The sequence below is a fragment of the Mugil cephalus genome, chromosome 11, assembly GCF_022458985.1.
Source record: "Mugil cephalus isolate CIBA_MC_2020 chromosome 11, CIBA_Mcephalus_1.1, whole genome shotgun sequence".
In the NCBI taxonomy this organism is placed as follows: Eukaryota; Metazoa; Chordata; class Actinopteri; order Mugiliformes; family Mugilidae; genus Mugil; species Mugil cephalus.
Genome location: NC_061780.1, coordinates 24,554,690 through 24,698,868, shown reverse-complemented (window position 1 = coordinate 24,698,868; position 144,179 = coordinate 24,554,690). Strand labels below are relative to the sequence as shown.

The 144,179-nt window shown below is 39.6% G+C and overlaps 4 protein-coding genes across 8 annotated transcripts; 2 read left to right on the top strand and 2 right to left on the bottom strand.

The window, feature by feature from the left end:
- Positions 1-47,605: 47,605 nt before the first annotated feature.
- Positions 47,606-63,428, top strand: LOC125016868 (retinoic acid receptor beta-like). Its single transcript, XM_047599619.1, has 8 exons — positions 47,606-48,155; positions 52,550-52,704; positions 54,411-54,552; positions 58,716-58,882; positions 60,201-60,377; positions 60,530-60,734; positions 60,821-60,979; positions 61,786-63,428. Exons 1-8 carry the CDS (start codon positions 47,990-47,992, stop codon positions 61,932-61,934), a joined length of 1,320 nt encoding a protein of 439 aa, XP_047455575.1. The 5' UTR covers positions 47,606-47,989; the 3' UTR covers positions 61,935-63,428.
- Positions 63,429-63,534: 106 nt separating this feature from the next.
- nek10 (NIMA-related kinase 10) lies at positions 63,535-75,555 on the bottom strand. 4 transcript variants are annotated; one of them, XM_047599617.1, is made up of 36 exons: positions 75,457-75,555; positions 75,122-75,224; positions 74,954-75,014; positions 74,726-74,871; positions 73,747-73,842; positions 73,491-73,575; positions 73,376-73,417; positions 73,219-73,297; positions 73,059-73,126; positions 72,387-72,466; positions 72,232-72,318; positions 71,923-72,147; positions 71,509-71,648; positions 71,294-71,355; positions 71,156-71,227; positions 71,016-71,080; positions 70,792-70,894; positions 70,186-70,314; positions 69,960-70,097; positions 69,824-69,869; positions 69,631-69,752; positions 69,368-69,470; positions 69,215-69,290; positions 68,412-68,541; positions 68,237-68,307; positions 67,963-68,146; positions 67,801-67,876; positions 67,656-67,730; positions 67,497-67,560; positions 67,307-67,344; positions 67,117-67,217; positions 66,920-67,030; positions 65,741-65,846; positions 65,552-65,595; positions 64,835-64,881; positions 63,535-64,763 (listed from the first exon to the last, which is right to left on the bottom strand). In XM_047599617.1, exons 2-36 carry the CDS (start codon positions 75,190-75,192, stop codon positions 64,727-64,729), a joined length of 3,180 nt encoding a protein of 1,059 aa, XP_047455573.1. In that variant the 5' UTR covers positions 75,193-75,224; positions 75,457-75,555; the 3' UTR covers positions 63,535-64,726. The 4 variants fall into 4 exon arrangements, with proteins under 4 accessions (XP_047455573.1, XP_047455574.1, XP_047455570.1 ...); XM_047599618.1 differs by having other exon boundaries at positions 74,726-74,856; XM_047599614.1 differs by having other exon boundaries at positions 71,156-71,355.
- A 6,849-nt stretch (positions 75,556-82,404) lies between these two features.
- Positions 82,405-97,472, top strand: nod1 (nucleotide-binding oligomerization domain containing 1). Of its 2 annotated transcripts, XM_047599047.1 has the most exons (12): positions 82,405-82,594; positions 83,049-83,247; positions 84,498-84,672; positions 86,218-88,030; positions 88,131-88,214; positions 89,381-89,464; positions 89,574-89,657; positions 89,974-90,057; positions 90,146-90,229; positions 91,379-91,462; positions 91,571-91,654; positions 92,960-97,472. In XM_047599047.1, exons 2-12 carry the CDS (start codon positions 83,071-83,073, stop codon positions 93,030-93,032), a joined length of 2,826 nt encoding a protein of 941 aa, XP_047455003.1. In that variant the 5' UTR covers positions 82,405-82,594; positions 83,049-83,070; the 3' UTR covers positions 93,033-97,472. The 2 variants fall into 2 exon arrangements, with proteins under 2 accessions (XP_047455003.1, XP_047455005.1); XM_047599049.1 differs by lacking the exons at positions 82,405-82,594; positions 83,049-83,247 and having other exon boundaries at positions 84,543-84,672; positions 86,222-88,030.
- Positions 96,871-124,270, bottom strand: znrf2b (zinc and ring finger 2b). The gene is made up of 5 exons (XM_047599050.1): positions 123,306-124,270; positions 109,076-109,171; positions 100,436-100,541; positions 99,191-99,297; positions 96,871-99,099 (listed from the first exon to the last, which is right to left on the bottom strand). Exons 1-4 carry the CDS (start codon positions 123,730-123,732, stop codon positions 99,240-99,242), a joined length of 687 nt encoding a protein of 228 aa, XP_047455006.1. The 5' UTR covers positions 123,733-124,270; the 3' UTR covers positions 96,871-99,099; positions 99,191-99,239.
- Positions 124,271-144,179: the final 19,909 nt, after the last annotated feature.

The window sequence follows — 144,179 nt, the reverse complement described above, 5'->3', positions numbered from 1 at the left end:
TAGTCCGATTAAGACAATAAGTCGTTTTTTTCACGTGCATGTAAACGCACTGTGTGAAATGCACTTGTCCAGTTAGGAAGCAACGCTGACTGAATAAATTTCGCGTGCTGTTGTGCAAATGGAACAGACAGTGGAAATGAGAGGCAATTAGCAAGATAACTCCGATAAAGGAGTGGTTCTGCAGATGGTGACTACAGACCATTCTCTGTTCTCATCCTTTCTGGCTGATGTTTTAACCCCTATTTTGTTTTGTCAGTGATCTCACCCCTAGAGGTAGCATGAGGCGGGCCCTACCTACAACCCACAGAAGTTGCTCAGGTAGTGTAGCTCATCCAGGATGGCACATCAATGCAAGCTGTGGCAAGAAGTTTTGCTGTGTCTGTCAGCACAGTGTCCAGAGCATGTAGGGGATACCAGGAAACAGGCCAGTACACCAGGAGACATGGAGGGGACCGTAGGAGGGGTACCTCCTCCTTTGTGCAAGGAGGAACAGGAGGAGCACTGCTAGAGCCCTGCAAAATGACCTCCAGCAGACCACTAGCGAGCATGTTTCTGGTCAAACTGTCAGAAACAGACTCCATGAGGATGATATGAGGGCCCAACATCGACAAGTGGGACTTGTGCTTACAGCCCAACACCGTGCAGGGCGACTGGACGTGACAGAGTCTGGAGACGGCGTGGAGACCGTTCCGTTGCTGCCTGCAACATCCTCCAGCATGACCGGTTTGGCAGTGGGCCAGTAATGGTGTGGGGAGACATTTCTTTCGGAGGGATGTAAAGCCCTCCATGTGCTAGCCAGAGGTACCCTGACTGCCATTAGCTACCAGGATGAGACCCTCAGACCCATTGTGACACCATATGCTGGTGCAATGGGCCTTGGGTTCCTTCTGATGCATCAAAATGCTAGGCCTCACGTGGCTGGAATGTGCCAGCAGTTCTCGCATGATGAAGGTATTGATGCTATGGACTGGCCTGCCCATTGCCCAGACCTGGATCCAATTGAGCACATCCATCCGTTCCATCCACCAATGCCACGTTGCATCACAGACTGCCCGGGAGTTGACTGATGCTTTCATCTAGGTCTGGGAGTGAGGTCCCTCAGGAGAACATCCACCACCTTATCTGGAGCACGCCCAGGTGCTGCAGGGAGGTCATACTGGCACATGGGAGCCACACACACTACTGAGCCTCATGTGGGATAATAATGTAATGCAGTTAATATTATTGTTATTATCGCTCTGTTGTTTTACAGTAGGCCGCCAATTATATATTTACTCACTGTTTTAAATAATTGTTCATAGCAGCAGAAGCTAAGTAATGGTATGTGTACTTATTTTGTTTTGGTAGTAGATCCAGGTTGTACAGTTTTGTGTTGTGATACCTGCTGCGGTGTGGATATAAGTCTGTCGGCACCGGAGCTAGAGCGTTTGGCTGCGTCTGTACTCACCTGTACTTGATGCAACCCACCAGTAAAGTGAGTTAAAGTGAGATATTCCTCTCAAGAGTGGTCTTTTCTTCTGCATATAGACACTTGAGTCCCCCTGTTAGCCGAAGGTAACGATAATTTTGATTTACATTGACAATTGGTTCTCAATGCCTTCCACTATGTAATGAATAAACTTCAACTGGAATATTTAATTCATTGATGTGTTATTTTAGTGTTTCTTTTATTTTTCCGAGCAGTGTAGCAATAAGTTGAGGTTCAGCCTTCTCACACCGACTGGTCCATGTACGGGTACTGGTTTGAATAAGAATGTAGGAATTTTACGTTCTGAGAAAAAGACTAATTTAAGAAAAAATAAATAAATTGACTTATTTTTCTAAACAGTAGGCTTTTGTGGTGAGATGAAAACAAAACCAAAAGAATGACTTCCAGTGTCCTGCTTTGCATATGAAAATATTAGCTATAACACGTTTTACATATGAAAATTTTATAGGTGCCAATATGGGATCATTTGGAAGAGTTCTCAACCTGAAAACAACAAACAACAAGGAGCTGCTTTATCAGTTTTGTCAGTTTAACTTGTGAATAAATTAGAATAAGAATAAAATAAAATAAAATTAGATGTGAATAAATGATAAAAGTGGTGGAAAAAACTTAAATATCTTGCTAATGATTTATTATTATTTTATTTGCTCTAATACCTAATATATAAAGGACAGAAGGTAACTGTGCTTGCTGTGTTTCCTCCCTTTTTGCATTTGTATAACTGATTTACATGTTGAGTCTGGTCATCTTTCTGGCTGTCAGTTCTGGCTCAGATTCTTTAGGTGTTGTGAGCACATCCATAGCCATCAGCATGTAATTGTTATTTATATTTTCTCTTTGAGTTTGCAGTAAAATTAGAAATGGATTGCTACAAGACTCTGACTCTCCTCGTTCTAGGTAAGGCCCAAACTGTTTACAGTTTACATACTTTTACAGATTAATTGTGCAGTTTAGTATTCAGTTCATGTGCAGATGGCAATTGTAAGGTAAACAAAAAGAAAAACTAAAAATATATGCTGCTAAACAGGCTTTCGGTGATCGTTTTAAGATAAAGGATAATTCTGAATTTAAAAGCCACCAAGCCTACATGATAAGCATGTATATATAGTAAAAACATCACTGAAAAGAAAAGCCACTGTGTAACCAAATATTTTTGTATTGAGCAGGTTAGGCAAACAATAATTGTTATGTGTTCCTTGGATTTTAATTTTGAGATCCGTAATCAATAGGAAACCTCTTTACCAGAGTTAATTTATTTAAATGATTCCCACAAACATTAAATACACCCTCTCTCATCTGTCTTAAGGTTTTAGCCTTGGCTCTTGCTCTCAGGTCCCCCTGTATCAGTACCACTACGTTGACTTAGAAATGACCTGGGCCGATGCTCAACAGTACTGCAGAGAGAAATACACTGACCTGGCCACCTTTGAAAGCATGGACGATATAAGCAGGCTACAACCTAATTTCAACTACACGTTGGCATGGATTGGGCTGAGGGACAACCCAAAGTCCTGGAAGACTATGGGCAATGACACCAACTCCTGGAGATGGTCATCAACTGGGGAAACGAGCAAAACTAATTACACCAAGTGGGGACCGACCGAACCAAACAACAAATACGGAAGGCAAAACTGTGTGTTGGCGAGCAATAACGGATGGATTGACTGGTACTGCGAGAATCTTGAAAATTTTATTTGTTATACTGGTAAGTCAATCAAAAGATTTACCATGTGCAGTAAGAACCACATTATTTTCCTAGGCTGTTGGTGAGCGTCTGTGTCGCAATTTTTTTGAGATTGTTCCAATACGCAAATACCGTATATCACCATATGGGAATGACAAAACTGTAGCCCATCTGATCAGCATGATTCGGGAGGACCCAGCTCAGCATGACACTTTGTTTATTTTCCTAGCTTCCCAATAAGTTCAAGTTTTTCTGTTTTCTCCTTTTAAACGACAAATGCAGACTAGTTTGTAGAATGGCTAACTGAGAACTCCTAGTTGAAATGTCTAACTTTACATCAGAAACCCTAGATGGGAGACCACAAAAGGATTGTCACTACAGCTGATAATTACAATATCACTACACAATTGCCAGCAAACCGGAGTTTGCCTGGTCAGGTATTGGTCCTTGAACCAGTGATATTGTCTGATCAGCTGATTACAGTGGATGACCCACAAAAAAAAATACGCACCCTTAAATCTGTCACTATTATCACAACATTATTACGGCGTAAATAATAATGGCAAAATCCAGGAAATGCATGTCAATTTGTGAATTACACTCAAAATAACAGCAGAACACAAGAGAACAGGGACACATATAAAATGCACAGTGTGTTCAAATGGGTATATGCAGCATGTGTGTGAAAAATAAACGGCATCACAAATTAATTTTGAAAAAAGAATGAGACCAGTTATTGTGCTTCACATTTATGTTCAAAAAAATTACTAAACACCTAGCTGGCTTCTTTAAATAATAAAACTGCCACACATTCAACCTTTTCTGCCGATAGTACTTTGATGTTGGTTTGGTGCGTTTAGGTCCTACAGTACAGGCAGAATGCAAAGTTCAGTGAGGAAATTTGTGTTTTCTCTCTAAAAACATTGAAATATACTCAAGGTTTTCAGTGCAGCATTTAATTGATAATCATATTTCAATGCTGGCCATTTCTCTTCCACCCTTGAATCCTGCTGCTCATATTTTCATACAACTAATGTAGTCAGCTACTTTCTACATTACTTTTAAGCCAAAAGTCGATTCTGTAGAATTTTTCTCGATGTTTTCATAACAACATAAACTAAGACAAATGTATATCAGTACCTTTACTGTCAAACTGTCCTAATTTCTTTGCAGTTACAGAGCAAAATGAGAAACAGTATGTGTTCATCTCAGATAGAAGAACATGGAGTTCTGCTCAAGAATACTGCAGGACACACTACACAGATTTGGCGATGATTGAGAGCAGTGAAGAAGACTCCAAGTTCACTTCCGTACAATCAAATATAAGCACTTGGATTGGTCTGTACCGGGTTCCATGGACATGGTCTGACAACAGCCAAAGCTCCTTCAGAAACTGGAAACTTTCCAAGCCAGACAACTATAACTATGAGCAGTTCTGTACTGCTGAGAATCCTCTACATGAGTGGGATGACTACAATTGTGACATTAAGAACGTTTTCATCTGCCATCAAGGTGATTATTCACCAACAAAAAATAGTTAATCAGTCAAACATTTTTTTCCTGATGGTTTGTTTAATGTTCAGTTTCCAAGTGGCAGACCACGATGAGGATAACGGCTGTGACTGACACTGACATGACTGATCCAGCTACTAAAAACCAGATCCTCGAGCAGGTAAAATAAGCTGTTCCTCTTTTTTATTCTTTTCGATATATTAAATGATATGACAACATTTTTTATTCCTTCTCAGCTTCGTGTCAAGCTAACAAGTCAGGGATGGACTAACTTCCGTCTGCACTGGAAGATTCATCCCAGAAAACAAGAGAAAGAGGAAAGCACTGAACCAATGTGTACTTTACACGTCTAATGATTTAATTACTTTTGTAAAATGCAAAGCCAATCTCCATGTTTCCGTGGTAGTAAATGAATGGATCTTAAGTATAATACTGTAGGTTAATGATTAATGATTTTGCTGTGATGCCAAGTGCATAGTTTAACCACATTAGAGATATGAGGGAGACTTTTTGTTGTGTGCTGCTGTATGATGGTGATTAATATGATGCCCAAAAGGTAGGACAGACACATCAGTAGGTGGAGCTGAAACAATAAGGATGTTACTAACTCACAACTATATTGACAGTGGAGTTAGTATTCAGAAGGTGTCAGAGTTTAGGTTTTTAGGGAATTACTGAAAATTTAACATGGAAATCACAATAAATAAATAAAAAGCTGTCAAAGAATATTTTTATTCTGAACAGAGTCAAGTGTGTTTGCTGTACTGTTCACTTATACTGCCTTACTTGTGTTATTGTGCACAATAAGCTCCCCCCACCCACACAAAATATGATGGTTATAAATAACTGTAAATTTGATCAAGTGAAATAAGTATTTGATCATCAAGCAAAACATGACTTCATATTGCTCAATACTTGGTGGAGAAACATTTGTTTTAGTTGGTCACAAGGTTCTCAGGAGGGATGTTGGTCCACTCATCGTTACAGATCGTCTCCAAATTGTGAAGGCCTCAAGGCTGTCACTTCGGAAATCTAAATTTCAGCTCCCTTCACAGATTTTCTATGGGATTAAGATCTGTAGACTGGCTAGGCCACTCATTATCTTAATAGCAGCTTGTGTGCTGACGAGGACTAGAGAGGTTCTTTTAGTAGTTTTTAGATGTTTAATCAGGCTTTTACATGATTTTATTTATATGATTTTATTGCTTCTTAATTCTTTTTTATCGCATTTGATGATTTTAATTCGTCCTGATTGTGTTTATTTATTTATTTTCACAGTTGATTTATATTTATGTTGTTTTACATGGTTAATTTTAACTTGGTTCACTTATTTACTTTTATAACCTATTCTTACTGGACAAAGGGTCTTTTCATTTATTTCTTTATTTTATCAACTTATTTTAATATCTCACCATATCTTACTGTTTTAGTTTTTTAGCCCCCCTCCTCCTGGGGGCTTGCCACGCTTGGGTGCTTGGGTGATCTTTGTTGCGGCATCCCTATGGTTAAGGGGCTTTTGTTTCTTGCTGTAATGTTTTATGTTTTTATTGGTGTGAAGCACTTTGTGTTGCATTTTTGTAGGAAAAGTGCTATATAAATAAAGTTTGATTGATTGATTGATTGGTTGGTTTATTGATTGATATTTCTGCCTAAGCCATTCCTTTGTTAAACTGGCTGTATGTTTTAGAAGACCCATCCAAGACCCATATTCAGTGCACTCGCTTCTCCAAGATCCTAGAATACATCGCCCCATTCATCAGCCCCTCAATGTGGTGAAGTCTTCCTGTTCCCTTAGCGCACCATTAAAATAAACTTCCATAACGACATAATGAACCCATTATACATTTGCCCACTACTTTTGTACATTTGTTAATAAATAATCATTTATTCTGTACAGTCTTTGCTTACACTATTTTATATTTTACTAGATAAGACTTTTATTTTTACTTTTTAAGAGTGTGTCTTTATGTGTAACTAAGCTACTGTGACCAAGTAATTTCTCTTGCAAATCGAAGTCCATCCAGTCTATTATTTTTTTTTTTTATCTTCGACACCTCACTTAACCCATAGATGAAGGCAGACTAATCATCTGCAGTAAATAAATGATAACTTTCTAACCTATTAAGTGAAATTAGAAAATTTCACACCGATGATCTTGGGAATCACTGCAATAGATGATCGGTAGACGACCATGTCTTACTCTTGGCATGCTTGCTACTGTCCTTAGGAAAAAGTGTAAAATACAAATATTCTTTAGTATTATTTCCAAATTTAAAATGGGACTAGTAAGACTTCAAGCTGTGATCCCATTTTGTTCTCACCACCAAGCTACAGTCATTCTGAAGGAATTTGCGTTCGGAACTGCTTCAATTCTTCGTGGCACACTTTCAACAAGGTGTGGGAAACATTCCTCAGAGATTTTGGTCCATATTGACATGATAGCATCACAAAGTTGCTGCAGATTTGTTGGCTGCACATCTATGGTGGGAATCTTCTGTCCCACCATATCCCAAAGATCCGGTGAGAGTGGAGGCCATTGGAGTGCAATGAACTCAATCACTATGAGATGATATGCGCTTTGTGACATGGCGCATTATCCTGCTGGAAGTTGCCGTCAGAAGATGGGTACACTATGGTCATAAAGGGATGGACATGATCAGCAACAATACTCAGAATTTCTACTCCACCAGAACTAATGCTATCACTTGGCGCCACTGAAGACTCTCAGAGTGAGTGGTGCAACCCCATTGTTCTGGTCCCAAAGAAGGATGGCACCATCAGGTTTTGTAGAGACTTTGTTATCTGAATGCCATCTCACAGCTTGATTCATGCCCCACACCACGCATTGATGAGCTGATTGATCGCCTAGGCAAGGCGAAATACCTCAACACAATTGACCACAATTCACAAACCTGAATTCTGTTCATTCATGGTTTTGAATTACACGAATACTTACCTTTTTCTTTGTATGAACTCTACTGGCAAAAGGCCTGAAACCTGACAGAGAGGGCCTGTTGAGGAAGGTCTTGGGGAAGTGGAGGAGGTCATTCATGGAATTGTTTGTCTTTTTGTTCATTAGTTTGTTTAATTTAGGTATGTTAGCGGTATTGTTAATTGTTAGCTGTTAGTCAAGTTTCCCTCCTGTGTACAATTATCTTTTGGACAAGTCCTAAGTGTATAACCCTTGTGACAATTCTCATTTGTCAAGTTAAGGTTAGTTTCTTTATTGCTTAGTTGACCTAATTTTGAGTTTGGGGCTCTATTTTGTGTTGCATTTGTTAGGTCTTTATGTTATACCTAATTATTTTTATAATTTTCTTATATTTTTGAAACTTTTTTTTTCTTTTTTTGCAATTTTTCACCTTTGTCCTCTGTTTCTCTTTTCAGTCCCTAACACCCGATATCAAGTGCCGCTGATGATTGTATCACTCCAATCCTTTCTTTTAATCAAACAAAGTCGTCTGACTGGCAGTGGCTGGTATGTGATAAAACTTAACGTTAGTGTTTTTTTGGTTTTGCCCCCCATCAAAACATCAAGACAACATTTTCCTGGTTGACAGTAGCAGCTTCCCTCAGCTTTGTCTCCAGTGCTGTGATGTCACAGTAACATAGGCCATGAAGGTTTGGCCTTCTCACACAGACTGGTCCATGTACAGGGGGGTTTAACATAAAGACAAATACCACAGCAGACGCAATACACATTAATTTACACTGAATTCTACTGGTTTGAATAAGAATTTAGGAATTTTATGCTTTGACAAAAAGACTAATGATAAATAAATTGACTTACTTCTGTTACCAGGAGACTTTTATGGTCAAAATGAGATGTAAACAAATCCTGGTTTGCATATGAAAATAAGAATATGAAAATATAGATGCCAGGGGATCAGGGAAACTGGGTTTACATTTGGAAGAGTTCTCAACCCGAAAACAACACACACACAACAAGACAGCTGTTTTCAAGTTTGTGAGTATATTTTTATATATGTGTTGCTGGCAGGCATAGAACAGCTGCACTTTTACAAGTCGACCAAATTTATAAAGGACAGAATGTAACTTTGATTTCTTTCTTTACACCTGTTAAAAGGATTTGTTTTCATATAATTTGATATATATGCTGAATGAATCTGGTCACCTTTCTGGCTCAGATTCTTCAGGTACTGCAAATAAATGCACAGTTTTAGCTTTAAACTCTGCACAAATAATGTTTAACTTTCCTCTTTGTGTTTGCAGTAAAATTAGAAATGGATTGCTACAAGATTCTGACTCTCCTCGTTCTAGGTACGGGCAAAAATGTTTACTATTTACATACTTTAACAGTTTAATAGTGTAGTTTAGTACCAGTTCATGTGAAGCTGGCAATTGTAAGGTAAACAAAAAGAAAAACTAAAAATACATGCTGCTAAATAGGCTTTCATTGATCAAATGATCAATGCTTATTTTAACTAGAAAACAGATTTGCTTTGAAATTTCTAACGTGCTTTTATAAATATAACACCACCCATTTTAAGATAAAGGATAATTCTGAAATTAAAAGCCACCAGGCCTACATGATAAGGATGAACATAAGTAAAAACATCACTGAAATGAAATGGATCCTCCACTGCTCCCACAAGCCTGCAGCTGTTTTTCAAGTAGTCATTAAACCGCTGTGTAACCAAATATGAATGTATTGAACAGGTTAGGCAAATAATAGTCTTTATGTGTTCTTTAGATTTAAGGCTGCTCTATTTTGAATTTTGAGATCCGTAATCAATAGGAAACCTCTTTACCAGAGTTAATTTATTTAAATGATTCCCACAAACATTAAATACACCCTCTCTCATCTGTCTTAAGGTTTTAGCCTTGGCTCTTGCTCTCAGGTCCCCCTGTATCAGTACCACTACGTTGACTTAGAAAGGACCTGGGCCGATGCTCAACAGTACTGCAGAGAGAAATACACTGACCTGGCCACCTTTGAAAGCATGGACGATGTAAGCAGGCTACAACCTAATTTCACCTACACGTGGGCATGGATTGCGCTGAGGGACGACCCAAAGTCCTGGAAGACTATGGGCAATGACACCAACTCCTGGAGATGGTCATCAACTGGGGAAACAAGCAAAACTAATTACACCAAGTGGGGACCGACCGAACCAAACAACAAATACGGAAGGCAAAACTGTGTGTTGGCGAGCAATAACGGATGGATTGACTGGTACTGCGAGAATCTTGAAAATTTTATTTGTTATACTGGTAAGTCAATCAAAAGATTTACCATGTGCAGTAAGAACCACATTATTTTCCTAGGCTGTTGGTGAGCGTCTAAGTCGCAATCTTTTTGAGATTGTTCCAATATGCAAATACCGTATATCACCATATGGGAATGACAAAACTGTAGCCCATCTGATCAGCATGATTCGGGAGGACCCAGCTCAGCATGACACTTTGTTTATTTTCCTAGCTTCCCAATAAGTTCAAGTTTTTCTGTTTTCTCCTTTTAAATGACAAATGCAGACTAGTTTGTAGAATGGCTAACTGAGAACTCCTAGTTGAAATGTCTAACCTTACATCAGAAACCCTAGGTGGGAGACCACAAAAAAATTGTCACTACAGCATCAACATCACTACACAATAGCCAGCAAACCGGAGTTTGCCTGGTCAGGTATTGGTCCTTGAACCAGTGATATTGTCTGATCAGCTGATTGCAGTGGATGACCCACAAAAAAAATACGCACCCTTAAATCTGTCACTATTATCACAACACTATTACGGCGTAAATAATAACGGCAAAATCCAGGAAATGCATGTCAATTTGTGAATTACACTCAAAATAACAGCAGAACACAAGAGAACAGGGACACATAAAATGCACGGTGTGTTCAAATGGGTATATGCAGCATGTGTGTGAAAAATAAATTAAAAATTAATTTTGAAAAATTAATGACACCAGTTATTGCGCTTTACATTTATGTTAAAAAAATTACTATACACCTAGCTGGCTTCTTTAAATAATAAAACTGCCACACATTCAACCTTTTCTGCCGATAGTACTTTGATGTTGGTTTGGTGCGTTTAGGTCCTACAGTACAGGCAGAATGCAAAGTTCAGTGAGGAAATTCATGTTTTCTCTCTAAAAACATTGAAATATACTCAAGGTTTTCAGTGCAGCATTTAATTGATAATCATATTTCAATGCTGGCCATTTCTCTTCCACCCTTGAATCCTGCTGCTCATATTTTCACACAACTAATGTAGTCAGCTACTTTCTACATTACTTTTAAGCCAAAAGACGATTCTGTAGAATTTTCTCGATGTTTTCACAACAACATAAACTAAGACAAATGAATAGCAGTACCTTTACTGTCAAACTGTCCTAATTTCTTTGCAGTTACAGAGCAAAATGAGAAACAGTATGTGTTCATCTCAAATAGAAGAACATGGAGTTCTGCTCAAGAATACTGCAGGACACACTACACAGATTTGGCGATGATTGAGAGCAGTGAAGAAGACTCCAAGTTCACTTCCGTAAAACCATCAAATATTGGCACTTGGATTGGTCTGTACCGGGTTCCATGGACATGGTCTGACAACAGCCAAAGCTCCTTCAGAAACTGGAAACTTTCCAAGCCAGACAACTATAACTATGAGCAATTCTGTGCTGCTGAGAATCCTCTACATGAGTGGGATGACGACAATTGTGACATTAAGAACGTTTTCATCTGCCATCAAGGTGATTATTCACCAACAAAAAATAGTTAAAAGGGGTTTGATCAGTCAAACATTTTTTTCCTGATGGTTTGTTTAATGTTCAGTTTCCAAGTGGCAGACCACGATGAGGATAACGGCTGTGACTGACACTGACATGACTGATCCAGCTACTAAAAACCAGATCCTCCAGCAGGTAAAATAAGCTGTTCCTTTTTTTTTATTCTTTTCGATATGTTAAATGATATGACAACATTTTTTATTCCTTCTCAGCTTTGTGTCAAGCTAACAAGTCAGGGATGGACCAACTTCCGTCTGCACTGGAAGATTCATCCCAGAAAACAAGAGAAAGAGGAAAGCACTGAACCAATGTGTACTTTACACGTCTAATGATTTAATTACTTTTGTAAAATGCAAAGCCAATCTCCATGTTTCCGTGGTAGTAAATGAATGGATCTTATGTTTAATACTGTAGGTTAATGATTAATGATTTTTCTGTGATGCCAAGTGCATAGTTTAACCACATTAGAGACATGAGAGACACTTTTTGTTGTGTGCTGCTGTATGATGATGATTAATATGATGCCAAAAAGGTAGGACAGACACATCAGTAGGTGGAGCTGAAACAATAAGGATGTTACTACTATCATTTTTTTTGGTTGTTTTGTTGTGGTCATAATCAAAGTGTTGTTAGTGTAGGCTATTAAAAATTGTATCCAAATTTCAAAAAAAAAAAAAAAAAAAAAAAAAAAAAAAAACTAAAAAAAATTGTATGTGATGTCAAACCATCTTTTCTTTTCAAGTAGGGGCAGAAAAATTATATAAGAAACATTTTGTTCTTGCTGCTTGATTAGAAAAGGTAGTGTGCAATTTGTGTACAAATTCAGTTGTCCACTTTAATGTAAGGAACAAATAAATACATACATTTTCAACAAAGGTAGATATTTGACTTATTTATAGTAGTTATTACAGGACTGATGCTTGATGTGTAGCAGATATGTGATCCATGTCTAAACTGTATATATTTTTAGATCCATGGTCACCATGGTAGCAGCAAATTTCATCAAGCCAACAAGGTGGAGTATTTAGTTAATCTCTGGATTGACTGAAACACGATCCATAATGAAAATGGCATGTTACCAGATCCATATTTTCATAAGAATGCATCAGGCCACACCAGTCTGACAAGCTTAGCTTTGTCTGCTGTGATCAGTTCATGTCAGAGACGTTCAGCACATCTTACTTATTCCTTTTATTCTATTCTGTTGTATTTTTTATTGTACTGAACTATTGTATTCAACTAGCATCTAGCATCACTGAACTCTTTATTCAACTTTTTATTGACACTTCACTTAAGCCAATGGACGAGTGTAGACGACCACTTCTTTGGTGCACTCTTGGTATTCTTGGTGCTATCCGAGTGTAAAAAAAAGTGTAAGTTTTTAAATGGGACTAGTAAAACTTCAAGAACAATGAAGGACAATACTCTTGAAAATTACAGGAACTTTGAGGGGTTTAAACTGTATTTGCTAATGGTACACCGGACATGTGGGCATAAATATTTGTTTGGTGGTGCTACAGAAGATGGCTTGGGCAATTCTAGCCTGTGTGTGTGTTATGGTCTTCAAATTACATGACCTATCAAATCATGACTGAATCACACTTTGCATAGGAAAATTATGTAAAGCATTATGTATTTATCAACAGATGACATCTAACTTCTCATATATATATAAGAGTTCAGATCTCAGCCTCTCAACGGATTCAACTTCTCGGTGCTCAGATGATGACATCCAACTGCTGTTTTCAAACCTGTGAGTGTGCCTTTACATTTCTAATTTATATTTCAAACACACCGCCATCTTTACAATGAAGCAGCAGAAGAATATAAATCAAGGAAGGATATGTTGTCAAGGGAGTTTTAAATATGTCGTCTTGTATTACATCAAACTGCTTTGAGTTTTAAAATCAGTGTTTTCACGGTTTAAGATGTCAGCAAAATTGGGATTGCTTTTAAGTTTATTTCATTTTTATAGCACCTTCAAAGCAAAGAGCATTTGCACCAAAGTGCTTCACATTCAACATGTCATGTAGAACATGTAAAATACAGAACAATATCAATGTATCAACAAATGAAAAGCTATTAACACCCAGATGAAAAAACAAAAATGGATGAAATGCTATTGAAAGCCAAAGAATAATGATGGGGGTTAAGGTGCTTGTTAAAAGCCTCATCAGAGTCAGAGCTCCTAATAGCTTCTGGCAGGCTGTTCCAGAGTCAAGGGGCTGCAACAGAAAAGGCCTGGTCGCCTTTTTTCCCCCCTGAATGTGGCGTAGTTAACATACCATGGTCTGAGGATCTAAGGGTTCTGGTGGTGGTTTAAGGGATAAGAAGCTAAGAGATATATGAAGGGGCGACACCATGGAGGGATTTACAAAAAATCTTAAGAATTTTGAAGTGTATCCTGAAACAGACAGGGAGCCAGTGTAATGATGCAAGAATGGTAGTGATGTAGTCTCGCTTCTCTGACCTTGACAGTAACTGGACGGCACTGTTTTGGAGTAGTTGGACATGAGAGATGGTGGTCTGGGTAATACCTGAGTAGAGGGAGTTGCAGTAGTCCAGCCTGGATGATATGTATGCGTGAATAACTGTTTCTCGGTTGGAGGGTGATAGAAAGTGCCTGATTTTTGAGATGGTTCTGAGCTGAAGGAAACTGGACATGACGACAGAATTTAGATCTCTGTTGAAACTTAAATTACTGTCGAATAAGGTTCTTCGCATAAGGTGTGATAAAGGAGGAGAGGTGGTCGAGATTGTGGGTGGTAGCAGTAGTATAATGTATAGGGTCCTCATTTAGCTGAAGGAAGTTATGAGCCAACCATTTTTTATGATTCAAAGTTCAAAAGTAATTTTTTTAGCAGCTGCATGGAGGAAGAAAGTGAACCTCGATGTGTTGCCGATGGCGACGCTTCAGAAGATTTGACAAGCAAGGCCTTCCCCATCCATGGTCTTATTTAAGAGAACTGTTCAATGTTGGTGGCTCCAAGAATGATTCATGGCAAATGTGTCTTAACCTAAAATCCATGAGATTCAGGCTTCAACAAAAGAGTTAAAACCAAATCTGTGAAAAATGATCCAGAAGACCTCTGGTGATTAGATTAGATTATTCTGTCATATTTTTTTTCATTATGTAAATTAATAAACAGATGTGTTGTTTCGTTAATGGCAAAAAACACATTTTTTATGTAAGTACATGTCAGAGCCTGTACTAACCTTTACTTGAGTAAAGGAGTTGGATCAGTTTACTTAAGTACAGAATGTGAATACTTTTGGCGTCTTTGCAGATATGATTTACCAGCTTTTCTTTGTTTGCAGTAAAATCAGGAATGGGTTGTGGCATGACACTCCTCGTCTTAGGTAAGGGCAAGACTAATTTGCATTTGCATCATTTTCATCAAGCATTTGCAAAATGTCACAGATGAAAAAGTGGTTTGTTTTTTCATAAAGGCGGTTTTAGAATATTGCATGACCTAGACGTAATCCATGCAGGTAGCCAACGCCAGTGTGAGTCATTTAAAATAATACATTTTATTTATAATGCACTTTTCATCCTTTCATCATCTCAGAGTGTTAAAGGCAACAAGTTAGAATATAAAAAGCATAGTATAAAAATAATTTAAAAAAAAAAAAAATATATATATATATATATATGGTCTTGACTGTAACCTTATAAAACAAGGTCTTCGCACACACAATTGCACACTTAATAAATCTGTCCATAAGTCAGGGTAGAGTTCCATCAACCTGGAAGACTGCTAAGGTTAATTCTAAAGACTGGTGACAAAACTCAATTAGAGAATTATAGGCCGATAAGTATTTTGCCAGTCATTTCAAAAATGGCAGAGAAATGGATTACGCTGCAGTTAACAGATCATCTCAATAATGGGCATAACCCACTCCATCCAAACTGGTGTACCCCAAGGTTCCATTCTCAGACCCATTCTATTCAGTCTCTATGTAAATGAACTGCCTAAAGTTTGCCCAAATGTTAATCTTTAACTTCATGCTGATGATACAGGACTGTGCGTCCATGCAAAAACAAAACAAGTTGGTGAAAAATTATCAGCTGCACTGACACCTATACATCATTGACTTCAATCTTGTTTGCACCTCAATACTAAAAAGACTGTTTGCATGTTCTTCTCTTGTCAGTCAGCAGAGGCTGATCAACCATCTGTAATGGTCAATGTAACCTATCATTTAAAGCACATGTTAAAAAAAAATCACGACCACCATTAAATTCAATCTATCAAACTTCTATCACATACGACCTTTTCTCACATCCAAAACAGCTAAAATCTAAACATATGCCAAGATAATTTCGCACATAAATTACTGTTTTACAACCTGGACACACGCAAATTAAAGTACAGTAAACCCTATCAAGTCTCTTTTCAAAAAGGCAGCTAAAATCTTAGACAGGAAACCTCTTCACTTTCATTACTGTAATATCCTTAAATGGTATAAAATTCTTGATCTAGATTAACTGCCTTGGGACTACGGCAGAAAATTAGCATCTGTGCTAAGACCGGCGCATTTACACTAATGACTAACACATCAATGTTGATTAATGTGCATTGTCCATATTCAATAAACTAATAATAAAAAAAAATATATATATATATATATTTCAGATTCCTTGATCTAAACCCAATAAAGTTATGGTTAAGAAGCCCACTGCAGTCACTGAACTGTGGAAGACACTGGAAGAAGAGTGGACGACTATCACATATGAGCAGTGTGAGAGATTAGTGACGTGTTGAGTGCCTGGGTTATTTTGTAGAACATTCAGTGCGTTTACATGCACGTGAAAAAAAAACGAATTATTGCCTTAATCGGACTATAACAGGAGAACTTAAGTGCATGTATACACATTACTCCGATTAAAATTGGAGTTCTCATTATCCGATTGAGACACCCATATAATGCGATTGGAATCGGAGTTTTCATTGGATAATGCGTGTGCACATGCTCCACCACCGCTGCACTGGCGTGTGACCCCGGAACAAACATGTCCAAGAAAGCCGGGTGTAGAAGAAGAAGAGGGATAGGGCAGATCTTACCTGCATAAGTAGCGTATAAGATAAGATTAAAAAACGTACTATTATCTGTCTGGTTGTTGTTTGAAATGCCGGTCTGCCGCATGAACGACTCTCGTTTGTTATATCACGTAATAGGTCAACCCGGAAATCGGGCCATATTAATGTGGTATTATCCCGCTGAAAAGACACGTATCGCCACCTAGCGTGGAAGAGGAGAACAGTTATTCGATTTTCTTGCGATGCATGTAAACTGGGACAAGGACTGTGTGAGAAAGTCGAATTTTGAGCATAGCTCGATTAAGCTCTGCATGTAAACGCACTGACTGTTCTAGTAGCATGGTATAGCCACAACAAACATTCCTTCAACTTTTGAACAATTAATATTACATTAGTTCTGAGCAAATCAAGTGTTCAAAAATTGTTCTCTTATTTTGATCACCAGTGTATAATACACAGATCAGCAACATGCCAGCAGTCAGGAGTCAAAGTCCTTTTTGAATAAAAAGGTTTTCAGGCCAGATTTAAAAGAGTCCAGGTGCTTTGATTATTTCTGATAAGGCGCTATATAAAACCAGTTGTTGTATTGTATTGTACGCTTTCCAGTCTGTCGTGATCTGTTAAAACGCCACTCAAACACTAGTCGGTGCACTGTCTTTTATGACACTGGTTAATTTTTGTTTCTTCTTCCTGCTTCACTTTCAACAATGGCGACTGAAATTATCGCTAAAATTTCGCTGCAGACGAGTTGTACAAATCTTTCCATCTCCGAACCTCTTCAGTTAAACCTTTCCTGAATGTGTTCCATTTTTCTGTTTCATATTTTTTTTTTTATCAATGTGTATACAAGAACAAACACAAAATAAATCATATAAAAAATAATATAAAAATAAAGGAGGACTTATTACCACCACTGATCATTATCTAATGCTCAAGGCAAAAATGTGTTGCAGCATTTAATGAACACCATTAGCAGCTTTCAACAAGTTAAAAAAATATATATATAAAACTTCAGTGCTGCTCTGTTCAGTTTTTTTGTTAGCATTTTTTCCCTAAACATGAAATACACCCTCTGTCATCTATGTTCAGGCCTCAGTTCCTGCTCTGAGTTCCCCCTGCATCAGTACCACTATATTAACTTAATGACTTAGTCCGATAGTCAATAGTATAGGCCTACTCGATAAGGGGGAAGATAAGTAAAAACACAATTGAAATGAAATGTACCTCTACTGCTCTCACGAGCCTGCAGCTGTTTTTAGGCAAATAATGATCTTTACATGTTCCTTGGATTTAAGGCCGCTCCATTTTGAATTTTGAGATCCGTAATCAGTTGAAAACCTCTTACCAGAGTTAATTTATTTAAATGATTACCACAAACATTAAAAAAATACCCTCTCTCATCTGTCTTAAGGTTTTAGCCTCGGCTCTTGCTCTCAGTTCCCCCTGTATCAGTACCACTATGTTAACTTACTTATGAACTGGACTGAGGCTCAGCAGTACTGCAGAGAGAAATACACTGACATGGCCACCTTTGAAAGCATGGATGATATAAGCAGGCTCAAAACTGATTTGACCTACACATGGGCATGGATTGGGCTGAGGGATGACCCAACATCCTGGAAGACTATGGGCAATGACACCAACTCCTGGAGATGGTCATCAACTGGGGAAACGAGCAAAACTGGTTTCAGCAACTGGACCCCGATCGAGCCAAACAACAGAAACGCAAATCAGCACTGTGTGATGATGAACCTTGACAAATGGATTGATTGGTCCTGCGAGGAGCTCTTAAGTTTTATTTGTTATACTGGTAAGAAATTCAAAAGGTAAAGTTTTCACCATCTGCCTTAAGAGCCCAAGTAACTTTCTAGGTTGTTGATGAGCGTCAGTGTCCCACACTTTTCAGATTTAGTTCCAATATGCAAATATCATATATCACCATATGGAATGACAAAACCATAGTCCATCTGATCAGCATGATTCAAGAGGCGCTGGCATAGCATGAGAGTTCTTCTGGTTTCCACTTTTAAATGACAAATACAGACTAGTTCCTAGAATGGCTAATTGACACCTTCCAATTAAAATGTTCAACTTTACACCATAGGCCACATAAATATGGATGGCGAAACAACTAGTCACGGAGCCAAAGAAAGTAGCGGTCATTAGCTCCACCAAGCTTTTTTCAAGAATGGTTTCTGTCACTTATGTAAGTTATATGCACTATAGAAACAGGATGTGACATAATGGTGACCACCAGTTGCCATGGCAACCGTTCCATAATCTGGACGTGAAATGGAAACTTGCAGCAATAGAGAATCATTGTACCACTAGCAAGTTATCCAAAACTAGCTATCATCTAGATTACTTTTAGACTAAAAGACACTTCTTTGCATGTTTTAGGAACTTAAATAAACCGTCACACTGGCTTTATTTTTCTGCAGTTACAGAGCAAAATGAAAAACGGTATGTGTACATCTCATCTATGACTACATGGAGTTCTGCGCAACAGTACTGCAGGAGACGCTACAAGGACTTGGCAATGATTGAGAACAGCGAAGAAAACACCAACGCCTCTTCTGTAAAACCACCACTGGAAAACGTTTGGATTGGTCTTTACCGTGTGCCATGGATTTGGTCTGACAACAGCCAAAGCTCCTTCAGAAACTGGGCAGGTTTGAGCCCAAGTAACTCTGGTGATAACCAGTTCTGTGTGTCAGAGAATACGCTACATGGTTGGAATGATCTCGACTGTGAGTCTAAATTCATTTTCATCTGCCAGCAAGGTGAGTGTTCCACAACACAAAGAGCTTTATTGATTTTTTTTTTTTTAACCATAGTTTTCTGTCACATTGATTTCTGACTGTAAGTTTAATGTTCAGTTTTAAAGTTCAAGACCACAGTGAGGATGACGATTAAGAGTGGCGCCGACATGACCGATCCAGCTATTAACACCCAGATTCTCCAGCAGGTAAAATAGTCGAGTCCTATTTTCTTTCTTATTTACTTTTTTGAAGATGTTAAATGTCAGAAGATGAAATGAGGTCCCGTTTGTGCTTTATTTCTCTTCAGTTTGGTGCCAGACTGACACATCAGGGATGGACCAACTTCAGTGTGCAATGGAAGATTCATCCCAGAAAACAAGAGAAAGAGGACCGTAATGAAGCTCAGCGTACTTTACATGTTTAATGCTCTTTTCCCGCAAGATGCAATGCCAACATGCATATTGCCGCAATTATGAATTAGTGGAACTAATTTATACTACTGCACTTAAATTATTATCAATTTACTTTTGTTGGTAAGCAAGTAATTTGTCCACATTAGCGATATTACACTTCTTGTTTTGAGTGGAAAGTTTGGATACACCTTTACATTCAATAGTTTGTTACTTTCTATATTGTAGATAAATAATGAATACATAAAAACTATGAAGAAACGTATATGAATAACATAGCTGTGTGTCTTTATTGGATAGAACTGAACTGTTGCTTCGTTGGCTATTTTATTTATGTCTTGCAGTTTGATGTGATGGGTATGTCATCCTAATAGTAATAACAATAATAATATATACAGACACACACATATACATTTTTATCTAACTAACAGGTTAAATGATAAGCTTTTAGTTATAGAAAACATAAAACCTATGGTTGCTGTGGTACATCAGCAAATTTCATCATGTACATTTCATCTGTCCAGGTATTGACATAAAGCTACTTTGTTATTTTATAGTTCTCTAAATTCAGTGATATGAGCATGTCACTCTAGGCTGCCTGTATAGCCTCGGTTCCACCCCTTTCTTAATCTACCTGTTGTAGTGGCTGTACCTTTAAATGTAAATGAGCTGCGCCCCATTCTGAAGGAGAGTTGCGCCAATCTATGCGCAACACACAGGATCATGCACTCAAACTCCACTTCTTAGCCCATTTTGTGAATAAGCCAGAAGTTAGTATGGTTGCTGTGACAATCTTGGGAATGCATGACTTCACCCAAGTTCTAGATCCACCCCCTCCAACCCTTCAGGACACCTATGAGTGACGTCATTTTATACACAGCCCACGCTCGTAGCAGAGATATTTTAGAGATATGCAAGTTCTAAAGTCAGATATGCAACTTCATATTTTCACAATTTTTTCCCCCCACATATCTGAGTTTTAACCTCAAAATTCAACCAAGATGCATTTTCACAATATGTGTTCAACTTTTGGCACATCCAACATCTGCTTGGTGCACTACCACTTAAATCTAACTGGGTAGTTGCATCATACACATACATGAAAAAGGTTTTAAGAAGTATCTGATAATAAGTTACTTATTTACTTTAATTAATTCTGGTCAAACGTTTAGCTGCCAATATTGTTTTGCTATGACATGAATTATAAATAAAGTTCCTTTCTGACAGACGTTCTCCCCCTCTACTTCTTAAAAACACTACAGGAGATGTTTCAAGGTCTTTAAAAAATGCGTCAGCACCACAAAACAACCTGTCGTGAGGTCAAGGTTTGCATATGGCTTTAGTTCATTAAGTACGAAAGCTGGTAGTCAAAACATGACATTTAAATAGAAATTGGAATATGTAATGATAAAATACATTGAAAAGAAAAACTCAGCTAACATGACATAAGCTAGAAAATGAATGCCGGTCACTTTTGACCCATGTTGTGCATTAGAAGAGGTGTGCAAATGTTGTGCATTAAAGGGTTAACAGTACACTGACACAGAACTTTTGCTGTTAAAAAAAAAAAATTACAATGGCGAATAATAGAGATTCAGTGGAAAGTTACCACAGTGTCCTCTGAAGCTCCAATGATTAGTGGATTCAAGGAAAATGAATTACCAACAACTGTATTTTGACTATGAAATTATTATTTCTTCAACAACAAGGAGCTGATGCTTGTCTTTGTCTTAAATAATGATGACACACTGTTGTACAAACTAAATCATGATTATGAACACATGACTTAAAAAATACAATTTCCACATATTACATGTGGAAACTTTGACAGGGATTGTACAATGTGGCGCAAATAATAACGATGACTATGGCCACCTGTCAGTCAAGGTAAATCCATTATTTGTATACGATTTGCATTTTATTTGCAATTTCTGTATATTGCATAAATACTGAACATGAAAATAAAGCAGCAACCTGATGCTTCTCAGAGACATACCTTCAACAGTGGCTGACATGAGGGATTTTGACACTGAAGAGTTGATGTAGACCTGTGAGTATGCCTTCTATTAACATTTCTATTGCAGTTACATTAAAGAAAATAATTGAAGAAATAATGCAGCGATTTTAAGTTACGCATCAGTTTAAAAATTTGCAAGAAAAGAAATGCCTAATGAAATAAAATAAAATAAAAATGTTGATACCAGAGATTAAAATGCATGTTTATTTTTTTAAACCGAATATGTTCTGATTGATTATTATTATTATTATTATCGTTATTATTGGTTCTTCCAACACCTTAATCAGCTTCAGTATTGAATATTCTGCAGATTATAAGATGGCTGACACTGTTTTAAAGTTGTGTAATGTAGTGTATTAGTCTTGCTGTACCGTGTGAAATGACGAGAAGAATTAAAATGAGGGGGGACGTTTGCTCTAACTCTGTTTTTTGGGGTGGGGGGTGGTCATTTGCAGCAGAATCAGAAATGGATACGGTGAATTTGATTTTATTCATCTTTGGTAAGAGTCATGACTGACTTTTTTTGTGATTTTAGCATTATATACACTTTATATATTATGGATCTCACAACCGTTTATGAACTTACTTGTTGTAATTGTTTAACTGTAACTTCTTTTTTTTTTTTAATTACCAAGGTGATCCATTTGGTGGCTTACGATAGTTTACGATTCACTTCATACTCTATCTTGACAATAACCTGGAAACACATATGGCCAACACTTACTTATAATTTTGTAACATGGAAAATGTCTTTAATATTAATTCTACTGTTGCTGCAAGACATTCATCACCTCTAAACCACATCTCATTTGCAATTCCTCATTAAAAGGTTATCCTTATAAGATTTGAATTTGAAATGACAATTCCAAATATGATTAATGCAGCTAAATATGCGCTCTACCTTCAAACCCCAGGATTTGGCCTAACTTCCCACTCTCAAGCCATCCTCCGTGAGTACCACTATGTCGGCTTGAAAATGACCTGGAACAATGCACAGCAATACTGCAGAGTAAGACACACCGATCTGGCAAAGATTGAAAGCTTGGATGACACAAAAAGGTTAATCAGACCTGCTTCTGACAACACACTGTTATGGATCGGACTGCATGATGACCCAAAATCCTGGAAGGATAAACTGGGAACTGATGCAAACTCCTGGAAGTGGTCAGCGACCGGTGAACCGAGCGTAACTGGTTATAAAAAGTGGGGAAAATTGCCAGATTACTATTCAGGACGTGAGACCTGTGTGACTGTTCAGCCTTTTGGAATTAATGGAGCTTGGAATGATGTTCCCTGTTACATCAAGTCCTACTTTCTTTGTTACTACTGTAAGTAAAACATTGTGTAGTGCTCCAAACAATAATTCTTTCTGAGGATGTCTTGATAATTTAATTTATTTTTATTTATTTGACAGTTGATAATTCAATATTGAGTATCAGACGATACAAGTCTGATCTTAAAATTTCCTCCACTGGAGATCGTTCTCCATTTGTATAATGTAGCCATTAATTTTCCAGAGTAAAGTAACACATTTTTCTTCTTCTTCAATTGTTGGCAGCTTTGACACTGGCCAAGCACAATTAAAACATTAGAACTTTTGACTCTACATCGGCGTGGTTTTGGTGTATGGCAGAACTAAACTAAAAAACTACAATGTAGGGCTGGCCAGTATGACCAAAAATGTATAACACAATATTTTTCAAAATTCAGATATTTTTTATTTATTTTTTCCTTCATTCATAATCAGGTGTTCGGAACGTTGGTAGAGAGATGTATTAATGCAACAGATTGACTAAGGATGGACTATCTTACTGTGATGATGAGTAAATATCGTAGAATAATCCCACTCTAGTAGTAAAACAGGTTTATATGGACCTGTGTTAGCGCTGCCTGCTGATGATCCAGGGATATTTACAGCTCAGAGAAAATAAATAACTAAATAAAATTAAATGTTTTGAATATGAAATGAAGAAATGGGGACAATTTCGATTTCATTTATTTTGACATATTCATACTTAAATTGGCATGTATGTAATGTGTATTGTATTTCACCAAAACATTAAATTGAATATTAGAATTAGAAATCACAATCTATTTTTTGGTTGGTGTTGAAAAACGAATGAAATAAACAGTTTCCATTTTTATTGAAATTCAAATGAACGAATGGTACATGGACCAGAGTAAAAATTAGTTTTTCTTCTGTTATTGTCTTTCACTGGTTTATTCCAATCAGTGTTGTGATGCTTCTCTCACTTGCTTAACTTTCAAACTACAGCCTCACCTTCTTCAAGCCAGAGGACCTATACTAAAATTGACAAACAAGCAACATGGGACGAAGCCCAGGCTCACTGCAGAGAAAACTACACAGACCTGGCTACAATTGAGAGTGAGGAGGAAATGGCAGAGGTAAATGCAATATTCTCACAAAACTTTGTGTGGATCGGCTTGTATCGAGAACCGTGGGTGTGGTCCGACCAAACCAGCCCCACCTTCAAAAACTGGGCCTGGAGAGAACCTGACAACAATAATGGTTATGAGCACTGCGCTTCTGAAAATTCTAACCATTTTTGGCATGACGTGAATTGTGAATGGGAGTTGTCCTTCTGGTGTGAAGGAGGTAAAAAAAAAAAACTAAACTAAAACTAAAATCTTTGAAATACTTTTGTTTTTCTTACAATACATTAATAGCTCTGTCTTCTGTTTATGGTGGCGTATCCGTTGGTTTGTCCAGACCTTAAAGTGAAGAAGACCTTGATGAGGATGAGGATTCAAACTGATGCAGACCTTTCAGATCCAGCTATCCAAAGCCAGATCTTACAGCAGGTAAAACTCACATCTATATTCCTGTTAAATGTTATTGCTCATGCTAACCGCTAGCTAGCCCATCGTGTTTCAGGGGTGTCCAAACTGAAGTTGCTTTGCTACATTACCCTACAAATTGGACCCACTTTGTTCTTGAATATCTTTGTAGGAGAGACTTCAGTTGATAAAGGCTTCTCCGTGTTCATATGCGCAAAAAGTCGTTCAAATTCTTCTTTTGTTTTCCTTGTCCATTCTTGCCAAACAATCCATTGAAATATGCTATACCAGGCTTTACAGGATATAGTGTTTGAAATGTTTAGCCTCAAACTAAGCCTCGCCCTTCAAAAAATGTCACACTGTTTACGAAACCGTGAAGGGGTCTATAGGCTGGGCCTATTTATTGGATTTAAAATAAAAGATGACTTGAAACAAATATTCTTATTGAACTGTGGAACATTTCTGAACATAAGTAACCGTGCTGAGAAGTAACCTTATCTTTTGCAATGAACTCTGTTCATGTCTGATTTCCAAGTATGGTAACACTTTGTATGAAGGTTGTATTTATAATGCCCTATGAATGCACTCATGATATTTTATAAGGTGTCTATAAAGCATTATAATGGTCATTATTACCATCTATACATATTCACAAGTGGTCATAACCAACTTCATGATGCATTATGAATGATTATAATTTTAATCTGAATAGTGCATTATAAATATGTCAATATCTGCCTAGTCACTTGTTAATTTTATGATGAATCATAACTTCTTTGCTTTGCTAAATATGTATGGTGATGCATAATGAGTTTTCTTCTACTATAGTGCTTTATATCTGTAGCTATAAGTATATGTAATAAAGATATAATAATAATGTATACATCTCCCTAAAGCACACAGTTATAAACAGCTATGCAATATCATAAGTGCCATTTGTCAGCTCTAAGTAAAGTGACAAGAATATGACACTATTATAATTAACAGATATAAGTTACTATGAGTAATTAAAAGGTACAATGAAGTAAGTATTATAAACAAATATGAGGCAAAATGAAATGAGACCCTGGACAGTAAAGACAAAATGAATTCATTTACTTCCTTTATTTTCATGTAAACCAACAGAAATACTCAGAATGATTATCAATGCTCTGAGTACGTTACACAAACACATGAAACACGTGAAACAGGCCACAAAAGTGGCACGGCGTGGTCCTAGACATGTGGCTCTTAAAAGTGCCTTTAGGTTGGTGAGGTGATTCAGGGTCAAAAGGTCAGGGGATGGTTTGACAGCAACTACAATAAGAACAGAGGCAAATCTTTACTGCTCTAGCTGGGTTTGTTTTTATGCAGAAAGGTTTGATTGAAAACAGAAAAACAAATAAACCGATCACCTTTTTTTTGTTTAAAGCAGCCTAATGAGACATTGTGTTACCGCGTATCATGCAGGACCAGGACCACGCCGTGCCACGTTTGTGGCCTGTTTCACGTGTTTCATGTGTTTGTGTAACGTGCTCAGAGCATTGATAATCATCCTGATTATGTGTGTTGGTTTAAATGAAAATAAAGTGAACTAAATGCATTCCTTTTGTCTTTACTGTCCAGGCTCTCATTTCATTGTGCCTCATATTTGTTTATAATAGTCTTATACCTATTTATAACAACACCTCATTTGCACTACTTTACCTAAAGCTGACAGATAACACCTATGATATTAACATAGTCATTTATAATATTGTGCATATGGGGTAAAGATGCCAGACTCAGGACTTAGTTCATTGCACCTTTTAATTACTCATAGTAACTTATATCTGTTAAAATAGTGTCATATTCTTGTAACTTTACTTAGCGCTGACAAATAGCACTTATGATATTGCATAGCTGTTTATAACTGTGTGCTGTAGGGAGATGTATAGAATTATTATAACTTTATTACATATAGTTATAGCTACAGATATAAAGCACTATAGGCGAAGTCAAAACTCATACGCAGCATACGCAATTCCCAATTGAGTGACTCCAAATCAACTTTCGCGCAAAAAATATTTGAGTGTGCATTAGGTCATCTGCAATCCTGGAGACTAATGAATGTTTATGATGGTAGATACCAAAAATACTTGCCATTTCACACAATGTATTTCTAATATCACTTCTATTTCTCTCTCAGCTTGGTGCCGTTCTAAAAAACAAGGCTTCACTAACAGATTTTAAACTGGACTGGAAGATTCAACTGAAAAAGGAGGAATCTACAGGAAGCAAATGGATCTACAACTAAAATTTAGAAGCTCAAATATTCCATCAAAAGACAAAAGTCATCTGAAAACACATAGATCTTGACCTGCTTCAGAAAACTGTAGTGGACCAGATGCCATGGCAAATTTATTAACATTTGTGTTGACGTTGTACTCTGATCTTGTACTGCATTCTCATACAGTCACAATGAAGGCTTTCTCATATTATCTTGCAAATAGCATCGTGCATATCTTAGCTGAACAGCAAGCTTAGAAGTAGTATATTTTGTCAGCAGCGTATTTAAAAAAAAAAAATCATATGCATGTAATTTCACAGAAAAAGTGAGTGAACAGATACATTGTTGTCCATCAGTGTCGTTAGTATTGCATGGATTTGTTTTGGACATTACATTTATTATAATGACTATTTACAGCAGATGGGTTACATATAACACTTAACATGCATCATTATAGCGACTACAATTACTTGCCATTGTTTTCTGGGGTGATATCATCTGTCAGATGTAAACTTTAGAGGGAGGGGGACTGTTCCTGTAACATAAGCAGCTATATTATTTATTTATTATTCATTCATTCATTTCTTATGATATAATATGCATTGTGGACCATTGTTTTTGGGGACTGATGGAGTGGAGAGGCACCATTAATGGATTTGTCTCATTAAGAAGGGGGGAAGCTCCAGTAACATAAAATACATTTATATCAGGTATGCATTTATGTATGTATATATATATACACATATATATATATTCAATGTGTGACTACTCAGCTAAAGCTACATATTTTTAGTCTTTTCGAAACTACTTTTCCTGTTTTGCAGTAAAGCCATGTGTCATATCTTTATCGTTATTCATCACCAAATACCCCAATATAAAATGAGGGGAAAACATCTTGGCAAATATAAATATTAACAGTACATGAACACAGAATTTTTGCTGCAAAAAAAGGAAAATGAAAGCAGATACTGTATTTTGACTGAAATTATTATTTATTCCATCAACAAGGAATTGATGCTTGTCTTTGTCTTAAACAATGATACACTATTTTACAAACTAACTAACACATTATATGTACTTAATATTTAAAAGTAATGTCACATGGATTGACTATGTGTTAACAACATTTCCACATATTATCACAGGTGGATTTTACAAGGATTGTAAAATGTGGTGCAAATTATAACACTGAATGTGGTCACCTGTCAGGCAAGGTGATCGTTCCTAAATAGCCATGGCCATTACTTTGTCTATTGGATTGTATGTTTTCTTTTACAGGCATTTAGCTTGGCTGATTTCACTGCTGCTTTGCAAGGCCCTTTGGCCATGTCCATGTCCTGCTCTTCCTGGTTGCAGTGAAGCTCTGCCTCTGCTGTTGGGAGGCTCTCCTCCACCTGTGATTGCTGACAATCTACAACTGTGGAAGAGTCTTTAAAAGCCAGACTTCCTCAGTTTATTTGCTCTCTCCCACCTGGAAGGCCAAGATCCCATCCGTTTCTGTTTGTTTTGTTTTTGTTTTGTACCACACACACCTACACACATGGCTTTCACTATGTCCAACATGTTCATCTCACACTGATCAGTGACTTCACACCTCATACATTTTTATTGGCTTTGAAACCATTTGTTTTCAAGTAAAATTATCGTTTAAAATTGATCTTTCTGTGTGGCCCTCGCGTCTTTGTTATGACCTAAACAAGCAGGTCACTTTCTTTACATAATATTTGCATATTATTTCCATTTTGTGGACATTGCATACCTACTGAAAGTAAAAAATGCACCACCAACGTGATGCTTCTCAGAAACACCCCTTCAACACTGGCTGACATGAGTGATTCTGACAGTGGGCAATTTGCTGTTAAGACTAGTAGATCTGTAAGTACACCTTTTATTAATATTTCTATTGCTGTTATATCACAGCAGGATAAAATAATGCAATGCAATCATTGAAAACATTAGAACTTAGGCTACATTGAAGATTTGAAGATTGTGGCACTTTTAAGAAAATTCAAACGAGAGATTAAAATGTCAGTTTTCTTTTAACCTGAATATGTTTTGCTTAATTATTACTACGTTTGGTTCTTACAAAACTTTAATTATCTTAATATTCAATACTAATATTATTAGATGACTGACGCCGTTTTAAACTTGTGTAATGTAGTGTATTAGTCTTGCTGTAGTGTATGTGCAGTATGAAATGAAGAGAAGAATTAATATCAGGGTGGACGTTTGCATTAATTGTTATTTTTTTGTGCAGCGGAATCAGGAATGGATACGGTGAATTTAATTTTATTCATCTTTGGTAAGAGTCAAGACTGACTTTTTTTCTGTAATTTTAGCATTTATGGATCTCATAACTGTTTCTTTAGAATTATTTGTTAAAATCGTTGAACTGTAACATTTTTTTAAAAAAATCACTGATATGATCCACTTGATGGCTTATGATAGTTAACTACTAAATCGGCCTTCACTCTTCTACCCTGAGGATTTAGCTTCACTTCCTAGTCTCAAGTTATTAGTGACTACAACTATGTCAAGTTGACAATGACCTGGAAACATATATAGCCAACACTTACCTATAATTTTGTAACATGGAAAATGTCTTTTGTTTTTTTTTTTTACTTAATTTTAAAAAAAAATTAACTTAACTTCTTATTAAAAGATTATCCATATGAGATTTAAAATTGAATGATGACAATTCCAAATATGCGCTCTACCTTCAAACCCCAGGATTTGGCCTCACTTCCTACACTCAAACCGTCCTCCGTGAGTACCACTATGTCGGCTTGAAAATGAACTGGACCAATGCACAGCAATACTGCATAGAAAAACACACCGATCTTGCAACTATTAAAAGCTTGGATGACGCAAAAAGGTTAATCAGACCTGCTTCTGACAACACACTGTTATTGATTGGACTGCATGATGACCCAAAATCCTGGCGGGATAAAATGGGAACTGATCCAAACTCCTGGAAGTGGTCAGCGACCGGTGAACCGAGCGTAACTGGTTATGAAAACTGGTTGTCAGGTGAACCAAATTACGGTGGAGCAATTGAGACCTGTGTGTACGCTATGCCCAATGGACCTGGTGGAAGTTGGAATGATGCTCCCTGTTACAACAAGTACTACTTTCTTTGTTACCAGTGTAAGTGCTCCAAACAACTCTTTTTGATTTGTTTTGATCATGTTCTTTCTTTTTTTGCCTGCTGATAATTCAAAATCAGTCAATACAAGTCCCAATCTGATCTTAAAATTCCCTCCACTAGTTATCGTTCTACATTGCACAATTTATATAATGTAGCCGGACGGATTTAATTTTCTAGAGTAAAGCAATTCCAAAATTTTTTTTGAAGTTTTGGCAGCTTTGACAGTAGCCAAGCACAATTAAAATAGTTTTTAGTTTTAGGTTTTAGTGTAAGGCAGAACTTAAATAATGGATTGGGCTTGGCATTAACCTGAAAAGTGTGTGTGAATCGGATCACAGCTGTCCTGTTATTTTGAGGTTGAAAAGCAGGCAGTCTGTTCAGGAATCCATGACATTTGGTTTCTATATAAAGACCTTTGACACTGACTGAATGGATTAGGATTTTTCATATAAAGTCTCATGTCCAGCAGTAGAAGTCACCATAATAGGGGACCAGTGTCACAATTACCTTGAAAAAGTAATCCAACTAGAGATTACTGTTTACACCTTCAAAAAGTTGGTTACTTGGTTACTTCACTGATTACTTGATTTTAAAAATAACTAAGTTAGATTACAAGTTACTTTAGTTACATTCAGCAGCTGTGACCTCAACATAACAATGACAACCTGTTTTTTGACAGATTAACTTTATCAGAAGTGCGTTTAACTTAAAATACATTTTAAGTATTAGGTGCAGTTCTTTCTTTAAATTTGTGGTCGCGTTTCTGAAGTTAGATAGGACTGTGTCGCCAGTGTACAGCCAACCTTAAAACTGTTGACACGCACTCAAAATAGTGCCGGTATTTCCAGCTAGCCTGATTACTGGTTTGGAAATATTAATGCGTTAGATTATTCGTTACTGAAATAAGTGGTTAGACTAGAGTAATGCATTACTAAATAACGCAACACCGTCATCACTGGTCGGAACGCACGAACGCAAACATTGTACCATATGGATGTATTCCATACAAAGTGGCATATTGATTATAATCAATTTTTTATTTTTTTTGAAAAACGGCTGGATGTCGCTAGAAGCTCCCTGATGTAAACCTATTTAGGTTAATCTTAGTGTGTTAATTGTTTTTTTTTTGTCTGACTTGGTTGTGTTTTTCTGTGCCTTGAACCAGTCAAAATGTTTTTGGTCGTTTTTGTGCTATTTTTATTTTTTTCTGGATTTTTTGTTTTTGGCTGTGTCGTTGGTTGTAGAGTTCGGTGGAGCGGCCATTGTGCACGTTGGTGTATTCCAGAGATCAGCTGCTAGTGCTGTCGGTGTCCCTTGAGCTGCCCGGAGTGAGGCCTGAGACTCCCGCTATACTTCAGAAGAAGTGCTGGAGAACGTGAGGTCATAGGGAATGTGAGGTCTTTGGCAGCAGAAAGGATAGATTGTGTGCGCTTGATGGGACCTGGAGGGATTGTGTCAAGAGAAGTGCTTTGGAGACCTGGTTCATAGGACCACAGTACGTCTGTGCCCGGCTTCAGACTCTATGTGTTGACACACTCCGATGTCATTTACATCTCTCCCTCAGTGTCAAGGAAACACCATGCAACACGATCCATGTCGCTGTTGCTAGGGAACTGGCCAAACACCTTCGATACTGTTTTGCCAACTACTTTTGTATATTTGTTCATAATGCTAATTCTGTACATTTTTTGATTACACTGTTTATTTTATTTTTGCTGGATAACACAACAGTATTTACTTTTATGTGCAGTAATTTCCCTCATGGATCATTAAAGTCTGTCTAAGTCTAATTTATACATTTTGTTTACGTTAGATTATTGGTTACTGTTAGTCTGACTAGAGTAATGCGTTGAATAACAACACCATCATCACTGGTCGGGAACGAACGCACACATTGTAATATATAGAAGTATTCCATACAAAGTGGCATAATGATTGTAATCGATGACGTGGCAGTCCTAATTTATACATTTTGTTTGTGTATTACTGGAATTTGTGATTTTAGAAAGTATTTGGGTCCCTATAGTCCAATTCTGCATATAAGCAGCAAGGTGGGAAGTTAAACCACTGGAGAGGAGTAAAAATTACTTTTTCTTCTGCTGTTGGTCTTTCACTGGTTTCTTCTATCTGTGAACCAATGCTGTGATGCTTCTCTCACTAGCTTCATTTTTCTATTGCAGCCTCACCTTCTTCCTATATTGTAATTAAGGAAGCAGTGACATGGGACGAAGCCCAGGCTCGCTGCAGAGAAAACTACACAGACCTGGCTACAATTGAGAGTGAGCAGGAAATGGCACTGGTGATGGGAATAATTACACAAAAAGTGTGGATTGGCTTGTATCGAGAACCATGGGTGTGGTCTGACCAAAGCAGCACCACCTTCAAAAACTGGCGCAGTACAGAACCCACCAATTATCTTGGTCACGAGCAATGCGCTACTGAAGATTCAGAGCATTTGTGGCATGACGTGAATTGTGAAACAGAGTTCTCCTTCTGGTGTGAAGAAGGTACAAAAAGAAACTAAAATCTTGGAAATACTATTTTTTCTCTTAGAATGCATTAATATGTCTGTCATGTGTTTATGGTGGCGTATCCGTTGGACTGGCCAGTCGCAAAAGTGAAGACTTTGGTGAGGATGAAGATTCAAACTGATGCAGACCTTTCAGATCCAGCTATCCACAGTCAGATCTTACAGCAGGTGAAACTCACATCTATCTAATATATATATATATTCCAAGTACAGGTATGTGTACTACTCCAATTGTACTCCATTCACAAATCTGACACTTTAAGGAGCACCGGTAAATTTCACGGAGAAGCAGTGAACTGCTCAGGTAATGGCACAATGTCTTGGTATGTTCTGTTATGCCGACACCAACAACAGCCTAATACCCGTCTCCTGGAGTCACCGCCCATGGAGAAGAGCGTTATTAAATATCACGCAATGCAGCTGTTTCTTGTTTAAGCCAAAGAGAAGAGCGGCTCCTTCAGACTCATTGCACCATTTTACATTGCTAACATTAATGTTAACAGGCTAAAAGGATAACATCAAAACACAAGTGCAGCGTTGCCCAGTGCAAATTGCTCTGCCCTGATGCCAATTGTTCAACCTTAATTTAAAGCTAGCTCAAGCAATTTGCCCTGCCCGGCCCATCTTTGCGAGCACATACTCAATTTCCAATAAAGTGACTCCAAACCAACTTTCTCACACAAAATGTTTGAGTATGCATTAGGTCATCTGCAATCCTGGAGACTAATGACTGTTTATGATGGTAGATACCAATAATACTTGCCATTTCAGACAATGGATTTCTAATATTAGGCTGCTTCTATTCCTCTCTCAGCTGGCTGCCGTTCTGAAGAGCAACCCTTCACTTGCTTCAACAGATTTTAAACTGGATTGGAAGATTCAACCGAAAAAGGAGGAACCTATGGAAGCAAATGAAGCAGAATGTATCTATAGCTAAAATTTACAAACTCAAATATTCCATCAACAGACACTGAATCTTATCTGAATACACATACATGTTTGATAAATTTAGCATTTATTATGATTTAATCTGCATTGTGGACCATTGATTTTTGGGGACTGACGGAGAGGCACCATTACTTAATTTGTCTCATTAAGAAGAGGGAAGCTCCAGCAACATAATATACATTAAAATGACATTTTCTGTGTAAACATAATCATGACATGGACTACCCATGAATATCAAGTCTTTAACGAAACACATTCAACCAAATTTGCCACATTTAGTGTGCGGTATAACAACAAATCAAGCAAACATCAAATCCAATACATGCATTTAAACATTGTGGGCCAATGAACGTCAGTAAAATTAATCTGAGAAAAATTAAGACAACCTGGTTTTAATGGCCAGACAGGTTACGCCAATGCTTACTAAATGCAACCAGAATCTAACTACGTATATTTTGCAATAAACATTTATTTAAGCTGCTACATTAGTACCACTGTTGAGCACAATCATAAAATGTCAGTTAATGTCAAAAAATACCAGATAATATAGTAGTTTCATCAGCTTTCTGGTGTGGGTACTTGGGAAACAGTGAAGGAATGTGAATAAGCACTGGAACAGTGGAATAATTTAGCATGGCAAAATGCATTTGTATGACAGATTAAATGAGATCTGGATTTCACGTATTCTGCATGAAAACACCAACTGAGTCTGTTAAAAATGACTGTACTGAAATGTTCTGGTCATCTTCATGATTAATGCTTGAATAAGTCACCGAATAATTTCAACACGACATTGGTATATATTCAGTGAGTGGGTACTCAGCTAAAGCTACGTGTATTTAGCCTTTTTCAAACTACTTCTCATTGTTTGTGCATAAAAAGCTCTGTTGAATCTGATAAACAATGCTGAAGTTACTGAAATGAGGAGTTTTGGTTTGAATTAAAATGCAGCTAATTGAGCTTAAAAGGGAATAGTTCCCTCTCTAGCATCGCCACGTGCTCATTGTTTTGGTTTATCATTACATTTGTTTTTGTGTGTGTTTTCATACTGTGATATTATATTATCTATCTCAGGTTCAAACTGCAAAACCTTTTCATTCAATAAATTTGAGAAGTTCAAAACTTTCTTTGATTTGAGTCACAGCTTATCATTAAGGGGTAATTATTGGGTCTTAAACCCAGACCAGTTGAGAACCGCTGGTCTAGGGAATTTCACTGGTCTGAATAACACTTGTGTCTTGTTGTATGAAGTTTTTTTTTATTTGTGGCTTATGACGTTAACCATGCAGCAAACCATGTTTATTTCCGGTGTCTACGATATTCTCTCTATAGTATCACAAAATTTCACTATTTAGCTGCAATTCATTGACGTATAAAAGAATTAAATTGTGAAAATCCTTGTGTGTTACACGAACACGTATGTCACCTGTTAAACCACTGAGAAGCTACAAAACATGTAGAAACAATCCAAAACATAGACACGTTTTACATTTCTATTTTAATGTGTGGATATTATAGTAAATTGCTGGGTGGAAATAGAACAAGAACTACGTCTTTTGTTAATAAATCATACTAACTTGTAATAAAAAATAAAAAAATAAAAAATAGTTTGTTAAAATGAACTGCTAATGGTCTTTTACTGTTGACCTCAACAACAAACTTCAATTCATGCAAAAGTTAAGAGAGAAGACATTCTCAAAGCCACACAGATATACGGCTGATCAAAGTATTTCATAAATTTAGATTATTGCAGTTTCATTATGTTTCCAAAAAGATCACTTTACAATTTTCAGTGTTCATTTCTCTGGTATTTTTCTCATAATCGATTTACAAAAATGAACACACTGAATACGACTTCAGTTACACCAGTCAGTCAAGGTGATCTTTGTCAGATTCTGGTTTAGCATCTTTAAATGTACATATGTTGCATAATGCACACTTGATGAAACATCTAGAATTGCCGATATGTCTGATTGTGAGTGGCGGTAAAAGATAGGCAGGTGGTCACAATGTGATAGCCGACTGGTGTGTAATTAAGTTTTGTTATTGCAGAATAAAAGGGAAAGTAATTCTACTAATTCCTCAGTAAAGATGTAAGACATTTTACCTTACAGTAATTAATATATGGTACATTCTATTTCTGTTATTCTATTCTAAATGAGTCTTTTTAGTAATAGTGTGTCTTTATCAGGATTAGATCTCACTTACTGCTCTCATCTCACCATGCTTACACCTATGTGTGGTGTCACTTTATACACAGCCCGTGTTCGTAGCAGAGATATTTTAGAATTTTAAAGTCAAATATGCGACATCACACTTTTTTTCTACAACTCTGACTTGTAAAAACCTCAAAATTCAACCAAGATGCACTTTCACAATATGTCAACCTTTACTTTTGGCACTCCCAACATCTGCTTGGTACACTACTACTTAAATGTTGTTGTTTTGTTGCATCGCACACATACAGAGAAATGGTTTTAAGAAGTATCTGATAACACGTGTAATTTATTCTGGTCAAAATTTTAGCAGCTAATACTCTATTGATTTGCCATGACAAGAATTATAAATAAAGTCCCTTACTGACGGACTAAAAACGCTATAGTAGATGTTTCAAGGTCTTTAAATGATGCGTCAGCACCACAAAACGTAACCAGTAGTGAGGTCAAGGTTTGCATATGGAAATAGAGTCAAAATCACTGTGCACTGACATCCGAAGGAATTAAGGGGAAGGGGAGGCGTTCCGGGGAAGTCCCACAAGGTAGGAGGCCTCAGGGTCGCCCCAGGACACTATGGTGGCCTGGGAGCACCTGGGGACTCCTCCAGAGGACCTGGTGGAAGTGGCCGGGGAGAGGGTCTTCTGGACCACCCTCCTGAAGACCACCCCCAAGAAACCTGGACCCAGATAAGCAGATGAAGACGAGACACCGTTGTTAGCTTTGGAACACTATGTTCCATTGACACAAGTTGATGGCTGATGCAAAGTTTAAATTACACATGCAAATACAAATTGCAATTCAACAAATGTGTGTTAAAGGGGTTAAAAATGCGTAATGTATTTTCTACTATTTTGCAATAAAGCCATATGTCATATCTTTATCATTATTCATCACCAAATAAATACACCAGTATAAAATTAAATTTTAAATATGGATTGACTATGTTTTAACATTTACACATTTTATTATGGGTGGATTTGTCCTAAACTTCTACAGGGATTGTAAAATGTGGTGCACATTGTACTGAACGTGTTCACCGCTCAGGCAAGGTGACCATTCCTGATCCTTTATTGGCATATTATTTGCATTTTATTTGCAATTTTTTTTTTGTGGATAAATACTGAACGTACAAAATGCGCCACCAACCTGATGCTTCTCAGAAACATCCCTTCAACACTGGCTGACATGAGTGATTCCGACAGTGGACAATTTGCTGTTAAGACTTGAAGTAGATCTGTAAGTACGCCTTTTAATACTTCTATTGCTGTTATATCAAAGTGGGATAAAATAATGCAAAAGAGATAAGTTAAGTTACATGACAGTTTAAAGATTGTGGCATTTCTAAGAAAATTCAAACTGCTGACACAAGAGATTAAAATGGCAGTTTTGTTTGACCCTGAATATGTTTTGCTTAATTATTATTACTTCTGGTTCTTCCAAAACTTTAATCATCTCAATATTGAATATTTTGCAGATTATCACTGATGCTGATTCAATCTTGTGTAATGTAGTGTATTAGTCTTGCTGTAGCGTATGTGCAGTATGAAATGAAGAGAAGAATTAATATCAGGGTGGACGTTTGCATTAATTGTTATTTTTTTGTGCAGCGGAATCAGAAATGGATACGGCGAACTTGATTTTATTCATCTTTGGTAAGAGTCATGACTGACTTTTTTGTAATTTTGTGGATCGCACGACTGTTTTCTTTGAATTACTTGTTTAAATTGTTGAACAGTTACATTAAAAAAAAAAAAAAAAAAAAAATCACTGAGGTGATCCATTTTATGGCTTATGGTAGTTAACAACTCAATCGGCCTTCACTCTTCTACCCCTAGGATTTAGCTTCACTTCCTAGTCTCAAGTTGTTATTAGTGACTACAACTATGTCAAGTTGACAATGACCTGGAAACACATATGGCCAACACTTACCTATAATTTTGTATCATGGAAAATGTCTTTAATATTAATTCTACTGTTGCGGCAAGACATTCAGAACCTCTAAACCACATCTCATTTGAAAGGTTATCCATATAAAACTTGAATGATAACAATTCCAGATATGATTTGCAGCTAAATATGCGCTCTACCTTCAAACCCCAGGATTTGGCCTCACTTCCTACGCTCAAACCGTCCTCCGTGAGTACCACTATGTCGGCTTGAAAATGAGCTGGACCAATGCACAGCAATACTGCAGAGAAAAACACACCGATCTGGCAACGATTGAAAGCTTGGATGATGCAAAAAGGTTAATCAGACCTGCTTCTGACACAGCAATGTCATGGATCGGACTGCATGATGACCCAAAATCCTGGAGGGATAAACTGGGAACTGATGCAAACTCCTGGAAGTGGTCAGCGACCGGTGAACCGAGCGTAACTGGTTATGAAAACTGGAAGTCAGGTGAACCAAATTACAGTGGAGCAATTGAGACCTGTGTGGCCGTTCAAAGCGATGGACATTGGGAGGATGTTCGTTGTAACGAGGGGTACTACTTTATTTGTTACCAGTGTAAGTGCTTCAAACAATAATTCTTTTTGATTTGTTTTGATTTGATGTTTGTTTTTTTTGCCAGTTGGTAATTCTGATAAATATTGAAACTGATCGTAAAATTTCCTCCACTGGAGATCATTCTCTGCACAATTTATATAATGTAGCCGGACTGAGTTAATTTACCCATAGCAAAGCAATTACGCACCTTTTGTTCAATTTTTGTAACTTTGACAGTAGCCAAGCACAATTAAAATAGAACAACATTTGACTCTACAAGGGCGTGGTTTTAGTGTAAGGCAGAACTTAAAAAAATAATGGATTGGGCTCGGCAGTAACCTGAAAAGCGTGTGAATTGGATCACAGCTGTCTTGTTATTTTGAAGTTGAAAAGCAGGCAGTCTAATTCAGGAATCCATTTCTTTTGGTTTCTGTACAAAGATTTTTGACACTGAATGACTGGATTAGGATTTTTCATATAAAGTCTCATGCCGCTCATGCAGTGGAAGTCTAAGTTAGATTACAAGTTACTTTAGTTACATTCAGCAGCTGTGACCTCAAAATAACAATGACAACCTGTTTTGCCAATACTCACTTTATTGGAGTGCATTTATTAAGTGCTTTAACTTAAAATATACGTTTTTTATTAAAAACAAAGAAACATGTATTGAATTTTAAGTTTTTTAAGAGCTCTACAACATACCGTCTAACCATCTTCTTCAACTCTCTCCCACTTACTGGTTTTGCACCGACGTCCAGTTTTGTTTTTCGAGTGCTCTTTCTTTAAATTTGTGGTTGTGTTTCTGAAATTAGATAGGACTGTGTCACCAGCAAAGAGTGTACAGCCAACCTTAATATTGTTTTCTTTAGCTGACACAAACTCAAAATAGTGACGGTATTTCATGCTACACAGCAAACACAGCTCTCTCTCCTCCCACCATTGTTGTCTGCGTGTGTGTCGCTGCGTGATTTTACGCATGAGTTGTCTTAGTAAAAACAGTAAGACACAGCGACTTGGATAACTAACTTTCATCTGATTACTGGTTTGGAAATAGTAATGCGTTAGATTACTCATTACTCAAAGTGGTCATTACACCGTCATCGCTGATCGGGGACGAACGCACACATTGTAACATACGGATGTATTCCATACAAAGTGGCATATTGATTATAATCGATGACGTTGCAGTCCTAATTTGTACATTTTGGGTATTACTGGAATTTTTGATAAAATTTTTGTCACTATAGTCCAATTCTGCATATCGACAGCAAGGTGGCACAGCAATGCTGTGATGCTTCTCTCACTAGCTTCATTTTTCTATTGCAGCCTCATCTTCTTCCTATATTGTAATTGAGGAAGCAGTGACATGGGACCAAGCCCAGGCTCGCTGCAGAGAAAACTACACAGACCTGGCTACAATTGAGAGTGAGGAGGAAATGGCACTGGTGAAAGGAAAAATTAAACAAAACGTGTGGATTGGCTTGTATCGAGAACCGTGGGTGTGGTCTGACCAAAGCAGCGCCACCTTCAAAAACTGGTACAGTACAGAACCCTCCAACTATCTTGGTCACGAGCAATGCGCTACTGAAGATTCAAACCATTTCTGGCATGACGCGAATTGTGGAGAGAAATTCTCCTCCTGGTGTGAAGAAGGTAAAAAAAGAAACTAAAATCTTAGTCTTTTTTTCTTACAACTCATTAATATGTCTTTAATATGTCTGTTTATGGTGGCGTATCCGTTGGATTGGCCAGTCGCAAAAGTGAAGACTTTGGTGAGGATGAAGATTCAAACTAATGCAGACCTTTCAGATCCAGCTATTCACAGCCAGATCTTACAGCAGGTGAAACTCACGTCTATATATATATCCATCCTGGTATATCTTTGCGAGAGCATACGCAATTCCCAATTGAGTGACTCCAAACCAACCTTCCCGCACATAATATTTGAGTGTGAATTAGGTCATCTGGAATCGTGGAGATTAAGGACTGTTTGATGGTAGATAACAAAGATATTTGTTATTTCAGACAATGGATTCATAATATCACTTCTATTCCTCTCTCAGCTAGGTGCCGTTCTAAAAAGCAAGGCTCCACTAACGGATTATGAACTGGCCTGGAAGATGCAACCGAAAAAGGAGGACTCTATGGGAGCAAATGGATCTACAACTAAAATTTAGACACACACACACACACACACACACACACACACACACACACACACACACACACACACACACACACACATGTGTTTACTCGGCTAAAGCTACATGTATTTAGTCTTTCTGAAACTACTTCTGTGTTTGTGCATAAAAAGCTCTGTTACCGAAATGAGGAGTTTTGGTTTGAATTAAAATGTAGCTAATTAAGCATTAAAGGGAATAGTTCCCTCTCTAGCATCGTCACGTGCTTGACGTTTTGGTTTTGTGTGTATTTTCATACTGTGATATTCAATAAATTTGAGAAGTTGAATTTTATTATTCATTTCAGCTACAGCTCATCATTAAGGGGTGATTGCTGGATCTTAAACCCAGAGCAGTTGAGAACCACAGGTCTTTTCTTTACAGTGGCGTTGGTCTTTTTGAGTATTGTTGTGTGAAAGGTTTTAATTTCTCATTTGTGGCTTGTGATGTTAACCATGCAGCAAACAATGTTTATTTCTGGTGTCTATGATATTATCTTCATGGTATCACAAAATTTCACTATTTAGCTGTAATTCATTGACATAATAAAAAATTTAAGTAAAAATCATCTTGTGTGTCACAAATGTTTAGTGCATAAACACGCATGTCACCTGTTAAACCACTGAGAAGCTATAAAACATGCAGAAACAATCCAAAACATTAATACGTTTTACTTTTCTATTTTAATGTCTGGCTGAAAATGGAACAAGAACTACGTCTTGTGTTAATACATGACACTAACTCGTGAAAAAGGAAAATTGCTGTTTTCAGAATTAACTGCTAATGGTGGTCTTTTACTGTACACTTAAACAACAAACTTAAATTCATGCAAAAGTCATATGACAAACATGCCCAAAGCCACACAGATATGCAGCTGATCAAAGTAGTTTATCAATTTAGTTCACTGCAGTTTCATTATGTTTCCAAATAGATTCACAATTTTCAGTGTTCGTTTCTGTGGTATTTTTCCTCAGAATCGATTTACAATTGATTTCTTTACGTTTTCACGTTTTTCAGTATTATTTAAGTACATGAGTAATTTGAAGTCAAATACATTGTGATGTCAATTAGCTTAAGTAGGTTTGAATTCAATTTCCAGATATAACAACTGGATTTGTCCTCAGCTTTAACAAGGATTGTAAAAATGAGGCAAAAATGTAAACACTGAGTAGGACTTCAGTTACACCAGTCAGTCAAAGTGTTTCTCAGAAACATCCATCTAAGAATTGCTGATGTGTCTGATTGTGACTGGCGGCAATACATAGGCAGGTGGCCATAATGTTATAGCCGAATGGTGTAAGTTGATTTACCGCAGAGTAAAAAGGTAAATCATTTTATTGGTTCCTCAGTAAAGATGGAAGTCATTCTGCATTATTGTATTACCTCACAGTAATTAATACACGGGAAATTTGTGTTTTTAATAATGGTGTCTTTATCAGCAACCCACAAGATTAGGCAAGACATGGCAGACATAGGGAGGTTGAGTCCCCACTCTCAGTAGCACATTTTATCTGACTGTGAAGTTACAAAGGCAGTTAGACAAACCAATCCATTGCGACACTGCTAGGGATGGGTATTGTTAAGGTTTTATCCGATACTGGTGCCAAACCGGTGCTTTGGAAACGATTAATAATACAAAATAAATAATAATACAAAACACAACTAAGACTAAGAAATAAATTAACCAATATGAAATAAAATTCACAGACTGTCAAAAAACGCTCTGCGTCGTCAGATGTTACATCTGTTCGAGGTGTTACGTCCCTTGCACAATATTGCCTTGAAGCACATGTTGCAAGTCAGCATCTTTCCAGGTTAAGTACAGCAAAACTTTTGACAACCGTTTGGCTTTAGGCATTTTGAAGGTTCACTTCCATCCATGCAGGTGTAAAACTGTTGTGACGTTGCGTGTCGCGTCAGCACAGCAATAGAGCTGAGGGGGCTAAGCTAATTAAAAATTCTGCGGCACCAAAATTTCAGTTGCTTTTTCGGTCTCGTTACTACCGTTTGGGTCAGCACTGGTGGCGTTACGGTACCGATTATCATTACATATATCTAGACACTGCTTGGATCTGACAGCTTAACAAAGTATTCAAGGCTTTAAGGTTTTACTTTTGGATTTGTTGTGTGGATTTATTGTTGTAAGTTTAAGTAATTAAATCTGTGTGGATGAGGTCAACTTGCATTTTTCGTGAATTCAGTTCATTTCAACTTTTTATCAGTAAAAAAAAAAAGTTTAAAAAATATATATATATATTTTTTTTTTTAAAGTGTCCTTTGTTGTTGAGAAAGTGAAGTCAGTCATGAGCTCAGATGTTCCATATTAAAAACGCTTCAGCAGTGAGAATGGTTTTGTATTTCAGGTGTTTAATAGCCTAGGCAAAATCCTTAAAAAAAAAAAAAAAATACAACTTCAAAGAGAGGCTCAACTTCCAGAGAGCCCTTAAAAAGCTGTTCAGTCTCTGTCATCCTGTGTCACAGTGAAAATAAAGAGATATATTGCACTAATAAATAACCCCTCCATGGTGCCAGGCTGCAAGTGAAGGTTTACAACTGGTTGTAAAGAAGCAACAGGAAGGCTGTGGATCTGTTGAGGACGATGGTCCTTTAGATCTTGCTTACCATTTGGTGCACCACCATATTTGGACTACAAAATGGGCCATATCCGCAGTGTGGGAAACCCTTTAAATTGAAGCAAAAGATTACATATGCAGGTGTATGTGAATTATGTGAGTGAATTATTTCAAGTACTTTACCGAGGCACATTCACTTTGATTCAAACATTTCTTTTGATGCCAGCCAGGAGCAAGCCATCTAGATAGTTAGCTAGAGATAGATACAAGTAGCTGGCAAAAGATACAGAGTGATAGCTAGAGATATAGATTAATAGCTAGAGATTCAGACTGCTAGTTAGGGATACAGATTAATGGCTCGAGACACAGACTGCTGGTTAGCTCCAGATACAGAATGATAGTTAGCTTGAGATTCAGATCACTAACTACAGATACAGATTAATCGCTAGAGATATACCTTGATAGTTATTTAGAGATACAGACTGCTAGCTAAAAATTCAGAACGCTGGCTAGCTCGAGATTCAGATCACTAACTACAGATACAGACTAATAGCTAGAGATATACATTGATAGTTATTTAGAGATAAAGACTGCTAGCTAGAAATTCAGAATGCTGGCTAGCTCGAGATTCAGACGGCTGGCTAGCTCGAGAAACAAACAGCAAGCAAGCTCGAGATACAGACCGATAGCTAGCTTGAGATACAGAACGATAGCTAGCTTGAGATACAGACCGATAGTTAGCTTGAGATTCAGACCGATAGTTAGCTTGAGATATAGAACGATAGCTAGCTCGAGTTACAGACCGCTGGCTAGCTCGAGTTACAGACCGCTGGCTAGCTCGAGATACAAACAGCTAGCAAGCTCGAGATACAAACCGCTACGTAGGTCGAGATACAGACCGATAGTTAGCTTGAGATACAGAACGATAGCTAGCTTGAGATACAGACCGATAGTTAGCTTGAGATATAGAACGATAGCTAGCTTGAGATACAGACCGATAGTCAGCAACCGATAGCTAGCTTGAGATACAGACCGATAGTTAGCGACCGATAGTTAGCTTGAGATACAGACCGCTAGCTAGGGATACAAACAGATACAGATATACAGATTAAAGGCTAGCTCGAGATACAGACTGACATGTAGAGATTCAGACCGCTAGCTAGCTAGAGATTCAGACCGCTAGCTAGCTCGAGATTCAGACCACTAGCTAGCTCGAGATACAAACCGATAGTTAGCAACCGATGGTTAGCTCGAGATATAGACCGCTGGCAAGCTAGAGATACAGACCGCTACGTAGGTCGAGATACAGACCGATAGTTAGCTTGAGATACAGACCGATAGTTAGCGACCGATAGTTAGCTTGAGATACAGACCGATAGCTAGCTTGAAATACAGACCGATAGCTAGCTTGAGATACAGACCGATAGTCAGCAACCGATAGCTAGCTTGAGATACAGACCGATAGTTAGCGACCGATAGTTAGCTTGAGATACAGACCGCTAGCTAGGGATACAAACAGATACAGATATTACAGATTAAAGGCTAGCTCGAGATACAGACTGACATGTAGAGATTCAGACCGCTAGCTAGCTAGAGATTCAGACCGCTAGCTAGCTCGAGATTCAGACCACTAGCTAGCTCGAGATACAAACCGATAGTTAGCAACCGATGGTTAGCTCGAGATATAGACCGCTGGCAAGCTAGAGATACAGACCGCTACGTAGGTCGAGATACAGACCGATAGTTAGCTTGAGATACAGACCGATAGTTAGCGACCGATAGTTAGCTTGAGATACAGACCGATAGCTAGCTTGAAATACAGACCGATAGCTAGCTTGAGATACAGACCGATAGTAAGCTTGAGATACAGACCGCTAGCTAGGGATACAAACAGATAGCTAGAGATACAGATTAAAGGCTAGCTCGAGATACAGACTGACATGTAGAGATAAAGGCCGCTAGCTAGCTAGAGATTCAGACCGCTAGCTAGCTCGAGATTCAGACTGCTAGCTAGCTCAAGATTCAGACCGACAGTTAGCAACCGATAGTTACCTTGAGATACAGACCGCTGGGTAGAGTTTTCTCTCCTTGAAATACTACGAGATGTTTCCCATTGACTGGATGATCAAAGCTTTATATTAACCTTCTACATCTGATGGAAAACATCAGTATGTTCTGCTTGAGGTGGTTTCGACGTGAGTGTTAGTGTCAGCATCGAGGGAGAAGGGAAGGCATAGCATGCACGCAAAGCCTCTCTCTGCCATCCCCAAGCCTAAAATTAAATCAAATGACTGAACAGCATGAAGACTGAACAAGATGGGGAACACGAAAGAAAAATATGAGTGATGCTAAATGGTACGGAGGAGAAGATGAGGATCCCGGGAGGGTGGGCGAAGAAAGGGAAAGGAGGACAGGGGAGGAGTGAGCTGGGAGGGAGGCCTGTCAGCAGCAGCAGCAGCAGCAGGCTGCAGGAATGTTTCACATGCCTGTCCTCTGCATGACCTCGCCTCCCTGGAGTGTGGGAGATACTGGGAGTAATTAGCCTCTTTTAACATTGGAGCTGTGCTGCCTCTCCGCCTCAATGGGGTTAGCAGTGGCATTGAAAGAGATCAAGTGTATTTATATTTTCAAACAAAATAGCTTCAGCCTCCTTCTTTGGGCCTTGCTCACGTCGTCCTCTCAATGGATGATTTTTAAGATTCTTTTGTGTGTCTCACTCTTTTGTTTCAGTTTTCACCCAACAAGAAGTTGTTTCCAGTCATTTCCAGTTGATAAATGCTCTAAATTACTTCCATTACTTTGTGGTGGAGCAGATTTCCTTCCCCCCACCCACTAACCCATCTAGCAGCTGACCTACTTCATCATCCGCTAGATTTAATTACAGATCCTCCTAACTGCAAATATTTCTCACTTAGAGTCGAGGATCCGGAATCGAAGTGGACGTGAATGAAGAGAAACTGAGTCTAAAAAGTATTGATTCTGTAAAAGGCCACATGGTTTCAATCACAAAATGCCAATACCGGAACATCTGGGTTATCTGCTTTGCCTTGAAGCCCCCTAATTTAAAACAGACGAGTGCCATTTTTATTTAAAAACCCAAATGTTTTCCAGCATGTTTGAATTATGGATAAGAAGGAAGAGTATTTTAGCTTTTACCACCTTCGCAACGATATCGTCCACATCCAGAACTTATATAGATGTTATATAGATCTTTATCTCCTATATTTTAATTCACAAACTTCCTCGACACTGAAAAGAAGTCGGCCAACAGCACGAATAAATACACTGCTGAAATAAATACATATTTGTGGATAGCTTGGGTGCAGTTTAAATCGTTAAAATACACTTTTAAAGAGTCTCCATTTGATGTTGTGCATGTAAGATTGATCGTTTTATATTCAGCAGCTCATGATATCTGGTGCAAAAACCTGTGGCTCCTCTCCAGAATATACTGTGAAGGTGTGATTTGCTATTATTACTCCTTAACATTTATATTTTTGGATAGATTGAGCCAAAAATAAGCAATTAGTATCTCGGTACCTACCTGGCGTCAGTTTATTTAGGAGACCATCTTGTATTCTACCCAATAAGGGAAGAACTACCCAATAGATTGCATACAGTTTTTTTTGTATGCAATCTATTCTTCAGCTGGTTAAACTTCACTGCATCTAAAAGACAACAAGTGTCGAATTAAATGAAGACAACTTACTCGTCCTTTGCTGCCTGCTCCCATTCTCTGGGACTTCTTTAGCCAACCGAACCATGATGCTGCATTGACTGGTTGAGTAGCTGTAAATTTAACATAGTGTTAGTCTAAATAATGAGCTCTAGAGTCATTCTTAGCTTTCTCTCCAAATCTCTGAGGCACATTCTACAGCAAACTTTAAAAGTTACTTAAAAGAACATATTCAAATAACCGGAAGTACACGATGTGGCCGTGAATTTAGCCTAGCCGAACACTTTAGCCATTTCTCTAGCCTTTATTAGTTTCCTTTTTTTATGTTTTTTTTTGGAGTAAGTAAAATATGCCGAATTAATTAGTAGTAATTTCTCTTGGCGATATGCCAATTATAATACAGCACGGTCACTGGATTGCTTTAATACAGGAGAAGACACAAAAACGTGACCTTTCCGGATCGAGTTCTGTATTGGGAGGAAAATATACATTTTCTTGTCAATTCGAGACAACCTGTGTGTTTACTTGACAGGCCACGATATTGTAATAAAGTCTTAGTCACACAGGATCTAAAAAAATACCCGTGTCATGACTTTTTGTGTTTAGATTTGACTGAATTATGAGCGACGCTTGAAAATGTACGACTACACATCTTAAATCTTTCTAATGTTGCTTGACTTCCAGTTATTTTTTTTGTTTGTTTTGTTTTGTTTTGTTTTAAACACATGCACTCACCTGTTTCCACCTCACGCCTCTGTCTGAAAAGTTTCGAAACGTTTCCCACAAGTGTGGAGTTCCTAATTATGGTTAAAGAGGGAAGCACCTGAGCCTCCCGCCGAACTGTGAGCGGTACAAGGCTGCGGTTGCATTGTGGGTAATGTAGGCGATATGTCTGCTGCGTCCTTTTCTATACTTTAACCGCACACTCTGATTTAAATTGAAAGCCGAATTAAGGCAGAAATGGGAATCTTCACTGAGGTGTGATGTTTTTTATTTTTATATTTATTTTTCTCCCATGCATCACCGTTTATTTCTTTATTTGGGTGACTTGAAGGCGGGTTTCTGTTTGTGCTGTGCCGGTGATGTCAGACAGCGGCTGGGTCATGTGAAGGGCAGCAGCGGAGGAGGAGGTTCACGGAGAGTTCAGCCGCATACATTAGGTAACACCATCGGTCGGCCGCTGCTGTGACATAACTGGTATGGAGGTTTGCAGGTTGAGCTGAGACATTCGTCAATAAAGCAGAGATGAGAAGAAGAAGAAAAACAGCTCCTGCAACAAACTTTGTTATGCAAAACAGACCTGGGTGTTAGAAACCGGTGCTCCGCTGCGTGCAGGCGACATGCAAAGCCACTCTGACACACATCCATCCGAAAGAAAACAGATTTACTGCTAAAACACAGTTTGCATCAAGTGGCATTCGAAACTACTGAGCTGCAAGATTTTTTTTTTTTTATTATTATTATTCTTATTTGAAGGACTATATATGCGGACAACATCTCTAAATCGCTGATTTTGCATCATGTTTGACTACATGGAATTTCAAGTTTTTGCTCCGGGGGAAATCACGGACTTCTACACCACTTCCAGCCCTGCATGCATGCTGCAGGAGGAGCACGACCAGGACCTGGCGGATTTCTTCCCCGAGCTGGTCGAGTCGGACTGGCAGGAGCACCGCTGCTCTCAGTGTAGGTGGAGAAAAATAGAATTGCTGGTGTTGATGGTGCAGGAAACCCTTTCCTCTTTAAATCTACTATCCTTATACTGGATTCAAGTTTTAAGATATTATGATGCATTGTTTTATATAAGTGATGGGACATTTCTTTTCGTTTCTCTCAGACAGAATTGGTGCATACAGATGATTTACAGGCTTTTAATCTGAAAGGAAAATAATGTGACACTGATGCATATGAGAAACAAACAAATAGATATGAAATGATAGAAATGAAAGGACATAAAGCTTTTAAGTAGGACAAAATATGATGTAAAGCCCTTTAGAAGGTTTAAATGGACTTTTTTTTTTATTGGAAAATAGGCCATGATCAACATAAGATTTTAAAATGGGTGGAAAAGAGGATGCGCTTGTGCATATTTGCTGCTGCTTTTATCTTGGTGAATTATTAAGAGCAGTACTGCATTATTTGGCCAAATGTCCCACACTTAAGTGACTGAAAGCAGAACGTGCAGTCATTAACATAAACCTTAAACACTAATTTATTTACTAAATGTTTACCTGCTGCGTTCTACATTTTATTTTATCTTCACACTGTGATCTCTGTGAGGAGCTTTCTTTCCGGCAGATAAAGGACCTGAGGAGAAGCAGAGAGCAGAGTACTGTATGTGAACATGTCTGTGAGGTGTTCAGTGTTTGGGACGGGGCAGGGGCCGGTCAGTTTAGGGTCACCACGGGGTTCATCGGACGGTCACCAGCTCAGGAGGTCAGAGGAGAGTTTAGACTGATGCCAGGGCTGGAAGAAGGACAATTTGACGCAAGTTAAAGCGGCAGATCAACGGGTAACAACTGAAAAGTAAAAGAAAAGAAAAAATGCACGGTAAAAGCTCTGTATCTGCAGGAAAATGCAGAAAGGGAGAGATGTTATCAGACGGTCTGATTGATACGTTTAAGACAATCAGAGAAGTTAAGATCTGAAACATGACAACAGCAACTATACTGTGTTATTATCTCAGGTCACACGTAAATAATGTCGCTATAAACCTACAGTATCTCCAAATATTCAAGTATAAACTAAAGTAAACTGAGGTGAAGTCCAAGTATCTTAAAATAATGCTCAAGTGCTGTCATTAATTGTTGCAGCTTGTGCGTCTTTGACTCCAAAGGAAGAAACATCAAATCTCTTCTTTATTTATTTCTTTTTATCCAAGTAGAGATTGTATTCAAATGATTTATGTGACAATTTAAAGACGACACAACCAACTGGAAAATAAAATTAAATATCCACAGTTCTGCATTCATACATGTTAATGTGGAAAACATGATTTAGAAAATAAAATATATCCAAAAGTGTAATTTCACTTCAACAACTGTGGAAATGTTTTGAAAGGTTTGTAAAACTAAAATCAGGAATATGACATTTTTACTTTTAATTGAACTAAATTCTAAAATGAGGCAAGGAAAAAAAAATATTATTCAATGAATGCTTCATTCATGTAAAATACCGAACGAAATATGAGTCTCACAAGCAGCCGGAGTTCAACAACAAAATATAAAAATGTACAAAAAAGTTGCACCGGTTGGACGTCAAAGCAACAGAGCAAGAATTAACCTGCAAATAGTCAATTATTAAGTTCATTATTTTGGCAATTTTAAGGCAAATCTGCTCAAATCTATGTATAAATGAATGTATTTGTTCTTATAAAATAAAACAGATTAAACTATTTCATAATAGCTGCAGATCCATTTTCTGCTCATCGAATAAGAAACATGTCGTCACATTTAAGTAAGAATAAAAGCCCTGCAACCACAGCTGCAGTTATAATGATAAGCATATCATCATTTTCACTTTTTTCTTTTTTCTTAATGCAAAACTGTGAAAAAGCGTCTACCTCCAGGGATTTCTTCTATTTCTGTTTCTTTAAGTTTTGCCAAAAAAAAAAAAACGTGGCACGCATTTGCAGTATAGTTTTCTAATCAACAAATACATCTGCTTTTATATTTAAAACAAAACAACACAATTATTTGTACAGTACAACTGTCAAACAGCATTTTCTCTTTTTAAAGGTAGTTTCTTTAGCATAAACAATAATAAAATTTCGTATTTGTTGGCTAAAAGTAACAAAAGATGTAAAATATCCAAATTGTCCTTCACTTTCATCCTCATCTCCTTTTGTCTGCTTAACAGTTTAAAACCTAAAGATGGTAATTTTACTGTCATGATTTAAAACTCACTCAATAAAAAGAGCAAATCTTCACTCGGGAGGAACGTTAAATAAATTTTTTTGGTAGTTTTGCTTAAAAAAATGATTAATGTGCACGTGTCCAGCCCATGTTAAGCTGTGCTCAAGCACCTAATCTTTTATACGAGCACCTTAAAAATTTAATTTTTTTTCTTTTGGTTTGTCTATGATAAGATGACAACAATAAAAAGTTTGTTTTGCACTCACTTAACTGTTTCTACCTCACCTTCTCATTTAAATGCATCTTTATTTTTTAAACCAAATGACAGCTTTGCAACACAGCGGTTTGACGTTAAACTCCCCTAAAGCTCTGAGGCTCAGGAAACCTGAGAAAAACAAGTATTTATCATTTAGAAAATAAGATTATCACATTTTTTTAGCATCTTAAAAAGTTCTTTGCTGATTCAGTGGCTCCCACAATGCACTGTGGCATACATCAAACGACACCTTCTAAATTGGGATGGGAGCGTCCCCCCACTCTCCCCCCCGACCAAATCGCTTACACACTTTCTGTTCCTCCATCCTCCCTCTCATCCGTCAGAGGGGCTCGTGGCCTGCTCCGGCATTGTTCGTCCGTGAGGGAGCGATCGGCCTGACGGGGGTGTCCTCGCATGACCCGTTCGACTCCAGGTTCAACCAGAGGCCACGGGTTCGAGGGGACGGAGATGAGCAATTTTTCTCGTTTTTTTTGTTGTTCGTCTTTTCAAAAACGGTTTTGTACCGTTTTGTGTGACGTTGGGAAGGGGGGGCGGAGGGGGGGTGTAGTGGCGGAGGTGGTCAGAGAGCCAACGGGGAGGCCGGGAAAACAAAAATCTGCTCGAAAGTGTTTTTGTTTTAACCTGCTGAGACCTGAGCTTTTGTTTGTTATGCATTTTTTAATTTCTCCAAGGTATTTCAGATTATTAGGAATAGAATAAAAACTGAGCATCATCTTTGAATACGAAGTAGTTTTTGGAAAAAGAAAATGTCCTCATATGTGGATTTATTATGGTTTATTTCACTATATATTATAAGAAAGTCACCAATGTGTAAGAACTTATATCGCTGAGCAAAGCAGAATTGCAAACAACGAAATCCCAACGTCCTCAAATGAGTACTTGCTAATTAGCGACGCTGTAGCACGTTACCATTGGTAGAAGATGGCAGGCTAGAGTGTCTCCTTACGAGGACAATGGGTCTAAATGAAGCAGAATAAGCTGCAACAAACCTAAAACTTAATGTCCCCGTATGAGGACGCCAGGTCTCAGGAGATTAAAGTGGCTGAAACATCCAAGTGGAATAAAATGGAGGGAGGTTTTACCTTGGATCCATCTTTGTCTGGACAGGAGCACTCACTCTATTTTTGTTGAAACAGTTCAGGTTTAGTTTCACTAAGAAAAGAAAAAAAAACAGAAAAGAAAAAGAAACAAGCTCAGCATGTGTGTGAATAAGCGGGGGTGTGATTCCTTAGAGATTAAGCATGCGTGATAAGATTGGTGTAGATGTACATAAAAATCCTTTTAAGTGAACAATTACACCGATCAGCCGCAACATTATGACCACTGACAGGAGAAGTGAATAACAGTTAAACCATCTTGTGACAATTAAATGTCCTGCTGGGACCTTTTGGAACTTTTGGACCTGTGTGGATGTTATTCAGATATGTAGCACCCATCTAGACCATGTCCTCTCATGAGCCACAACTGTTCTGGAGGCACAAGGGAGACCTACACAGTATTTGGACATAATGTTTTGCCTGATCGGTGTATACCAAAAAATAAACAATGGCGGCCTCTAATTATCTCCTACAGTGTCATTAAACCCCATTAAACCTTAGTTCCATCCATCTGCTTTTGTACATTTGCATGAAAATTATTATAAATCATCACAGTGTAGTCAAATAATTGCAATCGAGTTTAGGACTTAGTGCCGTTGGTCCATAAAGATTCAATGAAATGGAATATACTCATGGTCATCTCAAATTTTAGCACAGCCTGCCTCTTAGATTTTGAGATATCTTGTCTTATAACCAGGATTTTTACCTCTCACTGACTTTCCTTGTGTAAGAAAGGATTTTTCGTCAAGTTTTCCATCTGTCCTCTCCTTTTTTACAGCTCTTACTCATTCAATCATTCAACAAGTGCTCATTCATCAGCGTTGTGTGGTGTCTTATTGTGTCTTATTTCAGCTGTGGGAAGCCAAAGCTCCAGCTCCAGTTTGGACGACCTGTTCGCCAGCCCCCCATCCCCACCTCCGCCGCCACGCACTTACAAGCCCTGCTTTGTGTGTCAAGACAAGTCCTCAGGCTACCACTATGGAGTCAGCGCCTGCGAAGGCTGCAAGGTAACATTAACACAGTTTCACCTCTGTTACACATAAACGCAGCCTCATGTAAGAAATCACTTTGTATGTGTGTGTCGGGGTTTATAAACTAAACAAGAGGCTTGAAAGATCAATAAATCAACTGAACACGTTCATAGATAGGAAAGTTCTGACGGGATGAAAACAGCAGCGTCACTACCAGGCCTGACCCTTGTCCTGATAAACCACACAAGTTTGAGTTGTTCAGTCAATATTGCCGTCTCCTCTTGTAATAATCGATCTGGTGAAACTCTACAGAGGCTTTTAACTTTATTGACAACATTCATAACAACACGAGACACCGTTCACGTTTTTTTTTTTTTTTTTTTACAGTTTTCGTGCTGTTGAAGATTGTTGTTTTTTAGCTTCAACGTGTTCGTATAGATTTTTTTTTATCCTCTATCTATCTACAGTCTCTTTCTGATCAATTAGAGCTCCTTGATAGTTTTTGCACCTGCATAAAAAAATTACCCAAAACATCAGTAGCCAATAACACAAGTGAAAGGGAAATATTATGCTTGCATATTAGTTGGTTCAAGAAAATTAATCATTCATACATATCGCTGACATGCACAAGTAAGTTAAACCTTGTTTTCAGTATCTGCTGTGACCTCTTTGAGCTGTAATAACATCTACTAAATGTTTCCGGTAACTGCTGATCTGCCGTCCAGAGTGGATTGGATGAATTTTAGCCTATTCCCCAAAACAGAACTGCTTCAGTTCTGAGATGTTGGTGGGTTTCCTTACATGAACTGTTTGCTTCACGTCCTTCCTCAACATTTCTATTGGATTAAGGTCAGGACTTTGACTTGGCCTCTCCAAAACATTTGTTCTTTTGTGAAATGACTTGTGTTCTTGGCTTGTTGTCTTGCTGCATGACCCATATTCTCTAAATATTGCTTTTTCTTCAACCATTTCTGCTGGTATAATTTAAAATTCGCTGGTCTGTCGACAATGACAAGCCAACCAGGCCAAGATGCAGCAAAACTGGCCCCAACTAGGACATTACCACCCAAAGCATCTCAACACGATGCTCCAAATAAAAACTTAAACTCCCCACTGATCATCTAGAGCTGAAAAAGCTACTTGGATGAAGTCCAGTTGCCTTTGCTTTATGTCTCATGCTCAGTATGTGTCAAACTATTGACTTGGCGCTGGCACATTTTACATGCAAGCAGTAAACAATGCCAGGAGTCAGCTCGTCCAGGCCGACCTTCCCCTGATGCCTGTTCCTGCAGGTTGTGGGCTCAGCTTTAGAGACAGGGTGACAAGATCAGACATCCAGAAGCAAGTGGGAATAGAACCTCTGTTCTTTAACATCAGAAGGGGTCAGCTGAGGTGTATCAGGCATCTGGTGAGCATACCGTCCTTTTAATTCTTACCAGCCAAGGCCAGTAGGACAGAAACTCTGGTGTGGACCCAGAATCCAATGAAGTGATTTTGCTTTGGGTTACCTCACGAGGAACATGAATGCTGCTAGGGAGAGGCACATGTGGAAAATAATGCCTAACCTGTTGCTAACATGACCCAACCTTGAATAAGTGACTGGAAATGGATTGAGGATGGATAGTATCAGTGTATTTTCTTCCTTTCCTCTTGTCTCTATTTGCACCAAGAGTTACTGAGTCATTCTTAGCCTTGACCTTTTCACATTCAAGCAGCTGAAAACATTAACATCTTCTCCGCAGGGCTTCTTCCGCCGCAGCGTGCAGAAAAACATGGTGTACACCTGCCACCGCGACAGAAACTGCATCATCAACAAGATCACCAGGAACCGCTGTCAGTACTGTCGGCTGCAGAGGTGCTTCGCCGTGGGAATGTCCAAAGAGTGTAAGCATCTGATTGGTTCTGATTCATCACGAGACTCGTTATCCGCATTAACAAACTCCCTCACATGTTGAAAAAATCACGTGGCTTCTCTAATTTGCACCATGATTCATGGGCTGTCACACAAATGGAGTAAATTTAGAGGAGACTCACAACATGGACAGCAGATAGAGACCAGACATCTGGAATAATCAGCTCAAGTTTGCCATTTGTGTTTTTGCACAAGCAGATGCATGCATCTGTTTTACATAATCATAATCAGTTTATGTCAACAATGCAATTGCTCCATCTGGGTGTTCACCTGATGCTCCAAGTCCGCTGTCAGCATGGTGAATTCAAGTATTTGGTTGAGTTTCGAAGTCAAGTTTTGAATGGACAGTAGCCAAGAAGCTGCCGAAGAGCTGAAGAAGATGCTAAAGAACTGAAGAAGCTACTAAAGAACTGAAGAGGCTACTGAAGAACTGAAGCTACTGCAGAATTGAAGAAGCTACCGAAGAAGCTACTGGAGAAGCTACCGAAGAGCTCCCGAAGAACTGAAGAAACTAGTGAAGAAGCTCCCGAAGAACTGAAGAAGCTCCCAGAGAAGCTAGTGAAGGAGCTAGTGAAGAAGCTCCTGAACAAGCTCATGAAGAACTGAAGAAACTACATAAGCAGCTGCTAAAAACTGAAGAAGCTACTGAAGAAGCTCCTGAAGAACTAAAGAAGCTACCGAAGAAGCTCCTGAAGAACTGAAGAAGCTAGTGAAGAACTTCCCGAAGAACTGAAGAAGCTCCCGGAGAAACTAGTGAAGAAGCTACTGAACAACTGAAGAAGCTCCTGGAGAAGCCTGTGAAGAACTGAACAAGCTCCTGAACAAGCTCATGAAGAACTGAAGAAGCTCCTGAAGAAGCTCCTGAAGAACTGAAGAAACTACATCAGCAGCTGCTAAAAACTGAAGATGCTGCTGAAGAAACTACTTATATGTAACTACTTCATAACTGAAGATGTCATTGGCAAAACTGAGGGAACTGTTGAACAAGCTACAGAAGAACTGAGGAAACTACAATTGATGCAGCTACTGACGAAGCTACTTGTCGAAACATCTCCAAGAAACCCTACAAGTCCACTCTTTCAGCTTGTTTGCATCACCTCCAGTTTGTTTTCGAAACCTCGAAATTGAGATTAGTTCAGCTTCGTACTCGTCCACTTCATGTTGTCATAGGTTTTTCTCCAGTCGTCACTACAACTCTCTGCATTTCATTTGCCACGTCGCTGTTTGGATGTAATCCCTCCACCTCTCACCCCGACTGCTTTCACAGTTTCACTTAAATCCAATCCGTCTCATCGCACTAAGACGCTGTGGCTCACTGACAGCGTTTCCTCCGAGTGGCCTAATTATGGCTGAGCATTTAGAGCAGTCAGCCGTCTGTGGAGCTTGTTTTGGCCCTGGGCTTCATGCAAGCTCCTCTAACTTCTTTTGGTGGAGGTTACTGGAGCTGAACGCATCCTAACAAAAAAAAAAAAAAAAAAGAAAAGCCTTCAGACACTATTCATAGCTGAATGAATCACTTTTAGAACATCCTGTGCTGGATTTACTATAAGAGAATGAAACATTATAAGAGATTGGAGTGATTTCTAATATGATTTGATATATTTTGCAATAATAATACAGACATTTTTTGTGTATTTGTGATTAAAAATAAATAAATACAAGAATTAAACATTAGGTGAGATTTGTGTTATGTTTTGCAGTGATAATACAGCAAATTTATATATTTTTTAGATGGACATAAATACAAAATGAAGGTTGGAAATACGTGACTACTTATTACTTTGAAGTTTTGATTTAGAAATATTTATTATTAATTAGTTTGTGATCAATTGTTTTAGAAAATCGTGTGCTGAATTTGGTAAAAAAATAAATATTAAAAAATTGAATATGCTTTGAACTGTTTAGCATTAATAATACAGCATTTTCACATGGTTGAATTTGTTAGATTAACAGAAATATGCACATAAAGGTTTCGATTGCTTTCTAGCTTTGATTTAGAAATATTTGTAAATTATTAGTGAGTCTGGATTATTTAATATAAATGCTTAACATTCAACACAGTTTATTTATTTATTTATTTATTACTGGAGCTGAAAACAGCCTGACAAAAAAAGAGCTTTAGACACTTTTCACAGCTGAATAAATCCCTTTAAGTAAATTCTGTGAAGGATTTCCTATGTGTAATTGTTAGATTGACATAAATGTGGACATTAAACGATACAAATTCCTTATCTAGGACTGTTTGATTACCTTCAAGTTTTGATTTAGGAATATTTATTATTGTTCATAAGTTTGTGAACTATTTATTTTTAAATCCTATGCAGAATTGACCTAAAAAGAGATACATTATAAAAGATTACTCTTGATTTCCAGCATTCAACATAAATATGCACATAAAGGCCATTTTCAGTTCCTTAGATTTAGAAATATTTGTAACTTTTAACGAGTCTTTTGACATTAAATGTCGATGTAATGAGCAAATAAATCACCTGGAGAAGCAGCACAACCTTGAAAGGTTGTGCATTCATTGAGAAGATCTGGGTGAACTCCAGCAGCCCTCTAGCGCCTCACTGTACAACACAAAACAAGAGTCAAACGCACCCACCAGTGACCCAGATCAGCCGGCGTTGTGTGGAGTGAGCGTAGGATCCACCCAGCCACATGTTCCCCTTGTTGTTCATCCACACTGATTACATAAATGCATCACATGTAACAGACAGACGGGCGCTATGTAACTCCTCGGCAGGCGCTTCAGTCAGTGTGTAACATGATCTCAACTGGAGTGTTTACACAACTGAGGCTGGATATAGGGCAACCAGACAGAGGAGGAGGAGGAGGAGGAGGAGGAGGAGGAGGAAGGGGGATGACTGTTGGAGTGGTGAAACCACAGAGACTGAGGTGTTGCGTAATCCTGAGCTGACATGTGCATAGCTGCCTGAGCTCAGTCAGTGGGACGCGGTGGAAACGTGTTGACACCGTTACCGAAGCAATTATGAAAAAGCTAACCTGGTTATCCGGCTTCACATGCTCCCTGGAGCTACAACTGTCTACGTTTGGAGCTGATTTCTGCCTGGACATGATTTAGACTTTAATGGTCCACGAGTGAAATGACTTTGTCACAGTAGCTCTGTTGTACATAAAAGTAAACACTCTTAAAAAACACAAGAAAGGTAAAATAAAATAAAAAATAATTATCTAGTAAAATAAACTTGTAATAAGGAAACATTACAGTATGAGCATTATGAACAAATGTACAAAAGACCTCTGTTTAGCCAGGATGAGGCCTCCAACTAAACAGGGGTGGATTACTGTGGTTAATCCTTTAATAAGAGTTAAAAGAAGACTTCAGATGAATAAGAACCACAATGAGCTAAAATTAAAGGTAACCTGCACAGGTTCGTGAGCATCCGGTGCTTTGACTGAGCTGGTGTGCAGAGACTCAGAACGCTTTTCTACATAAAAAAAATACTTCAAACATCAGTGGATTTTCTCACAAAGTGGAGAAGGAACCCAAACGAACAAATGAAACTTGTGAAGTTTTTATTGATCTATTAAGAAACATATAAACAAGTACAGGTTCAAGATACAGGTGATGCTTTTTCCACATTATAAGAAATACAGACAACAAAATAAAAGACGCAAGGTGCTGCATTTTCAAATCAATGAAACAGAGATATTATAACTGCATTTGGTGCTGAAGTGAATGTTCATGTTTAACTATTATTTGTAATGCTGTTTTCATCTGTTGATAGATCTACAGTCTTATCTGTGTGATTTCTCCTCATGTTTTTAGTCAGGTCATCATCAGGAAAACTACGAGCTTCGATGTTTTCAAACCCAGTCTCGGCTAAAAATCAAAAAGATGCTTTTCTTTTCCTGCCAACTATCAATCAAGAGACCATGAATGAAAACCTCTAAACTCAGACGATAACAGCTTCTTTTTTTTGACATATGACACAAACGCAGAGATCAGCCAGACGTTTACCTGAAAGAAACATCATCCATGACTTTGGTTCGACTGACTGTCGGCTACGCAAAGATGGCCGACAAAGTGGAATGGGGTTTATATGTGTTCAGACTGTTTGAAAATGAAACTTGAAATAATCACTAAATTGAACCGATTTTCCTCGCCCAGCGGTGAGGAACGACAGAAACAGGAGGAAGGGGAAGAAGGAAGCGGTGCAGATGACCATCATGGAGACGTACGAGCTGACGGCGGAGCTCGGCCTGATCGTGGAGAAGATCTGCAGGGCTCACAGAGAGACCTTCCCCTCGCTCTGCCAGCTGGGAAAATACACCACAGTGAGTGAACATGTCTGAAACGAATGTCACCAGATCCACCGCGTCCACTGTTTGTCGTGTCACTCATTCCCACTTAAAACCACTTGAACACAACAACATTATAAATGCCGTGTCTTACCGTGTATTTTAATGCACTAGAGTTATTATTGTCATCACATGACCATGTTGTAGTAAAAAACAACATTCAGCACGTAGAGATGAACAGCAATGAAAACTGAGTTTAACTGCACTAGATGAGAACTTATTTAATTTATTCCTTAATTTTCCGATAGATTTCCAGGAAAACTTATGAGGATTTTTTTTTTATTTTAATTTAGCATTTAAAGAAATACTTGTCTTAAAGCTCCCAAAAGAAATAAGATATAAAATTTAATTAATAGCATGAATAAACAAGAGATAATAAATAAATAAAATGTAATAAAAATAATATATAATCACTAATATAATAAAAATAGGATAAATAGATAAAAGAATAAGTAAAAGATAACACTGGTTGATTTTAACCAATATTTTTATATGTTGATGATTGAAAACTGAATTTATATATTTGTCTGCACTAGATGACAATTTGTTTAATTTATTCTTTAATTTCCCATTTGATTTCCAGGGAGACTTCAGTTGTGAGTGTTTATTTTTTATTATTTTATTTTATTTTATTTTATTTTAGCATTTAAAGAAATACCTTTGTTAAAGCTCCTAAAAGAGAAATATAATAAAGAAATTGATAATTAACATATTAATAATCAAGAGATAATGAGACATCTAAATATGGATTAATTAGAATAAATAATAAATAAATTAAAGGATAAGTAAGAGAAAATATTGGTTGATTTTAACTACTTTAACTTGGATTGTAGAAAGGAACTGAGCTCTAGTTAATGCAAAAAGTTGGAAATTTCATGTTAGACATTAGAAAATACAGGGCAAAGAAATACAAATCTATACAAATAACTGCATCTGAACATAAGTTATTGACTGAACAATTTCGGCTGGTGAAGAAGTTTTCTTTTGAGGAATCCGCTCTGTCAGTGCCAATCAACAATGACTTTGTTGAATGTGCGTCATCGTCTTCCTGAACAACGCTTACTGGAAAAACTGCTCATCTCCTCATGAGAAAAACGTCCCAGACAAAATAAACAAGCGTTTCAAGAATGTGAAAAGTATTTCACCTCACACGGCTTCGGTTTGACGCAATAGGAAAAAAAACGAATGAGTCAAAGCAGTAACCTCACTACAAGGCGTCAATAAACCCAAGACACTGGTCCTGTAAAGCTTCTTCTCCCAAAGCCATTCTTCGTTTTTTTCCTCCTCCGTCCAGAACTCCAGCTCGGACAGTCGGATCCAGCTGGACCTCGGCCTGTGGGACAAGTTCAGCGACCTCGCCACCAAGTGCATCATCAAAGTGGTGGAGTTTGCCAAGCGAGTGCCGGGCTTCACCGGCCTGACCATCGCTGACCAGATCACTCTGCTCAAAGCTGCCTGCCTCGACATCCTGGTGGGTCCTTTGACCAAATTTTACCAAATTATTCCAGGTGAACGGCGGAGGAGATGAAGGGTCGATGGAGGAGAATTAAAAACATGAAACATCGCCTAAAGGCTATACTCTCTGTCTGAATGATTCACAAGTAAATCTTTCTTTCCATATAGATATTGAGGATTTGCACTCGCTACACTCCCGACCAGGACACCATGACCTTCTCCGACGGCTTGACCCTGACCCGCACCCAGATCCACAACGCGGGATTCGGCTCGCTGACCGACCACGTCTTCACTTTTGCCGGGCAGCTGCTGCCTCTGGAGATGGACGACACGGAGAGCGGGCTCCTCAGCGCCATCTGTCTCGTCTCTGGAGGTGACGGATCTGCGCCGCCCTTCATGCAAACGCGGCGTTTGAAATGGTGGAGATGTTTTTATTTCGTTGTCTCCTTTATAAAACAGACCGGCAGGACCTGGAAGAGCCGTCTAAGGTGGAGGTGCTGCAGGAGCCACTGCTGGAGGCGCTGAAGATCTACTCCCGGAAGAGGCGGCCCAGCATGCCCCTCATGTTCCCCAAGGCCCTCATGAAGATCACTGACCTGCGCAGCATCAGTGCTAAAGGTAAGAAAAACATCCAGTTGCTCAAACAAGCGTTGAACCAAGCTGGGATCCATGTGGACATCAAGCATGAAAGCATCTTCTTACGCTCTTTCATGTTAATGTCAAAAATGTTGGGAGAAAACCTTCTTCTTTTTCTGTTATTTATTACCAGCAGATTTAACTCTCTACAACAGCAGAACTATTCTATTCTACGTTGGTCTCATGTGTTCCAATAGTCTTTTGGCTTCTTAGAAAACTGGAGACGGGCAGAAATGTCTTCTAGGAGAGCAGTGTCTTTGTCTTGTCAATATGCCATGATGGATTCATGGACGGTAAAATCAGTCAATGTGAGGGAGGCCTTTAGTTTTGTTGGGGGACCACTCCTGTGAAGGGTAACCGTCGTCTTAAATCACCTCCGTTTCTTCAAAAATCTGTTTTGACTGTGGATCATTTGTGGATTCCAAACTCTTTAGAGATGGTTTTGTAAACTTTTCCAGCCCAGTGAGCGACAACAACTCTTTTTCTGAGCTCCTCACAAAGCTCCTTTGTCCGTGCTACTTCCACAAAACATGTGCTGTGAAGATCAGACCGAGACAAATTCCTGAATTCTTTTTAAAACTTAACGAGTCACTGAAGAACACCTGGGTCACAATGCAATGATTGGAAACACTTCTGAACTGATGGACTCTAATTTATCTGTGAAATTAACTCATAACCCTAGAGTTTTACTATGTAATATCACTTGTTCGACCTGGTTCATGTTGATCCCTTAAAGGCCAGAGATGGCTGTGGTGTGTGCTTTGTTAAAACATGCCTTGCATCCACAGGAGCTGAGCGAGTGGTGACTCTAAAGATGGAGATCCCGGGCTCTATGCCTCCACTCATCGAGGAGATGCTGGAGGACCTACAGAACCTGGAGAAACATCGTCAGTCATTCGCGCCGTCCACTCACAGCTCCTCCGATTTATCTCTCTGAAACAAAGAACTGTACCTCCCTCAGAGAGAAAACCCCTAATGATTCAAACTACAGATGCAGTTCAGAGGCTTACTAATGTCTTATACCTCAGCGATCTTCCACGTATCTGCAGACACCATTTGAAGAAGAGATTCAGTCGTCACATTAACAACTTTCCAGATGAAAGAAGAGCTTGTTTCTGTGAGCTCAAATCAAAGAGGAAAGATGCAGTAATTAATGTCTCCACGCTTTCTTTACTGTATTTATATTTGCATGAGATATCACATGGATTAATTCTTACCTCATTAAGTAACGCCTTTAGCTTTAGTTATAGGAGGATAGTGAACATATGAAATGATTTTTTTAAAAACTTTTTACATAATAATTTGTCAAAAAATCTACTGTGTGTGTCTGATATGTTAATTTGTGGTAAAGGGAAATCATGAGGATGACAGTTCATAACCGGCTTAACTAGTTAAAACTAATGTAAACGAGCTGATATTTACAAAATGGGGACTTTAAGTAACAAATATGTACATAAAACACGGTGTTGCTGGAAATTTACTTGACTGTTTTATAAAGGAAATATTATTTTGTTGGTGAACTAATGCTAACCTACAACTTCCAGATTAAGTAATTCCTCCTTTTTTTATCTGTTTGAAAAAGGATTGTATAAACACACTCTGCCCACTAACGTTATATATAAAAAAATCACTATTCATGACCAAAAGCCTTTATCATTTTAGCTCAAAATGCTAACATCAAAATATTTGACATTCGCGCAGTACGTCACCGGAAGTCGCCAATGCTAGCAGCTTGCAGATTAGCATACATATATATGCAGATTAGCAAGATAACGACAGGGCTGCGTATGAGTTAATGTGTTTATGTTAGATGTATTCGTAATTATACAACATGTACGAGGAAAATATCGTTTTTTTTTCTTCAAGGTTGCCGTTTCTTGATATTACGGTTCGGTCGTTAGCTTGCTAATCCTGCGGATGCTACATGCTAGCGGTTGCCTAGCAGCAGGACCACTTCCGGCTATCGTACTACGTGCTATTGCATTTTGTCTTCGGCATTTTGTGTACACGACTTCCTGTATTGAAAGGAAACATAATTGTATACAGACTCCAAAAGCAGAAAATTAGACCATACAATGTGATTAGAAATTTGACCAAACAAGTTACTCATCTCAAACTTCTTATACAGTGGAAAAAAAAAAAAAAAAGTAAAATATATGCGGCTGAACATTCATCGTACTGTAACATCTCACATGTGCCTACTACTAAAAGTGTGCCAATGTCTTCCATCACGCGGGATTGTTTAATGTTTACATACCTTGAAAATACGTGGAAAACACCAACTCTTATGATTTCATTCTCATGTTCCCACTTTTCATCGGGCTAAACCACAGAGTAGGACCATCCATCACGTTGTATTCATTTATGATATCACTGCACAGATCTTATTCGACATGTTTGTGTTCGTCTATTAAAGTCTTGTGTATTCAATTCCTCCTTGCTCTTTTGTGTTTTCCTCACAACTAGTCATCTCTCAGTAGGAAGGCTCACACTGCCCCTGTTGGTCAGGTAAGGAACTGCACGCAGCGGGACAAAAATAAATAAATAAATAAACATCCTTTTTTTTATCACTGATTTACATCATCTAATATTTCACAATTTACTTTACTTAGATTCAAAACACATTAGAGAGGGAATGTAAAGTGCTTCAAACCTTTAAAATTAAATTGAACTGAAAAAAAAAGCTGGATCACATGGCAAATGACAAATTGTAAAATTACATTTTACATTTTTTTTTTTGTTGCTATTTTCTGCTTTTGCTCTTCAAAGAACAATACGGTTCTTATATTTTGAGTTTGTGACCCTGTGCATTTTAAAATAGATAGTTCAGACAAAATTACAAACAAAAAAACAAGATCGTTTTTAGCATCAACTTAACATAAAACATTACAATTTGTTGATGAAACTAAGTTCCCACTTTAAATATAATTATGTGTACAAATGTATTTCGTATGCACATTTAAATCAGTTGATTTGACTCAACAGAGCGACATACAAACTTAGAAACGGACACTGAGTTAAAGGTTTTGCATGTTTATTTGTGTATGTCGCTTTAAAATATACAAATATTCATTGTGCAGATGATGATGATAATGAGAAATTCCCCTTTCGATTAGAGGAAAGCTTATTTGTGGCTGTCTGCTCTTCAAGATAACAACGTGCAAGTTCATCCAGGGCAAGAAAAGCCTGTGATCTGGTTTTCACTTGTTATAAATCTGAAGTCAGACTTTGGTGACATGTTGAATTAAGATGAATATTCTCAGTCATTCAGGTTATGATAGAAAATCAAAAAACAAAGCTAAGACTAAGGCGAGTCCAGTTGTTTGAACTTTGTTTTTATAAGATGTTAACCGCTGAGTTCTGGTCCTGAGAATTTAAAGTGCTACTGGAAAACAAAATAAAAAACACAAAAAGATTCACACGAGCAGACACCTTCTGCAGATATGTGTATGTTTCTAAATCAATTTTCCCCAGACTGAGGGAAATAAATTAAAGTCTTTGGATATTTGTACAAAATGAGCAACACCTGAGACTCACGGAGGAGTGTGGTGACATGAACGTGTCCGCTTTGGTTTCAGCGTGTTTAAGTGCAAATAAATAGTGAGTTTCACATGTTAAATTATAATATAGATTTCCTATAAAGAGGATTTATCCACTGTGGGATGAATTAAATATTTATCTTATTTCCAGATGCATCCGTGGCTTCTGAGGACTAATACAGACGATGTGTCACTTCTTTTCTTGATTGTTTCGTTTCTCTGTGACCCTAAAATTAAAAGAAACCAACTTTAATAACTCGCAATGGTCTGATTATAAAAAGTATTGGATTTCCTTCACCTGCTGCTGTAGTAGCTGTTCTCCTCCAGAAGCTCCTCAATGATCGCCTAAAAAAACAAGATAAAATTCCCTGTTCATCTAAAGAATAATATATCGGTCAATCAAATTAAATATTATATTGTTATATATTTGTCTTAGATGATATAAACTTGCTCCTTGATTTAATCGTTGTTTTAATTTTACCTACCTTTAATTTTTAATGTTCTACATGCATATATTCGTGCAGAGTTGCTCAACATAGGCTTAAGTTATATTACACAATGCACAATATTGCACAACCTACCAACTGCACAAAAATGCACCTTTACCTCAGCCTTTAGATCATATATTTATATTTTTTATGCTCTTAAATTATTTTTTTTTTTTTTAGTTTATGTTAATAAAAATACACTAGACACTGATGGAGGCTTGTTACACTGAAATCTTTCATTTTTTTTGTGCACTGACAATCAGGGAATTCAGTTCAGTAAAGCTAAGAATCCTTCAAATAAAACTGTAGTGCAGCCCATATCTAAGTGCTAACTCGAAGGCAATGTGAAGTACAAAACGTGGCGACTTCTAGGTTTGTGCTAAGATAAGCCTTCTGATATATTCTGACATATTTAACAGAAGTAAAACCCCTCAAAAAATATATAAAAACTGAACTGAAAACTACTTCTGATGAATAAATTACAGCCCTGACAGTATAAAATCAAAAACAGATTCTCTGAAACTCACCTGCATCTGCACATATGTGACTCCATCTTTGAGATTCCCATCAACTGTTAGAAGAAAGAAGAGAATGAGCTCAGAATTCATTAAGCGTCAGCCATTTAATAATAAATCAAGAGTAAACAACAGCATCATCTCAGGGGTTTTTCTCCACAGAGATGGATGAAGCTTTGCTTTGGCAGCGTTAACTTCTACCTGTGCTATCAGAGCTGTGAAGGTCTCCAGTGAAGTGATGAACCAGCGGCCACCGGTCTGAAGTCGCTGAACTGAACTCCATGAGCTCTGAAGAGGCCAGGAGGAGCTGAGAGGACATAAGAAGACAGAGACAGAGATGTGATTATCTGGTGATGAGACTAGTCACAGTTTGGTCACCTGAAAACAAGTGAGGTTCGTCTTCATAGATGTCTACATCTTCATGAGCGATGTGGAAAATGTATCTGTTCTTCCATCACGGAAACAATTTCTCTTGTAGTTTTTCATTATTTGTTACTTTTATTATTTTTCTATCTCTATGTGCTAATGTCCTTAAAATGTATTTATCGTGTTTTATCTTGTCTCATTTTATCTTGTCTTGTTTCATCACGCTTTGTTTATCTTGTGTCACTATCTCGTCTTGTTTTTTTTTTATCTTGTCTTATTTTACCTTGTCTAACTTAGTTTTATCTTGTCTCATTTTATCTTGTCTTGTTTTTTTTTATCTTGTCTCATTTCATTTCATCTTGTCTGGTTTGATGTTGTTTTGTTTTATCTTGTCTCATTTATCTTACTTTGTTTTAACTTGTCTCAATTTACTTTATCTTATCTTGTTTTATCTTGTCTTATTTTATCTCATCTCATTTTATGTTGTCTTGTCTTGTTTCATCTTGTTTTGTTTTATCGTGTCTTATTTTTATCTCGTCTCATTTTGTTTGATATTGTCTCATTTTATTTTATCTAATTTTATTTTATCTTATCTTGTTTTATCTTGGTTTGTTTGATCTTGCCTCATTTTATCTCGTTTTGTTTTATCTTGTCTGATTTTATGTTGTCTTGTCTTGTTTCATCTTGTTTTGTTTTATCGTGTCTTATTTTATCTTGTCTCATTTTGTTTGATCTTGTCTCATTTTATCTTGTTTCGTTTTATCTTGTTTTGTTTTATCTCGTCTGATTTTATGTTGTCTTTTCTTGTTCCATCTAGTTTTGTTTGATCTTGTCTCGTTTTATCTTTCCTCATTTTATCTTGTTTTGTTTTATCTCATCTGATTTCATGTTGTCTTGTCTCGTTTTGTCTTGTCTTATTTTGTTTTATCGTGTCTTATCTTATCTTGTCTTGTTTTATCTCGCCTCATTTTATCTCGTCACGTCTCACCTCGCCTTCATAACCGTCAGTCTCACCTTGCTGAGCTCCACTTTCAGGTCGTAAGGGTCGCTGCCAAAGTGAAAGAGCGACTTTTTGAATCTGTCGATGAGGCGCCGCTTGACGTCGTGATGAGGAACTGGTGGAAGCTGTGGGAGAAATAAAAGACAGGTGATGGAACAAAGTGTGAAGAAACGATTGGCTTCCTCTTGGGGCTGATGAGACTCGACTCAACCTGAGTGATGTAGATGATTTTGTGCAGCTGAACGAGGAGCCTCTGGATGGGATCGTCAATCTGTCGAAGCTTCTTCTGGGAAACGCAGATCCCCGCTGACACTAAGAGCAAAAGCAGAACAGTCTTAGCATATTCACCAGCTAATCCATCTCCTCAGATTCTAAAGAAGAAGGCTGAAAATGTTCAGTACCTGGCCTTGGTTTTGTTTTCGTAGTCGCAAAGTCCCCACTGAGAAAAAACAGGATAATAATAGTACATCAACAATTATTTTTATTCAAAGACACTGTGGAGGTGTGCTGTATTGTTCCACCCACTGAGAGGAGCAGTGATAACCAGATAGTCATAATGTTATGGCTTCTCTGTGTATTCTTTTCGTTTACCTGGATAAAATGTGATCAGGTGTAACACAGGGGCTGGACTTCAAGCCTTTTAACGAAGCGGAAACTGAAAGTAGACAAAAAAAAACAAACAAAAAAAAGACACTAAAGACGCTAAAATTTCAAATATCATCTCGGATGTGCAGCTTCAGCTGAACTCACCGCTGTGTTTTCCTGTAGAGGCAGAACTGCTGTTTTTGGCATCAGCTGGATCAGCGTCCTCATCTGAAGCATCATCTAAAAACAAATTTTTAACACGTTGGTTCACTTTAGTCAAATCCTGAACATTTATGAGCGAAACAGTCACCTTCATTGATTCTCTGCTCGCTGTGGTTTGAAGAAGAGCATGGGGCCAGAGATTCTGTCTTCACTAAGGATCTTTCCTGCAAAAACACCCACAATTTTTTGTACAACAATTCTAATCCAAGTATTTCCTTTATTTTTGATTTTTCCCAACATTTGGATTCACCTGCGACCGGTTTCTGTGCCTTTCGAGGAAGTACTTCTGAGCTCGTTGTCGGTCTCTCTCCGCTCTCCGCTCCAGTGCATTCTGGGAAGTGTAGAGGCCGTCCATCAGCCTCATCATCAGGTCAGAGATCCTGGAGCTGACGGCCACGATGTCCGGCCGCTGGTCTGCGTCTGGACTCAAACACCTGACGGGACGTCGCAGAACAGGGACGAATGAATTAGGTGAAGCAACATTTAAACAGCAACTTGCAGGCTTTTCAAAATAAAAGCCTCACCATCTGATCATCTCCGTGACTCTCTCTGAGAAGGCTCCTTCTTCGATCGGCTCGTAGATGGCCTCCACAATCTGCCCGGTGCAGAATACGACAAATAGGATAGTAAGTGACGACAAGAAGGAGCAAGTTTGAAGACAAAACAAAAAATATAAAATCTCGTGTGAGCCTTTGTCACCTTGCTGGCCAGCGACAGCATGTTGGTGCTGTAGAACGGAGGCTGTAACGTGGACATCTGGTAGAGGATGCAGCCCAGAGCCCAGATGTCAGCTTTCTCTCCGTACGGCTCGTTTTTCACCACCTCTGGACTTAACAACAGTCAACACACAGTCCTGGAAATCTTTGCATTTGTATCATAAATCCCTTAACCACCACAAAAATCACAGAATTATGTCATATTTTGGCAGGAAATAATTGGAAATTTTTAGATGATACATGCATCTAAAAATTGATACATTAAACCTAAAAACAAACTCGCCTCCTGAGACCTGAGCTTTTGTTTGCTATGCATTTTTAATTTCTCCATTTCTCTGTATTTGGGATTAGTAGGAGCTAAGAACTATAAAAAGTAAGCATCGTCTTGCAAATAATGAAGTTATAAATAGCTTGTCACTATTGATAGAATTTTCCTGCAATATTAAACTAGAGTTAAAGTTAATAAGCATAAAAAAAAAAGTTTAAACTGTAACATTTGATGAGGTTTTTGCACATTTTTGCAGTTTTGATGTGTGATCGGCTGCAGAACAAATCCCTTGAAATGCCCACTATCATGTTTTCACACCAACTAGTATCTAGTTGTGAGGATAAAAGTTTAAATGAAGCAGAAGAAGCTGCCACAAACCTAAAACTTAATGTCCCCATATGAGGACACAGGGCTAGACATCCCTTAACTTTACAAACTCTGCAAAAATGCTTGCGGATTCAGTCCTTAAAACCAAAATTACTATAAATACACGTGAGTTACAGACAGAATCTCCTCACCAGGAGTAAAGGATGGTGCCGACTACTGACGTTAGCTTGCTGTTCTCCTGCTTCTGCTTGGCGAGGCCGAAGTCGGCTTCAAGAAGAGGAAAGACACAGGTTAAAAGACAAGAAATATTGAATTTGAATAGAACCACATCAACGCAGACTCACTGATGGTGACTTTGTCCTTCTCCCCCAGCATGATGTTGTTCGGGGACAGGTCGCGGTGGACGATCCTCTTCTCTTTGTGCAGGTATCTCAAAGCCAGACACATCTGAGGGGACAAACAGAAGCCGTATCGGCCCATAAAGAGATGAAAAACGTTGCTCCTTTGACCGAGAAAACTACTCATATTCAAGACTTTTATCCCAAACTATTTTCCTCCCGCCACAGAAATAAATCCGACTGTAGAAGCAGGAAACTGAGTCCGGCACCTGAATGAATAAACTCCAGACTCTGTCTTCAGTGAACAGCTGCTGCTTCTCCTTCAGAGAATTAAAGTGTTCGGCCAGCGGCACCCCCTCGATCAGCTCCATCACGATGTACAGCTTGTCACCTGAAATGAGGAATTTCTTCAGAGTTAAGACATTTACCTTGAAGGCAACAAATGAATAATCTTCTCCTCACCTTCTAAAAATGTCTTGTAGTATTTAACGATGTTCGGGTGCGTCATCTAGAGAGGAGGAAGAACAAGCCACACGTTAACGCGTTCACAGAAAACATAGTTTTGTTTTAATGACATGGTCACAGTGGAGCTCTGTGCCTGCTCTTTGATGATCGTGAGCTCGGAGATGATTTTCTCCACGTTACTGTCTCTGGACTTCTTGTCTTTGCCAAACACCGGGTTGTGCAGGTTCACCTCCTTCAGAGCCAGGAGGTTCTGGTTGCTCTGCTTTCGGACCTGTGGTCAAAAGCAACACGGGATACGAGTCACCTGAAGCTTAAAGTCATGGTTTCTCAGGATGATACTTCATAGATGTTCGTTGCACCTTAAAGACGCTCCCGAAGGCGCCGGTGCCCAGGTGGTCCAGTATGGCGTAACTGCTGATCACTCTAAGAGGAGGTCGGTTCTGGTCCAGGACCTTGATACTTTCTGTCAGACTGTCCAGTTCTTCCTCCTGCATTCAAACAGGGCGTAGATCTCTCACTCCCAGTTAACTCAAAAACATCAACAGATCTACTTGATTCAGATCCATCCACAACATTTGTGTTGGACGAAGGTCAGGACTTGGACAAGCCCCACAATCACCATCACTGTGTATGTGTGGATTCCAAACTCTTAAGAGATGGTTTTGTGAACTTTTCCCGCTCAAAGAGCAGCAACAACTCTTTTTCTGGAGCTCCTTTGCCTGTGCCATCATACACTTCCTCAAATATGTGTGATGAAGACGAAACTGGGACAAATCCTTGTATTTTTAAAAACTAAAAGGGCACTGAACGCCACCTGACTCAATGTTTCCCAAGAGATGGAATCTAATTTGTCCTAGAAATTAACTCTTTGCTTGATTTGGTTTGATTGGGTTGAATTCTGAAGCCTGCAAAAAATGTTAACTATACATCTGACTAATTAAGTGATTCAGTAGCTATTTTCTTACAGTGTAGAACGAAACCTTGGTTTTCAGACCCTCGTAGGCTGCGAGGTCCCGCACATAATGTCCGACATCAATAAACAGCTCAAAGAGGTCTGCAGGAAAGAGTCTGACACGGAAAACAGATTATAAAACGTCACTGGTTTTACAAATCATTTACTGACTTATAATTCTTCTCATATATCCAGCAGCAGCACAAACTTTTTGTATTTTCCGTTTTTAAACTTTACCTTTTGAACAGATGTCGGTTTCTTTCCACACTGAAGAGAAATCTGAGTGTCCGGAAAGCGTACAACTGAGAACATGCAAACAGAAAAACAGTTACGACATCTTCATTTATTCTATAATATTCACATTTGCAGTCGTATACCTGCAGAGAAGTGTCCTTTGCTCCAGCTTTATGTGGTAAAATCAACTTCGAGATTATATAGATGCCATTTTCCTGAGGAGAGAAAACCACAGTTAATTTGCACAAAGTGTTTAATGTGAAGTAAAGACTTTTTCTTACCTGTACGATGTGGTGAGCAGATGTGTCGTCCAGACTCATCTCGGTCAGAGCTGCACAGCAGGCTGGAAAAGAGGATGAGGAGGGATTTTAAAGATGATATTTACTGAGCAGTGCAGAGCACATATTTACTTTTCTTTAACTTTCCATGTTAGTGTATTTTATGACAAGCAGATAATTTTCCTGTCTAATCTGGGACACGCTGTGCATTCCCTGACCTGACTGCAGGGAGACGGCGTTGTCCACCTCCTCCTGTGGACTCAGTTTCTCTCTTGTGTGCTCCCTCTGGATGCGACCGGCGGCGTTGGCGCTGGAGAGAATCTCGATGGAGGAGCGGTCAGAGACGAACTGTCTGTCGCTGCGATAAACAACACGGCTTTGTCACAGCTGGGACTCTGGGATGTCGCCTCTAATCTAAAAAACAAAGTCTAATAATAGTGTGATAATAATATTTATTCTCACAGGATCTGTACCTCCATAAAATCAGGGGGAAATTTCTATATTTCCAGTAAACCTACACAGCTTGATAAAAATGAGCGGTTCCTTCAACACAAAATTGTTGCAGTGACCCTTTAACTCACAGTCCACTTCCTGCTGCACGTTTTAGAGGAATATCCGCATCAAACACAAACCTGTCGAGCAGCCGGAGGAGCTGCTGCACTCCACCCCAGCTCCGGATCTCCACCCTGGTCTCAGGATCCTCGCAGAGCTGCACCAGGATCCAGGCGACGCTCCACAGCAGCTTCAGGTGTTGGCCGTGGAGCAGGCTGAGCAGCACCGGGACGCCCTCCAGCTCCCTCACCTGGGCCCTCACATGCTGCACCAGGGACAGGAGCCTCAGCAGCTCAGCACTCATCCTGGAGGAGATTTAATCCACATCGCATTTGAATATCTTTCCATATTTTCTCATCAGTCTGAACACTTGAACACAGATTTTATACCTCTTTGACAGCAGGTCGTATTCCTGCAGAATTACAAGAAGACTCTCCGCGATAGGCAGCTCACCGATCTCCCTCCTGCATTCTGGACTGCAGAAAAACACAAAAAAGGTTAAATTGTGTGCGTATTTAAAGCCTCGGGTGAAACATTTACTTACCTCTCAGCCAAAGTGGTGAGAGCCAGGAGGGCTCCCAGCAGGACGCTGCTGTCCGATGTGGAGAGGAGCTTCACCAGCGTCTAGGAAGAGCACATGTATTCAGTGCAATACATTCACTTTTCTCATGCAACAAAGACGGCACGACTTCTCTGTTGCTGTCCAAAATATCATAGCATTGAAATAAATGACAAAAATGCATGTTTTTGTGTTTTTAAAACAACCAGTACGAAGCTTTAAATCATTTGTCTGCCTGCACTGTTTGTCAGGAGTTGACAGAGGGACAAGAAGTCGCCATCTTTAAAGTTCTTAATTGTGTAGATCTACCTTGTGCCTCCGAAACCTTGTGACTCATCAGAGAATGGACATGCACTGCAAAAAAAGAATTTCTAGAAAGCAAGAAATCCTTGTATCAAAGAAATACATCTTATATTTTGTTAATTGGCAGATTTTTTTTAACAATACAAGATGATTTAATTGAATATAAGTATATTTTGCGTTTTTTCTAGTAATGCTGTTTGGGATCTAGTGAATTTGGAGTTGTTCTGTGCATCTGGGACATCAAGCTGATGCAAGTTGCAGTAGTAGTTGCAGTGTGCAGTTTAAGTGAGACCTGAATATGATATGTAACCCAACAGTCACAGATAACCCTCATCATTACTGGTTGTCTCCTACCATGTGAGCGCCGCTCTCGATGACCCAGACCCTTTGATTTCCGGCGGCAGACAGCTTCTGAAACATGTCTGTAAAACAATCAGCAATCAGCTGCCATTGATAAGGACAAGACGGGGTCTCAACACAGTGTTATCAGTGCTGTCGCCTTCAGTTCACTCACAGGTCATCGTGACCAGTTTCTGAGTAGCAAACGCCTGCTCTCCACGAGATATGTACGAGGCGGTGACGGATTCCATGTACTGAAAGAGGGAGGAGATACGTATATATGTGACTAAATCATCTGCCTGATTGGGCATATGGATACTATCTTTACTTACCTTGGTGAGTAAAGCGATGCCTTTGAGCTGATGGAGGATTTTCTAAAAGAAAGAGGCATTTAATAATTTTATTTATACATTTTTATAGATTACATAGTCGACATTAAAAATGAACCTGATGGTGGGGATCTCGGATCAGTAATCGCAGACAGATAAGGACTCCCAGGACAGACTGAGGTGGTGCATGTTCAATCCATTCACTGTTGATAAAGTGTAAATTATCAATAATAGTAATTTAAGACAAAATGTATCGTTGCGTTGTTTTACAACAGGAAATTGTGTCCTGAGATTTACCTGTATAAATAAAGGTTTTAAAAAAAGAGGAAACGATGAACTACTTCTTTCTTTTTCTTTTAATTTTTTTTTGTTACCTGCACAGTCGGTTCTTGATCAAAGATGTGAGAATGTCAGAGAACAGTTTGTGCAGTGGGTGTTTACTGAAACATCTCTCGTCTTTATACTTTGTGCTGGAAAATGAACAGATTTGTAGTTAGAACCAATACAGATTATTTTTAATTTTTTTTATTATCTCAAAAATTAAGAAATAATACAGATGATTTTTTGATAATCATCTGTATTATTAGGCAAATATCACATTTAGGAAATAGTATTAAAAACTCTCAGTACTATTTGGTGCCAAGTGAAAAGTGTCAAGATTCAGAATGAATGTTCCTGATTTAAATCAAAAGAACAATCAAAACATGAACTAACAGACTGGGAAACAGTTTCTTCCCTAGGGCCTCCTCATAAAGTAAAATCCTGACCAAAAATTGAAGTTGCAATGTACACTTTTTTCTTTTTTTCTGTTTTTACACTATAAGCTTCTGCTTTTATTTCAGAACTGTAACAATAACTACCTTTTTCCTCTGTCTAAGTATGTTGTTTTGAGCGTCGTGGGTGTGAGTGTGAATGGTTGTCTGTCTTTCTGTGTTAGACCTTTGATAGTACCATGCCTCGAACCCAATGACCGCTGGCATAGGCTCCACCCCGACAGGGGAGGACATGAAAAATCTTGTTTTTCCTGCGCTGCTGATCTACCTAACATAATTTCTGATGGGGTTAGGTGCTTGATCAAGGCACCACAGCCATGGAGAAGCGGGAGGTAGACCTTTAACCACTACAGATCTCCCAAAAAGTTGCTGTGGCGCGGATATTAAGTTTATTTTACATTTGCTTGTACATAATTAGAAAAAATAAATACTTATTGTTATTTATATTTGTCAAAGACACAGAACCAGAACTAGCTGGATAAGCTGACATCGATTAAAGACATGGTGTTGTTCTAAAGGCTGAAACTGAGCAGCAGTGATGCATTCAAAGTGTTTTGTGTCATAATTTTAGGATTAAAACCTGAATTTCTCCAGTTCAGACGCTTCATTGCTGAAGTTGCTCTCACTCCTGTGTCGGCTGGCGTCTTTTGGAGACTGCAGAGATCTGCTGGATCCACTGCCGCATGCTTTACTGTGACTCAGCGCTGCCACCTGCAAACACAAAGACTGTCACACCACAATTTATATACATGGTCACATAGAAAGCCACTTTGTCTGCTTTCAAAATATCTAAGTTGTTGTTGTTTACCTCTTGTCTGGGGCAGCTTTTGTCAAGCAAGGAGAGGAGCCTCCTGAGATCATGAGATGCCCTAAAAAAAAAGCAATTATCAGGTGATTTTGTTTTTGTAATATAAGAAAAATTAATTTTAAGTAACAGACAATTAAATAACTGTAAACAGGAGATAAGCCATCTTACTTGTTCTGGATTCCTGCTGATTTCTGTGGCAATCTTTCTCCTTTTTTCACTTTTTTAACTGAGTTGGACATTGTCAACGCTGCCCTTCATTTCCACGAGGAACCTGGGGAGACATTTTGACACATTTTGACACATATTTGCTTGTAGCCTGCCTTGGATAGACATTTTAAAGCTCGACTGTCATCTCATTAGCTTTCTGTGTTAGCAGGATTGGCTATAGGAATTGAGCTAGCCCTGCTGCTAATTTAACTAAAAACACAACTCTTACCCTTTTTATCCAGCAAATTAATTGTACACGGATGATTACTTAAACCAAATATGGGCTCATTAAATACCTTTAGTCGGGGGCACAAGCGACATTTTAAGTTTTATTTTTACCAACGCAACACAAGACGCCTCTCTGCTAGCAAATGAGAAACAACAATGCTAATTTTCCATCTTTTTTAACCAATCAGAATAAGCAATATTAGACTGCCCTTGTTGCTATGGATACAACCAACGCTATCCGCATTCCGTCACCGTTTTGAGTATTTAATCATTGATTAAAGGCGTCTTGACGCACACACAAATATACACATGCATATTTAATAAACATATTTCAAATTAAATGCGAAAAAATATGTAAAACGACAATTAAAGTGGTAAATTGATTAAAATAATCGCTCAGGCGATGTATTTATCAACGCAAAAATATCAGGTTATTATTTATTTCATTTGAGAGGGAGGTCGATTTTTTTTTTTTTTATTAAAAAGAAACATATTCTGGAGTAAAAAAAAAAAAAAGAGAAAAATATAGCGGATTGTTCTCGCTTTAACAGTTGTTAGTTCTCGCGAGATAAAACCAGCACTAAGATATTGAATGTTATCGCGAGACTGCTGTGTCAGTCAGCTTTTTGATTCACGTCCACTCTACGTCAGACTTTCGGCGTAGCTCTGTTGAGTTTGGGAGCTTTTGCGTGCCTCGTTAAGCGTAGCCCAGGAGAGAGTGGGTCTCTCAGAATCATCTTTGTCCAAACTTGACTTTTCCATTAACAGTCAGCGCTCTTTTACATCAGTTTTTTTGACTGATGTAAACTTTACCATGCATGGCCTTAATAAAAAAAAAAAATATATATATATAACGTTTGGGAGTTCTTTCATTTATGTTTATGACAAACTGTGTACATGAGAAATTGTTAAATTTGAAAAAAAATGTTGCCATAGAAACTAATCTACAAAGACTTCTTTGAATACTAAATAAATCATGTGACATCATAGCCACACCCCCTCCTTTGATGTTTGGCTAATACAGGGTTATACTTAGAACAAGAACTTTTAAAGTGATTTAAATATCTCTGTAGGCATTAGTGAACACACTTGTTTAAAAAAAAAGAAAGAAAGAAAAGAAAAGAAACTTTGACAATGGCAGCAATGCAATCATCTTCGTCGTCCTCGTTCAGCAATGAAGTCTCCATTGCTAGATATTCTGTTATGAATGGTACATACATAGTTAAAAACGTGATTGGGGAAGGGAGCTACGGCAAAGTGGTCCGCTGTTCTAAAATGTTGACCCAGGAGAATGTAGCGGTCAAGGCCGTGAGGAAACCACTAACCTGGGCGGCTAGAAGAGAAGCAGCTGTTCTCGACCAACTCAGCATTCTGGGCCTAGACAAGTGCAACATGGTGAAGTTTCATGAATCATTTATGCACGACGGCTACATGTGTCTCGTTATGGAAATACTAGACAAAAGCCTCCACCACTTCCTGGGACAGAGGCATGGCAGGCCGCTGTGTCTGTCCGTGATCCGGGCAATCACCCAACAGATGCTGGTGGCCCTCAACGCCCTCAAGAGCATCGGACTGTTGCATGCGGACATCAAATCAGACAACGTCATGCTTGTCGATCAAAGCAAACAGCCGTTTAGGATAAAACTGATTGATTTTGGGTTAGCCAGGCAAGTTTCAAAGGTAAAACCCGGTGCCACCATCCAGGCGCTCGGTTACAGGGCCCCAGAGGTCATCTTGGGCGCCCCAGTCACCGAAGCTGCAGATATGTGGTCTCTTGGCTGCCTAATGGCTTACCTGTACTTGGGCCAGCACCTGTATCCTCTCAAGTGTGAATACGAAATCATTCGAGTCCTAATACAGATGCACGGTGGGATAAATGATCACCTACTGGATGCTGGGATGTACACCAAGAAGTTTTTCCATAAGGACGCAGACTCAGAACACCAGACATGGAAGCTGAATACACATGCTCAATACAAAAGTTTAACGGGCAAGGAGAGCAAAGCGTCTACAAACCTCTCCACCAAGTACAGCTGTTTGGAAGATATAACCAAAGACCACCCACTACCAGTGACAGACTCAGAGAAGGAGGACACGCTGCGATTTCTAAGCCTCCTGAAGAGGATGCTACATGTGGATCCCGCAACGAGAATTACGCCCAGCGAAGGTCTCGAGCACGAGTTTATCACCATGAGACACTTTCCCGACGACACCGTCCCAGATCTTTACATAAAATTGTCCCAGGAGAGAATGAGAGTGTGCCAGCCTCTAGATTCAAGTACTGAAATGAGCAACTTTGATGACAGTGCAACTGACAGAGCAACCAACAGCTGTGACTGCACTAATAATGATTCACCAGCCACGACAGAAACAGGAAGTCAGAGAACAGAACTGAAAACGTCCGCGTCTTTCTTCACCAGGATGAGGAGCTGCATGTGCCATTGCCATTGCAAAGCAGAAGTTGACGCGACACCCTGAAATAATCTCCAACCAGTTTGGAGCTTTAGAAGCGGTCATTTCCTGTAAACGCTACCTCCTTTAACGCCTTCTTTCCTAACTTTAACTCTCATATGCATCATTTTCAGATTTGCTTATAATAACAGATGTATTATTTTTTTTATGGCTGCCTGTTTTTATGTACACGTTTTTTTTTTATTCACTTTTATCTCTTGCACATGTCACGTCTGTATCATGTATACTGTACATGCCACATGTATGCTTTATGTATGAACTCACTTCTGCTTACTTCCAATCTATTCAGCTTTTTTTTTTCCTTCTCTCTACTCTTATCTGCTCAAGTTTTATTTATTTTCTTCCCACTTTCGCTTTAGTTCCTGCTGTGGAGGGTTTCAGGCTCTGGATCCTGGATGACATTTTAAAAAAGGTGTTTGTTGTTACTGACATTCATACTAATCAGCAGCTACCTCCATTAGTTTGAGCTGTTTAAGAAAACTGCAAAAAAACACATCTAAACTTAATTAAACTGAAATAAAATTAAATGAATTACACTGAATCGTCTCAGCAGCAAATTAAGTAGTGCACAAAAAACTGTCATATTTCTTGAATTTTTAATATAAACCCCTAAATTTGATCAGATTTTTGATTATATTTGGATAATTCTGCCCAGTTCTGAGAGTAGAGTTGTGATAGAAGTCACTCCTCGGTAAATATTAATATCTCTTGACTGGTCTGTATTTGAGTCAGTAATTAAAAGGCAGCCAGTAGTCTACTCTTGCTTCACAGCGGAGGGCGCTATTGAGCCACGGGTTCATGCTGCCCATGCCGCTGCCCGCTAAAAACATGTCAGATTTATACATCTAAACTTAAAACATGACAAAAAATTTAAATATTTCAGTCAAAACAGAAAGTCGCAAATAATGAAAGACATTCTGTCAAACAACGTGTATTAAAAACAGATCAAATTATCAGAATGTAAAGTTTTTCCAACTCAACATTTTAATTAAGATTTGATTTTAAATATTTACCCACCTTTTTTTTATAAGAAAAATTAAAATCTCACGACCCTAGGACAGAAAATAAGAATAAAATGTCTCTTTAAAAATAAATAAATAAATAAAATCCCATTTATTTATACGATGTCAGATTTGTCAAAGCGACAGAGAGAGAGAAAAAAATCAAGCAACTAAATCTCCTACTGTAACTTTTATTTTATTTATTATTATTATTATTTCCGATCATATTGGATTTCACATCTCGAGAAATTCATTTGGTGACATTTCAATTTAGTCATTTATTTTTAAATTTCAGCTTTAGTTGCCATAGAAACCAACCGGTTACAGGATTTATTTACCTTTTGAGATGATCCTTTTGGAAAATGCCTTTGATGTTTCAGTAGATCATGTGCTTCCTTTGCTTGACCCAGCTCACTTGTTGATGTGCAGTCTACATCAGAAACAAACAGAAAAGGATCTGTATTCCTGCAAGTGTTGGTTAAAACACATCCGCTTTCTAGGCTTCAAGAAGGAAACAGTTTTGAGTTGTAAAAAAAATGACGTCCAGAGACAGAGATGAGTACCGGATTGTTGAGAATACCATTTTGCATGGTTCATACAAAGTAAAAAATCTGATTGGGGAAGGTAGTTTTGGGAAAGTGATCCGCTGTATTAAAATATTCACCGGAGAGAACGTGGCAGTCAAGGTGGTGAAAAAAAATCTAAAACCATCTGCCGAGAAAGAGGTTGACGTTTTCAAAAAACTCAGCATTCTGGACCTGGACAAGTGCAACTTGGTGAAGTTTTATGAGTCATTCATGCACGACGGCCACTTGTGTCTCGTTATGGAAATGCTGGACAAAAGTCTCCACCACTTCATTTTTCAAGGCGAAGGCCAACTGATGTGTTTGTCCGCGATCCGGGTAATCACTCAACAGATGCTGGTGGCCCTGAACGCCCTCAAGAGCATCGGACTGTTGCACGGAGACATCAAGCCGGACAATGTCATGCTTGTTGATCAATGCAGACAGCCGTTCAGGATAAAACTGATCGATTTTGGTTTGGCAATCCCTGCTGCGAAAGTGAAGTGTGGCACCATCGTCCAGGCGCTCGGTTACAGGGCCCCAGAGGTCATCTTGGGCGTCCCACTCAATGAGGCTGCAGACATGTGGTCTCTTGGCTGCATATTGGCTTTCCTGTACGTGAGCCAGCACCTGTATCCTCTCAAGTGTGAATATGAAGTCATTCGAGTCATTATGAAGATGCACAGTGGGATAGATGATCACCTACTGGATGCTGGGATGTACACCAAGAAGTTTTTCCATAAGGACGCAGACTCAGAACACCAGACATGGAAGCTGAATACACGTACTCAATACAAACTTTTAACGGGCAAGGAGAGCAAAGCATCTACAAAACTCTCCAAAAGGTACGCCTGTTTGGAAGATATAACCAAAGACCACCCACTACCAGTGACGGATTTAGAGAAGGAGGACACGCTGAGGTTTCTAAGCCTCCTGAAAAATATGCTACATGTGGATCCTGTGAGGAGAATTACACCAAGCGAAGGTCTCAAGCACGAGTTTATCACCATGAGACACTTTCCTGATGACTCCGTCCCAGATCCTTACGTAATATTGTCCTATGGGAGAATGAATGTGTGCCTACGTCTGGAGTCAGAAGCTGAAATGAGCAACACTTTGACTTCCAGTGAAGCGTCAGATGATGGGGTTCACAGCATCAGCTCAGAGCCAAGAAGAATGACAACCGCCGGTAGTTTTGATGAAAATAACACTGGCTGCACTGACAATTCACTACTCGCAAGACAAAAGAAAAACAAGCCAGCCCCATCTGCCCCTCTTCCTGGTCGTCCCAAAGAGTCCAAGCGTGTTAGACAACAAAAGAAGTCCAACCTAAAAAAGTCCAAGGGTAAAAAAAAAACATCTAAGCCCAAGCTCACAATTAAACTTAAGAAACCTGAGGAGAAGTGTAAACCAAAGGAGTCTAAGCCCATGCTTGGCGGTAAATCAAAGGAGTCCAACACTGGTGATAAACCAAAGCAGTCCAAGCCCGAGGAGAAACCAAACAAGTGTAAACCAAATGAGTCTAAGTCCACGTTTAGCAGCAAACCAAACGAGTCAAAACCTGGTCTAAAACCAAAGAATTCCCACCCTGGGGGAAAACCAGAGGAGTCCAAGCTTGGTGGTAAACAAAACAATTTCAGGCCGGCTGAGGAAACACACGCATCCAAGGCTGATGGTGAATCCAGATTTGCCGATACACCCAAGGAGTCCAAGCCAGAGGGGAAACCAAACAAGTGTAAGGCGAAGGAGTCCAAGTTTGGCATCAGACTAAAGGAGTCCGACGCTGGAAGTGAACCAAGCACATCCAAAACTGGCCCCAAACTCTAAACCCGTCATAAAAAAACAACATCTAATCAGTGCGTTTACATTGTCATTCCTTAAATTCATCTATCTATCTATCTATCTATCTATCTATCTATCTATCTATCTATCTATCTATCTATCTATCTATCTATCTATCTATCTATCTATCTATCTAACCTCAGTAGTTGTTCTTGGCTCAGCCATCTAAACAAAAAACATGCAAACTAAGACCAGTGAATATTTCTTTTGTTAGTACTTCCACTTTTGTACACTGTACATACAGTACATCGTGTTACTGTTTTGTTAGTAACACAAGGGTGAACAAGACAGAAGTAAAGGATTCCTATCAAGTCGACTATATGCTGCTGATCCATTCCTCCCAATGGTTTTGAGTGAGTCGACAGTCAAGTGATCGAAAAACGTGTGAAAAGTAAGTGAGAAAACCTGTAACTCTGTCATGCGCATATAAGTTTACTAGTGTATATGCAGGAGCTGTGTCGTCTGTCACTCTACTAACTGTACCTCTACTAACAAAATAAGTTAATAAGTTTCTTAAAAACAACTAATCCGGACTGTAGAGGAGCACTGGAGCTCATTCTCCGACAGACTGATCCATTCTCAATCCGGTTGTGCAACAACTCGCCTTTCTGTAACACATAATTACATGTTATTAGTATTAATTCACACTGTTGCACCTTATTAATCCTTCCTGTGTATATAATATATATATACTTTTGCCTCTCTTTCTTGTACATTTGTTCATATGCAGATTTTGTAACTTTTTGGTTATTGGATTTTAATTTGTTTTTACTTTATTTTTACTTTATATATTTAAAGTGCAACTGAGCTACTGTGACCAGGCAATTTCCTTTGTGGATGAATGCATATGCAATGAAACTACCTGAACTTCTGCCTTAGTATAAAATAAATCGTATTGCACACGTAAGGAAATATTGCACAAGTCGGAATATTTGTGCACAGGTTCAATAATAAAATGCAAACGCTGATCACACATGACTCCCCAGTGTGTCTGTACGCGAGGCTTGAAGGTTCATGGATCAATATTGCACGGTGTGTATGTGGTTCCCATATCTCCGCGGGTCCCTGAACGCAGCATACGTAGAACGTATAAAGCCATTTTTTTGCGAAGTGACGTATCGAGACTGGATACTTTCATTTCCCTCTGAGAGCATTAGAAGGTTTTTCTCTCCAGCCTCACGTATTGGATGTAGGGTACAGAAAGTAACTCAGTGGCCGCTCGTGACATATAAATAGGGTTGGTTCCTTTTAACGCGCGTTTTTTTGTTTTTTTGTTTTTATTCTAAAGCACAGTCTTTTCGGCATTTTGGTGTGGACGCGCAGCAATGGTAGGACTTTATGTGGTTGTGTAGCGAGGTAAACATAAAAAAGAGCATAGTAGAGACAGAGTCTGTGTACATGAGGAGGCGTACGTGGTAGAGAAATCAGCCGCTGTTTCTGTTATTTGTAACTTTGTTTTTAGTTTAGTTAAGTCTCCAGTGAAGTTCAAATCTGTAACAAAAGATCTACAAGAAAAATAAAATGATTGAATATTAAAACATGAAATTCAAGGTAGAATATGTTGACTTTGGCTTCAGGGTGTAATTACTGGCTTCTGAACAATTTGTAACATTTAATTTGCACTAAACAATCAAACAACGGACCCACTGACGATGAGGAGAATACCTGGTTGTAGTCGTACCAGTAATAATGGATTTACTGCTAACTAGCTGAAGGTTTTCTGGCTGTTAATTGCTTGTCACATTCTTAAAATAAATAAATAAATCTGCTTTCGTCCCACAGAGGTGACCGTCCTGAAGCAAACATGGGGCAGATAGGAGAAGCCAAAGTGTCGTGCAGCAACGTCCTCACCTTCCACCGAGAGCTGCTGGTGTCCAGGCTGAGGAGCGTCCAGTGCATCCTGGACAACCTGCTGGCTTGTGGCTTTCTCTGCGAAGAAGATGTTGAGATTGTTCAGCGAACCGCAACCAAGGCAGACCAGGTAGAAAAGCCTGACCAGGCCACTTTTTAGTCTTTAAATCACAGGTGTCAAACATGCAGCGCCCACCAGACGGTCTGATCTGGACCACCACGCTGCATAAATTTGTATAAAGTGCAATTTTTCAATTAAACTAACTGCTAGCTCAATAACAAACATAAATAGACACATGCTGCTGTTTACAGACCCTCCTTTTTGTTGAAGGCAGTTTGATTGTATGTATTTCTTTCCCTCTTTTATAATGTTTTGTCCTTTAAATGTTTTTATGAGCCTGTCAAAGAACAAAATTTGTCACTCGCGGCAGACGATAAAGTTTCCCACATCTTTTCTTTATCCATTGAACACAACAAAAGGGAGTTTTTTTGTAAAGCGTCTTGAGACAATTTGTATTGTTATTGACACTATATAAATAAAATTGAAAATTACTACCTTAATCTGACTTTAACTGGACAACTTAAGTGTATGTAAACATGTTACTCTGACTAAAATCAGAGTTCTCCTTATCTGATTAAGAAACCCAGATAAAGAGATCGGAAATCGATTTTTTTCCCGGCATGTATACGCCTTAATCAGACTTTAACTGGATAACGTCTGTGCATGAAGAAGATAAACAGAACCTGAGGGATAGCGGCATCTTATCTGCACCATACGTAGTGCGCACATTACGTACAAGATTAAAAAGCTGAACTATTAGCCATCTTGTTTGTTATATGATGTAGTAGGTCAACCAGAAGTGGGTCGTATTAACCTGCTGTATTAACTGGAACACTGAGACCCAGGACTTAACAGCAACGTGCCTAATTAAACATCTTTAGAAATGTTATTTTTTTAATGGATATTTTATTTATTGTAAATGTTCTCCTAATGTACTTGATAATCTTTGCACTAAAACAAATGGGAAAAAATCTGGAGTTGTCCTTACTTATAGATTACTTATAATATGACTGATAAACTATAAAACATAGCCAAAAAAAAGAGGACTAGATACGTTTTTATTTATTAACTTCATCCTACACTGTTTTTCAACATGGAATGGTTATATATGTAGTTATAGAGCTGTTTCATCAACTTATTATTATTATTAGTTTATTTTATTTTGTTTTAACTGTTTGTTTTACCCTGTTCAAATAAATACTTGAGATCAAATTGGGCATGTGGCCCCCTGAAATAAAAATGAGTTTGACACCCCTGCTTTAAATGTATAAATACAAAAATGAAATACAGACTGTATTTCTGTCGCTCTTATTTTCTAGGTGCGTAAAATCCTGGAGCTGGTCCAGTGTAAAGGGGAGGAGGCCTGCGAATACTTGATATTCGTAATATATACAATATGTGATGCCTACGTGGACCTCCAGCCGTGGCTGAGGGACATCGGATACAGCCCAAACAGTGAAGTAGCAGTGATGAAAGTGGTGAACACGGATCCCAGTAAGTACTACTTAATAATGTGGCTCTGTTTTTATATAGCCTACATTATGTCCATAGCATTTAGATCGGTAAAACTACACCATTATTAGAAAAGTGGAAAATAATAATAAATACTTAATATATTTTATATTAGATTAGGTTTACTAATTCACTATTTCAATTTTTGATATTGAATTTATTTGAACATACTTTGGGGTATTTTGATTTGTTTTTAGGTATTTTCTCTTGTAATCATTGATAGCAGCGGTAAACCTCAATCTGAACTACTGAATAATTTCAATACCTAGAAACGAGAAACTCGATCTACTTTTTGTTCCTTAAAAGTGTCTTGTTCTTGCAAGTCATGCTGCTTGGGTGTGCCTTAAATTGTCCTCCCCATTTAGAGCCTCTCGTCTCCGGAAACAAATCTGAAATACAACATTCAAACCGCATCCTCGAGCGTTATGTTGTTTTGGGTTCAAATTTCACCCATTTACCAGCTAAGAAAATGTAAAAAAAAAAAAATGCAATGTCCTTGTTTTTATTGGAACAATGGTTCATGTTATCCTCAGGAACAGCTATTCTGAAAGCCTCTAAAACCTAAAGTGGCATCTGTGGTTTTTCGATTCAGATATGTTTCGAATATGTAGTTGCCTACATCCTTGGATTCTTCCCACTAGAAGAGACAATAAGCGATTTTTTTTTAATGTATTTATTTTAATGAAAATTAGTGATTGTAATATAAAAAGTCTATGTATTGGGCTGAAAAGTTACAAAGTTAATACAGTGCTTACTTGGATACGAATGCATGACAAGTTAGATATGAGGTGAAAAACAATACGGGATGATAAACATTGTTCTTTCCCAGTTTGGGGTTGGGTTAAGTCAGTCTTGACCAGTTAACACAAAAGACGTAGATAGCTTTCTAACACATTTTCTATTTCCCATTTCCATTTTCTATTCAGGACCTGTGTCTTCTCTCCCAAACTCTACTAATAAAATGAGCCAAACAAATGGTTCATACCTTCTGTAAAATAGGTCATTTATAAGAACTCATCGGGAGGGAATTTTTTTTTTATCTGCTGAGTGACCGTCAGAAAATTGCTTAGCTGCGGTTTGAACTGAGGTCACCAAGTTACAACATGCTGCAACCTCAGTTCACATCTTCACATTATCACTACCCTCTGCTCCACACGTATTAAATAAAAAAAAATAATCAAGGCACTTTTCTTTTGGAAATGTCAAAGTCCTGACCTCAATCTGTAGAAGGACCTGAAGAAAGCGGTTCATGTGAGGAAACCTACCAACATCTCAGAATTGAAGTGGTTCTGTTCTGATGAATGAGCTAAAATTTCTCCAAGTTGCCCTGGAAGGCAGATCAGCCTGTTACCGAAAATGTTAAGTTGCTGTCATTGCTGCACAAAGATACTGAAAACAACGGCTTACTTGTTTTTGCACACCACAGCTATGAACAAACTTGTGTGAGTCATTTTTATGCAGAAATGTAGAAGATTTTGTGGCACTGCGTACCTGAAAAACCTGTTAATTCAATCCGTACGCTCTAAGTCAGCAGGTACTGCGAAAAGATGAGACACGAAATGAGCCGGGACACCAGCTTCATCATGTCATACGGCCAGCAGGAGGAGACTCGGCTGGAGGATCTCTACACCGACACTGTGATGGAACTGTTGAACGACAGCAATGAAAGTCTGGGCATCTTGGAAAGTCTGGACCAGCTCCTTGCGGAGAACGCGGTTTTTAATCCCCAAGGCGAACTCGTCTACGTGATGGGGGACGCCGGTGTAGGGAAATCCATCCTCCTGCAGAAACTTCAGAACCTCTGGTCCAAGAAGGAGCTGCACACGGATGCGATCTTCTTCTTTAAATTTCGCTGCAGGATGTTCAGCAACTTTAAGGATGCGGAAAAGATCTCCCTCAGAGACCTTTTGTTCAAATACAACTGCTACCCAGATCACGACCCAGATAACGAGGTCTTTGAGTACATCCTGCGCTTCCCGGAGAAGGTTATTTTTACTTTTGATGGCTACGATGAGATTCAGGAGGATGCAGACCTGATGACTGTACCTGAAGTGGCGTCACCAGAGGACAAGTCTAACCCACTGCAGCTGCTTATTAGCTTGCTCTGTGGGAAACTCCTCAAGGGATCCCAGAAGGTGCTGACATCCCGAACGGGGACTGAGATCCAGACTAAGGTCATAAGAAAGAAAGTGGTTCTGCGTGGGTTCTCCCCAACCCACCTAAAGACGTACATCGATCTGCACTTTAAGGAGCAGGAGCACCGCGATCTGGTGTCAGTCCAGCTTGATGCCAGCCCCCACCTCTGTGGCCTGTGCTCCACGCCGCTGTTCTGCTGGATCGTATTCAAGAGCTTTAGGCATCTGCACACGATGCACGATAGTTTTCACCTGCCCGAAACCTGCATCACACTCACGGACATCTTCCTCCTGCTCTCCGAGGTGTTTCTCAGCCGCTCGGCCTCGCCTGCGCCATCTTTGCTGAAGAAACGTTCCCGCTGCACCTCGGACACGTTCAAATCTGGACTCAGGCCCCTCGCTGCGTTTGCCAAGCTGGCGCTTCAGGGCCTGGAGAGAGGTAGCTTCATTTGCGACCAAGAGGACATCAGTGCGTGCGGTCTCACGGAGGAGGACCTACTGCTGGGCTTTCTCAGACCTGTCAGCGAGTACGATGCCAGTGGAAGCCCTGCTACCTTTGAATACCTCCACATCACACTCCAGTCTTTCTTGGCAGCGTTTGCTCTTGTGCTCGATGAGGAGGCGGCTGCTGGCTCCATCCTGAAGTTCTTCGCCGAGTGCAGCAGGAGAAGGGAAACAACCTGCCTGCCTTTAGATTTTTGCATAAATCGCTCCGCAAAGCCCAGAGAAAAGAAGCTATTTGGGACCAATGAGCACCTCCAGTTCACAAACTTGTTCCTGTGTGGGCTGATGTCCAAGTCTCACATGGGCCTGATGGGTCACCTGGTGTCTCCTGCTTTGTTGAAGAAAAAACGTACCTTGCTTAAGTCTTACCTGTCTACTAGTGTCAAGTCCCACCTCCACGGGTTACCCCACTACAAAGGAGACGAGGGCAAGAAGGTTCACGTCTTGCCCAACTTCTTGTGGATGCTGAGGTGCATCTTTGAGACCGGGAGCAAAGACATCGCTCAGATGACAGCAAAAGGCATCACAGCCGGCTTCATCAAGCTGGGTCACTGCAACGTCTACTCGGGCGACTGCACGGCCCTGAACTTCGTACTGCAGCACCGTCAGAAACTCCTAGGGCTCGACATGGATAACAACAACATCAGTGACTACGGGGTCAAGCAGCTCAGGCCCTCCTTCTGCAAGATGACAGTAGTGAGGTGAGAACATCCGTCTCCACTGATGAACGTTAAGTCTGATTACAGTGTTTGAGGTATTTGACTCTAATCAAACGGCACTAATTTAACCGCTTGCATTCAGATTGTGTGTCAATCACCTGTCAGACAGCAGCATTGAGGTTCTTGCTGAGGAGCTGTGTAAACACAAAGTTGTGGAGGTTCTGGGGTGAGTATGGCTCTCTTCATTATCTCGTAACAACTGTGCATGTCACGTTCTGGGATATGTTAGAAGATAGTCAGTTCCATTTCTATTAGCAAGTCGGGCTAACATAACTTCATTCAGGTAGTAAATATTAGCATGTTTTGTCTCTTGAAGAATATAAATTTATTTGTAAATGTGCAATAGCTGAACCCCAAGAATTTACTCCCAAAGAAAGGTTTGGTGCTGCTGCAATAAATATTGGTAAATTATCTTGTACTGGTGTGTTTTTGTAGACAAATCGCTTCATGCGGCATTATGTCTGTGAAGTTTCTCAGTCGTCCAAGTCCTGGTACACGCAAAAAACACTAAAATGGACTTTTCATCAAAGTGTCGTGTTTTTTTTTCCAGTTCTAAAGGACTGGTGGTGAGTTTTGGGTTTAAATAGGAACATCTTCAGGTGTTACCAAGGATGTTCTGATCTGTCTTCTCTGGCTAAAATGTGGACCTACAAAGGTCACTCCTTTGAAGACTACATTTTTTTTTTCCCTCGTCCAACTACAATCAAGCATCTGGTCGTAAACAGACACTAATCGAGTTTCTGATGGGTAACACGAGTTAAACCCGGCCCAGCTTAGCCCAACTTGCCTATAACCTATAACCTATAAAACTAGCCGGGTTTACATGGAGACCTTTTTCCCATTCCGATTGAAATCATTCTGATTGAAGGTTTCAGGTCAACTGTTTACATGTGAGGTGAACTATTCTGGTCTGATGTTTACACGTACCACTACTTTTAATCTGAACGGCTGTTTTACAGGCGTGTGACAGATCGATGAAAACATCATGTGACTGCACTTTTTATTCTGAGTGAGGTGTTTATATGGAGCATTTTTATTACGTTTGGACTTCTAACCTGCAATATGAATATTTGGCTCCATGCAAACCCAGCTACTTTCATGGTTAAAAGCTGGTCTGGAACTGATTGTACTCCCGTCAATATGTTACCAGACTCATATTCTGATAACAGCAGAGTATAGCTTTTAATCAAATGCCCAAATTTACTTGCAGATATTCTTCCATGTCACTTGTTGCAGTTTACTGAATGTCTAAAGGTTTAGGACCACTGGACAAAAAGACAGGCATCAGAAGATGTCACTAAACTGTCGTGTTGTTTATCTGATCTTCCTCAGGCTTTACAGTAATCACATCACAGATGTTGGAGCCAAGCTGGTTGCTCATATCATTGAGGAATGCCCGAAGCTGCGAGTTCTCAAGTATGCTTTTGATTTGTACCCAAAATAAATAAATAAAAATATAACATAAAAATATAAATAAATCTAGAAACGTGTAGCCATTCTGATTTTGTCATTACTTTGTCCTCAGGATTGGGAAAAATAATATCACTAGCATCGGTGGGAAGTATCTGGCCGACGCGATTAAGAAGAGCACTTCAATATTTGATGTGGGGTAAGATCACTGTTGAAAACCTTGTTAGAAACAACAAATGTCATATATACAAAAGTTACAGCTACACAGGAAGGTGGATAAACTTCTCTATCCTCGTCCTTCGTTGAAAAACTGCGAACATCCATTGGGACAATTATTTAAATGTGACAAATATTTCAGCTCTTTTTTTTTTATCTCAAAACTATTGGAGAAAGGCGGTTTTAACGTTTCGCAATTTGCAGTAGGATGACAGTTCAACAGAAGATCGTGGAGGACAGGCCTCGTGCTCCTATCACAGGTCACTGCTGCGTCACAGATTTCATGTCTTTTCTTGCAGGATGTGGGGCAACAGCATCGGTGACGAGGGAGCGGAGGCTTTTGCGGAAGCTTTGAGGAACCACCCGAGGCTTACCAACCTCAGGTAGGAAGGCAAAGCGAAAATAAATAAATAAATAAACGGATGAATTAAAATCTTAAGATAGTTACCGACTGATTGGATGGTCTTCTAGCTTGTCAGCCAATGGCATCACATCAAGAGGCGGGAGGCACCTGGCGGAAGCACTGAAAGAGAACAGCGTCCTCAGGATATTCTGGTAACTGAACTAAAAATGTTTTAAAAAGGGTTTAGCGGCACAGTGGTTAGTTTCTGCATTTTAGAGACACTCAAAGGCCAACCCACTCTTAGTCCATCTTGGTAGGTGTACAGCACCACGTACACTGATCAGCCACAACATTATGACCACTGACGGGAGAAGTGACTAACACGGACCATCTTGTGATGATTCAGTGTCCTGCTGGGAAACTTTTGGACCTGGTATTCATTTGTGTGGGTGCTACAAATAGACCAGACCAGGCACGCATCCAACTCCATATCAGTGATGCAGGATGCAGCCTGACACACACACACACACACACACACACACACACACACACACACACACACACACACACACACACAAATGCTTTAGACTTTACCTGGCTTCCAAATTCCCTAGATCAAGTGTCAAGTGTGGGATGATCCAGAGGATCAGAGGCCCCTCCCCACTAACACCACGGGACACCCTCAGGAGGCGCATGTTCATTCTCTGATGAGTCACAACCTGCACAATGTTAGACTTAGACTTTTATGATCCACGAGGGAAACTACTGGGTCACCATAGCTTCGTTGCACATAAATAGTAAACAACACAAAAAAAACCACAAGAAAGATAAAACTCATGAGATCAAATTAAAGAAAAATAAAGAATGTGATCAAAAAAATGTACAGAATTAGCATTAGGCCTATATACAAGTCGGCAAAAACGGTGTCTGAGGTGTTCGGCCATTGGACCAGTTGCATAGCAACAGAGGTGGTCATAATGTTATGCCTGATCGGTGTGTCTGACAGATGACTGAAAGTGCTGTGTAATGACTAGGGGTGGGAGGAAATATGGCAATATATTATTTTTCGATACAATATTGATTATCGATAAGAAAAAGCAATAAACTGGAAATGGATGATTTAGATTAATATTGTTTTTTGACTCAATTTGTCCAATGTATTATCACTGTCATGTAATTTAAGCTGCATTTATACAAATTTCTCAGTGAAACTATTTAAAATTTTTTATTGCAGTATATACCCAGTATCATAATATTGCATCCATGTATCGTATCGTGACTCAAGTATCGCGATACGTATCGTATCGTGAACTACTCGTCATTACCCACCCTTAGTAGTGACCCTCTGGATGTCGTTGTAGGCTGGTGCAGAACGAGCTGACGGACGACGTGGCTCCTCACTTAGCAGAGTTCGTCCGAGCAAACACCGGTTTGACACATCTCTGGTGAGGACAAACACTGCAACGCTGCATTCACTGACCAGACCACCAGCGTGGACGGGACATCGCTCTGTGAGAAACTCACCGTCTGTGTGTGTGTGTGTATGTCTGCAGGTTAATCAGCAACAGGTTCACGGTGGATGGGATCAGACCCCTCGCTGAGGCTCTCACTCACAACACGGAGCTCAAAGAGATTTGGTGAGTGGAGACTTTTTCCTCCACGTCGTCCTGTGCACAGGGTCGTTGTTTGGGAGGGAAAAATCAAAGATAGTGTCATTATCAGTTTCATAAAATAATCAGTGTTAAAGTGAGATGATCAAACTTGAACTCACAGTAATTATCAGGCAGCAGTCGTGGAAAATTATTGAATCCAAATGACCGAACGTATTTCTTAAAGCATGTGGTGTTTGGATTATTACCGTCACTCACAGTCGAATCGTGTCTGAATACTGGGAAGTTGTGCTTTTGTCTGGAAGACCTTTGTGGTTTAACTTCATTTTTACCAACAAATTCCTCCAAACAACTCTCTCTTCTTGGGGCTTCCCAGTCTTGCGTCACCCCCTCAACCGTAACGGCAGCTTTTTTCCCCCAAGTGTTCAACCACACTTTGAATTTTGTTCATCAGTGAGTTACGGTATTTTTTGTTCAGGTCTTAAAGGGTTAATTTTTCACACACGTACAAACAGACAAATTACATTAAATATTTTCCCTGTTTCCCATCAACTCTATCAGGCTTCAAACTCAGAGGCTTGAACACACAGCTTCAGAATCAGGCAAAATCAGAGTCCATTCATTCAGTCCAGTGTCAGAAAACCAGGCAAATGTACAAAATCACTAGACTGTCTCAGAGGTAGGAAACAGAAATCAGGTCTTACACCAGGAAACTCTCAGGGAAAACTGCTGGAACACCTGAGGTTTGAAGGAGACAATGGGACACAGGTGGAACACATCACACAGGCAGGAAAGTTGACAGGAAGACGAGGATGAGGCCGGACTTCAAAATAAAACGTTAAAAAGACGAGAAAAGGCAGCTTTGGAGGACCAGAACAGTTTCCCACCACTACAGGGAAAGGACAAGGACAAGGAAAGACTTAAACAACTGTCTGATTTAAGATTATTTTGGACTCGTATCAGAATCAGATCTAAGGTTTAGATGGGTGCTACACGTCTAAGTATCATCCACAGGAATGAATGTCAGATCCAAAAGTTTCCCAGCAGAACATTAAATCATCATAAGATGCTTAGTATCATCTACTATAACCATGTTTCCCCTATTCTATCCCAGAAATCAGGAGGGAATAAAAGGCACCAGTCCTGTCCTAACTGAAGTTAACGTGTCCTAAAAGACTAAATAATACGCGTTCATATCTTGTGTTAGCATCCAGTTAGCATCAGATATCTTGCTAAGTGGAGTTGCAGATTGTGGAAGGGTCATTGCAAACATGCTTGGATGTGTTTTTGGATAAATGACTGATCTGGTCTGATCTGATCGTGTTCCTGCAGCCTCAAAGGAAACCAAGTGTCTGAGGAGGAACAGAAACAGTTTCTGCAAGAGAAACGTCTGCGGTTCCACTGAAGGACGACACGTGAAACATCACCTATAAACTGTACACAGTGACTTCTGTCTGTAGTCGCAACCTCACACCGGACACACAAAGTTAAATCATGTGGTTCATCTGAAATGTTCAACTTCACCCGTTAGCGAATCCGAATTATTTATTTATTTTAATTTTTTTCTTTTTCTTTTTTTGCACTTGACACACGACGAGTTTCATGTTGGGGAAGTTTAGCTGAAATCCTGGCAAAATGTTTCACATCTGCGCCTGAAAACAGGAAGTGGCTGTAACGAACAAGAAGTAAACAACATGCTGACTTCCTGTCTTGCATTTTCTTTTCTTCTTTTCTTTTTTTAATTTATTTGACCAGCCTTTTTTTTTGGTTCATCTCCAAGCAGCAGGAATTTCAAACCCCTACATTTCCCATAATGCACTTCAGCCACGCGTTTCATTTAATCCTTCCCTGTCTGGTAAATGTCCATTTTTAACATCACACTCATCTGACTCATCATATTCAGTATTGTGGAAATAAAAATCACTCATCATGATGTTTTGACCTCTGGATTTTTTCACTACAAATAAATATATAGATTTACATAAATTAAATATTTCTTGTTTGTTATGTTTCTCTACTTTTGAAAAGTGTTTTTTGTTTTTGTTTTTTGGTGCTGAAAAAAGTAAATAAACTGTGATAATGACGTCTTGTGCTTCCTGATTTGTTTTATGCTCCGTAACCGTGGTAACTGCAATTTTCTTTCAACAAATAAATGGTTTGGATCAGGGTTTCAAACGAAACCGCTCCTTTAGGGGGTCCACTCTGGTCTTTAAGATACTAAGTTTGCATTAGTAGTAAATTAGCTGCAATAAAAACAACTGCTAATCTCACTTTGTCCACTAGGGTTCACAATTTAGTAAGATCCATCTTCCCTCTTCTTTTCTTCTTCTTCTTCCTCACTTTCTTCCTGCCTTCCTTACATCCTCCCTCACTTCCTTCACTCCTTCCATCCTTCTTTATTTCCCTCAAGACTTCCCTCCCTCCTTCTTTTCTTCCTTGTTCCTCACTTCCTCCGTGTCTTCCATCCTTCCTCACTTCCTCACTTCCCTCTGTTCTCATTCGCTTCCTTCCTTGTCTTTGTGGTGGTTGTTCATGGTACTCGGTGAAGTCACATCAATGTTAATGTAATTAATGATGGACAGTTAAGATGTTATGTTACTGCTATTATTTATTCTGTGATTATACATAGATTTTAATCCTGGTTGTGTTCTAACACTAATAAAATTAGCATTAAAGTCCCTTCAGCTTCGGGCTAGAGATAAATTATTCACTAAATGTGATGCTAGTCAGAAATAAACAGAGTAGATAAGAATAATAGAGATTGTAGCTATTTGAACAGTTTACATGTCGTCCTAATTCACTTCAGAACTTGGAATAAATCGTTTAAATGGGGGATTTCTCCTGTATTTAGGGGAAACCCGATCGGGTGTGATGACAGTCACGCTTCCTGTTGTCCACACCCACATATGAGGACATCTCTATTGGGTCTAACCACCAAAGACAAAAGTCTTTTTCTGTTGTGCCCGTTATTATATAAAATTATTTTTGCTCACGCTCCTGACCGAACCTTAAAAAGGGTCATAGGTCAAAAGTGGACTCACCCATGAAATGTCCAATTATACTATTGTAAACTAATTTTCCATGTTTTTACATTTTTTTGTAGATCTTTATCGTTACAAACATGGTCAACACTATCATGCACAACTAGACAATAACAAGAATCAACAATAACATTTGATTTGATTTTTTTACCTTGTCGATGTTTCAGTCGGATGCAGTCGCCTCCATCGCTTGATGTTTCCCTGTGAAGTGTTTTTGTCTTCAGACGCCACCAGATAACAGTGTACGTGTCCACATTTGTGTACAACAGGTTCCAACTACGCACACTTAAAGGATTATGGTACAATAGACAATTAAAAATGTGAGGTCCTCATATTCGGACACCAGGTCGTAAAATTACTTGTTTATGTTGTTTTTAAATTAAAAATCAAATAGCCTTCTTTTTTTCTTTTAATTTTGCAATTTGAAATAAATAAAAAAAGTTGAAATATGAAAAAGCACACAGACTCATACTAAGTCCATTTGCCTTTCCTTTTTTTTTTTTTTGACTGTAAACATTTAAAACTATTTTTAAAAAAGGGCAAACAAGTGAAATGCAATCATCACGTCTATTAAGTCCAGATTTGTTTTTCCACTTTTCTTCTCACAGACATCAGCTGTGTGATAAGGACCAGAAATAATCAGATTACACTGAGGAGGCCTCGTTAGATGAGCATTTACCAGCCACACTTTCACCTTTATTGCTTCAAACACAGAAGGCGACGAGTCCTCCTGCAGAGAGAGGCTGCATTGAACTACAGCACCATCGTGTGGACAACATGGAGAACTGCACAGTCCGGGTTCACATGAGCAGCGCGATCCAAAAAAAAAAAAAAAAAATCCCCCAAAACTCCAAAAACGTCAGATCCATTCACAGACATGCGTTCAATTCACAGTCGTATTAAAGTAGCAGTGCTTTAAAGGAGCGTTGCAAAATACTTATTTTGCATAACAAATGTAGAAGTGGCTTAAACCAGACCTTCCCTCTTTGAGTGATTGATTGATTGATTGATTGATGAAGGAGTAATTTTCTCCACAAACGTGGGAGGAAGTGGAATAATCATATTTACACATTTGCTTTTAAGTATATTCAATTTCTTTATGGCAAAGTTTCAGCGTTGTGGAAAATGTTGAAAATTAAGAATGATTAAAAAAAAAGCTGTGGTGCATCCAGACGTTTGAGAACAGTGAGAAGCAAAGATGTTTCACTAAATGTCTTATGTCTACGCAGACTTGTGCATGCAAACTTAGAAAAAGAAAGAAAGAAAGAAGCAAAAATTGAGAATTCTCACATCTTCGCGGAGGATTTAATCAACTCAAAGCAGTTTTTAGCAAAGGCTAGCAGCGGCTAACTCAGACGCTATCTCACCATTAATGTGACTTTAGCCGTGCTGTTAGCATGTATTTATACAAATACACATTTAGTTTTTTAGCTGCCAATTTAAAAGTATTTTTCATTGAAATGACACATTTCTGTTGCAGTTTAAGTTTTACCTGTTAAATGTTAAAAAGAAGAAGAAGATAGAAGTTTCAAGTTGTTCCTGTTTTTTTTCGTTATGATATGAATTTTCAATATATTGTGTGTCACAATGTCTGTAGTGACATTACAGACATAGCAGTTTAAATATGTTTAAATATAAATAAATGCAAAAATAAATGAAACAGTAATTGGCTCTATTTTTTCATTCATATTGGTAACTTTAAATTATTATTATTTTTTTTTATCTTTTAGCTGTAAATGTCTCCAGATTAATCTCATCAGCGCTAACATGGGGCCATGTAAACCTGTTTTACTGCTAGTGAGGGATTATTCTACAATATTTACTCATCATCACAGTGAAACAGTCCATCCTTAGTCAATCTACTGCATTAATTCCTCTCTCAACCAGAAGGAAATGTTGTGAACATGTGATTATGCATGAAAAAATCGTGACATACCGTCAGAATTAAAAATGATACAGCCCTAATGTTGTTCAGTCTTCATTCTTTAACTTCCTTCATGTGTACGAGAAGCATGATGATGCATATTTCGTACACAAGTGGTAGTAAAGTTTGTAGTTCACTCATCTGAAGTCAACTTCTCAGTTTTTTTTTGTTTTTTTTTGCATTTTATTGCATGTTCCTTCATGTTTCTGCTTCTCCTACGTGGAGCCGGCATTAAAGAGGTGGCGTGAAGGGAAGCAGAGGTTGTACGAGACGCTTTCTCTCGCTCGTTAAGCAACTTTCTCTTTAATGAAAACTTCATTTCGTCCTCATTAAGACACTCTGTGAAGCTGTGACAGCAACAGCAACAACAACAGCAACTACAACAACAACAACAACAGAAATCTGTGTGTTTCCAGTGTAAAAACGCTCAAACCAGATGTGAACTCAGTGCCGACGTCATGGAACAAACAGAGGATTGAGGTTGGGTGAGAATGGAGCTTCAGAGATGACTGATGTATGATTGATCTGACTGGATTAATAAAATAAAAATAAACTCTGTGTACTCAGTCCCAAACAGACGGCCTCAGTGTGCCAGGTCCTCCGGTCCGGTCCGGTCCGGTCCGGTCCGGTCCAGATCGCGTGGACTCAGCCTTTAGCACTTTGATTGAAGTTATGATAGAAGCTGCCAGGGCCCTGAGACCAGTCTGCAATAATCTCTCAACGCCAACGGTCAAGCAGCAGGTTAGCGACTCCCCACGACGAGCACAGAGGTTTAGTATAAACGGTCGCTTGGTGCAACGAGTAAAAAGATCACAGAGCTCGTTCTGGTTCATATGACGCTTTAAAAGCAGCAAAAACCCCCGAGTAAACTGGTTCACACGGCTCAACATCACGACAGACGTTTGTGCTTGTTACTCTTCTGCATCACAAAAGAATAAGAACACGTGAAGATGTCAACTTCTTTTGCTTTTTGCTTTTTTTTTTTTGTGGGTGGGAACCAGTTTACCTGCACAATTTGCTACAAACACCATCGAATGCCACGTGTCTAACGGACACAATGAAACTGACAACAGCAACACATGCACACACACACACACACACACACACACACACAAACAAACACACAAAATAAACAACAAAAAAAAAATCTACAAAAATGTTCCCACTTTGCATCTGAAGTTTCTTGTTACTGGATCCTATTCGAGTTAGAACAAGATATTATTTATGTTACCACACAAATAGTTACACTTAATTAACCCCCCTGCCTCCCCCCCTCCTCCCCCCCTGCTGGTGGAGAGATGCTGCCCACAACTGAAGGAAGTCAAGTATTTCAGGGCGCTGAAAAAAAAAAAAAAAAAAAAAAGATGACGACAAGGGGGCAAATTCCAGATTACACCTCAGGGATTTTTTTTTTACATTTAATTCATGTTTAATTTTATTTATTTTTTTTTTTTTTAAATGAGGGTGAAAATAGTTTAAAGTTTTTTTGAAAAGTGCTAAATATTTCTTTTCCCCATGATTGTAATATAATATAATATAATATAATATAATATAATATAATATAATATAATATAATATAATGGCTTCTATCTTCTGTACATTTTGTATGTTAAGGTCACATGAAAAATATCTTGTTATCAAGGATCCACGAGAATTTATTTAATTTTTTTAATAACTCTGGAAGCAGCGACACGCTGCAGTATTTTTAGGCTGGTAAGTGCTGGGGTCAGGTTTTTTTTTGAGTTTTTTTTTTTTGTACCTGAAGACCTCCAGTCTACAGTTTATGATTAAAAAAGCACTGATGATTGTGTGTTTGACAATGTTCACAGTTGATTGGCACCAGTTTTTTGTTTGTTTGTTTGTTTTTCTGTGTTTTTTTGCAGCAGCGTCAGTTGTGAAGAGCTGCAGATGCAGTTGCAGATGCAGATGCAGATGCAGATGCAGACGGGTTTAGTCTCTGGCTTGTTTCTCCTGGTTTGGTAGGATGGCAGTTGTGATGGGATGGTCGTGCGGGTCCAGGCCGTCCTCCTCTGGACTCCTCTGCTCTGGGCATCACTACAACAAAGGCACTAGGAGACACAGTTGCTCAAGGAGGAGGTGAATCAATCACGTTAAAACCCCCCCTACCCCCCCACTCAACCACCTCCATGACCACATCCACCTCCTCCACCTCCACTGTTCTGGGGTACAATCAGCTGACATGTGTCTCTCAGGAGTCCCGTCCGCTATAACTCCCCGTCCGTCGGGGGCTGGAGGTGGAGGTGGACGTGGGCCGGTTCCGTTCTGAGGCCGAGCATCGGATGTGCAACTCAAAAAATAAAACACGGTACAAAGTCTGTATCCCTGAAGATTGCTTAAATGAGATTTGGCACACTGTGGTACTACATTATTATCAGGTGAGTGGGAGGTGGAGAGGGGGGAGGGGGAGGGAGGGGGGGTCACAGTGTCTAGCCTTCTTCTCCCTGGATCCACATTTCATTCTGTTGCTCCCTCTCATGGTGGAGTACCTGTCAGTGAAAGGCACAATGAGTTACATGCATCATTAATACAGACCATCATTGCTATAATTATATATATTTATATATATATCTACTGTACCTTGGATGTTTGGAAAAAAAAACTTGATCTGTGCAAAAAAAAAAAAGCTTTAATCTGATGGATGCTCTGGACAGGATCTGTTCACCTCAAACCACTGGTCAATACAGCTACAAAAAAAGAAAAACAGGAAGAGACCAGAGTCAGCAAAAAATGAGACTGGAACTAAAAACAACATCCACTTCCTCCCACTGGTCAAACTGAAAAACGTTTCAGGTCAGAAAAACTTAAAAACAAAAGTTGAATTCAACTTGATTCAACCATAAAAAAAGGCAAAGCTATAACTGACCATCACTTATTGTTTCAACTTGATACTTGATAATTAAAACTAATCATAATGTCCTATATGCGCAATGTGCAAAAATTTCTGCAGATGTAAAACCGTGGTTTAATTCAAAGGTATCGCAAAATGAAGATTTTGATTTAGACCTTCACCATAGAAATATTATTAACTGCAGCTGTGACAAATAAAACTGTATTTGTTGGTGTTTCTTGCGCCTCCTTCTTAAACAAATATTTCATGACAGTGTTTTACCAAAATAGAAATATACATCTATTATATTATTGTTATTTCTATTGTGTGTGAGGAGGGAAACTTTATCCATCTGTTTATGTGTATATGTGGTTGTGGGGTCACTCTTTATATATGTGCTGGATAAAGAGTGTTTCCAAACATTTTTAATTCAAAGGTATCGTTGTTTTATAGTAATAGTCTAATAGTTCTGACGACATTCAAATGATATCACATGACAACATGTAACATGTAATGTTAATATATTATAATATTGTTATATTTAAATAAGTCCACTGTGTTTTTTGCACTGTTCCAATTTTTAAAAATTGTGCAAAATAAAAAACCTGAAACTGGAACTATCTACTTATTTACTCATTTTCTGTTTAACATTTTTATCTCTTTTATTGCCTCTGTAGTTTTTATTGTGCCTTTTTTTTTAATTGTGTAAGGAACTTGGTGCTGATTGATTGATATTTTGGGACCTTCACAGAGCGGTTGACATGGCAACTGATAAGTATCATGAGGGAGGAGGCGGAGCTTATGACTTATACTGCAATTAATCACCAGGGGGAGCTCTACTCGCCTTGGTTTAACCTTTAAAGGAGCTGTCATGATGCTACGAGCCTAGCGGCAGACTTTACTTGACATCTAGTTTTTTAGTTAAACAAGCAGCTTTAACTAGAATTTAATTTTCATATGAAGCCATGAAGTCATTTTAAACATTTAATGTTTACCCTTTGTGGTAGATGCAGAGGCAGGGCAGGCGAGCGATGGTGTCTCCTTGTACCAGCTCCTCCAAGCAGATCGCACATTCACTCGCATCCTTTGTCAGAACGTCCTCTGTGAGACAAAACACACACATCCAACCACAGACATGAGTAACATAAAAGTAGAGCTGACATTATAACATTAAGACGGGAAATCCCTAAAAATCAGCATATATGAAGCATACATAATTGAAGACAAGCTGCAGGCGCATGGGTGCAGCTGAAGATCAAAGAAACCTGCTACCTCCTTCTTCTTCTTCTTCATATTGTTTGTGCATGCTCAAACTGCAGTAATGGTATATCTGGAGGGTCCCTGAAGGCACCACTAATTTGTTAGGATGTTTTTTAAAACCGTTTTATGTCAGCGTTACTACTCTCAGCCTTGTGTTATGACGTGCACGGTTCCCCGGGACAACGTTTTAGTTTTCACTGCGTCCATCGCGTCCCGCTTTGAATAGCATCGGCCCAGCTCTGCAGAGGAAGTCAGCGTGTGCACTATTAAACCCATCACCTGCAGCAAAACACACACAGTCATCAGGACCGGCCTTACGCAACAGTGAGATTAACCCACATAGGCCGCGAGAGCTTATTATGGTATGTGTCATCCAGCTCAGCCGAGGGGGGGGCATCTTTAATGCGTTGCTAGCATGGACCAGTCAGATACTCGTGCACGGTTCAAACACTTTGCTTTAGTTGGGGAGTTGTTATTGTTTAAGTCCCTTCCATAACTGAAACCAAAAGATAAAGAGCAGTGAAGCAGATGGCGTCAGTCGTCCGTTTGTGGCTCCTCATGCAGGTTTACAAGTCAGCTTCTCTCTCTTTATCATGTCAGGGCATGTGAACGAGCCCCCGGTTTCTATAACAACCAAACTAAAAGAAGCCCAAACTTAGATTTTATATGCACATTATGTCACATCCTGTTTCTATAGCTTCAAATGATAAACTAAAATGAAACTTATCCAAAAAAATGACACTTGGACATGCATCAGCGTTACTTTAACTACTTAAAGTGATAAAAACCATCATTTTTGACGTGTATTTTAGTGTTTTAATTTGGCCCAAGTCCCGCCCACTAACATGAAGGGGGTGGAGCTTATGACCTACACTGCAGCCAGACACCAGGGGGAGCTCTACCGGCTTTGGCTTCGCTTTTGATGTTCTGCGTACTAAGATATAACATATCAACCTTTCACTATGTGTCTCCAGTGACACGATTGCACAAGCGCACTTTAGATTCCCGTACTCATGTCACTGTTTTAAAAGTTTTATGGCCAATTTGTTGTCTCCTTCAAGGTTATCACACTCTTATAACATGCAGTAAAAGCGTAAAATAAGACACTGAACGCTCCAGGTATTTAGAGTCGATGAGCTCAAACACTTCCAGAGATTCCTTGCTAGTTATTTATTCTCCAGCGGCAGTTTTAACTGTGTGTCATCCTCAACAGTTTGTCCATCCCCAGTGCTTCACGCAACAATAAAACTACACACAACTACAAACAGTAAAACAGTCAAACTGCAGCCACGTGTATTAAGAGCGTGAGGTTTTGGGAAGCGAGTACTTGTTGGTATGTGAGAGAAGAAGAAGAGCAAACAAGTCGCGGCAGCATCTGAAATGTTTATGGCATTCGCTGGCAATAAAAATAGAAGTGTTTGTTTGCGGCGCTGGTTGTCTGGAGATGATACGTAATAACTGTGGATGTAATAACGGAGGGGGTGCATGCAGTGAATTTAGTTTTCAGTGAAGTGAGAGCACTGGAGATATAGAACTCCAAAACTATGGCTGTGATGGCACTAGTTTGTCCTGTAGTAGCAGAGCAAAGGTTCAGGCCTCAGACAGTTAAACTGAATCCATCGAGTGAACGTGAGCCTCTAGAAAGTAAGGGTCAAACATACGGCACACGGGCCAAAATCAGCCCGTCAGAGGGTTTAAACTGGCCCCGCAACAAGAACAAGCAAAACGCAAACAAAAATTAATTAAATTAACTGCAATTTTTCAAATGAATAAATAAATAATTCCACTGTTCCTAATTTGTGCACAGTTTCAGCCAGAGAAGCAAACAGAACAAAAGAACAGATGGCAGCATGTGTTAAAGTTGCACATATTTTTCTTAAGAAATTTCAAGTTGTTTTTTAAATGTTTGCTGTTAATTACAGGTTATTATGCAGCGATTAAAACAAAATGGGACGACACGTGGTCCCTGAACTAAAATAAGTTTCAGCTCCCTTATGTAGCAGGTCATTTCAGTTCATTTATTTTATTTTATTATATTTATAATATAATGGTAATTGTCTGCTTTTTTTTTTATTGCAATGTTCATATTTGCAAAAAAACACTTTCAATGCAGATTTTTTCCAACCAATCAAAGGCAGCAACATCCCAATAAGTCACAGAGACACAGACAGATAATAATAATAATAGTAATAATGATAATAACAGCAACAAACACAACAACAGTGTGTGTGTGTGTGTGTGCACAACTAGCCTTCTGAGGACCAATTTGAGTTTTTACACCATCAGATTGAGGACATTTGTGCAAAGTGAGGACACTTTGGCCCTCACCTCTTTATGAGGATGTTTGAGGGTTAAGACTAAGTTTTAGGGTAAAGGTTGTTGGTCAGCAACAATACTCAGGCTGGCTGTGGCTTTTAAACCGTGCTCAGTTTGTACTAATGGTGTCCCCCCCACCATTACACCCCCACCACCAGCCTGAACCGTTGATACAAGTCAGAATGGATCCATGCTTTCATGTTGTTTAGGTCAAATTCTGACCCTGACATCTGAATGTAGCAGCTGAAATCGAGACTCGTCAGACCAGGCAACGTTTTTCCAATCTTCTATTGTCCAGTGTTGATGAGCCTGCGTGAACTGAGGTCTCAGTTTCCTGTTCTTAGCTGACAGGAGTGGCCCCCGGTGTGGTCTTCTGCTGCTGTAGCCCATCTTCTTCAAGGTTGGACGTGTTGTGCGTTCAGAGATGGTTTTCTGCATTCCTTGGTTGGAACCAGTGGTTATTTGATTTACTGTTGCCTTTCTGTCATCTCCAACCAGTCTGCCCATTCTCCTCTGACCTCTCACATCAACAAGGACCATCCTCTGTTAAACCCTAGAGATGGTTGTGTGTGAAAATCCCAGTAGATCAGCAGTTTCTGAAAAACTCAGACCAACAACCATACCACGTTCAAAGTCACTTAAATCCTCTTTCTTCCTCATTCTGATGCTCGGTTTGAACTTCAACAAGTTGTGTTGATCACCTCTACATGAATAAATGCACTGAACTGCAGCCATGTGATTGGCTGATTAGCTATTTGTGTTAACAGGCAGTTGAACAGGTGTACCTAATAAAGTGGCAAGTGAGTGTATAATCAGGTACTTCTTCTTCCTGCCAGACGTGTAAACAAAACCAGCCACAGACACCACAGCGCAGCTTTGTTTCCTGAAAGAACAACACGCGACTTCTCTCTCACACACACACACACACACACACACACACACACACACACACACACACAAAGCTGAACATGTCGTGACTTTCAATCAAAAACGTCTTTATTATCCCCGAGGGGGCAATTATCTACGAGCCAGGGGTTAAAAAAAAAACAAAAAAAAAACACAGAGCATAAACACACAAGGCTGCCAATACAAACAGAGCAATTTGACAATATCACACAATAAATAATGATTAAGTTCCTCTGGAGGTTAAAACACGTTTACTGGCTTTTACTGGAGTTACGTAACGTTCAAACGCACCTTGAAATCTTGACACTGTCTGAAACAAAAAGCACAACTGGCTCCTGACAACTGTTAAAGAATGGGCTCGGTGACCTTTGTGCAGGTCTGTGAGGGCCCCCCAGGCCCCCAGCCCCCCAGGCCCCAGGCCCCCGACCCCCCAGGCCCCGGAGCTTTTAACAGAGCAGCTCTTCCTGCAGCAGGTTGACCTCTGAGCTGCGTCTCGGCCTGTTTATTACACACAGCAACTCGTCTCCGACGGCGTCACTCGTCGCTTCCACAGAGGCTTGTAAATCAGAAATGAAGTCATGAAGCATCTCGGGATCAACGACGCGGCGCAGAAGAAATGAAATAAAATAAAAAAATTAAATAAAAAATAAGCTGGGATTGTGTGTAGACATGACAGCTGCTGCTGGTCACATGTGTGTGTGTGTGTGTGTGAAAATAAAAAGTGTATTTCAAGGCCGAGTCACAGCTCGCGTTGACGCGAGGTCAAATGAGTTTTCACCTTTGTCTCATCTCGTCTCTGCTGCGCTGATGAACGCACGAACATCCGACACGTGACGCGGTTAAAACATTACTTCCATCCAGATAAGATTACAGCGTCAGTGGGAAACTCAATAATCAGCTGGGTGAGTAACTATTGATAGACTGCACAAGGTCTCCCACACACGGCTGACACTACGGCAGCCCAGCGGGGTCTAATTTAATCCGCCGTGCTCTCACAACAAACCTGAACTATTTTTGCAGGGTTGAAACCACGTCGTGCTTGTGTCGTATTTTTCATCATGTGGAGCTATTTGTGTTTTGTTTGTGCTCTTCATTTTTTTTTTTTTTTTTTAGACCACAGACATTTACAGTTATTTTAAGAGTGGACGACTCATGAGCCAGTTGGATTTAAAGTCAACGGTTTATTATAAATTCTGATACTATTTAACCTCACATACATTTGTCCACAGGATGCAACATCTCAACAGGATTATGTTTAGTTTTCCTGTACGTTAACTGCCAAGGCTGCTATGTTATGTGCAGACGTTTAATATACTGTATACGTTTTATTAATAATTAGAGATATGCATTAATGTCACTAACCAGGGCCACGCCCCCTAAGTGGCAAAAACATGGTGAAATGTGTCAGTAAATACAATGAAACCAGGAAAAATGTGGATTATCAGATCAAATTAAGGACAACTGGACTCGACAATGATCCATACGAACTAGTTTGGATTTGAAGAAGTGAATTAGCCTCAGTTTCGGTTAGTTGAAGTTAGTTTTAGGTCACTTCATTATGATAAATGTAGCTAAATAACTACGCCAAAACAACAACATCCACAAACTTATCTGACAGCCCTCCAGAACGTAACTTAAGAAGTAACTTAAGGTTTGACTTCATCTACAAATACAGCATGAATTAATATTATCTGACATCTATATTATCTGAATGAACCACAACACCAGGTTTCTGTGTCTGGATTCCAGTTTTTTCTACTTATGCAGCGTAATCCATTTACTTCTCTGTTCTTTGGCCGATATCTGTAAAAATATAAAATATATCTCTGACTGCTTTTCAAATCTGTTGGTTCAGTCAATTTACACAACACTTTATTAAAATTAATTTTACAGTTTAGACGCTATTAAAGCCTATGATTCAAGCTAATGCTGCTAATCTCCAAGTTCAACTGTCTCTTTTTGACACCCAGTGGCCGTAACCATGGAGACGTTGCTAGTTGTGACGTCACGTACATACCCTCTAAAGCAGGGATACGACCGTAATTAGGGGCTTTTATTAACAAAAAAAAATGCAAAGGTCTCACAAAATCTTGCAGTAAACTCTGCTGCACACGCTTGAGTGTTTGTGTGTTACAGGGCCTGTTCAGACCTGACATTAACATCCAGATCCAATCTCAGTTCTGCAGCCTGTATGCAAATGGTCCGTAGTAGAGCAGCTGCTCTGCCGCTGTCTCAGAACCAACAACATCACTGTTTCAGGCGTGTGCGTCATGACCTTGGCTAACGTCCGGAGGTCCTTTGTTCCTTCATTCAGACTCTTAACAACTTAACATCAGCGTTTATTAGCTCTGCTGCTGAGCATTTACAGAACGTAATGCGTCAGTGTTTACAGCTCATCCGTGTGTTACTTCACCTCATTTTGGTCTTTATCTATATTTATTATACTCATGAATGTCATCATGTACATTCAGCCTCCTTACCACTTCAATTAACACTTTTTTTAATTTATTTAAGTTTAGCTACTTAAACCCGTACCTGAACCTTAACATATTTACTTTTATATAGTTTATCTCGTTTTAGGTTATTCTACTTTTTGCATTTTGCACTGTTGCTCTTTGCAGCTGTAACATCTTCATTTAATCACTAAAACAAAAAAAGTCTCGTCTTATCTTATTATTTATGGACGTTATTTTAGAAACCTGCACAAAAACTCAGATTACGACTTTAGCCCTGGAAGTTTGTAAATGCACCGTGATCTCAGGTGATAGCAAATAATAACTCACATCCGCAATTAACCACATGTCGATACGTTAACTATCTATTATTTGGTTAGTTAACAGCTCCAAGGACGGAACAGACATCACTTAACGCTGCTTTCTCCTTTTTTTTAGGAGATCATTTATAGAGGCGGATGTGTGTTTCTGTCTGAATGATGAGTTTAAGAGAAAAAGCACCCCCTGTTGAGTATATTAGGTCTTTAATGTGACTCAGGACGCTTTGAGGACAAATGTGACCCAGATTTCTCCAATGCGTCCTCAGTGTTTTTTTTTTTTTTTTTGGCTCACCTGTGCTGTGTGACTGGATCTTAATGGAAGGTCAGACCAGACCCACAGCGGAGAGCTGAGGACGCTGCACGGCTAAAAACAAACCTGAGGAACATGGACGTGCTGATTGCAGACCTTCAGGGGTCATGTGAGTCTCTGTGTATAACAGTGAGTGTGTTATGTGTGTCAACAGACAGTAGGCAGACCTGAGCGGTTGATTATCTTATTATGGTGGCCACAAACACCACGGGGCAGCTGTGATCACTGGGCTATGTCGCCTCAGAGAGGGGCAAACACACAAAAAGAACCCTTAGAAATCTCTGTTTTAAAGCAATAATTCATTATTTTCTTACTTTTTAAGAGTGAAATAAGGACTTAAGTGTCATAAGATGGAGTCAACATGTGAAAATGTTTTTTCTTAGCTAGCTACATACAAAGGGCTACAGAGCCAAGTTTGCAATTTCCTCCTGTTACCAGTCTTCATGCAAAGCTAAGCTCACCACTTCCTGATGTGTGAAATAGCAGCGTTTTGTTTACGGCACATAGTAGTTTCACAAGTTGGGCACAAACATCCGAGTCACTCTTACCGACAAATCTTTTTGTTTTGCTGCAAAGTTAAAAAAAAAAAAAAAAAAGAAAACTTTGAAGATCATTTCATCAGAATGTATTTGTGGCTCATTTTTGTACCAGTGAGCACAGTGATGAGATGTCTGCTTTTTGTGTTTTTGTCAGTTTGTTGTCAGTGAACCAACATGGTCTTATGATCGATGAAGTCTAATAAAGCCTGATAAGCCTTTTCTGAAATATGCACCTATTGAGCGACTTTATCTCATCTCATCTAATGCTTATCATCACTAGGATCCAGGGGGTTTCTGCAGCCTATCCCGGCTGTCGTCAGGAGCGAGGCGGTGTACACATTCACTGTTTATACTATGGACAAACCCATCATGAGATCACCCATTGGATTGAAAACCTCGAAAATGAAGCCTGTGTCAAATGTTGAGACCAACCCACCCAGCTCTCTGCTACCTGTCACTCAAAGCAGGAACACCCTTAATTATGCACTATTTTAAACCTTAAAGATAAACGTATGAGTTAGGGAAAAAATTCACCCCCAATACAGCACAATAATTTTTTTATACCAGGCTGTAAACATGTTTAATAATGCTGTAAACTTGGGCTTTTTTAACATGGGGGTCTGTAGGGATTTGCTCCCCTTTTGGAGCCTCAAGTGGCCACTCGATGAACTGCAATTTTTAGCACTTCTGCATGTTCTTCATCGCTCAGACCTGGATGTTACCGCCTGGGGGTCCACTCTGGACAGGCCTCCAGTCTATCTTAGGGCTAACACAGGGAGACAGACAACCATTCACGGACCAATTTAGAATCACCAATGAACCTAACGAGCATGTCTTTGGACGGTGGGAAGAGGCCGGAGTGTCCAGAACCTTGTTTCTGTGAGGCATCAGTGTGATAGTGTACTTTAAAATGAGATGAACCACAGCAAATGCGTGATTGTGTATGAGATGAGTAGCAAAACGCCAACCCAACAAGTCCTGTTGCTTTTGGATATTCAATGAGAACCCTCACAGACATATCGATTATATCTCATTGCTTGTGACTGAAGTGAAGTCAACGGACCTTAACAAATCTATATTTAAGTAAAATGTAGAAACTACACTTGCAGAATATTGCCCTGTCATGAGAATAAAAGAGATGACGGATCCTGTACGAGGGGAAGCTGCAGTCACACGACAGCTAGATTATTCTACAGATTTTTGGAAATAACAGGAAGATTGCACAAGATTTCACAGGGAAACAGACTGCAAAAAGATAATCTAGTTACATAACCAGATAGAAAACTGTGATTTTCTAGTTTGATGAAGAAGTTGGTCTTTTGTTTTGACAGTGGAGGATAAGCCAGTTAGAAGCAGCATGTCCTTATAAAGCGTTATACCCCGTGCATATTTCTGTACGTGATATAATACAGTGATATAATATTTGCAATCACTATTTGTGTTGCGTCTATGCAGATATTATTTTTTGATTGTTACACAGCCAACTGATGAACTGTTAGAAGAAGAAGAAGAAAAGAAGGACCAATCCTACCGTTGTACGTCATTCTGGGTTTGGTTAAACACAAAACCAGGTGAAGATCCATTTCATCTGAAGACACAAACTTGGAGCACACAGGGCACTTGAAGCCTGGAAGATAGAAAAAACCCCCATCAACAATGAATCAAAGGAGGGACATAAAAAAAAAAAACTCAATCTAAGTCTGAGACACGAATAAAGTGGCAAAACTTGATAGTTTTTCTTCTCTCTTCAGCACCAGTTCCACCATCATTCCTTAGGTCGTCCACTAAAGCAAATGTAGTGTCATCATTTCAAAAAGCATAAAACCAAAACTAACATTTAATCATTTGAGGTGTCTGGCAAAGAATTTCTAAGGGATTTATTTTGCTGCGATGTCATTTTGGACTAACATTTTTATGAAACTTAAAGTTTATGGGCTGGAAACAAAAAACAAAAAAAAACAAAAACAACTGTTAGCTTTTAGGGCCTATAATGGTATTAAGAGCTGAAGGGAAACGGTGCAGTTAGGTTCTGAGGAAATAATTTATATTTTTGTCTTCTGTGATCTACAAATGCCCTAAAGCGAAAGGAATTAGAGTCAGAGCGTAATCAACTGGCTAAAATAACTCAGTCAGCTGCCCGGTGGCTATACACACTGACAAAATCCCCAAGCTAATAACAAGTAGGAATAAAACCATGTACACACGGACTGAATACAAGGCCATTAGGAGGCTAGTGATGCCATTATATACTGTAGTGTTGCAATAAAAGCACATTTAAGAACATTAATTAGCTAGCTAGCAAAATTAGCTACGGTAAGGATGTGACTGAAAATATAGCAGTGATAGAACATGTTCATGTTTATATCAGCTGCCCGGTGGTCAACTACACATATCAGGCATAACATTATGACCACCTTCCTAATACTGTTGTGACTCATCAGAGAATGGGCGTGAATGCCAAGTCCAAAGTTTCACAGAACACTGAATTGTCACACGATGGTTTAAATGTTATTCACTTCTCCTGTCAGTGGTCTTAATGTTGTTGCTGATCAGTTTTTTATACTGCAGCACCAAGAGCTGCAGAGGTCCTCTTTGTTTGTCAAGGGGTATGGGCATACACTGGCACACACTGAAAGAGCTTTTGTGCATCCTGTGAGCAGATTTACATGAACTTGCTAAAAAAAAAAAAAAAAAAAAAAAAAAAAAGAGAAACGATACTAAACTATTGTGGAAGTGGTTCACGTAAAACACCTGAATGTGGTTAAGTGAACAAAACAGATGGCAATGGGCTCCATCACTATGGCACTGTAACACTCAACAACGGTGTAACCAGACTTATTCATATAGTAATCATTTAAACAATGTTACCCCCCAAAAAATATGCTCTCTGACTATGTCCAGTTACAGCTCTGGTTAAAATCATCCTTTTGTTTTGACTTCCATCATAGTTATACTGTCACAGTCTAAGCCCTGACAGCAGATCCTGCAGCTTCCACTGATGGCACCGCATGCTTTCTCCGAAGCAACATTTTTCCATCATCCATTAGTTGTTGGCATAACAGTTCTGCAGCAGTGTCGCATAACACCCAGAACTGAATGTGTGTATAAGGTACACAGAGTTCCCTACAAAGCTAAAAATCTGTCCACGTCGCGTGATACTGTTAGGGATGCCACAATCAGTGTCTGAGAGAGGCTTCTACTGTATGAACTATTTAAGGTAATTGCGTGCACACACATGCAGAATGTTTTTTTAAGATCTCCTGGCCTTCTGCTGTCAAATTAGAAATGTACTGTCTAGGTGTGTTTATTCTCCAGTCATTCTGAGAAATGCTTAACGCCGGAGCCGAGCCCTCCCCGTGAGGCTGTGATGACTCATCCCGTAAACTGTACGGGATGCTCTCTCCAGTAAATTAAATCGCTGCTAGTGTCCTCATCCATGGCTGTCGGAGGTCGTGGCTGCATTGGTCACATTGAAACTGTGGCCTTTGAGAGAATACGTCTCCTAGTATAACTCACACAGGCTGAAATAGCCACATGTGAAGGACATTTAGTGTTATTTATAACCCTGGAGCAATGTACAGTACATTTTTTTTGTGCAATGCCTAACGGCAAACTGCTGCTGCGTCTGAAGCATCTCCTTCACATGCTCAAAAGAAACACAAAAGACGGTTTAAATCCTTATTATGTTAATAAAAGCACAGAGATATAACACGTTCAGGACAAAAAAAGCCTTCAGCCTGCTGGGAGAAAGGATCACATCCTTTCTAACTGCTACTGGTTTCATTATGAAGTGGGAGAACCAAAGCAGAACATGAAGCTTTTGTCATGAGAAAACTTAAAATCGTACATTACTTTCTCTTTCAGGATCATGTGTGCTACTGTTTGAGGAAAACATTTGCCACTTTCTTTCACCACAGCCACAAAAGTACCATGCATTTATGTTTTGACATTTAAGGTACTTTTTCTTTTGATCTGCTGTGAACAAGGTTGATTCCTTTACCTTCTAAAAACTGGGCCTTGTATCTTGTTTCGGTGGAGAGGCCTTTACTCTGATTTCTCCACTTTTGAAGTTCAGTATGATCTACTCTGACCAGTTCTGTGGCTATAAAAACAATTCATGTGTATATACTTGACACTGACACTGATGTCTGACACTGTACAGGGTGCTATGGAAAGAAAATCCACAGCGAGAAGTGGGAAGCCCACAGATGAAAACTGCTGCCTGTAACATCTCAAATACTGTTGACCTACAACACTCAAAATTAGCTTGTGAAAGACCAAAGTTACCAAATTATGCGGTCTTTTATTTGCAGAGATTTATACTAAAAAGATTCAGAATATGGCATATTTTTTAAAATAAATTCAAGGATTTTTAGAATTCATATGGTCCATTTCTCATGACTTAAAGAATCAAGCCCTGTTCTACATATAAAGTGAAAACATAAGAAAACTATCACTCTACGCAGATGACAACCAACTGTACATTTTTGTTCTGTTGATCTCCTCTTAAGCAAAGCATGTGATTCAAAGCGTTTGAGACAATTCAACAAAAACTTACCCCATAATACAATGGCAGTCCTGGAGGTTAGCTTTGCTTGTACTTTTTTAGCAGAAAGAAAATTTGATCAGTGGAGTCTAAAATATGATATCTTATTGACAAATAAGTGCAGAGAGCAAAATTGAGCATATCCACTGATGAACAAAAATCTTGAAAAAGACAGACGGACTCCTCCAACATTCCTGTACTTTCATGTCAGACTGCTGACAAACCTGTAGTCTGCTGGGAAAGTTCCAAAATATGCAACCATCGAACAGATCATCTCTGAGATAATAACATTCGTAGTGTCTCTTGTCAAATCCCACATCTGAGCAAGACAATTACAACCTGCAAAATATTGAAAGAAAGCTTTCTCCTTGACATAACGACTGAAAGAATTAAACCGTGCATAATAATGAATGAGATGATGGTTTGGCAAAGTGCTTGTGGGGCTCTTTTATTGCTAGTTTTATTTCAGTGATTGATGGGCCACAAAATGGAGCTCTATCGTTTGCATCATGTTCGACATCTCAACTGCTGACCAGGCAGAAGCAAACTGCATGCTGTCAGTTGAATAGGATTGAGAACCTCATGCCTCAAGTACATTAGCTGATATTATGAGCCTTCATTCACAAGACTTTTACATTGTTATTGGCAAGAAAGAGTTTCCTAACTCATCACCAGGTGTTTACCTAAGCATAGAGACGGATTCCAAGCATGCTAAGGATGTCCTGATGGCCAATCCAGGTCTGTCATAAACCATGTCTTTGTAGCGTTAAAACATATTTTTTCTTTTTCTGTTTTAGTGGTGGTGGCTAGTGTAAAAGCTGCCAAAAAAGAAGAAGAAGAACCAAAATCACATGACTAAACACGTCTGCTGTTTAAAGATGGATGTTTGGCAAGGTGGTAGCAAGAAATGGTTATTCAATACCACCCACTTGATTTGCAACAAAAAAAGACAAAGGAAGCACCGAAACAGATCAGAGAACACAGGTTTTCTGGAAACAAGGTACAAACTAGCCTCTCCACACTACATTAACTTTGACAGAAAGATTTATTGGACTGTCGACTCTAACAGACTACAAGGAGGACAAGAAAAGCAAGTAATCGTAAACGTTTAAGATCAGATCAGGATTCAGATCTGCCAGTACTGAATGTTAAAATATTAAGATCAGGAGTCAAAAAAAATTATCGCTACACCCATTTGCAACCTGCCCTTAAACAGCTAAAGATGGTGGGTGTGTCAATGGTTGTGCAGGTGTTTGAGGGAGTATGAATGTCCTTTCCTAAAAGTCAGAAGACCAAGAACACCAAAGTTATTAGGATTCATTCAAATTAACATATACGATATAAACATGTGTACCACAAAAAAACTCTGACTTGTTGGCAGCATTAGAGGAAACGGGAACGGGAACTTAAATATCTGTAGCAGGCGCTTCCCAGCAATCGTACTATTGCTGTCATAGTCGTTCATCCTCAGTGGGGATGCTCACTACCTCAGAGAATGCTTTTTGTTTTTTGTTTTTTTTTCTCCATTATATTCTGTGCTGACAGAGCCCAATGTGACACCAAGCTGTAATACCACAGCTACTTGGCCACAGCTCCAAAACTTCACACACTGTTAACCAGAATCATTCACACTTTTGACTGCATAAGCAGCCGACCACTGCTCCACATCTAATCTGCTGTTTGGAGACCATCCCGGGGTTCTGTGTTCATTATCCACAGCCCCTGAATCAGCACATCTTGCCCGTCCATGCTATTAAAAGGGGATTTATAAATCATCATTTTATTGATCAGTCCACTGATCATCCAGCTGGCAAGGAGGCAGTTAACCCCTCTAGCTGGGGGCATTATACTTAAACAGACCAGCACATCACAGCCGCATCATTTAAAGTTAACTTGAATTCACAGAGGTAAGCAAATTCTAGAGTTTAAAAGTACCCGGGATGTGAAAGGGGGAAGGTCTTTCTGGGAGAAGACATCAATCATTGGGTGTCTTGTATCTTTTCCAAAGTCAAAGCTCCATCAGTGCATATTTTGGAGCTTTTGAAATTTAACAAGTTGGTAGAAGGGGATTGTTGCTGGTTCGGTGCAGCCTTTGCATAAGTCTGCTCGACATATTCCGATTTTTTTGGGTAGTGTTAAGTGACAAACACTGAACGCTACATTTATAATAGCTTCCTCGAAACAACATCAAGGAGAAAAATATTCCAGATATTCCAGATATACTTATTTAATATATACTTATTTAACTAAATATCAGTGAGATAAGAAAAGCCTTAATGAATCTTCAGAGTAGGATATTATGTTTAATTCGGATCGGATTGGTTGATATTAAAAGGTCAGTATGGGGTCAGGGGGCAAAAACAAACTTGACCGACACATCCCCAACAACAAGTCAAAGTGACAGTAAAGGTTCCACCAGGTGGCGTGTACCATTAATCATCTGCCATCAGAGACTCGGCAGATGGACAGCTCTTTAGAAAAACAGCAAGGGGTGGTGGAAAAAAAAAAAAAAACAACAAACAAAGCAAAGTCCCAACTGACCGGCTGCTTCAAATGTAGAGGGAACACAGTCGGATGGGTGTTGTCACAACATGCACTGAATAGACTCCCACACAGTAGCTCAAGTTTAGTTTGACTTGCTGTATGTCTGCGTAAGGTAAGTCTGGCCTTATCAGCAGGAGGGCTGTGCCGACTGTCTAGAGTGACATGGTTCAAAGAAACTTTCGTCACCATCATTATTCTCCCTCGCAGCCTGTCAAGCCGTCAGATGTAATGTGGCAGCTGAAGAACTAGATATTTTTCTGAGAAGTTGGTGGCACTGCAAACAAAACGAAAAGAGACAAGGACCTGCTGCACATCACATTTTGCAATATTGTGCAAGAAGTCTAGGGCAGAAGGGCGCTTGGCTTGTACAATCAGATGCGGAGGAATTTAACGATTGCATTACGAATCTAACAAAATGTGTTCATGACTATTGTAGCGCCACTATGTGGTCGATGTATATACATATATAGTCTTCTACTCAAGTCTGAGCTTTGCACCACTTATGGAGAACTTCCCAGCCCTGGCTTTAGAAAGGGAAGAAGGAAAAATAATAATAAGAAGAATCATCATTTTTGGGGTATGTTTTACACGAGTAGAGAAAGTACCTTCAATGACCATTTAAAGAATGTGAGTTCATACAGAAAAGAATACTTGTGGGAAAACCCTATGTCCAATGGGTTTTTACAAAACCTCAAATAACTTTTGTGCCTACCGTGATGTAATTATGGTACATCATATAGGTTTTGAAGAATTTAATTCTAATTTCCACAACAAATTACGAGTCAAAACAATAATATAAATCCTGCCAACACCTTTTTAATTGGTCAGAACGGTCTGAGATGGAAAAAGTTCAGCTCAGTAACTCAGACTGTTTGAGTGAAGCAGCAATACAGGCTTCAGAAAGCTGTGGCTGAAGTCACATCCCTGCAAAGACACACCAACACACCTGCTGCAGTATTCAACTGAAGCCACTCAACTGCACAGATTAGCAAAGCAGGTCAAGTGGCTGCTGCCTCATCCCATCAAAGCAGATTTCCGCTAACCTAGAAGGACTCGGCCACTAACACCAAGGCCGCTCAGCTCTGTGATGTCTGAACTCCTCAAACCTTACACTGACCGGGCGGGACATTTGTCCAGCAACCCAAAATATTAATATCAAGATTACTGTGTCTTTATGCATGAATACTGATAGCAATGGTTAAAATGAATAAATAAATACATACAGCTCTGTCTTCTCACTCGTTTCTTTGCCAGCTCCAATCTGGCTTTAGCTCTTTGCAGAAAAACAGATGAGCAACAAATCCATCCACGCTTTGCAGATGGGCTACATCAGCCGGCTCCTTTGATCAGACTCACAGACCTCTCGCGGCTTTTTATCAAAAAGAATAAAATAATACAGCCACAGTGGGGGGTGAAATTGCAAAATGTTTTGTCGACGATACCCCTTATTGGATGTGGCTATGAACTGCACCAGCCTGGTCCAAGTGGATATTCAAACTTAGCTGAAAAGTACTGAGCTGTTTTCGCCACTCTTTAAATAAAAACATGTAACGTGTATTGCAAAGAACACCTTCCCTGACCATAGTATTAATCACTGTATCATTTGCAGTACGCTTACATACATCTTTTATCACATACCGAATGTACTGGTGCATGTGGAATAAAATGCAACATGCACTGTATCCAAAATGACTATTATAACAAAATAAGGTAAATTTTGCAGGTGTTATATAGAAAAAAGTGTGTGTGAGAAAATGTTTATGTATTCAACATGTGGTGTCCTTTGGTGAACATGGTTTAGGGTTAGGGGTTGGGGTTGGGGTTAGGGTTTGGGTTTAGGGTTAACATTAACCGCATGTAACACTGTCAGCTGCTCTGTCTCCTTGTAGACTTAGTTTGAAATCCTGAAATATCAAACTTGTTTAATCTGGGTTGACATCTGGAAAAGTTTGGGAGATGATCTGAGCCGAAACCTCTGTTACAGAGCGAGGTCTAGACCCCATTTCTCTGTCACTTAGTCAGGGGGAATCAGGGAACAAGTCGACCCAAGACTCACGTAGTCTGAGCCCAGACCCAGTAGGATAATGATACAAGTTGCAGGCTGGTGTTTTTTTTTTTTTTGTTGTTGTTTTTTTTAGGAATGTTGTGGCTCACGGGGTTCCTGCAAGCTTCCCACGGGATGGGAGTCAGTTTCACTAGTAATCGTGTGACTGGAAAGGCATAGGAAATACCGTCAATGGAAGTGGGCGGGACGAGAAGTCATAATAACAAGGTCAGATTCAGAGAAGGCAGCGCCTGACTCCAGAATGTGTTTGACCAAGGCCTAAAATAATGGAAGGGACTAAAATAAGAGTGAGTAACCATTAGCAAACCATTATATGTTTATATATATACTGTTACAACTGCGAGTCATGAACCGATCAGGCATAAAATTATGACCACCATTGGCCTTCTGAACACAATCGGCCCATTCATTGATGAGTTCGAACTGTTTTGGAGGCACGAGGCAGACCTACACGATATACATAATGTTGTGGCTGATCGATCCATATATGTATATAAAATAGTTGATGAATGACCAGATGAATATGAAATGAAGTTTAAAATAAAAACAGTTCTGATGGTAGACCTTGAATAACTTCCAACCTTGGGCCTTATAATGATTGCAGCATGAATAAATAAGTATCAGCATGTCAGATATGGCGTGTTCAATCCAGTAAGCTGACTGATATGTTATGCTGTCTTTCAACTTTCAGAAAACCCGAACTGATCAAAAGCACAATGAATACAGACTACAGAGACTACCACGGCTTATACATGGGCTTTGTTGTCAATGGGAGGCATACTACAAAAGATGACAGCTGTCATTCCCATTATTGCAAAGAGAATAGACTTTGGAAACTCTATTCAACATTTAAGACCCTTGACCTTGCGGTTATTATTTTTTACTGGGAAACAGGATGCGGGTGTACAAAAGATTAGTTGCAGATGGAAGAATCTTTGATTGCTCACATAAAACTTCCATCGAAGGTCCCTAAACCCAATTTCGCGGCCAGTGCACACTCCACTACAAGAAAGTTTAGAAAGAATTCAGAACCCCCTATACACCAAGCAGCTGAGCTTGTTATCAAACTTTGTGATCGAGAGCTGCGTTCATTCAAATCACACACGACGACAGGAAACACTTCCACTACGAGCTTACAGCTTGCATGCAGGGACAGAAATTCAACCGTCGACTGGGACATTTTGGTTACAGACTTTGGACTTTGACATTATCTTCCTGTGCACGCCGCCTGCGCAGGAAACGAAGCCCACGTTCAGTGTGTAACCTTTGTCAAGGTTTTTAGTAATTCCATGGCATTGATTCAAGAGTTTGAACGCATCTGTGAGGTGTTCAGTGTTCTCTAAAAGTCTAATGAGTCTAGAAGTTCTTCCATACAGTCGACATTAAGTCTTTTCAGGATCCCTGGGGGAGACTAGGAAGCCAAAGTCATATTCCGTATTGGCCGAGTCCCGATCTGATCTTGGATTAACTCTCTGAAGAGTCATAAAGGCTTTTCTTATCTTCCTTGTATTCTCCCACATCACCAGTGCACTGCACGACTGATTTAAGTCCAATAAATATTTCTGTCAAAAGTTAATATAGTGTGGAGAGGGCAGCTCCAGCAAAATGTGTCGGTCATCCAACCGTGTAAACTCCCTTACCCTCTCTGGAATATGTTCACGTCGACTTTGTCTTGACTTTTAAAGGCAGCGCTCAGTGTTTGTTGTTGTTTCACAGAAGCCCTTGACTCAGGTTCTTTCTGGTGGAGAATCAAGTTAGTAGTAGTAGAATGACGATCTCCCACTACCACCTCGCCAAACAGACACATTGTGCAATTTAAAATGTTTTGTCTCAGTCACTTCATATTGCACAATAGGGTACTTCAATACAGCAGACATTATTTGTCAGCACTCTTCTTCCTTTTCTCGACTTTTGGCAGCTTTGAGCTAGTCAACCTAGTCTTCAGAAGAAGAAGGAAGTGACAAAGAAGTTGCCGTCTTCTTCTTTTTCCTTTTGCCAGCTTTAATGTTTGCCAGTCATCATTGAACAGAGCAGCAGACATTTTAATGCTACAGGAGTATGGTTTTGGTTTATGGCAGACCTAAAATAAATGAAATCAGCCTGACCTGATGATAATAAAAATGTCTTGATTGGTCCCGATAACGACCGGGACATCCCTCCCTATTCTGAGAAGTTATTGCAAAAAAGGAGGATAGGAGCCGCAATGTGCACACATGCACATTGAATCAAGTGCTTTATTATGTTATTCATCAGGTGCTTTGGTACAACAGGTATCCCTTCACTGCACTTCGCAGGGGCATTCCTGTTCCTACAATGAACAAACTAACCCTACACTTAGTCGTTGGCTCGAATATGGCAAAGCTGCTCTGCTGTATTTTCACTGAGCTGTTATTGAAATTAAGATCTGGCTCAGTTAACAAAGAAAACAGCACGCCACCTGCTTACACAGCCTGTAGACACATTTAAAGGGGTGTGTGGTGGTGTGTGTGTGTGTGTGTGTGTGTGTGTGTGCGCCTTTGTTCATCTTTGTTGCGATTATGAAGGAAGGAAACTTCACAAGTAGAGTTAATTATTAAGCTCCTGTCTGCTGACTCACCCACGTTAACTGGCTGTTTACACAACCTGCCACATGTGTGTTTGGTGTTATGTGCAGTGTGTGTGTTTCAGTAAACGTACTCTCTTGCGCACACACATATAATGCAGTAAAACAAATAGAATGACTATTATAACGCAGTAAAACAAATAAGAAGATGAGGAATGTGCCGATCAAGTTTTTTTTTTTTTTTGGTCGCTTGATCCAATACCAGTCTTTTAAAGCCCAGTATCGGTTGACCCAAGTCCCAATCCAATCTTAAATAAACAAAATGTCAAAAGGCTTTCCTGGTCTTGAATGCTTGTATTCTGCTCGATGGGTGTGGATTGAATCTAAAGTCGATTTAGAGTACTGTAGGACCTAGACGCAGTAACCGTTGCACATAGCCAAAGCCAGACATGACAGATGAAACTTTCTCCAACATTTAGTCAAACACAAGCCATACAAATGTCTGTATCTCCAAAGCTCCAGCTCAAGTGGACCAATCACAGCTGCAGTGCGTAGTCATCTCAGGCACTAGTCTCCTTGCATAGTTTTCTGTGTAAATGCCATAGCTTCTGCATCTACTTAACGCAGAAGATTACACTGCGGATAACAAATACAGTTAATGTAGGGAGGATAGTGTTGATCGTATCTTGGTTCCAGAAAACGTTCTCTACACCAGAAATGTTCTGGTCGTCCTACGCCATGAACTCCATAACCTTAACCCCTATTTTTTGCTCGATACTATCTCCATGAAGTGTTTCTCTACTTTTAAAAGTGTTCTGTGTTCGATGTTTCAGTTTCGGTGAACGCGGCGTACTCCTTCTAACAGAAGAGGATGGAGACGTTTTGAAGATAAAAGGATGTGGTTTTGGTTTACGGCAGACTTAAAATAAACAACTACTAGAGATCAAGTTTGGGTGAAGACAAACGCCAATCGAATCTGATCATTCAAAAAAAAAGCCTGGGCCAGCCCAGATACTGACCACCACATCCCTACAAAAGGAGGTAAACTATCCTTTGAGTTACTAGGTGTGGAAATCCAATTCTGGAACACAAAGAAATACACAGACTACTCTGACAGTAAGCAGTACAACTGCAGGAGTAGAGAACAGAAGACTCACACAAAACCAAATGTCAAACAGAAAAATACACGACTTGCTACACACTAACCAATAACTGTCCAAAGGCCAATTGAAGTGAAGACATTAGGAAATTGATGGTATGGTGGTTGGCATGAGAGTGCTTTGAGGTGAGCCAAGCCTATGCATTAAGCAATGTCCAGATCAAGGTCTATGTTGGCGACATCCCAGTTTCTCCTGACTTAAATAACAGAACAACCGCTATTAATGATACATTTGGGATCCTTATTGCTATGGATGTCCGATCTTTTGGAGTGAGTTATTTACGGTGTGCCATAAACCAAAACCACGTCCCTGTAGTCCATGAGACCATCGTTCGTTTTTCAATTGGGTAACGACCCCAAACACACCTCCAAACTACGCAAGGGCCATTTGACCAAGAAGTTGAGTGATGGGGTGTTGTGTCGAATGACCCGGCCTCTACAATCACCCAACCTACGTCCAGCCGAGATGGTTTGGGATGAGACGGACAAGGAGAAACTCTTTGAAGACTGTAGAAAAACTATTCCGAGTACCTCTTAGAAATGTTATTATTATCCATTAGAGCAGCCTGAACCGAAAACCTGTTGGTGGTATAAACATCAGCTGCCTGGCGTTGAACCTGGACCAAGAGCGCATTATTTTTCAGATCTTAAAATGATTTGCTGCCTTCAAGGGTTTCCATAGCCTCTTTCCCTGTTGACCTAGTCATTCTGAGTTGCTGTGTAGTGACAGATCCTTCAGGTGGAGAGCTTTTATCAGCGTTTGCAGTCGGGGCTCTGAGGCCTGCTTGAGGAAACCAAACTGCCTGAGTCTGTGGCCTCTTTTAAAAATCTTTTCACATCAATTGATTTTGCAAATATGCATGAATGTGTCATTTTACAAAATGGTGACAAAATGTGCCATCACCTTCATGGCATACAACATAAACATCAACTGGCACGATGAATAATAAATACGGCTCCTGTTGAGAAGTCTGCTGGAACCTGTCCAGCTTAACTGCAGCTTTAACTGCCCGCTCATGTCCACTCCTGGGAGGACGGCAATGGATCTGAAATGAGTGCATTGTCTTCTCTAAATGAACTTTCTGTCTTTTCTGTGTGAGATTTGCTGAGGTCATGCTGGGCAAAGTACTTCAGGGACATTAGTGAAAAGAAAGGGAAAAAATAAAGCAGCAGAAATAACAAACCATTTGACACCATTCAACACTGACAATAAGCTTGGCTTCCTGATTGGATAACCTCAATGTGCAACGCTGAGAGTGTAACTGATGCCGCTCGAGTCCCATGATCAATCCCAGGATGTGACGTGAGCGAGGGTTCAGCGACTTGAGACCCTGCTCTGTCACAGTGGATCAATAAGATCCTCACAGAGGCCCACGTTCACCTTATTCCTTGCCTCAAATGAGTCTGTGAATACTCGTTAAACATAGGTGGCAGAATATGGATGGATTCATTTGAGGTCTGGCTCCAGAAAACCTGTGTTCTCTCCTCCAGAAATGTTATGGTCATGCAACGCCATAAACTCCCTAAGCCTCTCTGGAAGATTTTTCTCTTTGACACCCTCTCCAGGAAACTTTTCTCTTCTTTTAAACGCAGCACTTAGTGTTTGCTGTTGTTTTTGGAGCAACCTTTAACCCGAGTGTATTTGTGAATCAAGTTGGTAGCATTGAATAACAATCTCCTACTATCACCTCACCAAACATCCACATTATATAATTTATACGTTTCTGTCTGACTTTACTTAAAAGTTCTTCAATGCAAGACATGTTTAGTCACAAGATTTTGGTTCCTCTTCTTTTGCTCTTTAGCAGCTTTGACATCTGCATGGCAGACCTGAAATAAATAACTATTAAAGATCTGACTTTATCTAAGCCCGATGCCGATCAGGACATCTCTAACATGATATACACCGATCAGCCAGAACATTAAAACTACTGATAGGAGAAGTATATAACGTTAACCATCTTGTGACAATTCAGTGTTCTGCTGGGAAACTTTTGGACCTCCTGGCATTCATTCATGTGGATGTTACTTAGACATGTAGCACCCACTTAGACCCCACCCCATAGCAATGACACTCCTTGGTGGCAGCAGCCATCCCCAGCAGGATGTAGACTGACACAGACACAAAAACATTATAGGAACAACTCAAAACATGAAGAATAGCATAAAGTGTTGACCTGATACTTGATCAAACTGATCAAGTATCTGTGCAATGACCCACAGAGGCCCCTCTCCACAACCCACGGGACCCAAAGGCCCCCCACTAACAACATCCCATTGCCAGACACCACAGGACACCTTCAGAAGGTCCATCCTCTGATGAGTCAACCATTTTGGAGGCACAAGGGAGACCTAGACAATATTAGGAAGGTGGTCATAATGTTATGACACGACTTTAGCCGCTACCAATGTGCATGGAGGAAAAAAATGAAACCGAAGGAAGGTCAAGACACCAGCAACCCTTGCAGTAAAAGGGAACAACTTTATTAGACCCTCATAGGGGTCATGTTTAGTTCTGGTGCCTGGTTACAAATTGTGACAGCGAGAAGTTTGGGGCTCATGGTTTTCAGTTTTTCTAAACTCTCGTTAAAGTTTATGAGATGAGGTTTATAGAGCAAACACATGTGTTCACATGTGGCGCCTCGGGGTTGCTTCAGACAACTTCCCAACATTTCTTTACAGCTGAGAGGGGAAACACTGAACACTGCGTGAACGCAGCTTGAGATCATCGTGCATTTAACGTTGTTATTTAAAACCCTTTTGTTCTTGGGCCGCAGTAACATTTCAGTGACACTGGCCCGCGTCCTCAGCCATCTGCAGAGCCCTGCTGGAAACAGCCGGTGTCACCTCGGCTCAACGAGCCTCTGCTCAGTGTCAACACAACGCGGCAGCTGTGATTTCTTACCTCCGAACAGATGAGGCGAGAGGTGTGCTGGTAGCGATCCAATCAACAACCGGGTACCCTCTTGCCCTCCGCTTGAGCGCTCCCGGTTCGCCGCCCCCGCCGCTGCCGCCGCCGCCGCCTCCTCCTCCGGGCTGCTGCCGCCGGACTCCGGGGAGCTGTAGACTCCGCCGCTGTTCGGAATGTCGATGCCGGGCTGGGTTCTTGCACCGGACCCCCCCGCAGACCTCCCGGCCCTGGCTCCGAGTTGTTGGCTGGAGCTGGACGCAGCTCCGGACGCGCGGTACCTTGCCGCGGCGGCGGCGGCTGTCCTGCTGCTGCTGCCGCTGCCGCCGCCGGACGTGCTGGAGGGCAGGTCCGAGCCGGAGTACGCTCTGGTTCGTCCGTTAGCGGCCGCGTTAGCAGTCGGACTGCTCTGCTTCGCCCCCATGTTAACCTCCACCGATTTGGCTGTGAAATATTAAACAGGCGCTCTTGTGAGCCGCTGCGGGACGGTGCGCCAGATTTCCGTCCGAGGCGCAGGCGGCTTCACCGGACAGGCGTCCTGGAAAGAAAACAAAAAAGCGGAACAAACTCTACGTGGCTACGATCCCATCGAGATTAGGAGAACACCAGCGAATGAAAAGTTGCAACCGGTCGCGCGCGACGAGCGCTGGAGAAGCGTGGAAAAGTTTAGACGCCGTCAACCATTGCATCCCGTCGGCAGGAGTTCTGTTGTTCGTGCTGCAGGTGACGCGTCTCCTTCCTCGTCCGAGCGGCTCCCGGGGAAGCCGCCGTGCTCCGGGCCCTTCTCGGTCCTCCTCAGTGTCCGCTCCTCCATGGCCCGTGAGCGGCGTGCGGGAGCGAAGAGTCGCGCTCCTCACGCCTCCCTGCGCGACAACGACACATCGCTCACAAGAAGGAAGTGATGGAGGAGAAAGTCCTGCGCTGAAGCGGTTTTCTCAGCGGCGGCGGCAGCAGCAAGAACAGAGTCGATGCTCGCGGGTGTGCCTTCCGGTCCGAAGCTTCAAAATACAAACACTGCGGTGTTTAATTTATTTTTTTTACCCCCAAGCAACCTTTTACGAACGATAGAGTTCGATCTTTTACGAACGATAGATAGATAGATAGATAGATAGATAGATAGATAGATAGATAGATAGATAGATAGATAGATAGATAGATAGATAGATAGATGCAGGGTGTTTACTGCACAGTCAGCCACAGTTTCTTAGAAAGAGACACACAGGCTGACATGCATGGAATTTATTCTTCTATAAAACAGACTTATGACAGTGAGAAGCTGACACTGATTTCTAAAAAACAAAACTAAACAAAAAAGTCTCAACTGCAACTCTACAAAGTCAGATACAAGAAAAGTGAAGACACGTTATTGTGCTCTGTAGGTTTGAGTCAAAGCAGTTCAAGTGTTCCACAGCAGGAAATATACATGTAGACGGCAGCTGCCAAAGTCATTGTTTACGTGCTTATTTCCTCTCTGTGTATCTGCATGTTTACATAGAGAGGGACAGATTAGGGCCTAATCCCTCGGAAAGCTGAATTAATTTATGCTTTTGTAACAACATGAAGGGAAACCACTGCACCACTGGCATGCTGCAGGTTGTCAATGGGAGAAACACAACACTTTCCACCGTTGTTGTGCTTATATAAAACTGTTCCTGCTGTTGGTGTAGCGCGCTTCAATGTGAGCCTGGTAACCACGTCATTTAGGTTTCTTGATTCACTCTTTAATTGAAGCAGACAAAACAACAACAACCAAAAGAATTCTGCACACATTGGGATATTCCCTCCAACCGATCAGCACCATTTAATTTGAAATAAATTCAACACAGATGTTATTTTTTTGGAGGATTTCTGATGTTTTTAGCTCGCTAATGTTATGTTAGTGTACATTCAAGTATCATTTTTTATGTTTCTGAGAAGTCTGGTGTGATTTGTGAGAGGAAGGGGAGTATTTATAGTGAGTTCGCCTTGTTATTGTAGTGTTCATTTCAGCTACATAATGGTTTAATGGCACACTTTGCTCAGAATGAAAGCTCAGGAAACATACTCTTCAGTAATGTATACTCTCCAGTCCCGCTCCAAATAAACATCCTCCATCTGGAGAAGCTTGATGGAAGGAACATTTTGCGCTATAAACGCTTTGGACCAAACCGTTTCAACTCAAGTAGACTTGAAGTAGATGCTCTTATTGTGAAATGTGAAGACTTTGTTTTGGGTCTGATGGAGCGCGTGAGTGGAAACTTGACAGGTCAGGGACCACGCGTCGGTGACGTAGCAGCAACGCAGCAACGTCAACAACATCGAGAGAGTCTGATGGTACCCTTAACGGTCCTGAACGCAACATCATTCAGATGTTTTGGATCCACGTGTCGTTTCATGCTGATCCTTTTCACCTCATTTCATCTCAGACCTAAAGGTCAAAACTGTTTTGAGAACATATGAAACGATGAATCACAAATCACAAACACTCTTTAGTCCTCTATGTGAAGTCTGAGGTTTTAAAAATAATTCCACTTTATCTCATCTCATCTTCTACTACCGTTTAATCCTGCACTAGGGTCGCGGGGGTTGATGGAGCCTATCCCAGCTGGTATTGGGCGAGAGGCGGGGTCCAACCTGGACAGGTCACCAGCATATCGCAGGGCCCACATCTCAACCTGGCTTATTTCCTCTTATTGTCATTCGTCACCACAAAAAAGCAGGTGGAGAGTTGGCGAAGTTATTATTATTAGTCACAGGGCCATACTAGATGCATTGCTTTGATGTAAGTTGAATTAAACTCGAACGTTACATTGAGGTTTCTTGTAGGATAAATAAAAGTTAAGTTTGAGCTTCTTAAATTTTGTTATTTTAGGATGCGCACAATAGGCACTGAGTATACGAATGTTACAGTAATCAAAACAACAACACCACCACCAAAAAAAAGTAGTTAAATAAGAGAAAGCATAAATACAAGCCCTCCATGGACTATATAAAAAGTAGTACCCTTATGCTAGCTAGTCATCTAGCCTAAAGGCTAAACTAAGGGCTATACTAAATAACAGCAAGACTAGTTTAATTCTCACTATTTCTGAGTAATTTCAACCTTTTAACAGTGATGGATGAACACGGAGACTGAGGAGAAGGTAAACACAGCTCCATGACTGATGAGGTGATTTTACAGGCTCATTTAAGACATTTAAAGGAAGTAGATGCTTGGATATTTAAGTGAGGGCCTTTTACATATTTACAGACGTTGGTAATAAAATGTATAGGCCTGTTAATGGTGAAAATAAGACATTTATTTCAACATACACTGTAGAATCTTCCCTCCGATGTAGCAAACATGTCGCCCATGAATGGAGTTGGACAGACTCTCTCTAATAAACGACTCTGAGGCCAAAGCATGTGGAGCTCCACCTGGTGTCTGGCTGCAGTATAGGTATAGCATAAGCTTCAACAAGGATGGTTTCTGTCGTTTTAGGTGGTTGATACTAAAGTAAAAAAGCGTCTTTCATGAGAAGTCTCATCTGAGTTATTTGACGCCATAGAAACAGGATGCGACATGCTGTTGATTGACAGTTGCTAAGACAACCACTAAGGGACGGGTGAGTAAGAAAACAAAAAATAAATCCATAAGTGCAGCGTATAATCCAGCCTTTCTTTGTAACTGGCGGAGGTAGAACAGTACTAATCAAACGCCAGTGAGTCTAGAGGAAGTGTGGGTGAGTCACTCAGTGCGTTTACATGCACAGCTTAACTGAGCTTTGCTCAAAATGAGACTTTCAAGATAGTATTGCTCAGACTCTGTCTCCAAACTTAGGTCTTATCAGCCATATGATTCAGGAAGATAACAAGGAAGGCAGGCCTGTCCATTCATTTTCATTCATGAAATAAAAATTTGTGAAATCCACAAATTTAAATTTAAATCATAAAAAGATTTTTCACATTTTAAGTTGCTTAAAATTTATCACCACATTCCTTTGCTTTCATACATAGCTTCCACATTAACTGTTTTACTCTTAAATACTTGTGTCATTTAAATGCAGCGTCCAAATCCTGCCTCCATGGAAAAAACCACCACACGGTCATTTCACTCTTACAGTTTCTGTCGTACGTTTGCATGCAAGCGGAAGCAGAAATTTTACTGGGAATGAATTGTTGGCACAGCACCTGGGTGTATAAGAATGGAAATGGTTCCCAGATGGAGGCGGCAGAGATGGATGGCATGCTGCGATCCTGCATACACTATCGAATATTAAAAAAAAAAAAAAAAGTACTCAACTCAGTTGGCAGCAGCAGCAGCTCGTGTTTACAGGAAACACAACAGGACACCAAGTCCCCTGTTAGCGAAGTGCTGTTCACAACTACTGAGACAGTGGCCTGAAACTACATTCAACACAACTTCTGCTCCACAGGGAGCCGGTGCTTGTGATGCATCTGATTGATTTGAATTACAAACTGGACACGACTTCACACCGGGTCTTTGTCTGTAGTGGCTAGCGGTGCCACTGTTTGGCTTCGTCAACACAAACCACAAAAAAACTAAGAAGCGGTTAAACGACGGCTCCCCGCTGGGCTCTAAAGGCTCTGAATGGGTTTCCATCAACAGCAGCGGTCTCATAATAGAGGCGGAAAAGCTCCCGGGATAGTTGTGGAAGGGCGAGTGGTTTTCTCACACTCGACCACGTTAAGCCTTCTAATCTCCTCTGTCTGGAAATAGCCCGGGTTAACTGTAAATCGATGACCTTGGCATCCCATCACCACCTGCACGATGATGGAGTTCAATGAGGAGAAGAGTGAACTCAGTATCTTCGGATGATTGACACTGTTTATCCTGCTTCTTTGAGGTTCGTTACTAATTGTAAGATGTCCACTCTGGAGCAGGATGGTCTGCTCTGGCCACTAGAAGGGACAGTCATTGGTACACATTCATTTATAAGGCAATGTTGGGACTGCTGCCTTCGTACATTTGCACTTTAGTTACTTTGAGAAATGCTGCACCTCATTCTCTTCGTTCTCAAAATCAGTTGTTGCTTTCTGTCCCTTATGCTCGTACGGAGTTGGGTAAAATGGCTTTTGTTTACTCTGCACCTCATGCTTGGTATATGCTGCAGAAAGTCTGGAAACTAACTAATCTTTGAGCATATTTAAATCCAAACTGAGACTTATTGAGGTCAATTCCATTATATGCGCTTGTTTCTCATAATGTGCTTAGTCCTTTCTTGTCCTTTTTATGTAAATATGCAACTGTAATTTGTGTTTGCTGCCTCTTGGCCAGGAGTACCTTGAAAAAGAGGTTTTCAATCTCAATGGGATATTTCCTGGTTAAATAAAGGTTAAATAAAGGTTAAATAAATAAATGGTGCATGGATCGATACTGAATAATCAATACTTCTGATACCAGATATTTCATCTCATCTCATCTTCCATAGCGCTTGGAGGCATCAGCGCTAACCACAGAGCCACTGTCCCACCCTACCAGATATTTATGCTCTCAAATTGATTCTCAAATCAAAATATCGATACTTTCGGTACGTCAGTCGTTCGAGCTAATATATATCATTATCAGGAAGGACATAAGAGGACAGAGGAGGAGAGGACAGAGTCAGAATTAAGATGCAAGTTTTAATTTTATAGTCGTTCTAAAAAATTAATTTGTTCTTGGTTCACTCTTTAACACTCTTAACAATTTATTTTAATGGTCCTATTATTTGACTTTACTTGTGTTTATCAGACACATTAGGGCGTATTTAAACATAGTATCGAATCGGTATTGCCGATACCAGCCTGAATTTTACACACTATCAGATCGGAAAGGATGGGGAGGAAGAGGAGGGCTGCTTCTAAACTGACCTAGTCATTTTAACTATTTCTAATCAAATCTAAATTTGACAAGTAGCCTATGGAGGATTGATGTGAAGTTATTCCCTGTCTTCAGTCGGTTAAAAGCAGGAAAGCCCTGGGAAAGTTCACGATGGAGGGTTTGAAGTGTGGTTATCCTTTTCTTGGTCTACAAATAAAGAAAGGACACGATGTTGGGCAGATGTGGACAACGCCGGGTCACTGGGTTCTAGAGTCAGAAACACGAGAACCCAGTGTCAGTTAGCTCAGTACTTAAAGATTTATTATTATTATTATAATTATTATTATAATTATCAAATTTCAGTTATTTTCATCCTCGAAATGTCACATAAGTGTTATTTGTTGTGTCCATGTCCATTCTCTGACGAGTTACGACTGTTTTGGAGGCAACAAGAGAGACCTACACGATATTAGGAAGGTGGTCATAATGTTATGGCTGATCGGTGTAACTATACACTTCAACTATTATTCCTCTATCGAAGCAGATAACTAGCATTTAGAAAGGAAGGGGAAGATCAAGGTGTCAGAGAATCATTAAACAACAAAGCATTTTATCATTTAGAAGGAGGTGGAAGCAGCTTCTTTGAGTCTTCACATCTCCGCGATCCCATCCCCTCTTTGACAAAACCGAGCTGCACTACTTCAAGGTGGGAAAGAAAAAAAAAATAACTTAAATCAACAGACACTTTTTCAAATCCTTCACCTCATCAGCCATAGATCACCTTTTCTGAGAGCGGGATTTCAGGTTCAGGTTGCATCACACAAAACAGCAAAACATTGCATCATTCATGCATCACGCATCCCATGCCTGCATCTCAGCTTTGAGTTCAAGTCAAACCTAAAAGACAAAAAACCAACCAACCATTTCATACAGCGACGGATTTGCTGTATAATACTGTGTGTTTTTATTGCAGTCAAAAATAACAACGATAAAAATAAAATGCGGAAATAGATTTCTATCTCTAATCAGCCCATGCAAAACAGAAACAGAACAAAGTTCCCAAAAGGCTGGTGCCTCTGTCTGGACTGAAAACATTTTATGCACCCTGAGTTTTATTAATTTTTCTTTATTGCTTGGCCCCAGTCCAATAGATCGTTTGCTCAAATCTGCACAATAAAAACCCCACAGGTAAAAGCAGCACAGTGGTTTTCACTGCGAGCCAGCAGAGGACACTACAGCCTCTCAGCTAAACCTTTAAGCACCAATGAAAGCAGCCAAATAAGTAAAAGCACCACGTCCTCCTGTGACATGCTCCCGTGTCTATAAAATAATATCAGTAATAACAATTCATTATTATTATTTCTGCACAAGCAACTTTCAGCAGAGATGGACACTTTCACGACAAATCTTGCACATACATAAATATATATATGATATTTATCACTACAAGTATCTGTGGCAATTTACACTTGTCAGGCGTAACATTAGGACCGCCTTCCTAATATTTTGTAGGTCTGCCAAACAGTCTGGAAACAAGATGTCATTATTGTTGTTATTTCATTGTCTGGTCGAGGTTTGGAGCTACATGTCTAAGCAACATCCATACAAATGAACACCAGGTCCAAAAGTTTCCCAGCAGAACAATGACTTGTCACATGACGGTTGATGTTATTTACTTCTCCCGTCAGTGGTTTTAATGTTCTGGCTGATTGGTGAAATCTAAAAAGATAATGGTTATTCTGTGTTAGGGGTGTAACGCTCTTCGCAAAAAGCCCACGATACGTAGCATGAGACTCTCATGATGCAGCAAATCTTTTTAAATGTATTTGCATTTACTGTGTGTTTGAGTTATTTCCTTGCACTTACAAAACCAACTTCCTTTAAGAGAAAAGTATCAGATTTTTTCCCAACATACATTGTATTGATTTGTTCAGTTATGTGAACGCAATGCATGATGTTAATACAGTTAAATAAATATAGAACCTCGTTCAAAGGAATAAAAGCTGTAGAGGAGACGTCAGTTCACTAAATCCAAGTCAAGATGAGCTGCATTACTGGTGTGATAAAGTTAGATTAAATTAAATCCTTGTGACACAGGACAGTTTAAATTAGTTTTGCGACTGTGCTGACTGAAAATAAACCCCTTTTTTTTTTTTTAAACTAACAGGGATTTTTTTATTCCCCCGGGAAGAGTCGAGAAATTCAATAAAGGGACCTGAATCTGAGGTATTACCTCAGGACACACGACTCACACTGCTCGTCTTCTATAATGCTCTCAAACATCATGAAATGACAGAGAGATGACAGACGTCAAGATGCACTAGTCAAACGACGCCGACACGTGACCTCCTCCACCTTCTTGTCACAGAGAAACCTTCCATCCTTTGTTCTCATTTTGAGATCAACTGAAAACAGAGCTGCATGGGGTGGAGTTCCACGCGCAGACCAACAACAAGAGAATCAAGATAAAAACAAGAACACAAAGAGTGTTAACGTTCCCTGATGTAAATGCTATGAATGTCATAGTAAAAAACGATTCCTTAAGAATTTGGGGATATTTGCTGCAAATAACTCAGACACAGTAATGTCCAGCCTGAGGATGGAGTCGCAGACATTAAGGGAAACTGTAACTGCACAGACGATACCAGAGGGAGTAGATACAACCCACCCAGGGACTGTTGAGGTATCTCCTCCACGCTGAGAGAATCTCGTGTTCTGCTCTGACACACCACTGGGTGGCAGCGTTGCTTTAAGAACATAAACCCAGAAAGACGCTTCTGTCTGGGTTCAGTTCAGTTACGTCCCTGACACAAAGTGCTGCAGCACGGCGCCGGCCACCGATGGCATCTGGTTGTGTTGACAGCATTATTGTGTGTAAATGACAGTGCAAAGTAATACACAGCAGATATGAGAGTATTCTGTGATGGTTATGATCAGAGAAGGCACAGCCTATCAGAGGGTCCAAACTGGCCCCGTAGGATGAATTAACAAAGAAAGAATCCGATGTAACATTATGACCACCTTCATAATATTGTGTATCTCTCCCTTGTGCCTCCAAAACAGTTGTGACTCATCAAAGAATAAACATTGACCTCCTGTGGTGTCTGGCCTCTGAAACCTACAGACGGCTTTGGATCGAGAGAATTTAGAGACCAGGTCAACACCTTGTGCTGTTCTTCATGTTTTTTCACTTGTTACTGAATGTTACTTATGTTTGAGACCAGTTTTGTCCTTTTTATAGATTGTTTTTGCACAATAATCCGCTTTTTTTATTTTGCCTATCATGCACTTACTGCCTCACTGTCCACGTTTACTATCAATTCAATTATATTCCAATTTTTTTTTTATTTGGTTTTGATTTGATTTCTTTAACTCCCAGCCCACACTGTATATACTGAGGGTCAGAGTGCTGTTATATTGTTGTATATTTTCTTCTTCTTTCAAATTTAATATCGTCTTTTATTGTGCCAGACTGACGAGCACACAAGTATAAATAGATCGCACCAGTGTAGACTATGTGTGTAGGTTACGGCATCTAGGTCCCGCAGAGGTACTACTTAATTACTTTATTGAGCCCAAGATTAAATTACTTTTTGTAACAGCAGCTCAAAGTGTACCAGTGTTCAGACCCAAGAGCAACGTAGGCAATAAGAATATGTAAGAATAAGTAGGCAATTAGAATATGACTACACATATTAATGTAAAAAAAATAAATATATATGCGTGTGTTCAAGTATAACTGAATGTGTTCAGAGTTGGTGTTCCACAGACTCCTTTACGGTCTGTAAACAATGTGACGTGGGGGCGGAGCTTAACTGGATCAAATCATCTCAAACACTGTAGCCTGTAAACGCAGCATATTTCAATGGACTGTTTTGGCAAGAATGGACGAGGAGAACATATATATCATAGAGACCGTGAGTGTTATTTTAAAAGGTTGACTCTGACTGATGGGACTATATTCACTGACCCCTACACTCTCACTCACTGGATGGACAATTTGACCAAAGGACACAGAGGGGACGAAGTCTGGTCCGTCTTTATCAAGTGAAGCCTCTCCAACAAAGATATTACAAGAAGTAAGTGGAACCACTGGGGAGGGTAACGTAGTAAATGCAACTTCACCTTGGACACGCCTAAAACACAACTAATGTTGCATTAGCCAGTGGTTAGCATTAGCATGTACCAAGAATCCCCTAAATAATGATTAACTTAATGTAGTTTCAGTCCTGATTTAGTCTAACCCATGAGACTGAAACCAATGATGCATTACATATTAATCTTATTGGATATGAAGTGTGCGAGGTGTTTCTTTTCTTTCAAGTTGTTTCTTTTAATTGCGTTCAACTAAAGTTGCCTACAACTGGCAGTGGCTGGCATGTGATAAAACTTCAAGTAAGTGTGTTTTGGTTTTGGCACCAAAAATACAGCAACACGATATTTTCATGGTTGACAGTGACAGTGTTTGCCTCAAGCTTCCCTCTGTTTTGCCTCCAGCTAACGGCGTGACGTCACAGTGACGTAGGCCATGAAGGAGTCTGTAATAATATCGAATATAAGGGAATTGCACAGCAGGAAATTATTGCACGTGGTGAGTCCAGAGTCCAACAAATATATAAATAAAGAGATATGTACAAGTATATGAAAAGAAAGTGAACATGAGTTATTGCACAATATCAGTATAAATATGCGTTTTTATGTATGTGCCTCTATCAGGCTGCATGTCTGGTCTGTTCTAGGTGGATGCTACATGTCCAAGTAACATCCACACCAATGAAGACCAGGTCCAAAAGTTTCCCAACAGAACAATGAATTATCACAAGATGGTCAATGTTATTTACTTCTGCTGTCAGTGGTTGTAACGTTGTGTAAATGCATAAGAAACAAAAGCTGAAGTGTGTCCTTGGCTGTGCTGGTAGCGCACGGCCCATGAATGATGACACTGTTTTATTGTGTTGACATAGACATACTGCAGCGCTCTGGTGTTAAAGATGCCGCTTTGTGCAGCAATAGCCTGTGATAATAGGAATCGTTTATCAATATGCTGGCAGTAACCAACGAGCTGGTGAACACAATGGACATTTATCTCAGTGTTAATTCTGATCCCTTGTAACTCCGGTTTGAAGGCTGATTACACAAGTGACCACTGACTGACCTCAGCAACACACCAGCACCGTCTCTGCGCGACTCCAACCGCTGCATTCCAGACAGAAACTTGAAAAGAAGAAAAATGCACTTAATTAATTGCCTGACATATTTTCCAGTCTTTCTCCCTGCCCAATTTCGTGGGAGATGTCAATCAGGTGGATTAGGCTTGTTTTTCTGTTAGCCCTGTGCTGACAGTGGAAAATGATTAAAAGGGGAGATTATGTGACAGCAAATTTGTGTTGATATCATTAAACTTTCATCATGTACTGGGTTTAAAGCTCTAAATTGCTTATTAACTCAGCTTTTTGTGGCTGTTCGCCTATCAACACTTCAAATGAGCCAGATATCAGAGCAGCAGAACCCCCCCCCCCCCCTCTCCGAGCCCCTCCACCCCCCCACCCGTTACATGTGCTCCTCTTATTCTGCAGTGGAAACATCCTTTGTATGACAGCAAGAAAAACATGGAAACATTCAGGAAGGATTATGGTGTTTAGAAAGGTCAGGGTACAGCAAACTCTCCAACATCAACTTCAGCCGTCGCTGAAAAAAAAAATATAAAATAACAAAATATAAAGTGGAAATCCTCTTTAAAAGAGTATGTACATCCCACATGTATTAACTTAAACAGAGGCCGTGTGGACTCCTGAGCCCTCAACATTAGTGCGTATAATCCACAGGAAAAGCTAATGTAAGCAGTCGAGCTGAAACCCTTATTTCATTTAATTAAGTTAACTGTATTTCTAGCCTAGTATGCAATGTTTCGAGAGGGGTAACTACAGGATTCTGATGCTGCAATGATTGGAAAACAAAAAGTGCAAATGCGAGCATGTACTGTATAAAAAGAGGACGCCATGACAGCTCCTTTAAAAGTGAAGCCAAAGCAAGTAGATCTCCCCCTAGTGGCTGGCTGCAGTATAGGTCATAAGCTCGACCCCCTCCATGTTAGTGGATGGGACTTGAGACAAACTTAAACACTACATTGCACAAGTACATGTCAAATAAGTTATCTTGATAGTGCTGTCAAACGATTAAAATTTTTAATCAGATTAATCGCAGTATTGTGGTTTTTCTATTAATCACGATATCATTAATTTTTAATCTAATCTAAACAGATTCAAGAAAGAAGGGAATATATCTGCTTAATGTGTTTATTATACACCTTCAACAGTTTTGACAAAAGAACCGGAAACAACTTGGTAAGTTTGTTTTTTAAACAAACGTTTCTCCCGTTTTGATGTTGACATGTCCCTCGTCTTTCAGCAGCAAGTGACCAGACAAACTGACTTTGTCCAAGAGGAGAGCTGACCGCTTCTTATTTACAATTATTATTTATTATTTGCAAGCCAGCATTGCCAGATTGTCTTTGTCTAAGTTTGTCTAGGTTTGTCTCAAGTTGGGCGACACATTAGCTCAAGCGCTAGCAGAATCCCCGGCTAACGTATGCTTGGCGTCGACGTGGTATTTTCAGCTGGAAGTGCTTCAGTGAAAAGGTAAGTCCTTCTTGCAGAGTGTGATTATACATCAACTGCACGTTTGTTCATAACTCTACTTGGACTTGCCAGAGATGTTCTGCTGCAGATGGGTTAATTGTGTTAAAGTTTTTAATCAGATTAACCATGATGATAGATCAATCTAGGTTAACACTGCGCTAATTTTGACAGCCCCAGTTTTTAATGTTTATATATATATATATATAATTTAAAATGGTTTCTGTTATTTTAGGACATTAATAAAATGCTGGTGTATAAGTGTCTAATTTTGAAGAAGTTTTGTTTTTAGTTATTTGATGTCATAAAAACAGGATGTGACATCATGGCGTTATGACTGACAGCTGCCACCATCAGATATCATTACATTACAGAAGAACAATAATTAAGAAATAATTTCTTCTCCCATTGGCAGAGGTATCATCTCAGTGGAGAAGCTACCCATGTCAGAGTCACATCCTTACAGATATTCTCTATGTCTTCCCCATGAAACGATAAACCTCTGGAACGTAAACCACTGTTCATAAATGTCATCTAATGCGTGTGTGGTGGAACACAACGTTGCACCTTTCAAGTTTTTAAGTGCTGAAGGTGAAGAGGCATCGTTTTCTCATTAAACAGCAAAGTTAGGAAGGAAAGGAAGATAATAAGAAGTAACTGGAGCTTCCGACTCAATGACTCTGACTCTGTTTTTATAGCATTGGAACATTTTACGTGTAAAATGACCCACGTTGCATTTGCTGGCAGATATTTGAGCCGGTTAACGTGCTGAGGCTCATGCCTTGGAATCTATTTTCTGTCCGACTTTAAGAGTTGGGAGAGACAAAAACTGAATCAGCAAAATAAAATGTGTCAGAGAACAGCCCATTAGCACAATGTAAGCACACACAAGTGACAAGTCTGACACCATGACTGACATGACTGCCAGGTATTCTGGGGTAACAAAAAAGAAAAGAAAAGAAAAATCATTTCCCTCCATAAATGCATATATTTATATTCATGGTACCTGGAAATCTCTGATCTCCTGTTACTATTAAATCACTTCCAGATAATTGAAATATATGTTAATGCCCCATTCCTGCTTCAATATAAAGAAACATTTAAGACACACAAAAATAAGGCCATAAACCCGTCTTTAAATGAAAGCTTTTCTGTCAAACTCATTTTAGTTCAGGGGGCCACATTCAGCCCAATTTGTTTTCAAGGGGGCAGGACCCGTAACATAATAGCATAATAACCTGTAAATAACTCCAGATGTTTCCCTTTGTTCTAGTACAAAGAAGTACTATATGAAAATGTTCACATTTAATAAACTTTGCAAAACATTTTACTTCCTAAGAAAAAAAAGTGCAACGTTTCGTGCATTTTCTGGGTTGATGCGGAGGCTGCAGCAACAATGCAGACGCTAGCGCCATAGCTGACGTGCACCTCGAGAAAGGTAACTACACACCGAGGCAACAACACAAAGCACAAGAGCTGTGATTGGACCACTTGGTTGTGGTATTTTGAATTGTTTTGGATCAATGAAGAATCGGTCAGGTTAACTGAGGGAGGTTTGGAGATGAAGAAGATGGGAACCACTGATATAACATTAAAGCACAAAACAAATGACTCACCTTAAACTACACCTGTTACATTAGGATATTATGTTACTACATTATAGTGTTAAGGGCGTCCATCAATCAGCATGACTGAACTCTCTCGGATTAAATATATCGACATCTTGACAAAACTGAACTCGTTAACACAGGAAAATGGGAAATAATAATATGTGAACACATGGCCGCTTCGGGCTTCCATAGGCTCCTGTAAAAACGCCTTCAGTGTCGTGTTATATTACGCAACTTTTACTAAAACAGTGAGACACCTAAAGGACAAAACAGGAATAGCAGTAACTTTTATTAAATAAATGTATTTAATATCTTCTAAAGTCATATTTAAGACATGATCGATGTACTTTGTAACAACTGAGTATTATAAATTTGTAGAGACAAGACTGTGTGATGATAATCCAAACAAGAAGAAACAAAAGTAGGGAGGTCCTGATCCAGGCATTTTAAAAATGATTGAATCAGATCGGTAACATTTGTAGCTGTTTATTTAAGACTTCGATGCCTCTGGTCCTGTGTCTTGATTGAACGGACGGAGCCATGTTACAAGAAATAATGAAAACGTTCTCCAGTTTGATGATTAAAAAAAAAGTCAGGAAAGCACACAGACAGATGGAGCTCTATAGAAATTATATATCTATATGTCAGACTAGCACATGAGCACTGTACATGGTAGTGTTTTACAGTCTGAACACACTCAGCTAGAAGCAGGAAGAAGAAAAGATGAAAGCTCAGGGCAGACGTAACGTGTGATGAATGCTTTTATTCTTTTTTGATTCCTCTGCCTCTTCTATTTTATTATTTTTTTATTATTATTAGATGAACACAGTGGTCTATACATGTGTTTTTAAATGGACGTCACAAAACCTTTTTCTGTTTTTCCCATGAAGTAAAAACACTGTGACTGAAATTCTCACTTAATTAAACTTCCACTTCCAGATGATTGACACGTTGATTAACTGATGGATATTTCCAGACTCCAACCAAATCAAAAGAAAACATCCACATTCACCCAGTAACAGCTCTACTATTGTAAACCTTGACATTTTAAACTTGTTTATATGTGTGTTTATAATTGGGATAAATATAAGTGAATCAAGTCTATGCAAACACGGTCATTTAACGATTTGCAGTCACAATACTGTACATGTAAAACGTGTATTTATACGTGCAAATTACAGGTGGGGTGAGCTGCTACAGCGAACAGCCTCTACTTTCATTCATGTAATCCTATCTTTGCTACCATGCAATTAGCTCTGCATGGGAACACACAGCGTATAGTGAGCTCAGGCTGCACTGCAGGCCACTCATCCTACACCATGGGAATGTCTCGCAGCCTTTGTTTGGACTGTCAACACATCTTGTCATAATTTACTTAAGACAAGAGCGCTACAGACAGCGGCTCGGCTCAGCTTCTGTGCAGGAGTTACCCTGGAGTGTGGGCTCAGCTTCACCACCCGACCCCATCACACACACACAAACACACACACACACACACACAGACACACACAGACCAGGAGGTGGGAAAGGCGGCAGTTTCACCCTCCATACGTACACAACAACAGAACACCAGGGACGGCGTCGGAAACCGCAATCCTGTTTTTAAAGAGACGCTATTGTCGTTTGAAACACGAGGAGGAGCAACAAAGAGCTTTTGTGACACAGCACCTCAGTGATGGTATCACTGCTGCTGCTGCTGTTGCTGCTAGTGGGCTGTGGAAATCACCACAGATGTAGCGAGTGGGTTTGAAAAGGCCTTTAAAAGTTATCAAAAAAAAAAAAAGCACCTATGTGTTTTTGGCGTGCGCCTTTTTCAGGGTGTGGAGACACAGTGAAATGGACTAATTTTGCAGCTCACAATCACCACAGGCGTGCAGCGCTGGGACATGCACCATTTCTTTTCGGCCTCTAGGGGCCCCGTGATTATTTAATGACTCCACCCTGTCAAATTAAAAGCCTCTTACTTTTTCAAACCGACTCGAGCGCCTGGACCTCGATGTTTTATGCCACTTTCTGCATGATTTTTCCATTTTCCTTCACTAATAGAAATATGCAGCGAACATATATCATCACATGTCAAACATACAGGAGCAAGGAAGACATTAACTATTTAATTTGTCCACTAGGGATTGCACTGTTTTTGGAAGAGTTGCGAACATAACATAACACTGAACTAAACAGCAGATGGCAGTAGTGTGCCAAAATTACACTTTTCTTGATACATTAGAGGTTGTAAAATGTTTTACAGTAACGTAACTCTGTGCTCTGACGTTACCTACTGTCATTTAAATTCTGCAACATCATTCACTGCTTTGACTTTTTAACATGAATTTTGATTTTTTATACATTATACTTAACAATTGTGACGACCGACCTTAACACTAGCTAACGTTAGCATCAAAATTTAAAGCGATCAAGTATTTGCCGCACACGTACGTACATCGACTATCTGGGTCTCGCGGCTTTCCATCTTTTTCCACCTGTTTTATGGCCTGAAGTTATACATTTATTCATTTTTTATCCCTCTCTCTTGAGGGGAGCAGAGAAAATCTGAAAGTTTAAAAAAGTTTGAAAATGACAACGCAGCAACTTCTTCTTGTTTTCACCCATAAGGGGGCGTGGCCTCAACCGTCACATACTCTCTTCCATACCGCAGTTAACCACCAGGGGGAGCTCCACGTGCTTTGGTTTCCCTGTCATGGCGTCCACTTTTCATACAGTCTGTGGTCCGACTCCTTTTGAGATCAAATTGGGCTGTATGTGGGGCCCCTGAGCTAAAAAAAAAAAAAAAAAAAAAATTGAATTGACACCCTTAATCTAAGGGAACAGTTTGGTGCCACTGCTGCTCAGAATACAGTTTCAGGCTGTCGCCTAAACGCGGTGGCGCGACAGTGTGTTATGGATGCAGTGAAAACACCTGCTAGAGGCAACGTATGTGTATTTTGTGTCGGTGTTGAGCGAGAGAGAGAGAGAGATCGACTGAGGGCAGGAACTCTGCCAAGTGGGCCCCGTCTCATTTACATGCATAGATGGCATAGTATTAGCATAGTAATAGCGAAAGGAGGGGTGGGGGAGAAAAAAAAAAAAGTGCAGAGAACTAACGGGAGATATTTGGCAGCTGATACTCAGGGCCCAATTACAAGCGTTCGCCTGCATTCTCCTTTACTCAGGGGCTTTCTCATCTCACAGCCCTCTGCTCTGCTCTGCTCGGCTCGGCACAGTGGGCCTATCTTCAAACTGTCAGCCTGTTTAGAGCTGGAGATTGCTTCCTCTCCCCCCCCCCCTGTATATGTGGTGTGTTAGAGAGAGAGAGAGAGAGAGAGAGAGAGAAAACAGACCAGCTCTTCACTAATGAGGACAGGGACAGATACATCTAGAATCCTCTCTGCTGCTTCTGCCTCTGCAGCTCAGCAGAATGGAGGTATGTAAATAAGTACCTCCGTCCTCCGACTGAGCGAGGGAGGGGGTCGGGGTGGGGTTTGGGGGGTGGGGTGGGGGGGCAGCAACCCGGAGACCTGGAAGTCGTTCCAGAGAAGGAAAAAAAAAACAAAAAAACACCAAGGCGCTGACAAGCCGGACGCGCCGCATCACCGAGCCTAAAGACGGAGCCAAGTTAACCGAAACTGACGACCGGCGTAAACTGTTTCCCAAACTGTTTCTCTGCACGAAAATAAACAGCGGAATAAATGAGGCTTCTATGGTGTGTGCAATCAATCTCCTTATTTCCACATACGCGTCAAGGCAATTTTGAGGTCGACTTTTCAAATGTTGCAAAAAAACTAAAAAAAAAGAGAGAGAGAGAGAGAAGAAACACAAGTTTTTTTTTGTTTGTTTTTTTTATTTCATCGATCAGCCACAACATTATGACCGTTGAAGTGACTGTTGATCACAACTTTGTGTTAGTTCAGTGTTCTGCTGGGTAACGTCTGGGCCTGTGTGGAAGTTACTTAGATATGTAGCACCCACTAGAGGTGTGCAAAGCATCTAGTGTTTGTATGTGTATTTGCATTCGAATAAAATTCAAAATAGATGTCTCATCTCATCTCATCTTTCGTACCGCTTAATCCTGCACTAGGGTCGCGGGGGTTGCTGGAGTCTATCCCAGCTGGCATCGGGCGAGAGGCGGGGTCCACCCGGGACAAGTCGCCAGCCCATCGCAGGGATAACACTGAGACATACAACCACTCACACGCACACATAGGGTCAATTTAGAGTCACCAATTAGCCTAACGAGCATGTCTCTGGACGTGGGAGGAAGCCGGAGGAACCTGGAGAGAACCCACGTGAACATGGGGAGAACATGCAAACTCCACCCAGAAAGGTCTGAGCTGGCAACATAGATATATAGATAGATGTAAAAATCTATTTTTTTTGTAGTTACACTTCTAATTTAGGGCATGTAAGTGTAAAAATAAGTACTCTTAAATCAGCCATTATAATAATGATGGATGTATCTGCAGTATTGGTTGATGTTTTGCATTAAATGCAGCCAGTTCAGGTGATTTATTCTGACTCGAAGGGTCAGAACATGACTGTGATGACTGACTATGACTCAGTAGGCAGAGAGGTTAGAGGTTCAATCCCCAGAATGTGCCACAAGTGTCTTTGAGCAATGAACCTCCAGTTGCTCCCAGTGTGTGGCGCTGATGTGTGAATGTGTGTGTGTGTTTGTGTGAGTGAATGGGTACGTGTCTGTGACTGTAAAGCTCTTTGAGTACCAATATAGAAAGTCTTATATAAAAGACCGTTTACCATTTACCTGTAGATAATAGTCTGAATTACAGAGCTAACAGACAATTGCTAACATGAGTGAACCTGGGGAAACAAACACAATATTACAAAGGTGGTTATGTCGTTAAGCTATCCGTGGTCCAGGTCACATCCTGCATCTTCTCCATGTGAACAGTTAGAGACGGGGGGCCCTGCAGCTCCAACGAGGAGAGAAATGATTGAGTCATCTGGGATCTCAGTATAAAGAACAGAGAAAGAAGCTCCCACAAGGCTTCAGGTCAATATCAAAACAAGACAACTGCTCCTATTTACACACCATCACCCGTAGGCTACATCACACTGACCTAGAAACAGAGAGCTGGAACAAAAGAATGAAGAGTGTGGCGTTCAGACTCACGGCTCTGTTTTAATGAAGCTCTAACAAAGTGTACGAGACGATCGCTGGCTCATGGCGCAATTAATTTTCACGGATTTACTGGTCAGGAGGCGCGATTGTGCAATTCCACATTAGGAGATGCTCTTTTAGCCCTGGTCACCTTTCGCCTACTGCTCTGCATTGGAAGTACGCCACCGTGCAGCGCTGTGAACGTGGTTCGATTTCTCGCCGTTTTGAGCTTATGCACTGACGAAGCTGCTTGGTCTCGTCTGTGTGCCAAACCAGAGCTACAAGTTCCCAGGAGCTCAGGCACATCTTTGAGGCTCTGCAGAAGATCTTTATAGAAACAAAACCATCTAACAGATCACAAGCTCTCAAAACCACTGCTTTCCTGTTGAGAAACATCAGCATTGCAAAAGCTACACCATCCTCCTTGCATGAAAAAGAAGAAGAAGGAGAAGAAAAAAAAAACGCCTATGCTAACACCTTCCCTGAGAACACGGATGTCAACCATACTGCAATTTGCAAAGTGTGGAAATCCTAAATTACAAGACATTGACTGCATATTTTCTGTAAAAATTTGCCACCCATTTCTAATTTGTCCACTAGGGGGCCCAGAACGAAAGAGCATATGTCAGTAATTGCACTGAAATCGCACTTTTGTTTCAGGTTGTTCATAATTTTTATTTTTTTTTAAAAGTTATATATTAACTGTTAACATTTTCATAATTTACTTCTTTGCACCAAAAAAAAAAAAAAAAAAGGGAGAAATAGTTGTTATTTAAAGGCTCCGCCCTGCAGGATAAATTTGCAAAGTGCGTAAATTACATAGAAGACATTAACTATAATTTCTCAATAAACATAACTCATTCTTTTATTGATTTTTTATTTTTTATTTTTGTAACCGTCAGGGTAAACCCTGGACAGGTCTCCAGTTTATCGCTTCTTAAGCTTTAGATATAAAAGGAGCTGTTATTCCTAATTTGTCCACTAGGGGTCGCACTGTTTTCGTAAGAGTTGTGGAAATAACAACAACACCGAGACCAAGGACCAAACAACCTAAATTGTACTTATTTTTCTTAACATGTTTCAGGTTGTTCAAAAAATGTTTTGTTAAAGGATAGATAGTATTATATGTAAAGAGTTTCATAGTAACAGGTTATTATGTGATTAGATGGGATCAAAATGTGTTATACGTGGTGCCTTAACCAAAACGAGTTGACAGCCTCAGTTTCAAATACAGCATTTTAATCAGGTGGAAATCTTTTACATGTTCATTCAAAAAGCTATATTTTTATTCGAGTGCCTACCATGGCATCCACTTGGAAGGAGACTTTTCTGGTCACTCGCCACGAGTCAAAAACATTACGCTAGCACACCTGACAAACTGTAAATATAATCTGACAGTATGTGCTGAACAACAAGACCAGTCATGCCATCAAGTCATGTCATTGTCTTTTTTTTTTTTTTTTTTTACAATGACATGATTGTGAAATCCCATGTGCATTATTTGCTGCAGCCAGAAGTGTCGTAAACCACGACGTCGAATTGTTGCTTATATATATTATCCCATACAGGAAATAATATGTAGAACCTTATGAAAGAATATGAGGTATGTATCTGGCACCGAGGGGATAAACCTATTATACAGTAAATTACTGCAAATTCCTCCTTTGACCTGTCCCACATGCAAAAAAATACATAAACAATGGGACATTTGGTGCGTCTCTGCTGCGT

Coding starts and splice junctions, on each gene's coding strand:
- nod1 (XM_047599047.1), top strand. CDS start 83,071: ATGGGGCAGATAGGAGAAGCCAAAGTGTCGTGCAGCAACGTCCTCACC. Junction 89,658..89,973: donor ACTTCAATATTTGATGTGGG/GTAAGATCACTG, acceptor CTTTTCTTGCAG/GATGTGGGGCAACAGCATCG. Junction 90,230..91,378: donor AGCGTCCTCAGGATATTCTG/GTAACTGAACTA, acceptor ATGTCGTTGTAG/GCTGGTGCAGAACGAGCTGA.
- nek10 (XM_047599614.1), bottom strand. CDS start 75,192: ATGTCCAACTCAGTTAAAAAAGTGAAAAAAGGAGAAAGATTGCCACAG. Junction 73,298..73,375: donor GCATCGCTTTACTCACCAAG/GTAAGTAAAGAT, acceptor TCCCTCTTTCAG/TACATGGAATCCGTCACCGC. Junction 70,098..70,185: donor CCTTCGGGAGCGTCTTTAAG/GTGCAACGAACA, acceptor TTTTGACCACAG/GTCCGAAAGCAGAGCAACCA.
- znrf2b (XM_047599050.1), bottom strand. CDS start 123,732: ATGGGGGCGAAGCAGAGCAGTCCGACTGCTAACGCGGCCGCTAACGGA. Junction 109,172..123,305: donor CTCGCCTCATCTGTTCGGAG/GTAAGAAATCAC, acceptor TCTATCTTCCAG/GCTTCAAGTGCCCTGTGTGC. Junction 99,298..100,435: donor CTCTGCATCTACCACAAAGG/GTAAACATTAAA, acceptor CTTTTTTTGTAG/CTGTATTGACCAGTGGTTTG.
- LOC125016868 (XM_047599619.1), top strand. CDS start 47,990: ATGTTTGACTACATGGAATTTCAAGTTTTTGCTCCGGGGGAAATCACG. Junction 60,378..60,529: donor CTGCCTGCCTCGACATCCTG/GTGGGTCCTTTG, acceptor CTTTCCATATAG/ATATTGAGGATTTGCACTCG. Junction 60,980..61,785: donor GCGCAGCATCAGTGCTAAAG/GTAAGAAAAACA, acceptor TTGCATCCACAG/GAGCTGAGCGAGTGGTGACT.